The 102605-nt window shown below is 49.4% G+C and overlaps 7 protein-coding genes and 1 pseudogene across 13 annotated transcripts; 7 read left to right on the top strand and 1 right to left on the bottom strand.

The window, feature by feature from the left end:
* The first annotated feature begins 4164 nt into the window (after positions 1 to 4164).
* Positions 4165 to 19596, top strand: LOC102563868 (uncharacterized). 5 transcript variants are annotated; one of them, XM_006278779.4, is made up of 13 exons: positions 4165 to 4288; positions 9060 to 9144; positions 9758 to 9901; positions 11208 to 11339; positions 11848 to 11942; positions 12539 to 12669; positions 12819 to 12874; positions 14376 to 14504; positions 15189 to 15308; positions 16415 to 16546; positions 16829 to 16969; positions 18104 to 18235; positions 18918 to 19596. In XM_006278779.4, the coding sequence occupies exons 2-13, from the start codon at positions 9070 to 9072 to the stop codon at positions 19098 to 19100; spliced, it is 1470 nt and encodes a 489-aa protein (XP_006278841.3). In that variant the 5' UTR covers positions 4165 to 4288; positions 9060 to 9069; the 3' UTR covers positions 19101 to 19596. The 5 variants fall into 5 exon arrangements, with proteins under 5 accessions (XP_006278841.3, XP_019347046.2, XP_019347049.2 ...); XM_019491501.2 differs by having other exon boundaries at positions 4166 to 4288; positions 9018 to 9144; XM_019491504.2 differs by lacking the exon at positions 4165 to 4288 and adding an exon at positions 4376 to 4448 and having other exon boundaries at positions 9018 to 9144.
* Positions 19597 to 20068: 472 nt separating this feature from the next.
* On the bottom strand, positions 20069 to 31532 carry PRICKLE4 (prickle planar cell polarity protein 4). The gene is made up of 8 exons (XM_059717120.1): positions 31199 to 31532; positions 24920 to 25098; positions 24076 to 24183; positions 23459 to 23596; positions 23115 to 23318; positions 22409 to 22595; positions 21888 to 22217; positions 20069 to 21625 (listed from the first exon to the last, which is right to left on the bottom strand). The coding sequence occupies exons 2-8, from the start codon at positions 25070 to 25072 to the stop codon at positions 21096 to 21098; spliced, it is 1650 nt and encodes a 549-aa protein (XP_059573103.1). The 5' UTR covers positions 25073 to 25098; positions 31199 to 31532; the 3' UTR covers positions 20069 to 21095.
* Positions 31533 to 35119: 3587 nt separating this feature from the next.
* FRS3 (fibroblast growth factor receptor substrate 3) lies at positions 35120 to 53897 on the top strand. 3 transcript variants are annotated; one of them, XM_019491509.2, is made up of 7 exons: positions 35120 to 35161; positions 38805 to 38946; positions 39052 to 39140; positions 39767 to 39953; positions 43228 to 43389; positions 43891 to 44048; positions 45234 to 53897. In XM_019491509.2, the coding sequence occupies exons 3-7, from the start codon at positions 39075 to 39077 to the stop codon at positions 46164 to 46166; spliced, it is 1506 nt and encodes a 501-aa protein (XP_019347054.1). In that variant the 5' UTR covers positions 35120 to 35161; positions 38805 to 38946; positions 39052 to 39074; the 3' UTR covers positions 46167 to 53897. The 3 variants fall into 3 exon arrangements, with proteins under 3 accessions (XP_019347054.1, XP_014449020.1, XP_019347053.1); XM_014593534.3 differs by lacking the exon at positions 35120 to 35161 and adding an exon at positions 35511 to 35620; XM_019491508.2 differs by lacking the exon at positions 35120 to 35161 and adding an exon at positions 35696 to 38186.
* Positions 53898 to 53976: 79 nt separating this feature from the next.
* On the top strand, positions 53977 to 64307 carry LOC106736665 (gastricsin). The gene is given in 9 exon segments (XM_059717574.1): positions 53977 to 58659; positions 59374 to 59524; positions 59813 to 59930; positions 61003 to 61121; positions 61715 to 61914; positions 62582 to 62707; positions 63001 to 63148; positions 63667 to 63771; positions 63909 to 64307. Coding segments are annotated over 9 exon segments (1371 nt in total). The 5' UTR covers positions 53977 to 58411; the 3' UTR covers positions 64065 to 64307.
* Positions 64308 to 68143: 3836 nt separating this feature from the next.
* LOC102562457 (pepsin B) lies at positions 68144 to 75329 on the top strand. The gene is made up of 9 exons (XM_019491494.2): positions 68144 to 68275; positions 68550 to 68703; positions 70019 to 70136; positions 71096 to 71214; positions 72748 to 72947; positions 73074 to 73196; positions 73813 to 73957; positions 74536 to 74634; positions 74935 to 75329. Exons 1-9 carry the CDS (start codon positions 68220 to 68222, stop codon positions 75085 to 75087), a joined length of 1167 nt encoding a protein of 388 aa, XP_019347039.1. The 5' UTR covers positions 68144 to 68219; the 3' UTR covers positions 75088 to 75329.
* A 4657-nt stretch (positions 75330 to 79986) lies between these two features.
* On the top strand, positions 79987 to 82469 carry LOC106738430 (pepsin B-like; annotated as a pseudogene).
* Positions 82470 to 83327: 858 nt separating this feature from the next.
* On the top strand, positions 83328 to 88852 carry LOC102562220 (pepsin B). Its single transcript, XM_006278774.4, has 9 exons — positions 83328 to 83459; positions 83724 to 83877; positions 84424 to 84541; positions 85270 to 85388; positions 86445 to 86644; positions 86804 to 86926; positions 87403 to 87547; positions 88079 to 88177; positions 88486 to 88852. The coding sequence occupies exons 1-9, from the start codon at positions 83404 to 83406 to the stop codon at positions 88636 to 88638; spliced, it is 1167 nt and encodes a 388-aa protein (XP_006278836.1). The 5' UTR covers positions 83328 to 83403; the 3' UTR covers positions 88639 to 88852.
* A 3653-nt stretch (positions 88853 to 92505) lies between these two features.
* Positions 92506 to 98396, top strand: LOC102564094 (pepsin B). Its single transcript, XM_059717297.1, has 9 exons — positions 92506 to 92561; positions 93120 to 93273; positions 94352 to 94469; positions 94893 to 95011; positions 95948 to 96147; positions 96403 to 96525; positions 97138 to 97286; positions 97666 to 97757; positions 98062 to 98396. The coding sequence occupies exons 1-9, from the start codon at positions 92506 to 92508 to the stop codon at positions 98221 to 98223; spliced, it is 1173 nt and encodes a 390-aa protein (XP_059573280.1). The 3' UTR covers positions 98224 to 98396.
* Positions 98397 to 102605: the final 4209 nt, after the last annotated feature.

Below are 102605 nucleotides of genomic sequence, written 5' to 3'. Positions count from 1 at the left end.
TTTATGGCAGAGCCAATTACAGAAAACAGAAAGCAAAGGATTGCCATGAAAGCAAGGAGATGATTGCACCACCTCCTGCGGGGGGGCATGTCGACTTCCAGAACCATTTGTGCAGGACTTGTAAAAGGGCAATTCCCTGGTTTTATTAGTGTCAAACAGCTAAGTGGTGTTGCCCTCAGCGTGTAACAAATTGGCAGTGTACCACATCATGGGAACACTTCTCCTCTGACATGTTCACCCTTTGGGATCAGCAACACTAAATCCCAGCAGCGTGCTGTTTTATAGTTCCCCGTGCATGCTGTTTTACAGTTTTGTTCAGTATCAGGCTCTTCACGGTATCTCTGTTAGTGCCGGACCCTGGTGCTGCTGCCTCTGACAAACTGGCAACTCTCCACTAGGCAGGTCAATCAGATGGAGACAACGACAAGGCGTGCTGGGATCTGCCTCTGCTACCAATGTTTCATCAGGCATGAAACCACGGAGGGTGCTGCATGTGGCTTGTTGCTCTAAATCATAGAAAATGGGGGTTGAAGGGACCTCAGGAGGTCACATCTAGTCCGACCCCCTGCTCAAAGTCGGACTGTCCCCAACTACATCATCCCAGCCAAGGCTTTGTTGAGCCGGGTCTTAAAAACCTCCAGGAATGGAGATGCCACCACCTCTCTGGGTAACGTGTTTCAGTGCTTTACTACCCTCCTAGTGAGAAAATTCTTCGTAATATCTAACCTAAACTTGCCTTGCTGCAACTTGAGCCCATTGCTCCTTGTTCTGTCATCTGCCACTGCTGAGGACTGTCCAGCTCCAAAAGATACCAGTATGTATGTGCAGCGTAAGCCAGGTAAGCTCCCTGCTATTCTCCCCTACCCTCTGACACTCAGTGTATCGATGCCCACCACTAAAGGAGATCCGCAGTGTGGACAGACACTTTCTCCTAATTATGAACTATTCCTCTATGGAAACGTTTCTTGCCAAGTCACAACTCCAGATTTCTGCGTCACTTCTATTGCACGTCGCATTCATCGCCCCAGTGAATCCATTCCCCGTGGTGAAATCCTGCTCCAAAACAAGGCTGGGTAGACTGTGCAGTGGTCTGTGCAGCATAAGCTGTGGGTAGTGAGCAGCATTATAACTAGGGACCTACTTAAATCGTGGCAAAACGAAAGGTTTTTTTTGCAGCCTGCTCATGGTGCGGAGAGCTGATTTCACCAGCATTTCACAGCGCTGCTCGATAGAGAGGCCTTATGGGGGAGGAGGGATGACGGGGGCAGCCTGTCCCCCAGACACTATATCGCAACTGCATCTTAGAGTATCAAAGGTAATAATTAATGTAGCCAAATGTAGTAATTGGTATTTTGCTATAATTAACGTATTTTTGCTAAAATGTTGGAATGACTATAAAGACAGAGCAGCATTGATAGCTGTAAGGAAAAAGCAGCTTTGTCAGATCAGGGTTAATGAAAAAGTAACAAACCCATGTCAAAGAGCGGGCCACAGTGGGAAATAAGGGATCCTCCCTTCTTCTCTCCCAAGGATATAGATTTGAGCTGGGTGAGAAGACTGTAAATTGGGGTACAGAATTGACAGGCCAGGGTCAAGCAATTAATAAGCTGCGATCAAACGGCCCAAGGATAAAAAAAAAGCTCTGGTTAAGTTAGGTCCCTGTAGGAGCTAAGGAGGACAAATTACTACGGGTCGTCTTCCAGGCGTGGAGACGATGACACAATCCCCTTTCTTTCATGCACAAATGTATTGAACGTTAGCAGTTACAATTTACTCCTGTAGTTTAGACAAAGCAACGTGCTCACCACCCCGAGGCGTAACGAATGCGACGTCACTGGACAGCCAGTCCGCGAGGGCTTGTCCGGGGGCTCCCGACTTCTGCGTCAAAGTCCTGCGCTGGGTGGATCCTGGATCAGTGACCGGATCTACGGGGGGCAGGCTCCCAAGGGTGAGCACCTTTTCCTCCTCTTTATATACCTGATAGCTGCCATATTTCTTAATGCATAATTAGCGTAAGCCTTCCTCCTAGCGCATCCTTAAATAAGCCTGCTTGTGTTTGCCATACATGGACTTGTTCTGTTTAGCTGTAATTTTCCATTCCTAGGTGGGTATAGATCTTGCTCTGACTGTTCCTCTTTCCCCAGGCTATATTTATTCTGTTTAGTTAGCCAACTTCCCAATTCATTTTAAGTCAAGGGACAGTATTTTCCCATACTTCCTCTTGCTGCTAGGTACAAGTCATGTACACAGCTCAAGCCATACATGAAGGCCCAAGCATTGGCAGCTTTCTTGGGTCTACAAGGCTGTGTAGACTGTGCATAGGTCTGTGCCGATTTCTGCTTCACTTCCATTGCGTGTCGCATTCGTCGGACCAGCAAATCCATTTTCCACGGTGAACCCCTGCTCCAAAACAAGGCTGCGTAGACTGTGCAGCATTTTAACTAGGGACCTATTTAGATCATGGCACGACAAGGGGGTTTTTGCAGCTTGCTCATGGCTATGAAATCTATTAAATCTATGAGATAGGCTAAAGAAAAATGTGGACTTTTCCTGAAGCTCAGCAGAAGGAACAGATTCAGCGAAGTCCCCAAGAGAACAGAGACACCTGGCTAGCAGACCTGTCCTCCCTGAATCCTAAAGCTGAGTAAGTGTAGTCTTTATTGGTAGACATAAATCTTTGCTGCTGCCTATCCTAATAAAGCTTTTGAGTTGTGGCTGGAATAGTCTCGTTGATCAATTGACCTCACTCCTAACCAGCTAGTAATGCTCTATGAGGAACAGTTAAGAGTTAAAATAGCTGTTTTTAACATCCACACCGATCCACTGACTTTAAGCGTGCAACACTATGTGGAAAGGGCGCTTTGACTATTCAGATTAGCAATTACATGCACGAGGCAGGAGAGATGCACAAGCGTATTGATGGCTTTCTGCTATTTGTCTTCCAGGCGCAGGCAGACGCTCCTGATTTATGGGTAGGATTAACTTTGCTTGTATTGATGCTTTCTCACTTTGCTAAAACAAAGTCAGTCTCATCCGGATGCTTTGAAATCATCCACGTGTGCGTTGTTCTGTTTTTGTGTTAAACAACGAGGATGGGGGTTTTTAATGTATGGGCTTTTTGCCAGGTAAAACAATTAGGCTTAGCATAAAAACTAAGTTTATTACCCTTTTAGAGCTAATACAAATATAAAGCAATACAGGTCCCTTCTAGTGCAATATGATAAGATGACATACAGGCTGCCTGCCCTGACATCAGCAGTGACCGGTCCGTGAGGGAGGTCTTGTCCTTTCAACGCCTACGTCTAAGTTTTGCACTCTTGGTCCGAGGATTAACGCTGAAGGCCTTCAGAGCAGGCTCCCCCCAAACCAAGGCTACCGCTCCATTTTATACCCGCCCTGTTTACATAACTCCATTTTTTAATCTAAACACCCACATTTGTCCACAGTCGTTTCATTTTCTATAGCAACTTGTTTTGTGTAACAGTAATTTCTCGCACGGTCTTAGAGGGCCTTTATCTGCCCGAGGCCGTACGTGCAGGGGTGTAGCTTGTAGCCGTGTTGGTCTAAGGACATAGGCAGACAAGGTTCCTTGGGTGAATTTGATATCTTTTATTAGACCAACCCAAATAGTTGGAGAATAGTTACTAAGCAATCTTTCGGGTTGAAAAACCCTTCGTCAGGCTAAGGAAGTTTCAGCAGTCGGTGCGTGCTCTTCCTGGATGGGATGAAAAGTCATGAAATGAAAAGTGAGGCCATATGCAGCTTTTCTGTTCGTAACCCATTTCTCAGTAGTCCTTGATCCGCCCGCATTTAGCCAGAACGGCGTGTTGCGCGCGCGGCTCCCGCGGCTGGATGCGCTTATGTCAAGCGGCCTTTATTTTAGGCTGAGAGCGTGGGTCAGGGGGTCGCCCTGTTGCTGTGACCCAAGCTGGCGGGCAGGCCCGTAGCCGAGGCGGAGAGATGCACAGACACGCTCCCGCCCTCTGGTTATGCTCAGCTGCAGGAGTGCTGTGGGGGCCGGCTCGGTGCCAGGGCCCGGCGGGCTGACACGGGCTGCGCAGAGGCCAGATAAGAGCGGCGGGGCGGGGCGGGGCGGGGGCCGCTGCTCCCACCCGAATTCCTGGAATCGTTTCCCTGCTGGAAGCCAGGGCGCGGAGCCGAGCGGGCGGCCGGCCGGCAGGTGGCAGTGCGCTCGCCCCGCTGGAGCGCGGGGTGGCGGCGGCGGCGGGGCTGGCGGAGCAGCCTGAAGTTTGCGAAGAGGGAGGGAGCGCTGCTCGCGGCTGGAAACGTGAGACTGGGGGGCGCCGCGGGCTTGTTCCCACCTCCCGGCCGGGCCGCCGCCTGCCCCAACCGCCAGGGCGACGGCGGCGCGTGTGCGTGTGCCTCTTCCCGCCCGCCCGCCCGCCCGCCCGACCCCGCGCGCGCCGCCGCCGCCGGGGAGTGAGTGAGTGAGTGAGCGAGCGAGCGCGCGCCCGGCCCGGCCGCTGTGAGTGCGCGCGCGTGTGTGCGCGTGTAGCTGGAGTGAGTGTGCTGGGGGTGTGGCTAGGAGTGTGCATGTGGTTGGCGGGGTGCGCGTGTAGGTGTGTGCACGGGGGCTTGAGCGTACTGGCGTGGGTGTGTGGTTAGTGTGAGGTCACACGTGTGGTTGGTGGCTGCGTGGGTGTGTGTGTCTGGTATGAGTTTGTAAGTGTGTATGGCTGGTGAGTGTGCATGTGGCTGGGTGTGCATGGTTGGTGTGCGTTTGTGTGTGTGACTGGTGAATATGCATGTGGCTGGTGTGAGTTCATGAGTGTGTATGACTGGTGAGTGTGCATGTGCCTGGGTGTGTGGTTGGTGTGAGTATGTGTGTGTGTGTGTGTGATTGGTGAGTATGCATGTGGCTGGTGTGAGTGTATGGCTGGTGAGTGTGCATGTGGCTGGTGTGAGTTCATGAGTGTGTGACTGGTGAGTGTGCATGTGGCTGGGTGTGGGTGGTTGGTGTGAGTTTGTGTGTGTGTGCGCGCTATTGTGGGTGTTTGTGGCCGGAGGTGTGAGTGTACATGCGTGGCTGGTGAGTGTATGCACACGTGTGTGTGGCTGGTAGGCGTGTGAGTCTGCATGTGTCGGTGGCTGGGTGGGTGTGCTTGCAGGTGTGTGTGTTTGTGGCTGGGGGGGTGTGGGTGGCTGGTGGGTCCGGGTGTCGAGTGCGTAGCCGGTGGGTGGGTGTAGGGGAGTGTGGGTGGTGGGTGCATGCGATGAGCGTGCAAAGGGGAGCCCCAGCCGGGCCCTGGCTCTGATGCACCCCTGCCCGTGCGAGGTGCTGGGCGAGGGCTGCGCCGCCTTGGCGCAGAGCTGGAGACAGCACAGCAGAAAGCCCCGGTGGGGGAGCCCCAAGGACCCTGCTCCCTGGTGCGTCCTCAGATCTGCTTGTAGCTGTAACGCACGGGCACATCCCTCGGCTCCCGGTGCCGGGGAGATGCGCTGGTGGTAGCCCCCCAGCGAGGCGCTAGGACCCATTCAGCAGCCGGGAAGGGGGCGGTGGAGGTTGGTGTGCTGCAGAGCCCAGATAAGCAGGCGGATGGGGCTCATCGGGCTGCAGGGGCCGGTGCTGGGAGCACTGGGGAAATTGCACAAGAAATCGGGCAGCGATGGGCTGGGGCCGGGGGCTTGTGCAAGACGAGGGGCTTGGATGGGACCCACAGGGGAGCTGGGACCTTGTGCTGCCCCTCCATTTGGGGAACCGATCCCCTGCCCGCTAGACCCCTGCGCCCTCAGCAGCTATTGAGCATGAGCAGGGCAGTGAGGGGCACGGCCTCTGAATTGGAGCTGCCTAGACCTTATGCCACAGCTGCAAGGGGGAGAGAGCAACCGAGGAAAAACCCAGACCCAGGTCCCTCGCTTTCAGCAGCCGCTCTCTGCCCTCGTGTGACGCAGGAGATGGATGGGCTGACCCCGTAAAGGACCAGGAGGCCGAAGCGCTAGAGCCTTGTCTGCAAGCTGGAAGGGAGTGTACGTAGGGGCTGCCTCCTTCCCCCAGGAGAGTTGATGGCAAGGGCAGGCCGGGGGAGGATGGACATAGAAAATGCGGGAGGAGCCAGGCACGGGCTGGTAGCAGCAGGATCTGGTACACGCAGGGGTGCAGAGGGAGAACTGGTCTGGCCTGCCTGCATTGGGCGACACTGGGCTTGCACACCCACCAGTTTAGGTGGTTCCCAGTTTAGGTGGTTCCCTTTCAAATTAAGCAAGCCTTCTGTAAAGCAGTCAGTGCCACCAGGTTGTCACTAGTGCATTTATCTCGTCCCTTCTGACCCCCGCCAGCCTGTCCTAGTCTCTGCATCCCAGGCACTCTGTACTTGTTTCTAGCTTCTTTATTTCAAAGCTGAAGTTAAAGGCTTAGATGCCAGGCATAAAGAAACTGTGCAGCGTGCCGGCAGAGGTGTCTGGTTGTGTGGCACCTTAGCACCTGGGCAGGAAGTGAGTAGATGAGAAGCTTGGCTTTCACTGAAAGAAAAAACCGGGGTGTTTGATTTTGGGTGGGGGAGGCAAGCAGAAAGAACCCCCAAGGCATCATTTTGGAGAGTTCGACCCATGGCTCTTGAGCATTTGAGGTGAGCAAAGCTGCCTTTTTGTCTTGTGAAAACAGCATTTAATCTGTGCTCTGGGAGCACTTTATAAAGGAGCATAAATTCTGGCGTTTCTGCGTTGCCGGGAGGAAACTGAGGCCCAGAGATGGGCGGTGACTCCCCCAAGATCACAGGTAGGCCAGTGGCTGAGCTGCCTGGTCCTAGGTCCTTCAGACCCTGCTCGCTGGCTGGGGTTTGCTTCTGCAATCAGTCTCTCTCCTTTCCGTTGTGGCAGCTCTCATGAGTCACACACGTGATGTTCATTTTGCCCTTTCTTTTTAGTCAAGTTTCCACTTCCAGGCCCTGGATGCTGCCCGGCTTGGGTTGCAAACCCCAAAAGGAATGTGGGGTGGTTGGAAAATCATTGCATTGTTCTCTTTGGTGCAGTCTCACATTTGCAGCTCGCAGGCGATGTACAAGCGCTTGACTGCAACCAGTAAAAGGGCCTGGGACAATAGTGCCCAATGCACTTAGCAGGAGCAATTCAAGTAACAGGGCTCCTGTCCAGGAGTGGAGCCTGCCCAGCTCCTATCTGTCCCGGGAAAGCCTGAGAGCAAGCTGCATCCTGTAGACTGGGCTGGGAAAACTGCCTTCCTTGAGGGGGTGTGAAGACTTGGCACAATAGGCTTTGCTGTGGGAGTACAGGGAAGACAACAGGCTGCTTGATACAGCTCCTGGGGTTTCATAGTTTTATAGTTTCATAGTTGTTAGGGGCTGGAAGGGACCTTACAGATCATCGGGTCCAGCCCCCCTGCACTTGGGCAGGAAAGACTGCTGGGATCAGATGAGCCCAGCAAAATGGGCATCAAGTCTGCTTTATAGCAGACTGCAGTCAGTGGCCGGGCGAGCTTCGAATCAGGCTGGCGGTCAGAAGTCTCCAGTGCTTCTCGGCAGCACCGGGGGCACCACGGCGTGCTCATTTTAGAAGGGCCCCTCTCACCGCCCCATGCCAACAGCTTTGGCTCTGCTTTGTGCCAAAAGTGCCGCTTGGCATGGGGGGTGCCGATTTCCTTACGCTGGTTCCTGCCGGTGCCGATAACGTTGACGTGCTGGGTTTCCCATCAGGAAGCGCAGACCTGCCCACTTCCGCTGTTCAGTTCCTGAGGCTGGAGCCCTTTGTGGAATACGGAAATTTCCTCTGCTGGACTCGTGACCGTCCCTGTGGGGTGGTGACAAAATGCAGCGGGCAACCCTCAGCGAAGCAGTGAGTTGTGGGCGAGGGACAGCAGTATGGCACCTGGCACCCTGGGTGCCAGCTCAGGACTGGGACACTTGGCCAGTAGATTAGGAGGACAGCCTGTGCATCATAAATACCATTGCTGCCTTGAGGGAAGCAGCTTGTATAATGACTCCCCATCACCCCTGAGGGTCATTAGTGGAGTCTGACCCCTGGGCCAGCAGCACTTAGCAGATAAGTCTCTATCCTTAAAGCTAGAGGAGTGACCATGTGATGTGGCAGCAGTAGTAGGGTGTTCTCCTAGAGGCCATTGGGGTTTCTGCTGACAGTCAGAAGCTTTGTGTGATTGCAGTCAGATTTGTCTAACCCAGGTGAGAAGCCCTGTTCAGACACAGGCTAGCGCGCTGGAAGAAAAGGGTTAGCTGGCCCAGCTGTAGCTTGGGCTTCAGCACACGTTCAGATGTGTGACCCATGTGCCTGCCTCGCAGCACTTGGGCCCCTCCAAAGCAAGGCAGGGAAGCTGCGTGTGGCACAAGAGAGGTAAGTAATAGTCGCTGCGTGGATGTAGGGCAGGAGACCAAGTGAGACCTGTGCGAAAGGGGGAAGCGGAAATGCGTTCTGATAAGAAGGGTTCAGTTAGGAAGTGGAAACCGCAGAGTGATCTCAGACAGCTGCAGCAGAAGTGGGGATCTGAGAAGTGGCAGTGCTGGGCATGCGGGCTTCCTGGTGTCCCCTGGGGAAGGACCTGCTAGCCGGCCTGGGCCCTTTCTTCTGTTGTAAGTACTTCCTCAGCAGTTGTGGCGGTGACGTCCAGGTGCGTGTAACTCTCGGGACCGTTGTTGTGTGTTTTAGCAAAGGAGCCAGCTGGCCGTGTGATCGACGGGCGTCTTCAGCTGAATTACAGCTACGATCGACACCGGGGGGCAGGTGTGATTTAAACTGGACCCTCTGTGAAAAGGGCCTGGCGATGTCCTGAGGAGGGAGGTCATCAATGGGGATGCAGAGCTGTGTCTGAAGTTGGGCAGAGGGCCGCCAGTAAGGGTGAGCAGCCTTCTGGGTGCCAGACGTTGCCTCTCGGAGTTGAGCCGATACGAGTGTACCGGGAACTGCAAAGGGTCTTCAGTCCTCTTCCACTCGCTTGACTGAGCCTTGTTGCCTATCAGGACAGAGCCAGGACAAGGATTTGCCATCTGCTCTGCAGCCCCTTGATGTGCTTGTGCTCTCTCCCTCACCTGCAGTCTCTGCTGCTGACCCATTGCGTCCTCCTCCGTTCTCCTCAGGACCTGAGCGATGAGGAAATCCTCACCTAACCAGAGGTTCCCTAGAAGAGGCCACCCGAGGAGGTCCGGCCCACCGCACAGGGAGGTAAGTGGCATCTGCGACTCGTGGGAGAGCTGGAGCTAGCCTGGGACTCGGGATGTGGTCGAGGGGCCGTGGACAGAAGTGGAATCATTGTGCGACCAGCTGGGGCCCATTCCACGGACCCCGGGCATGTCTGGGACAACGGGGAGGGCAATGAAGCCTGTATAGACAAGATCCATCTTCTTTTCTCCCTGTACCTTGGCTGTGGTGGTGCACCAGCCAAGCCCTGGTCATGCTTCCTGCCTTGCCCACGTCCCAGCTTTGCTCCCCTGGGTGGGTGTCTTCCACCAAAATCCCCCCTGCACTGGCCTGGCCGGTGACACTGAACGCGTGCCATTGTTAGGCTCCAGAGCCGACAGCCACGTTGAGATGGGTGTGAGGGCACATCATGGCCCTTGAGGCAAGGGGGCCATTGTCTACATGGGCTCAAATGCTAGGATGCTTTGGGAATGCAGAGAGCAGGGTTTGGCTCATTGAATAGGCCCCACCATCCTATTGCTGATCAGTGGGGAAAGCCCTGGGAAAGGAGCCCTCAGCCTCTGTGATCAAGGCGAAGATCTCGAGTCCTCTGTCTCATTCTCACCCTCTGCTATATATATATATATCATCTTTGCAGCCTCACCCCCGTGATTTCAGACCCTTTCCACACACCCCTGACTTCCCCAGGGGCGACGAGCGCCACGGCTGGGCACCCCATGACCATCTGGAGCCGGCCAGATGGGATTATGAGCAAGGGGAGTGCGCAGATGAGTGGTGTTCGGTAAGTGGGTTCCTTGGTGCTCGCTGGCCCGTGGAGATGGGCAGCAGTCCTGCCAGGATTGGGAGGGAGCAGGGGTGGTGGGTGGAGGAAGGGGCCCCGGTGGGAAATTGTGCTGCACTCTCAACTGACCAGAGTGTCTCTGCTTAGCTGACGGGGTTTGTCACAGCACCCAGGGCAGTGGGAAGAAGTTGGGGACTAGCAGGGTGAGGAGGGGCGGTAGGTGTGGAGCAGAAGCCACTCCAGAGCAGGGAACGGTCGAGTCAGAGCTGCTGTCCGCCAAGCCTCGTCCTGACCCGGTCCTGCCTCCCTGGGGTCACACACTCCGGGAAGAGGCCCAAGCGTGGCACCAGGGCAGTGTGGGGAGAGCCAGGCCCCTGGGGACTAGCGAGCGTCAGGGCAGCAGCATAGCGATGGGTTGTCACTAGAGATCTGGAGCTGTGTTCAGCTTTGCCTTGGGCATGTGCTGAAAGCTTCCCCAGTTACCCCAGCAGCTAATGGGTCCTGCTGACCAGTCTGAGTTGGGCGGATGCGAGGCCAGTCATTCCTAAGCAACCAGCAGGCTTTAATTACTAGACCTGGGGGCCAGCCATCTGTGCTTGTACAGTCTCATACAGCTCCCTCCGTGGTGTGGTGTAATGGGCTGAGCAAGGTGTCAAGGCCCCCTGGTTTTCCTTGATGACTCTGCTGCTGATTGGCTCTGGGACCTGTGTCCGGTCACATCACCTTCCCATGCCTCGGTTTCCCCACCCAGGAAGCTCCACTTGCCTCTGTAGCACGCATTTTATTTCTGCCCTATGTAATCCCCGCCCTTCCCTGTTTGAGGCAGCAGCGAGGGAGCCTCCAGAAAGGGGTGTAGTTAAGGAGGGACAGCTCGAGTGCCCGCTGCGCCACCCATGCTGTGCCAAGAGCAAGAGGGGCATCCAGTGACCTGGGCAGTTCCCCAGAAGCTCCTTACAGAGAAGCAGGTTGTATCCAGTATCTGTAATGCTCCGGGGAGATGAGTTCCACCTGCCATCTCCAAGGGCAGGACCAAGATAGGACGCAGGTAGGCAGGGAGACCTGACCCCCCAAGGACAGGAAAAGGTCCCAGGGAAAGTCTGTACATCTTCATGCTTCAGGGCATGCACCAGCTGCTGTGTGAGAGCAGCGAGGCAGAAAATTCTCCCCTGGGCAAGTTATTCCCTCTTGTTTCATGTAATGGCTGGTGCTGGCCGTGATTAGGGAGAGCACACAGGAGTGGAGGGACCGCTGGTCTGCTGCTCTACAGCAGTTCCTCTGAATGTGGGCATGTCATTTGTCTCTGCAGCCCTGTCCCCAGGACTTTGAATGCTCCCCCTGCCCCCCAAATGACGAAGACTGGGGGTGGGAGTTTTATGACGACTGGCAGCCGCACATGTGGGATTACCAGCACAGGAGACACGAAGACGAGTGGCACTTGGTAAATGGGGTCTGTGCTGGGCCCTGGTACTTGGGGGAAGGTCATGCCTATGAGCAGAGTGGGTGGTGGGTTAGCAGGCAAGACTGGGGGGGGAGCAGGGCTGAGGTCAAGACCAGTGCAGTCTTCACAGGGCTGTTTCCCATGGGGGAACTCAAACAAATGGGGCCTGGTCCAAACAGAGCAAACCCCTGCAAGGTCAGGGGGAAACTCCTTGTGCTCTGACTTTGGCCACGTGCTAGAGCTCTCCATGCTGTCACGGGGCCAGTTGCTTCCAGAGAAGCAGCGTGATCTGGTGTGCAGAGCCGGGCACTGGATTTCACTCTCAGGAGGGGAGCATTGCCTGGTGTTCACAGCTGACTGTCTCCGGACTCCTGGGTTCTATTCCCAGCTCCAGGAGGCAGAGGGGTCTAGGGGTCTTCCCTCCCTCTGTCCTGTTGAGCTGCAAAGAAACCTGTGGTCAGAGTGGTGCCTTGCCCTGAGCCTCTGTAACGCATGTCTCCTCTCTCAGAACATGCCCCCTGATGAGCACTGCCTGGAGCCTTTCATGTTCAATGTGTCCCCGCACCCGATGGAGGAGTATTGCCACATGGATGCACCGCTGGGGTAGGTGACTGGGCGCAGGGAGGAGCTGGGTGTGCAGCCTGCTGGTGATGCTGAAATTGCCCCGGGTAGGGCAGGCCTTTGCACTTCCAGGTTTGATTGCACAGGGCAGTTCTCTGAGGGGCTGGATTGCAGCTGAGAGTGAGGGATGTCCAGAAAGCTCCCATCCATCACCCCACGGTGCTGTGGTGCCCTCCTTTCTCCACCACAGTCAGATGGTCCCAGTTTATCCTAGGAAGACTCCTAGCTGGGCTCTTACTGCTGCTGTTGCCTTCCAGCTGTGGCTGTCCTTGCTTTCCAGGGCAATGAGGATCCCCTTGCATAGGGTGGGGGGTTTGCACCCAGGGCCAGGGCCAGGTGAGAGAAGACAGAGTCTCTGCCTGCGGTGAGGGGATGTCAGTCTGCCAGCTCTCGGGTCAGGGTGGATTCAGGGTACTGGCCTAGACACGTACTGCCAGAGCCAGTGAGTGGAGTCTCAGGATGCTTGTATGGCACAGGGACAGGTACTAGGCTGGGCAGGCACTGACTAGGAACAGGTTGGAGCCTTAGAATTGCCCTTCCCCTAAAGCTGCTTGTGAGTTTGTCTCTTCCTTCTTCAGAGACCAAGAGGCTGCCTGCTTTCCTCCAAGCTATCGGGGCCGTGGCTGGAAACCTCGCCGGGGCCGGGGCCGGGGCCGTGGCAGCCGAGGGAAATTCTCTTCTCAATACCACGGTTTTCCGCCCCGCAAAGGTTTGTCCTTTGGGGCAGGGGGATCTGATGCCATCTGTGAGCACCACCTCCTGAATGGGCACAGGAATAGGCCCTGTCGCCCCAGCACCGGTCCCCTGGTGAGAGTCGGAGCTCTACCTGCCTCACTGTCTCCATTGGTCTCTTCACAGAAAAGTTCAAGTCCTCCAGGCTGTCAGATTCCTACTCCACAAAGAACCTCAAAGTGGTAAGAGGAGAGGAGCCGTCCCTCACGACAGCACCCATCAACCAGTCCCTGCAGAGAGGGTGGTGGAGGGCACGAGTCAGGGTGTAGACAGTGCTGCGGCTGGGCAGGGCACAGGGCTGTGCACATGTGGGGGAAGCAGCAGGGAGGGTAGGACTGTTCTGCCTCTGCACGCACTGGCTGGATGACCCTGGAGACCCCAAGGTATCCATGGAGCAGGAGCAGCCCAGGCAGAAGTCCCCCACATGGAGCATGGGATTAGCCCCTCCACTGGGACAACTTGAAAGTGACTGGGCTGCCTCTATCCCAGAGGAGACCATGGCCCGTAGCAGCAGCGCGGCCATTAGTAACTGGGAAACGCCACACTGCCAGAGCGAGCAAGGATTGCGCTGCTCCCCTAGCCCCATCTCGGGGGCTTCCAGCCAGAAAGGATCCTTTCAAAGCTGCCTATGGGATTTGGACACCCACTTTCTATTACCATTGACCAGCGTGGCTTTGGGATGTCAGAGCCCATCTTTCTGCTAAGGATCATAAAGTGCTGTGTGGGCCAAGGTGGGAGCTCTCGCTCCAGCAAAAAGATGCTGCAGGCTGTCTTCTACGAGGCTTGGTGAGGAGGGGAATTGCTGCCCAGTGGTTAGGGCACAAGTTGAGCACTTGGGAAGATGGCAGTGCTCTGCCACAAACTCCCTGCATGACCATGGGCAAGTTATGTAAGCTCTCCATGCCTCAGTCCCTCATGTAGAGGCTGGGGGTGCTACCAGTGCCCTCAAAACACTGGAGATGGGGAGGCACGTGAGGGAGTTCAGCCTTTCCCTGCTCAGTCACAGACATGTTCTAGCCCAGTAGAAGAGAGAGTCTTTCTGGTCGGGCAGGAAGCGAAAGTCAGCAGTGACCAAGAAAGCCTGTTACTTCAACAAAAGATCTGCAAGCCCAAGTGCCCCAGGAGCAGGGATTTCTGGAGGGGGCTGGGGCTTCTTGGGGAAGGGATCGGGTCCCCTCAGTTGCTTGGCTATGGGACAGCCATGGTCTTGAGCACACTGGGGGCAAGGAGCGTGCCGGTACCTGATGAGGACATGGGCCATATGGAAGGCCGAGGCTTTGTCTCAGTGGCCATAGGTTCAGCCCTTTGCTCTAGAGACCATGAAGTCCCCAGAGCAAAGCAGCTCCTTTGTAAGGACTCTGCTGCAAGAAAGTGAAAGATAAATGCTGCCTTTAAAGGGCCATTTAGCAACAGGCAGCTGCTGCCACCTCCTCTCCTGCCAGGTCAGGCCCTGAGCAGGCTGCATCTCCCACAGCTCAGCTCGTTGCGGAGAGGACAGCGCAGTCTCAGCGGTCTGTGAGGGGAAGGGTCAGCTCCCTTCTGGCCCCAGGCCGAGGCTAGCGTGGGGGGTCCTGACCCGATCTGTGAATGGGGTGCAGTGTGGGCAGCAGTCCACGTTCACTACCTCTTTTCACTCGGTCATTGTCTCACCTCCTTCCCTTGTCCCATCCAAACCCTCCACAGATCCAGCTGGAGCCCATACAGGAGGCCAGCAAGCATCCCAGCCAGGCCAGCTCTACCACGGAAGCTGACCACCCCTCATCTGAGGCCACTGAGCCACTTGATCCCATAAGGCCGGAGAAAACGGAGCTGGTAGGAACTAACCTGTCTCTCCTTTGGGCAGATGTGTTGGGGGCCCTAAGATAGGGTTGACCTGCACTGAGGTGTCCCCTGTGCTAGGTGCTGTACAAGCATAGAATGTAGGGCTGGCCACAGCTCCAAGGAGCCCAGCAAGAGGCATGAGATTCGACTCCTTTCCTCCCCGAATGCTGCACCTGCCTTTCATTCTCCTGCCCCCAGTTCTTCCTGGCTCCCTTTCTGGTCCCAAACACATCCCATAGCACTTGGCTTTGGCAGTCCAGCGCAGGAGGTGACAGAGCAGCCAGTACAAAGCCTTCTGGGGGGGACCTTTGTGCTGAGGTTAGCGGTGCTGGAGACCGAGCACAATTGCAGCCTCTGTGCTAGGGGCAGCTACCTGCAATGAGCCCGGGTGGAGATCTGGCAGATTTGCTTCACTCGGCCACCAGACAGCTCTGCATGACAGGCTGACTGGTCACAGGAGCCCAGATCCCAAGCAGCAGCAGTGAGTCGGGCAGCTCTGATACAGGCTTAAATAAATTCTTAGCAGTCGCCTCTCTTTGAGACTTCCCATTTCAGGGAGAAGAGGAGGGGGAGGATTTCCTGCCTGGCTCTCTAGATTCCAGCACAAAACACCAGCTCCCCTCCTCCCCTGTGTAGTCTGATCTGTCTCCTGTGCCCTGCTGGAAATCATTGCAGGTCCAGCTGGGAGCTAGTCTGGAGGCTGCAGACTGTCACAGCCAGGCCTGGTCTTCTCTGGCAACTGAGCCAGTCCCGATGGAAGATCCCCATTTCCCGCAGGGGAAGGAAATCAAGCTGGTACGAGCTACCCTATATCTTCTCATCCTTCTCCTCCCTGGGGGGAAGGAAGTCCTCTCCACATACCTCTCCCTTTACGCATCCACCTGGTATTGACAGGGGACATAGTTCATTCCTAAACATGCCCCATGACGCACCATATCTTATTGGGCTCCAAAGGCATTTTCAGAGCAACCATCACAAAAGGAGTGTGGGTGACACCCACAGGGCCACACACTCCTTGCAAGACAGTGTTGGGATGAACCCAGGTGTGGGTGAGGGGCCCTGCTTGAACGGGGGTTACCGTGGAGAGCGCTGGCTGTCAGTCGAGTCGGAGATGTCAAGCCGAGGGGCACAGCAGAATCAAGGTCAAAGCAAGCTGCAGGAAGGCAGCACTCGGGAACAGGCAGAGGAGGAACAGTGCAATCCAGGACAGGAACAGGCAGACAGGGTGGTGGGAGCAGACACAGCCAGGTGCTAGGCATGGATCCAGACAGGTGAGGCTCAGGTTGAGGCTAGGCCAAGGTGCAGGCAGGAACCTAAACAGGGATCCAGGCAGCGGGTCAGGCTAGGCAAGGTTCACATGAGATCTACACAGGAGCAAGCAGGTTGGCAGGAGGCACTGCTAGGCTATCTGTTTGATCCACCAGATTGCCAGCACGTGTGTGAGGCTTGGGCCTGAGCAGTGAAGCCCTCTTCCTGCAGGCCCCGAGGCTGACTCAGCAGGGTCTAGACTTATTACAGGTGACTAATTATGGTCTAGGAGGGTGGCGGGTTATGTGATGCCCCCCTGGAGTGAGGTCCCTCAATAATGCCTTGCAGGGGACAAGAGCATACCCCAAGCAGTAGAGACCTTGGTGGAAGTAGCTGCCTGTGATGGACTGGCTTTAATAGGAGTCTGCCCCTGTGCAGAGGGGAGCCCAAGAGAGGCAAGTGTTTCTGACCTTCCCAACTGCAGCTGGCAAGTAGAAGGGAAATGTTGTTAGTCCTGCAGAGTCTCTCTTTCGGCTGCAAAGTTTGCCTATGGGGCTGGAATTCTTGGTGCCTTGTGTTCACACCAGCACCCACAGCCCTGTCCTCTCCTGGGGCAGGGAAATGGTCCTCCAATCCAACTCAAATCTCCACAGGTCCAGCTGGATGCCAGCTGCCAGGCCACGGAGAATAGCAGCCAACCTGCCTTTGATGCGCTTCCTGAGCCCTCCACCCCACCGGGGACCACAGAGGACCTGTGTCCTGTGAAGCTAGAAGGAATGGACGTGGTAAAAACCAGCTTGTCCCCTCTTGGTCACCTGGGATCAGATGCACTGATAGGACTGGACACCACCTCCTATCTTTGATCCTCTTACTTTCCCAGCTTGTTTGGGTTGGTAGTAGCAAAACTTACCCAGGCCAAGATTTATCCAGGAGCATCCCTGTGGCCCCTGCAACCTTCTGGTTTTGCTTTGTCACTGTGTTCCCTGCTCCCATGCCCCTCACCTAGTTGCAAATCCATAACCCCTTCTTCCTCTGGTGTGGCCTAACCTCCCTCTGTCCCTTTCCAGTGTCTCCCGCTGCAGCTGGAAGCGAGCCATCTGGCCATGGATCATCCCGTCCAGGCTACGTCTGCTCTAGCTACCGAACCCCCAGCCCTGCCTGACACCACAGAGGATCTGCATCTGCTGAAAATGGAAGAGACTGAGATGGTATGAACGGATGTTTGCCCTTTCATTTTCCTAGGTGGCTACTGTTTGTGAGGATGATCTTTGGGGTTCTCTTACCAATTCATGCCCTTACACACCCAGCCTAATACTTTTTCCGTCTGGTTGCCTTCAAATGCCCTTAGAGTCCTTTGCACAGCTGCCAGGGCTGCTGCAATAGAGGTGCAAGGCCAGCTGAAGCAGAGGATTCTGGGAAGCATCTTACACACTCCATTAGCTTCTTGACACTGTTTCGAGGGCTGCCAACATGAACTCCAGGTCTGGTCTGCCCAGGGGCTGTTCTTTTGTGTGATGGACACCTGCCTACTGGGATGGGAGCCATCACGCTTGGGCAGGAGACGAGAACGGCTGTCCCATTGTAGTGACACCTTGTGACGACTGACCTGGACAGAGCTTCAGCTGGTGACTGACTCCTTTCCTAGCTGTTGCTTACCCATGTGCCCCATACAGAGGGCAAGGGAAAGGACAGAAAAAGCTTTTAAAATATGCTGGCACCAGCACTAACCATGTAGGGGAGTGGAACTTCTCTCTGCTTTCTCCAGTCATAGTCAGGGCCCTGGACGGCTGCAGTTGAAGAAGGAACTTGATGAAGGATCTTGGAGGTGGTTCAGGGAAGAACCACAAGACATTAGAAGACAGTGGGAGACCTTAGCTAGGGGAAAGTCCAGGGCTGACTTGGTCACAGTCTTACCGGTATCTACATGGGAACAAAAGTGACCTAAGAGGCCTCTCCAGTCTACAGGCAGAGGGATCCAAACTAGTTCCAAAGCTGGGAGTTGAAATTGGACAAAGCCAGAATAGAAAATAAGGCACAAATATGTAATACTGAACGTCATCAGCCCTTGGGGCAACTTCCCAAGGGCTGTGGAGGATTCCCCACTGCAGGGAATTTGCCATAATGAAGTTGGATGTGGCAGCTAATTCAAGGGTAGTCGTGTGTCATACTGGGTTCATGCTGGGTAATGACAGTGGTCTCCTGACTTCAGGAGTTCCCTCCAGGTGGTTTGGTTTTGGGGCACTTGGGTTGCCAGCAGCCCCATTTTATTCCTGGAGCTCTCAGCCCCTGTCCGTGCACCTGAACTGTCTAACCTCTGTCCCTTGCCCTGTGAAATGCTGCAGGACCAGCTGGGCACTGGTCTGGGGGCTGTCAACTACCAGCACCAGGGCTCTGTTGCTGTGTTCACACCGCCTCTGAGCACTGAGGACCGTCGCTCTGCAGCTATACTGGCCAGGAAGGAAGAGATCGAGCTGGTGGGTTCTGGCCTTTCCCCCCACTAACCTTGCTACCAACACTGCCCTTCCCATGCCTCTTCTGCATGAAGGTCCAGGAGATCCTGGATTGGGCAACCCCAGCACCCTGCAAGCAAAAAGGAAAAGCAGTGCGAGCACCATGGTAGTGCCGGGAATCGGAGCAGCCTAGCTCCCAGCCCAGCTGCCCTGTGGCTTTTTGTCCCATTCTAGATGCTGCCTGTGGCTTTCCCTACATGTAGAAACCACCCTGCCACACACACACCTTTCTACCCTTCGCTGGACTTTTGCTTTGCCAGAGAGTGGATTAAACACCCTGGGTGCTGGGAGCAGGTGGGAGGAGGGATGGCCGGGTTGTCTCAACCCCCATTTGGCTTGTGGGCCCATCTGCCCTTCCCCAGGGGCTGTAATGTGAGACTGCCCCCCTTGCTCTTAACCCCTTAGAGCCACTGGTGACGGTGACAGCTTTGGGATTCAGTGTTAACATCTGAATGGGCCTGGGGAGAGGACCCTGCCTTGTCCTAACAGCAGCTGGTCTTGATTAGAGGGTGACTGCCCCTCTTGCAGAGCTGCACTGTGGACCCACACAAGGCTCCCTGCTCCCCCAAGGACTAGCGAGGGCTGGGATTAGGGGCTGGTTTATGGGCTGCCTTGTCTGACGTGCTCCTGTTCCCCCTCCTCACAGTCCTACCAGCAGTTCAGTCTTACCATCGCAGTGGTGGCCACCATGCTGCTGCAGAAGGAGCCCTCCATGGAGGCCGCGATGGGCTCGGCACTGCGTGCCAACCTGCAGCAGGTCAGGGGCCATTACCTGCAGGAGCTGGAGAATTTCATTGACAGCTACGACTCAGCCGCCACCAGCTCATGAGACACCGCACGGCTGGAGACACCTGTCCTTGGCTCTGGACCAGGTCAAGGGAGCGGTGCCTGCTGGAGGCTGAGGCCAGCCAGATGCTTCTGTCAGCAGCAATGGAGGGACCTGCTGGGATTGTATGAGCAGCCAGGTGGCACAGACTGAGGGAGAAGGGCTCAGGGGCCTCATTATTGCTCTGTATTGGGCAGTGGGGTCTGGTCCTGAAATGGGAAAGGGGCTGCTGGCTGGGGGGTGACCACTCTGAGAAGCTGCAGCCATGGGGTTGAAGGGCATGGGAAGGAACTGGCGCAGCAGCACTATTGGTGCAGGGTTGTCTTGGAAGCAAATTCCTGGACTCCTGGCAGTTTTTCCCAGCCTGGGGCTGGGTTGCAGCCTCGTGGCTTTACCTGGGTTCTGGGCAGGGAACCCTACGCGGGGCCTGGCAGCTGGCCTGGGGCTTGTGCAGTTTTGTTAATGGAGAAAAATAAAACAGTGGATGAAATTCCCCATCCCCATGCCTGTCCTGCTAGCATTACTGCCCCTCCCCGAGCGTGAGGAGCTGTTCTCCACTGTCTGGTGAAGCCTGCACGGCAGCCGCTGAGAGCGGGTTGTGACCAGGAGGCTGCTAAGGGCTCTCTTGAAAACTGGCTTCAACGGATGCTGGAGCCCTCTGAACACAGGGCTGTCAACCGCCTTGCCCTCACCCCTGGGCAGCTGCGTGGAGGCACAGCCAGCATCCTCTTCCTCTGCTCCTTGCTTTCCTAGGCCAGGGCAGGCTCCAGTCCACTGAGCTCTGCCTAACCCAGGACATTGTGCCGCTGGCTTCAGCAGCAAGAACGTCTTACAGGGGCTATGGCTACAGGCGCTACCCTGTCCGGCTATCCCACCTTGGGAGGCTCTTGCAGTCTCCCACCTGCAGCCAGCTGTCAGGTGAGGGCAGTGCCTGGCCTAGGTGGGGCCTGCTTCACTTACACATGCAGCGGTTGAGATCCACATTGAGTTTTATTGATGGAGACGAGGCTTAGGAGCCTGTCTGTATAACACTGAGACATTCCCCCAGCCTGCCCCAGTTAAGCCCCCTTGCACTGTGCGGTGGAAGGAGTCTCATCGCTTAGCTTGGAAGGGAGAGGGGGATGTTGTGAGATCCCAGGACCAGCGTCCGGTTGTCTGCATTCAAGGGGACTTTGCTGCAGGCACACAGTCTGCACCCGGAGTCAACAGCAGCGTTATGTGAGGAAGGGGGCTTGCCATCACCACGCTCACCTATCTCTGACAGGACTCAGCCAGGCTTTCTGGAGAGTCACCTCCCTCTAGGCACCTCAGGCTGGGTGCCCGGGTTGTGCCATCAGGGTCCTGCCCCCAGAGGGTCTGTGAGAACTCCAGTGCCAGGAGGCAGAGCCAAGGCAAGGAAGGGATTTCCAAGGGGAAGCCAGGCACAATCACTCTTCAGGTCTCAGCTGTGGTGGGGGAGCAGGGCCAAGGACTCTGAAAGGGCTATTGTCTTCCCAGCCTGATGCAAGCCAGTGAAGGCATTGGGCCCCCCAAGGGCTGGTCTGCCTACCTGCCCTTGCCTGGCTACTTTTACCTGTTCATCATCCTGTTACAGGAGCAATGGGGACAGCCCTGCAGAACAGCCATTAGGAGCCTGCCAGTGAAAGGGCCCCAGAGGCTTATCGCTATCTGTGCTTGGGCCGGTTCCAAACACACTTGTAAAATGCACTGAAAGCTTGGCACATGCCTGAAGCCCGAGTCTAGCACTGAGAGATTCAGTCCAGCACGTCTGTATCCCAGCCCTGGGTCTGTCCAGAGGACCCTGGAGGCTATTGTCACTGCTCTGCACTCTCCTCCCACCCAGGGACAACATGTGGGGCCAGGACACTCGGGTTGTGTCCCAAGTGCACCTGCTGGGGTGTTCCTGGTCGATTCCCCTGTGCCCTGTGATCCCCGCTCTCTCCACTCCCCCTTTCCATGGTGCAGGAAACTGCTCCCTTGTGCTGAGCCTGGCCCGTGTTAGGAAATGCTGCAGTGCTTGCTGCTTGCTCGCAGCCTGGCTGTCTTCCCAGCTGCCGGGCCAAGGTTGCTGTGCTCCCAGCTGGGGGTGGCAGGGCGCCCCGTCCCAGGCTTGGGGATCGGCTCGCCGAAGAAGAAGCCCTCCTGCTCTGAGTCCGAGGAGGAGGAGCAGGTCGGGCACCGCGAGTCGTCCTCCTCCGCATCCCAGTGCCGCAGCGCTTGTTCGGGGGGCACAGGGCTCTGCGGGACAGTCACGCTGCAGTCTGCTGAGGGGCTGGCGCCCAGGTACAGGGCACTGATGTCTGCCTGGGGGTTTCCGGTGGGGACCGGTGAAGCTCCAAGCACGCTCTGATCCACTTCATAGTGGGGGGGTGTTGATGACAGATCCTGCTCCGGGAAGGCAGCAGCTGCCTGTCCAAAGGCACTAACGGAGGTAGCTCCCTTGCCCCTCTCTCTGAGAAGGGCTCCCTGGTCATCCTGGCTCCTGAAGGCAGGGTGGATGCCGGTCTGGGCTGAAGGCTCCTCTGTCCCTGCAACAGGGAGAGGGAATTAAGTGAGAAGAGACAGGCCTGAGATGCGCACACCCCCACTCGAGCCAGTCTGTCAACACAAGCTAATGGCTGGATGGTCTGCGCTGTCCTGAGCTGGAGCTGACATAGGTCCCCCAGTGACTGCTGCCAAGGACAGGATGGAGGGTGAACCGGCAGGTGGGAAACACTGCTAAAGAGAAATCCTGGTTCCTCACCCCCGCTTTCCCCCGTGCCATTGCAAGTTGATTGTGGACAACCGTACCGTCAGCTGCAGCCCCTGGTTTGCGGGCATCCCTGTCTGCATCTGGGGTGGGCATGGGGCTGCTCCGGCTGCTGCTGCGGCTGGCTCTGGGGACAGGCGTGGAGTCGGGAGAGGGTGTGGAGAGGAAAGCTGAGTCAGAGGAGTCTGAGGCCGTGGAGGAGGATGAGGCGCGCTCCTTCTCCCAGCTGCAGGTCTCCGAGCAGTACGGGAGGCCGTGGCGGGACGTGAGCTGCTCTCCTAGTAGTGGCTTGCGGCAGAAGCTGCAGCAGAAGCAGGAGGGGCGGGCATGCCAGTGCTGGCCTTGGTGGGTGGCCTGCTCGCTGTCAGCACCTGAGGGACAAGGCCATGAGCAGCTGTCTCCTTCCCCACAGGAGCCCATGCACAGACCAGCTGCCTTTCCCAGGGCAGCCCCCTCTGCTACCCCCTCCCATTTAGCTCTAAGCTCCCACACAGCAGAGCTGAGCGGCCCTTTCAGCCTGCTCCGTGCCCCCTTCTCGATTTCCCGAGATCCCGGGATGTACCGATGAGCTCCCCGCAGGCCTGGCAGAGCTCGGCGTAGAGGCTCTCAAAGCAGCTGCAGCAGCAGGGTCTCCCGCTCTTCATGACGTAGCGCCGCCCGCCAAGAGGCAGGTCACACTCCAGGCAGCAGAAGTGCTCCACGTGCCAGCGCCGGCCCTCCGCCTCGATGCACTTGGCTGCAAAGATCAGCTGTAGGGGAACAAGGCAGGTGGTGCTGAACCCCACCGACCTGAGCCCTCGAGGCAGTGGTATTCAGACCTCTGGGATCTTAACCTTCCTCTAAAGCATTGTGGATTGGAACAGGGCATAGGAGCAGCCAGACCTAGGCCTGATATAACGTGAGACATAGTTTGCCATGTTAGTTAAAGACAGGGTAGATTTGCATCTTATAGGCTAACCAAGTGGATACATGCGTGTATATATATGTACACACACACACATGAATATATATGTGCATGCATGTTTGTGTATGTATCTGCTTGGTTTAGTCTATAAGGTGCAAATCTACCCTCTTCTTTAAATGTGTGTGTGTGTGTGTGTGTGTGTGCGCACACATGCACATATGTATATATATATAGGTATATGCATACGTGTGTGTATATATATAATACAGCACAAGCTTTCATGAGCTGTAGCTCGCTTCATTAGTTGCAGCCTTTGGGTGCCCACGACTCCACGCCGTGCCTGTGTAACTTCTTGCCTGCTTACCTGATCACACGAGGCGCAGCGTGGCCTGAAGAGCTCCGCATGGTGCCGGCCGCAGTAGATGCTCCCATCCTGGTGGAAGTAGATGAAGTCCACAAGGGGCTGGTGGCAGGAGTGGCAGACGAAGCAGGAGGGATGCCAGCAGCAATGATCCCCCAGCCGGGAGGCAAACACCCCCGGGTCACCTTTGTTCATCCTCTTGCCGCACTGTAAGGCAAATGGATGTAGTCATTCAAGCTGCTTCGTGGGACCCAAGGCCTGGGAGAAGGGGCATTGCTGCAGCAGCTGATGGATTCCAGCTGCTGGGGGCACAGGAGGTGGGAGCAGGCCTGGGAGAGAGGTCTTACCTTCTTGCAAAGACACTCATGGCTGGTGGGTGGCACAGGGCACACAGATCCTTGCCCCAGGGCTTCCTGCCTACGTTGCGTGCTGAATGCTTCCAGCTGTTGCCTCTCCTCCTCCCCGAGACCAGGGCAGTACCTCTCCTGTAGAGGAACCAGAAGGGCCCCAGGAGGTTGATAAGCTTCTCCATCACCCCTGCAGACCTGTGCTCCAAAGTGGACACTGCCTTGGTGAGTAAAGCATCCCAGAACGGGTGCAAGTGCAAGAAGTTTATCTGGAGGGTCACAGCCTTGGCCACCTTGGGCACATGTCCACAGGGCAGAATCTGTCATCAGAGCCAGGAGGCTTCAAGCCAGGAATGAGACAATGGCTGAACCTGGGGAGTGGGGACCTGGGGTAGCAGCAGGGCTGGAAAAGTAGGATTGAGGAGCTGTCCTGGCATGCCCAGGCTGAAATGGCCACATGCCCCGCAGCAGTGTTGAGATGCTGGGAAGGATCTGTGGGGAGGGGGCTGGGGCTGGAATAGCAGAGGGTACCAAGCCAGGGTGGTATAAGAGAGCGAGATGGCTGCAGGAGGCAGGGAAAGTGCAGAGTCCCGATGGAAGTCTGCTGCCAAGCTTACATCACAGTCCTGAGGGGGCAGCTGCTGCAGCAGGGCTTTGATCCGGTGCTGGTTCACAACGGCAGCAGGGACACTCTTGGCTGAATGAGAGTCCAAGCACAGGGATGCCTGGAAAGTCAAACGGGAGACAGATGCTGAGGGACTGTAGCTCAAACTACGTTGCCCCAGTACCCCCTTGTTCACCTTGAGGAAATGGAGAGGCAGATCTGTGCATGGAAGTGAGATGGGCCCCAAGTGAAGAAAGTGGGATGGTCTCAACCTGGAGCCCAGGGCTATTTGTGTCTCCACCCTGGGCAGCCTAAACGCATGGGCAGGGCTGCATGAGAGGTACTGGCAGAGCGCTCTCAGCTTCTAGCTCCTACCCATCTGTGCAACCAGCTACGTGCACCTGCATCTCCTGCTTGATCTCTGGTGCCTGGCCAAGGAAGCCAGTTGAGCAACAGCAATCATGAAGAGGCATAACTGGAGCCATTTTCACCCACTGTCTCCTTTGCTCTCCCAGACACTGTGCTGAGCCCGTGGCAGAAGGGCTGCCAGGAAGAGAATGAGTGTCGCAGCAGCGGCAGAGCTGTTTGTGGGGTCCCCGGCCTGAGGCCTCCAGTGCGTGGCCCCAGGCTGCGGCAGCAGTGCTGACGGCCTCCCAGCTGGGGATGGCTGTGAGCGGTCCAGAAAAGAGACAGGTTTGCTCTGAGCTGCATGCAAGAAAAGGGGGCCCAGCAACCACACGCAGCAGCCCATGCTCAAATGCTGGGGGTGAGTCCCAGCCAAATGAAGCCAGCCTCCAAGAATTGAATCAAAGGAGAACGGACTGCTATTGGGCATTGGTGGAAGGGCTCTTGCCTACCTCTGTTGGGGCTGAGTCTGCTGCGGGCTCCAGGTACTCTTCCAAGGCACAGCCAGAGTCACTGTCCGAGGAGGAGGTGGGAGGGAGACCAGCTTGTGTCCCACTGCAAGGCGGCACGTCTCTCTGGGGCCATGCAGGGCTCGGCAGGGACATGAGTAGGAGGAGAGAGCTGATGAACTCTAGAGCAAGAAGGAAGAGGCCTGTTAATGAGAGAGAATATCTGGAGTGGCTGGTGGCTCTGCACAGAGGGGACTCAGGGCTACTGGAAGCATTGGCTATCTGAGTAGGTCTAAAGCCTTGGCGTGGTACCTCCCATGACTGTATGGAACACGGGCTGATGGTGTCTTGGGTCTCAACCCCACACACAACCGTTACTGCTCCAAGAGACTCTTTTCAGTACAGGCGTCATCTAGTGCTGGGTAACATTTGAGAGCTGGTCTGGTGTCTCTGCCCACATAGGTTCTATATAGAACCAATCTAATGCATGCCTAACTCTGTATGTCTGCTGCCACGTGGAACTGATAATGAAGCCTCTTGTATATACGTGTGGTATCCAGAGAAAACATGTGGATTCCCTCCAGTCTTTACTCCTAGACTCACCCAGAAGCAGCTGAATTTGGTGGCAGGCAAATTGTCTCCCCAGCCATAGCAAGCCAAAACTGGCTGGAGAGTTTTGGTGAGAGGCTGTAAGGCAGGGCAGGTGTTTGGTTTATTGCAGGCAAGGGTGGGGGTTTGGTAACGGAAAGCAGAGACAAAAGCAAAATTCTCCTGGGAAACTGGAGAGACCTTACAAAGCTATCTAGAGAGAACAGAAATGCTGGCTTTTATCTGGGGAAGCTGATGTCTCATTCGATGGCCCTGGAAGGGTGCATGTTGCTTTGCAAAGTGAGAGCTATTGGATTCTAGAGAGAGCAATGGCTGTTGCCTGTAAAGAGGAATCAGTGGCAGGCGGTCAAACGGAGCAGCCCCTTGAGGTGGGAAAGAGCCTGATCTGGTTTCCTCTGCCCACATGGACCGGATGCTGGCTCCATGACAAGCACAGGCCATGGACTCTGTCCCAAGCAGAGACTTCCCCAGGTGTTGACAGCCCGACGCTGGCACCGGTATCCCCGTGATTTAGTGGCACATCACTCAGAGGAGCAGCAGGAGGTGGTTGAGGCTATTCCAGCTCAGTGGAAAATGGGTTGTTTTTTTTCTTTGAGCCATCACAGCTCTGGTATTAGCTATTGTTCCCTCCAGCCCAGCCTGCACATCTCTCAGCTAATGATTACACCGTGCAAAACAGCCCCATCCCCCCTGCCTCTGTTTCACTTCTCACTTCCTTCCTTGCTTTAGTTTCCAAAACAAAACTGAGAGGACAACTCAGTGGCTGGTTCGGCTCCTGTGGCTCCTTGGATGTCTTCCCAGCGCCGATGCTCTGCTGCTGGGTTTCCGGTCCTGGCACTCAGCGACAGAGAGGTTGAGGCTGAGGAAGCGGAGCAGGGGTGGGTGAGCAAAACCACAACTCACCAGGAGCTCTGTCCTCGTGACCAAGCCAAGGAATGAACATGCCCCATGACAAGGACTTTAGGGTGAGGGATTGGGACATTGCCCCTTGATCCACCTGGCCCGAAAGAAAGAGGCAAGAGCTGGACATGCAGCACCTGCTGTGAGAGATCTCACCAGGTCAGCGTGCTCCTATGGCCACATGCAGAGCTGGGGTTTAAGGTGCTTTGATTGATGGATTCTCCATACGCTGCTATAGCGTAAGGCCACTTTGAACTTTTCCCTGCCCATAAGTGACACTAATTCTTAAGCTCTTGCTCCAAGGCCAGCTGGCTCTGTGCCCAAGCCAACAGGCTGCTTTGGAGTTGCAGGCCCTGTGCTATGTGCCCTGCTGCATGTGGCAGTCCTGACACAGAGACCTCTGCCATATCCTTTCCACAAGCTCCGCATGCACCAGTGCCCACTCCTGTGCACCGGGCAGGTGCTTTTATGCTGCCAGCCCCTGCCCTTGCCCACAAGCGTGCTTCTCTGTGCTCCCGAGTCCTTTCTGAAGAGCAGCTTTGTCCTCTGAGAGGCCCCTCTGCTCAATAAGCTTCAGTCTCATCCTTTTAGCTCAGCTCGTGCCCCTCATCCCACTGCACTTTTACCGGATCCCTGCATAACCTGCCCCTTTTTGAGGCATAGAAACAGTATGCAAGAGGCAGGATCAGTCTTATAAGTGTGGAAAATATATTGCGTTCCTGCCCCTTCCAACGCTTTTCGGAAGAGCCTGCAATTCTAAGTGTTCCCATGCGGTGCCCTTGTCCACCTGTGCACGGGAGTCCAAGGACGGGAGCACTGTGCAGAGAGCTCAAGGTGCTGCGGTCTTTGCAGTCAAACATCAGTGCTCCTTGGAATTTCCTTGGCCACCTCACGCTTCACTCAGGACCTGAGAGACATCCCCTCCACTGTAATTAGCCCCGCGGCTCAGGTTTCCCTGTAGGCACCTGGGTCAATAATTAACTCAGCAGGTTGGCTGGTAAACAGGAGGAAAAATAAAAGGCCTGATTGCCTCTTTCCCAGTGCCTTGCTCTCAGGGGAGCAGCAGCAACCAGGTAGCAGGTCCATCATTCACAGTAGAATAGGAAGGAGGGGAAGAGGCTTGTGGTTTTCATCCAGAGGGATCACAAGATGGGACAGTTCTTGTGAGGGCCACGGAGACAAATGCATCTGACTGCCATGTGGATCCTGTGGTCAAATGGAGCTGCAGCTGGCTGTTTTGCAGATGACAGATTCAGTGTCGTTGCAAGAAAGAGCCCGGCACTTCTCAAGAGAAGCTAGCGGGGGGTGGGTGGGGATTGTTTCAGGGAGCATTGCTCAGCCCCTGAGCTGGGCAGAAGATCTGGTTCTCTTCTGTCACTGACCTGCTTTATGATGTGGATCAAGTCTCTCCCTTCCTCTGCTTCTGCTTGCCTGCCTACACAATGGGGGTGATTGGACTTCCTATTATCCTTCCCCCCTCCTTTTTGTCTTGTCTATGTAGACTACATCATGGGTCTTAGGGCAGGGACTTTGCTTCCCTGTATGTCAGTACAGTGCTTAGCATAATAAGGCCTGATGTTCATTAGGTCCTCTTGATGCCACAACAGTGCAAATCATTCAGGTGAGTTTCCGGAACAGGTTTTTTTTTCCCCTGTGATCCCTGAACAGGGCCTGCCACACGGCAAACTCCCTGGGCATCATTCCTCTAGGAGCATCCTCACTCGTGCAGCTTCTGCCTAGGGCCTGGGCTCACAACATCTCGCATCCCTGCAGTTCAACATGTGATCACAACCCAGTTCCCCGGGGACTGTCCTTACACCACAATTGTCCCCACTTGTGAGAGTCTGCTAGACAGACATCTAATTCTAGGGACCTCAGGATGGGACCTTGCACCAGAACAATAAGCACAGTTTAGGAGACACATGAAAGGGCAGCATTCCTGGCTAGTAGAAATCAATTAGATGAGGCTGGAGATTAATCTCACCCCTGGAGTCCTACCTGGTGTTTGCATATTATACATGCAATCAATCAAGCTGGCTATCAACTGGGCTGTGAACAACTCCTGTGATTAGCACCAGATGGGGTGACAGGAGCAAACAGGAGACCATGCTAATGAGCCAGACAGCGTCTACAGGTCTGTTTCCTTCTGTTCCTCTGCCCAGCTCTTTACCACCTTCCTCTCCCCAGGGCTCAGCCTTTCCTTTCCTTTCCTTCCCTTCCCCTCCCCATGTCCTAATCCCTTCCCAGCCATCCTCTCGTCTACCCCCGTTAATCACTGATCTGGGTGCTCAGCCACGTGGAAGAGACTTCACAACCTTTTCCAGTTGGCTCCTATGCTCTGGTAAGATCTTTGCTGGCAGGTTTGTTCCATTAGAAAGGGGTGAAAAATGGCTGGGGGAAGCTAAAGTAGCTAGGGTGACTGAGGAGAACACTTCAGAGAGCTACTTGTCTTGCTGTGCCTGTCGCTAGGACTAGCATGTCTAGGGGCCCAGTCTGACCTGAAGTTCATAAACTGTGTGACTACAAGGGCCCAGGGTGATCGCCCAATCTAACCAGCTATATAACAAGTCAGAGGACTTCCTCTCTCCCCTGCAAGTTTTAATTCCAGCCTAAACTCCTGCAGCTCTTTTAATTTAGAACAACATCCACTCTGGAATTACAAGTTTCTGGGTATGGAAAATCCCTCCCATAACCCTTGGAAAATTACTCTGATGGCTAATTACCCTCAGTGTTACAAACCTGTGCTTTATTTTCTATTCTGGTTTTGTCTAGCTTCGGCTCCTAGCTTTTTTGATCTGGTTATGCCTTTATCTGCCACCCGGGCGGGCTTTCTCTGATCATTTCTTTCTCCGGGGAGGTGTTTCTAGACTGCAATCAAGCCATAAAGCTCAACCGATTGAGCTCTTTGAGTCTCTCACTCAAAGTCTCCTTTAATCAGTTTAGCGGCTCTTCCCAGGACTTAGAGATACCGTCATGGGACAGCATTCCAGTAGCAGCCGTGCCTGTGACACACGCATCATGTATAATCATGTGCATGGATGGGCCCAGCTTTACCCCTGAATGCTTCAACCATAAAATGGCCAGTCAGGCCTCCTGAGTTATATTCCTCACTTGGATCTACAATATGATGCAGGGGAAAGCACTTCCTTGCTCTGAATTTCTCCATCTGTAAAATGGGGACAAGCAATAGTTACAGGGCCTTGTCAAGCACTTCGGGAGCCTGTAATGATGTGAGATATTATCACCTTGCTTTCCTCTACTAGCTCCCAGTTCCCTGGTTGGCAGTGGGGCATGTGTGAGTTTCCAGCTTTCTCATGCCAATGTCACATTAACTTTCAGTACACCCATCTCAACTCATTTGTATTCAGCGAGTCCTACTTGTTCCTTGGTTCCCAATGCAAACTAATGAGAACTATTCTCAACCTCTTTCATGAGCCCTTTTTCTGTTTGCTACATCTTCGCTGATGCCTGCATTTCCAGAAGTGAGCATTCATTTTTGGATGCCCAGTTTGGGGCACATGGGGCCTGAATTCCAGAAGAGCTGAATATCAAGGAGGACAAGTTGCCAAGAGCTGTAGGAGCTCAGCCCCTCCCTGGTGTGTCAGGCTGGGCACCCAAAATCAAAGGCTATTTTTGAATATGCAGATCTAGATTTAATACTTTTGTTCTCAGCAGGGACCCTGTCTGCTAAAGCCTCGGTATGGCGGGAGGACTGATTGTTCATATGCAGAGCAATCTCCAGATTTGTCTTTTCTGTAAGAGGATTTCTGGCAAAAGGATCCAGACTGGCAGCCCAGAAGCGCCCCCCCTCCTTATCCACAGAACAGGACTGTGTGCAGACCAACATCACATGCAGGGGCCACATTACCCCTCCCATTCTTGTGCCCAAATGAAAAGAGGTAGGTTTCTTTAAGCGCTCAGCACCTGGCAGCTCTTATTGTGATTATAATGGCTGCATTTGCCCAAAACTTTGGAGTCTTTTTGGAAATCTTCCCCAGGACGTCTCTCCAGGGCTGCTTCTTGCAGGGGGAGAGACAGGGGAGTGTAGCCTCCATTGACCGGTTTGTCCTTGGCCTGTTCTGCCCCACCGAGAAATGGACTGAGACCCACTGAACTCCCTTCACACAAGCCACCGGGTGTCAGATGGCAACAACTCTACATCCCTGCTCATCCGAGCTAGATTCAGACTAGTAACCCACGAGGGAATAGTTCTGTTTTACCAGTCCCCTGAGGCACTCTGCTGTTCTGCACTAGTAGCGCTAGGTCCTCTTTGCCAGCTATGACGCTCTACTGTGTGAACCCCTCTGCAGACGAGTTCCCGTAATGGAGATTTTTTTTTCAAAGAGCTTCTCCTGAACGCAGCCTGAAAAGTCCATCCACCTGTCTGCTCTCCAGCTCCCACGAATGGTTTTGTAACCAAGAACAGCAGAGATCTGGCAGTGATAGAGCAGACGCAGTCTCACGCTCCGAAGGGGCCTTTCTGAAGACGAGGGTGGGGGCATATATTCCTCCCCCCACACAATTTCATTGTTAAAGGGAGAAAGCAAGCAAAGAGAGGCCCCTCCCCAGGCTTCCCCTCCCCTGCCCCCATATGTTCAGTGCCTTCCCAAGCAGGGAGTGCCCATTTCTCTTCCACTCCCGTATTTTTTTTTTTTTTTGGCCCCGGCATTTTATTTGATGCCAGACTGCCACTGCTCTCTTCGCTTTCACAGCCCTGAGTCTGCCACCCCTGAAGGAACAGGCCCCTACAAATCACCGCTCCAAGTCACCTACCTGCCGCTGCCCACCGTGCCAGGGGCGCAGCTATGGGTGAGATCCCCGGAGAGCACAGATTTGCTTGAATTTACGAGACCCGGCTGCCACTTCCCGTCCCTGTCTTGTCCCAGCTCCCAGCCAGCCAGCAGCTTCTCCACCCCTCTCCACCTGCTTCCAGCGACTGGTCACAGGAAGAAGAATCACAGCCGAATGCTGGAAATTTTGTGCTGCAAAGCGAAAGGAAAACATCTGAGTTAGGGAGATGATTTTTTTTTTTAATCTGCCTGCCCAGGAAACTGGATCTGTGTCAGCCGAGCTTCTAATTACGGAGCTTTTTAGCTTAAACCTACAGAGCCAGCCAATGGCAGGGAATCAGAGCAGCAGGCAGGGAGGGAAATGAGCAATGGAGCTCAAGGGATATGTTAACCCTGCAAGGGAAAGAACTGTACACTATATCTGTTTTTTCTTACCACCTCCCATTCTACTATCATCCGTGTCTCCCCCTCCATATGTTGCTTCATTCCCTCTGTTCTCTTAATTCTCTTAGCTGTGACTGTTGTTCTTGCGTGTAGATTGTACGCAGTTCTGAGATGTCTTGGCAAGGATGATTATAGGCCATTTTAGAGATGGGGACACTGAGGCACAGAGAAGGGGCACCGTCCTTAAAACTCACTTTTGCCGTGATGCCTGCAGAAACCGCAACAACGGTTGGGCAGATGGGCTGTGTCACTGCTAGTGATCAAGCTGTTCATAATAATTTCTCAGATGCCTTCTGCTCCTCTCCATCTGCTTATTATATCTGCCTCTTGTCTTACATCTGCCTACTCAGCTCTATGGGGCACGAGCTGTTGTCAAGGTACACGTTTGTACAATACCTGACGGCAAAGCTAGGGCTTCTACTGCAATATGGGTAGGTGACACAATGATGTCAGTTAAGTGACTTGACCAAATTCATATAGAAAGTTTGTGGCTAAGCTTAGAAGAAAACCTAGCACAACCTCTTTCTCATAGCCATACCGATTTATGTTCCATAGCATTTGTATCCTTGCATCCACCCGGGCATGGACAGACCTACACCTGTCTTGAGGTATTTTGTATATCTAAGTAAATTATACTGGGATCAGGGACGGACAGATGTATTGCTACACTGGGACAGGTCAAATAGTAAGTGTTTATTGCTATGCCTCACCAATAAGCAGTGGGAATAAGCAATAGCCTGTTTGCCTTTGGCAAACAGCTACCTCAGATGAACACTGACAGTTATACCTCCCTGGTACAACTTACACTATAGTTGAGGGATAGTGCTTCTTTCAGGGATACTTCTCCACTGGCTTGGGTGACATGACGCCAGTTTGGAGTTGGTATTTTTCCTCCGCTCCTTTTTTTAAGCTGATGCAATGCAAACTACAGCAGTGTTGATATTTCATCTGCCCATGCCCTGAGTCCCAAATGAACTTAGGAGGGGATGTATGAAAGTGTCTAGGTGCAGGGCACAGAAAAGGGCCCCTGCAAACCCACCCAAAGCAGCAAAAGGAGCCCCAAAGGCAGAAGTAATTCAGCGAGGAGGCCGTTCCAGAGGGAACTATTGTTTCTTGGGAACTCTCTCAACTTTGGCTCAGTGACAGTTAATCTGCTCTGTTTGGGTTTGGTGTGAAGTTAGTCACAGCAGTGTTATCTTGCCTGCTCCTTGTTATGGACTTTGTACCATGGGGCCCCTGTCCTCTCTTTACCTCCTCTGTGAATTTGCAACACAAGCTGTAGTATTGCTGCTTCCTTTGTCACCTCCTGAGCCATTCACTCTCTCTCCTCATTTATGTCTATTCACACCGGAGAGGGAAACATCCTTTGAGCAAGGCCATCTGGGCTGGAGGGCTCAGTCGCAACACCTAACCAGACAGACCCAATCTGTTGTCTAAGCCCGTTACAGAAGCCATGCTAGAACGGTGAAAACATATGAGGAGGGCCCGTGAGTCGTTGCAGTCCTAGCGCAAAGGGGACCTAAATTGCAACCTAATCTTTAATCCAACAGATTGTTGTTGTTTGCATTTCAATCGTGACAGGAGGCCCCGACTAGGATTGGGCCCCCATTGTGCTAGATGCTGCGCGCACACAAAAAAGCCAGTGTTGTAGACAAGACAAAACAATAGGGATAAGCAAGGAAAGAATGTGTCAGCTGTACAGAACTAATGTCCTTGTCAAAAGACTGTGCCCAACTATTCCTGAAGTTGACTCTGAACTGTCCCAGCTGCACTGAGGATGCATTACGTCCTGTTAGGGATCCAGGTTGTCCTGGTGTTAGCCCTTCCTACAGGGTGCATTTCCCTGGCGAATCAATTCCTTTCTACACACAAGCAATTGCCATCCTTGTGGCACGTAGCAGTCTTGCACTGGTTCCCCACTGGAAGGAACCAATGTATTTTACCCAAAAGCCCTGTTCAAAGCCTGTTTAAAACATGCATCCACCTGATGTCAGGAGTTAGCCTTAAAACTCTCCTCTGCTACTCTGGTGACTTCAGGAGAGAATTTAACCCTGCAGCTTGGCTAGCACGGTCATAAAATATCCTAATTCACGATACACTAACACTTGGTGTTGGCATCGGACGAAGCGAGCTGTTGCTTACACATCTCTGATTCGCTCAGTTTATAAGTGCAACTCTACCCTGTCTGCTTCAGCCCTCGCTGTTCATAATGGTCAGGGAAGCCCTGGTTAGCACATGTTTAAACATGCATGTAGGGAGTATAATTATTGTTTGTATTACCGTCGACTCCAGGAGCCCTAGTCACGAATCAGGACTCCGGGCAGTCACATTAAGAGCAATGGTGAACCCCTGCTAAGAAGGTACAGGAACAAACAGCTTGTCCGGGGCGTGGGGGGGAAAGTCAACAAGTGCGTGCTCACATTGCTGCTGTTGTTGAACCACTGGATGAACCCTACACAGGAGGTGGCTGGCTTGGGAGAGGGCAGCAATCCCTGGGGGTACTGTGTGCCTTCCTTCCCCCTTTCCCCACCTATATTTGAATACTGAAACACCTCGGAGGCTCTCAGGGGTTTGGTGGAAATTTCCCTTTGGACGCAGAGCAGCTGCCGGCACTTTGCAGCGAGGCAGAGAACCAACACTCGGCGGATAATCGCCCCGCATGTTTCTACAGCAGCGGTTCTCAACCTTTTTAGGCTCAAGAACCCGCTCGTTAGACTCATGGCTGCCCTCAGAAACTACGTCAGCTCTTTCGCTTCTTGACGGCAGGAAAAACAGCACCTTCCCGAGGTCCAGAGAAGAGCCGTACGAGGACAGACTGGTCAGCTTAGAAAAGAGACGCTCAAGGGGGCACACGAGAAGGGCTTGCAAAATGGTAAATGGCAAGAGAAAGTCAACAGGGATTTATGGACGTTCCCTTGCTACAAAAAACCAAACTCTTCCCGTGTCTCCCAAGGCGTTATGATTGCTTATAGTTGGTCAGCTTGTAGGCCCAGAATCATGGTTTGGGGCATTAGCCGGTGGCATCAGGGGTCACGACGTGAACGCTTCTGCTGCCACACGGCCCCCGCTTCTGCCACGAAACGAGACGAGGAGGCAGTCTTTTGTACATGGCGCGTCGGTGACGGGCGCAACTCGTGGCCAGCGGTGGTGGCAGCTAAATGCAGCCACGTTGTAGCGGGAAAGGGGTCGCTACGGAGCCTCCGCCTCGCAATGGCCCAGGCTTCAGCACCCACTGTCTGCCGCCTTTTAACGCGGGCCTGTTTGTTACGGCCTGGGGGGCCTGGCCTGGCCTACGGCAACCCTCCCTCGAGGAGGCCGCGGGGGACAGAGCTGACCCCTGGGACAAAGACAACAGGGCGAGAGCCGGCCCACCGGGCAGGACAGGCTGACAGCTGCTCCAATGGCTGGGTCCAGCTGGGACAGGAAGTGAGGGGTCTGGGACAGGAAGTGAGGGTTCTGGAACAGGAAGTGAGGTATTTGGGACAGAAAGTGAGGGGTCTAGGTAAGTGAAGTGTTTGGCACAGGAAATGAGGGGTCTGAGACGAGAAGTACGGCATTTGGGGCAGGTGAGGTTGGCGGGGGGGGTCCCGAGCGCCGGCCCCGCTGCGCCGCCCACACGCCGGCTCGGGGCAGTTGTCGAGCGGGAGCGCGGGGGCGGGGCGGGGCCTGGCGCGCCCGGCAACGGCGGGCTCCGCGTGACGTCACACAGACGTCACCGTCCCGCTCCCCGCCAGGCCCCGCCCCTCCCCGCGCCCCCTGGCGGCCCCGCCGCGCGCCGCCGGGTCCTCCAGCCGGGGACGCTCTAGGCGGCGGCGCCGCACTCGCTGCTCCTGGCGGCCCCTGACCCCGGCCCGCGCGGGGGGAGCGGCGCTGGCGGGGCCCGGAGCCCGAGCGGGGCGGCGGCGGCCCTGGGCCCGGCCCCGCGGGTCCCGGCGGCGACGGAGGCCGGGCAGCGTCGCAGGTACCGCCCTCCCTCGAGGCCGGCTCCCCCCGGCCCGCGAGCGCCGCGTGTGCGGGGTTTCCTCGGGCCGCGGCGTACACCCCGGCCCGGCGGGCGGGAGGGAGCCACGTGCGCTTGGTCCCGACGCCCTGCCCCAAGCAGCACCCGGGGGTCGGGACCAGCTGCCGTGGCCTTGCCGCCCAGCCGGGCCCCCTGGTGCGCACGGGGGACGCGGGCCGGACAGTTCGGCACCTGTTTTGTATTTGAAGATAGGTTTGTCGCCCGGCAAGTCGGCCGGTTGCCCCTCCAGGAGGAACAAACGCTAGGAAAACGCCAGCGTTACTCGGCTCTCGGTTGCTTTTTACGGGGAGTCTAAAGCGTCTCGCTCGGCGAATCCGGCGGCCGCCTTCGCCACCTCGAGAGGCGCGAAAGGGAGTCTGCTCCGCTTGCGTTCCCGCCGTGGAAACGTGTTTGATCGGGTGGAGATCGGTGCAGGGGGGAAAGGGGTGTGCGGGAAAGGAGGGTCGGTCGAGGCAAGGCGAGAGGAGGTGGAGCTGTTGCCACGAGGGCGAGTCGTGTTTTCCGGCCGCGGGGCTGGAAAACGAGCGCTGCTGAAGCGAGCGCTCGTCAGGACTTCGTAGGAACGGCGCTGCTCGCACGGGCAGCTCCGTCGGTGCTGGGTATTGGCAGCTCCCCTGAGACTCCAGGCTTTTAATAGTCAGTTTTAGCTAGGCTTGCCATTCGAAGCCTCGTTTCGGGGCTCCCGTCGTCTGGGCAGCGTTGCGCTGTCGTGCTTTGGCTTCCCCACAACTGGCCGACTCCCCGAGTCTAAAATGTGTCCAATCAAGAGCTCTTTGACGGCTGCTTATTCTTTTCCGTTTCTGGCACGGTTAAACTTAGTCGTAGCTACAAAGTGCCGTTAACCAGAATGCCATTAAGATGCAAATTTCAGTGGAGCTAAAATTTTCTCCGCACTGAAGAGGTTTGTGCCCTTAACCGATACATGGCTAGCCAGTGTTTGCTGACTGCTTACGCAGTTTCCACGTATTAGGACTGGTTTTGTTATGCGGGGGAATTATGCGCTTAGTCGGCATGCACGTAAATTGGGTAGCCTCTGCTGAGCGTTTCTCAGGGTTTTGTTGGTGACCAAAGGAGTTGTTGAGTTAGACACCTATAAGGGATCTAATAAAAGCTCCCAATAAAAACAGGTGAGATTTGGGTAGGCAACTGGAAAAGCTGGAATTTTCTATGTGGCTATTTTTTTCCTTTTGTTTTCTTAAAAATGTTTGGAAGAGGTTTTGAAAAGCACTCCCAGAAGTTAGGCGCACAACTTCTGTGGACTGTCAATGCAGGTTGGATGCCTACTTCCTATTTTGCAAGACTTAACTTGTTGTTCACCCCCATAAGTAGAAAATGGATGTCACAGGAAAACTTGCCAGGTGTGACTTCAGACTCCATCTGTAAGGTGGGAGGTCAGCATATTCCACTGTAGCCCTTAAGAGAGGCAGGCAGGTGCATGGGAACCTGCATCTTCTGAGGGGAATGCTATTTTCTTGGCTGAGCTGAACAGTTTCAGGTATTCATAGTACTAAGGAATGCAGCTGGTTTGTTTTTTGTAGAAAGCAGAGACAATTAAGCATGAGGAAATTGCAAGAAATGGTCTGGACAGTGTTTAAATGCAAAAGGCACTTGCGTGGTGCAAGGATGCCAGGGTTTTGTTCAGTAGTGTATGCATCCCAAGGGATCTGGGTAGTTGGCACATCTGGACATGGAAACAGAGTCACAAAAAGTGTGTACTGAGACTCAAGTTCTAACCTAGGAATTTACATGGAATAGACATTGGCAAAATATTCAGCAGTGAGGCTGCAATGACCGGTTGACTTGGCTCTTCAAGGATCTTCGAGGCAGGGAGTCTCGCAGTCTTCCAGTGGAAACTATAACCCCCCACTGCAAACAGTTCCCAGAGCTTGAGCCAAGATCCAGAAAAAAAGTAGGAGAGGAAGGAAAAGGTGGGAAAAAATAGATGGTTTGTACAAAACTTGGAAGTTCGATGGAGACCTAGAGAGGCCGGGGGCAATAGAAATGGTTCTGATGGCAGAAGGAGAAGGCCGTGCCACCGGTGACCAGATTAGATGGAAGAGGAATCTGGATCTTGGTTTGCAGCGAAAGTCTGTGAAGTTAACTAGAACAGGGCTATGGAGAGGGCTTAACAAACAAGTTGGGGTTGAAAGGCTCCTGAAGTGAGCAGGGAACCTGTGTAATTCTTGACATTTGGGGGTGGGTGGTGGGGAGAGGAATGTGATTGCGCTTCCCAGACCCCATAGGAGAGTGGGCTACAGCCTTTTGCTCTTGCTGGAGTTGCAGGAGTTGGGACAACGTGAAGCTGCCGGCAAGGCTTTGCAACGCTCCGACTTGGCTGAGGACTCTAGTTGTCTGCAGTTACCCAATGAGGCAGAACGTGCTTGTGTTTCTGTGTGCCGATTCATTTCTCCATCTGTGTTCCCAGCCTCGCTTTCTTTATGAGCAATGTGGAGCTAATTCCTTAACAGTCAACTATATATTGCCTTTGGGTCTAGCTCGTTCACGGGTAAGCGGGTGCAGCTCCCACAGGCATCTTTGCCAAATTCATGAACGTGTCTGTAGAGTGGAATACGGGTGTGTGTGGCAACGTAACCTGCACTGAACTGGAGCGGTGCAAGTGGGATGCTGTTCACTAACTGAGAAGGCTGCAGCAGGAAAAGCAGCCAACATCAGGTTGTTTGATGAAGTTGGAATCAGTTGGCTTTGCCCTTTGCTTTTCCCGCTAACATCCCCATCAGTTCAAACACCTGCTGTATGGTGGATTGGCTCTCTGAAACCCATGCTTTAATATGCCCCCAGAGGGTAATTCATGCTGTTAAGGTCCCCATTGGATTTCACTGTCCCTGTCTAATCTCTTTCCCCAGGAGGTTTGCAGAGACTTTAACACCTGACATGCATCCTTGCCAGCACATAGCAGGTGTGCAGAGTTTTGCCATGCTGGCCTGTGCTGAGTGTTGCATAAAAGTAAATTTGACCAATACTTTTAGCACTGATTGTGTTTGTGTATTCCTTCCGAGTCATATTTTAGAAAGTGTTAAGAGTTTTGGGGAAAAATTAGCCCTCTACCTGATAGCAAGTGTTCTGTGCTCTCAATTTCTGTTCTTTTAAATTGTGTTTTTATCAGGTGAAAAATGGGACCATTTCCATGGTGCTTCAGGTGACTTCTTGCCATCCTGGTTACCATCACGCCTAGCAGAGGATTGTGGGACTGAAGTGGGAATTCCTACCCTCCCTCACAAAAAAAATCACCTGATGGCCACAACTGGGTAAGGATCTAGTGGGTCAGTGACTGGGGGGGAGATGATCTTTATGGCTTGAAAATGTGCAGTCTCTGGATTTATGCCTTTGTCGTCATCTTTTCCTGCTCCCAGAGTTTACCTGGTATGCTGACGTCATGGGGAGCTGCTGTAGCTACTTGTGCAGAGACAGCATCCCGGACAACCACCCCACCAAGTTTAAGGTAAGTTTGCCTTCCTCCTGGAGGGAAAATTCCTGCAGTGTGAGCAGCTGCTATGAATTTAAGCCAACTGAGTCTAGTGCGAATCTGTGCGTTTAAGGAAGTAAGAAGCTTATGCTCATCTTGGGGAGTTCTTCATCAGGGAAGGGAGTGATTTGCAAATGTGGTGTTGATTTTAAGCTGGGAATTCTCCTTGAAGGGTGCATCCTCTCCATGCAGTGAAACTTTCACTTGTGCTAAGGTTCATCTCCTTGGAGTTAGAGGGAGAACGTGCCCTATGGAGGGGAAATTGAGTGGCTTATGTTGTGGAGCCTTTCGCATTGGGTGTCAAGTTATCTCTGTGTTCTAGCTGGGTGGCCTGTGCAAAAGGAGTCTGCAGATTTTGGTCAAGCGTCTAATAGACAGATCTCTGCATTGTGAAAGTAGGGTTGCTGCTGTTTAGCAGGGAGGCCGAAAGTTGGAGCGAGTGTGAGCTCTCTGCTCTTCATGCCTGTCCTGAGGTATGCTACCTGGACTGAGGAGGCTGCAGTCGCCAAGTCACCTTGGCATCTCGAGGAAGCCATAGTCCCCAAGGTGTCCTTTGCTACAGTGCGCTGGGCTTCCTGACGTGAACTTTGGTGCCTCCGCAGGTAACGAACGTGGACGATGAGGGGAACGAGCTGGGATCTGGGATCATGGAGCTGACGCAGACGGAGCTCATCTTGCACACTCGGAAGCGTGATGCTGTCAGGTGGCCCTACCTCTGCCTGCGCCGCTATGGCTATGACTCCAACCTCTTCTCCTTTGAGAGTGGGCGCCGCTGCCAGACCGGACAGGGTGCGTGGATGGTCCCTGCTTAATGGGGTAGTGACTGCACAGCTCTTGCTTGTGTGCTGCCTTGGTGCTGATTTCTTTGCTGCTTTTGGTATCTAATAAATCTTTGCGAGTGCCAGCAGTATCCCACCCCTGGGGTGTTGTAATACCTGTGAGTGTTTACTGCTAATGCTGGAAATTTTAAAGCGTAACTTGGGATATTGCTTCTGTGGTGTGTTGTATCCCATCAGAAGTCAAACAAACTGGGGATGAAGTTTGAGTTGAATGGGAAGCCAGGTGGCAGAGGGAGTTCTGGGGTTGGCTTTTCTGTGTTGAAAAGAGTGAAAAAATGGAGTGGGTGATATCAGTAATTTAAGAAATAACCCTGTCCTCCTCCAGCCTTCCTAATGGTTTATGTTGTCTTCTCCACTTTGGTTAATAGTCAGTACTTTGTAATGCTTTCTATCTAGGCATCTCACAGCACTTTACAAGGTGGGGAGAGTGGGAGTTTCATATCTGCATCATTTGACTCCTGGGGAAACTGAGGCATGGTGAATTGCAGTGACTCCCCTAGGGGCATTTACTGAACTAGTGGCAGAGCCGGAAGGAGAACCCAGGTTTCCTGACTCCCACTGTCCCATGCTTTCCACTAGTCCCTGAGCCAGTGAACACACAGTCTGTCAGTGTTTCTCTTATAAAGAGATGATCATATTCTTGGTGCTTAGTGCTAAAAAAAGTTACATTCCTCAGTTTGTATCGAGTATGTTGACGAGTCCCCTAGGCCTCGTCATGGCTCTCTGTTTGCCTATAAAGTGCTGTGTAAATTTGCAATGCCATATGCTACTCTATAATATTTATATAAATGGGGCTCTCCTATAGTTGAGTCGCATGCTTCTCAGTTGTCAGCAGGGGGAACTGTGTCTTTGTGTTTGCCTGCTTTGTCATTAGAATGCAGTTCTGTTTGCTTTGGTTTTCTTTAGAGATCTGGATCGCAGGGATAGAGCAGAGCCATTGATATACAAGACATTTTCAGCCCGCACAGGCTAAGTCATCAATCTTCTCTATGCAGATATAAATCAGAGAAAAGCCATTGTGCACACAGGGCAAAAAACTTCCTCTGCTGCTTTTCCTCCCTCGTAGGAAATTTTCTCGCTTAATTGATTTTGTTTTGATGATTCCACGCTGCTGCTCCTCCTATCCTCATTAAATAAGACAGATACATATATTTTTGGCAAGAATATTTTTCTTCAGAGTAGCAGCTGTCGTTGCCATGCGGTCCCTGTTGCTATGGGTTTTGTGCGTGTATGTGCCTGCTGGCCTGTGGTTGGTTGGTTGGTTCGCACACGCTAGCTGTTGGTCAGGCTGTTTATCCAGGGAGTTATCATTTAATTTGATGCATTTTCAAACTGTACTGCTGTTCCCCCACCCTCTCGCATGCATTCCAGAGCCCCGGCCTACTTCTCATTAGTCAATGGAAAGACTTCCATTGACAGAGTTATTGCTTCTAAGGGGCTGTCAACCCTGACTGCAACATGCTTCAAGAGAGAGTGAGTGTAACAAGATTAGCTTCATTCCCTGCCAGCGAGGTGATCAAGCTGGCCAACAGAGAGGATATATGTAAGAGTACATAGATTCAGAGTCTCTTTCAAATGACTCCATCTTCTGCCCGCAAATAAATGCCATGTCACTAGCTAACGCACACTGAATTGTATCAATGCATTCCTTGATCGTATGTTTATTAACCAGTCAGAATGCTGAACATGAAATTAGGTAGGATCTGGGACCTACGCAGTCTTTACTGCCTAACTCTTAGTACATGATTCATTGAACTCAAGGTTCTCAACCAATGTTAGAACTTTTAGATGCGCAAAGATAATTCGCAAGATAAACCCAGAGGTTTCAAATAGGAATCCACAGTGTTAAAACATGCTGATCTGTTGTGACCTTTCAGAGTTCTTTGCAGCAGAAGAATTGCTCTGTTATTTTTCTGTAGTCAAAAAATGAGTGAAAACTAAGTGTTGGCATTTGCCAAGTAGTGCCTTGAGTCTAATGAGGTTGAAAACTGCTGATCTAAGTGGTTCATCATACACATATTTCTGTAATCTTGTCTGGTACTGAGCCAGCTGGACAGGTACAGCCAATCACTACTCTCACCTGCCCTCATTCTTACCTGGCCTCCCTCATTAGTTCTAGCAGCTGCTCCTGCTGTACAGCTGCAGCCTACTCCCGAACAGTCTCACTTACCATTTCTTTAGGAGGCTATATTAATTTAACTCTTCAAGGCCTGCCTAACAAGGCCTACAGACAGTAGGAATTGACCTGGACTTCAGGAGAAAAGAAATAATGAAAGTGAAAGATGGAACAAGCACGGTTGGTTTCTCCAGTCCGTGCCTCTGCCAATTCAGGATCTTTCTTGTATGATAACTATAGCCTTATTTCTGAATGGGGCTAATTATAAGGTTGATAATAGATGTGCTAGTTGATCAGATAGTGACTGTGACATGTTTTTAATGATACAAGAAGAGGATTTGCTATACAGAAATGTCATGGCAATGTTTATCTGAATACCAAGAATATGGTGCAGAACATTGCCTTGTAAATCATGTGTTTATGTGTAGAGGAATATAGGAATACCTAAGCCAAATCAGTCATCTGTGCCTTGTTTTGAGCACTGGCTGGTAGCTCACCTTCCAGAGGGAGACGCAAGAAACTTCCTAATGAGCCATTATAACTCAGCCTGCCTATTGGAAAAGCCTCTTTTGTGGTGGTGTCTTATAAGCGGAAGCACAAGAGCTTATATAATAAACTTGGGTATCTTGCAGGGGTAATTTTCTTGCCATCCCTCCCCTGTGAGGAAGTGTGTGTTTGTGAATTAGGGGTATATGCAGCTACAGCAAATAGCTGTGGGGGACTGCTGAAGTGCTCCAGCTGTTTGTTGTAGCTTTTATTTTGGAGTATGCCATTTCTTCATGTAGCTGGAGCAACCAGCTTTGTGGCTCATCCTCAATTTAGCAGTTTCCTTTATTAAGCAGGTTTCAGGCCATCCCTATATGAAAAATCTGGGTTCTGCTGTATTGCCAACAAATCTATCCTGCCCACTGGAGGGTGAACATTCCTGTGACTTCAGTGTCCAATCTCTTTTCATCTAATCTCTCCTACCAAGCTTAGGTTGATTGTGTTAAGTAGAAAACCTTTACAATCAGTTCTTGAACTCTCTTGCCTTCAGAGGACCAGCTTTCCTTCTTACTTAAATGAGGTTTCCCTCTCCTTTACCACTCCTCTCTTTCTGTTTGCACAGGGATCTTTGCCTTCAAGTGTTCCAGAGCAGAGGAGATATTTAACCTGCTGCAAGACCTGATGCAGTGTAACAGCATCAACGTGGTGGAGGAGCCAGTCATCATCACTAGGAGCAGTCACCCTACTGAGCGTGAGCTGTCCCGAACCCCACAGACGCCCAGCAGTAAGGCTTCTAGAATGCCTGGGGTAGAGGGGAAATGGATATAGGAAGGTGGTCCAGCCTGGCCTCTGTAGCCCTCTAGCCAAGGGCACAACCCTGGTGGCTGGGATTAGCTGCCTGACCTTTGGGCTGGGTGCTTCAAACCATGCCTGTCGTATGCAGTATGTTCCTCCTAAAGCCCCAGCCATTTGCTGGGTGTGAGATCTTGTTTCCAAGAAATAGGAGGTGAGGGGGCTCCTGAAGAAAACCCCAGCTAGAGGAATTCATGTTTGCTTGAGTGTTTCCCACTTGAATAGCAGGGACTCGCAAGCTGTTGAATTTATCCAAGGAGACCTAGTGCATGTTTAGGCCACACACTGATGTAGTAGCACCTACCTCAGCCAACCATGTTCTGCTCTCTGACCTGCCTGTTGAGCCAAGCATTGTGCCATGTAGTTATGCTTGTATGCAAGGGCTGGGTAATGCTTTGCCTCTAAAGCATGTGTCTCTACCATTCCTCCTCAGCTCTGGGGTACACTGTTCCAGGGTTCCCCAATGGATTTCACAGCTTCCCTGGGGAAGCCCCATCCTACTCCACAACCAGACACCCCTCCATGAGCAGCTTGAGGCACTCCTCTGTTGGGGAGGACTCTACGCACGCCCTCATCGGGGCTGATGAGCAGGTAAGCCCTGATAGCTGTTGCTGTGGGGAACATGTAGCACATCAGTTCTGTGTAGAGCCTTGGAATGCCAGACCTATACCTCTGCATAGCTCCAGGGGGCCATTTTACCTGGTAACTTGCTCCTCTTTAGTCGTTTTACTGAAAATTGCTAGGTTGCACCCAGGAACAAGTAATTCCCCCTCTTAGTCTGACTGAGTGAGCTGCTCTCATGTCTTTCCCAGCGGCTGCAGGTCCAAGCTGGGCTCAAGGTTGGATGCCCAAACTCAGGCCCTCCCATGGCATCTGCTTCACTATGCTACTTGGCTAACTGCTTCTACTGCACTCCCTCTGCTCTCTGTTTAGGATCCTAGGACTTACTGTAGCCAGTCGGTCCATTATATTTTGTCTCCAATAGCATCTTGGTATCTTTTCCTGCAAAACTGGGCAAACCTAGGCACCTCCAATATGGTGTTCTAGGACATTTATGTAAGCAGCTCAAGAAGACATCTCATGAAAAAGCCTATGCAGCTTGAAATGCATGTACTCCTCGTCAGAGGTTTAACCAAACTTGTTTAAAAACAAAGCCTAGGTATTTTGTTTCAGACCATCCCATGTGCCCGAGTCGGTCATGCCAATAGGATTTTCTTTTGAAGATGTGTATCACAATGTCATGTATCAGTCCCAACATGTAACAGCCCCCAAGGTGTGGGGACTTACAGGACCAAGAAGCAGAATCCACTCAGACTAATGGGCAGTGAGGAGGCCTTACAGGAACGTTATAATAATTGCTGGGGGGTTTTTATTATATTAGACGAGTACTGTTGTAGGAAGGTGATTGGAAGCTCATATCTTGCTCGTTCCACTCCTCAAACTGAAGTTAAATCTGTGACAGGAAATTAAGTTCTTTCCTCTTTCCACACATGCTGCATAGTTAGTGCGTAAGAGTTGTTGTGGTGAGTGTAATTTTACTTTAGCTAGGCCCCCCCCCGTCAAGTTCTAGCCTCTGCTTCTCAGACCACAAATTACCGGATTTCCATTGCCCAAAGTCTCTTCAACCACCAAGGATCCATCCTCTACCTCTGCTTCATCAGCTTCCAAACCTGTTATCCTTCCCCTGTAGGCACTCATCTACCAGCCACGTTTTTGTTTTGTTTCTTTTCCTGCTGTCATTCTTCTGCTCCTAAAACCCACTTGCTCTCTTTGCAGTCCCACACGTACGTCAACACCACCAGTGGCGAGGAGGAGATGAGAGGCCGGCACTGTATGCACACCCTGCCTGAAGTCCATCCTCCTTTCCCTCACAGGAACCACAGCTGCTCGCTGGAGGACCGGAACCCCCAAGTCTTCCTGCAGCCAGGGGAGGTGAAGTTTGTATTGGGTCCTGCCCCTGGCTGCAGGCACATGGTGAAATGTGACAGCTTCTGCCGGCACCACCGGGAGTGCGGGGGACATATCTGTGCTCCCAACAACAACAACGAGTGTAAGGACAAGTACCCCATGCCCAAGTGCATGTATGAGAACATAAATGGCCTGCTCCCCCCTGGGGGTGCCTCGCTTCGGCGCGGCGGTCGCTTGAAACTCACTCGGGAAGACCTGGGCTTGAACAGCTGCTCTCACCGCAGGACAGCCCTGCTGCACTATGAAAACCTGCCATCACTGCCTCCCGTGTGGGAGTGCCAGCCCCTGCGGCAGGACGAGGATGATGAGGACTCTGGGGATGCGCTGACCCCTTCCCCGAATGGCTACCGCGAGCCTAGCGAAGATGACCCCCTGCAGAACTACATGAACTCAGAGAGCTCTGTGCTGCATGGCAGCCTACACCACGGCAACTTCCCGCAGCAGCTCCGCAACTGCACGCCCAGCGTCTTCAGCTTCGACTTCCGCCGGCCATGCCCGGAGCAGCAGAGGCAGCTCAATTACATCCAGGTGGAGCTGGAGGCTGACCCCCACAAAGGGTGCCAGAAACCCCAGGTCCCCTGCACCCCGCTTCCCGCCACCCATCCAGCCCGCAGGACGGACTCCTACGCGGTCATTGACCTCAAAAAGACAGCAGCCATGTCCAACTTGCAGAGGGCGCTGCCCAGAGATGATGGGACTTCGAGGAAAACGCGGCATAACAGCACTGACCTGCCTCTGTAAGGGGAACACCAAGTGCGAGCATCGCATTGTGGCTTTTGTTATCTGCCCTTCAGCGTGACTTCCATCCTCCATTCCCCCTTGCTTCTCATCCCTGTTGGCCAACACACCATCCTTGGATAGCCCCACGAAACAGACTTTATTCTTGTAGTCTGTCTGTCTGTCTTTTGCTCTCTCTCCATTCCTACCAAGTATTTTGGTTTTCTGAGCCTTGCAGAGCGTTTGAAACCTTTCAGGGGTGCCAGCACACGAATGGCATCTGTATGAGGGTATAAACTCAACCAGGGGTCATGTGTTGATCAGGGCTACCTCTCCTACTTCCATGATACCCCAAAGAGACGTGCCAGTGCAAAAACAGGAGGGGAGGGCCTGAATGTGAGTGAAGGTTGGGGTCAGGGAGCCCTCAGCTTGTTTTGTTATGTTAATTTAATTTATTTATTTATGTATTTATTTATTTTTGTAGAGATTCAGAAATATTTTTAATTTGGTTTTATTTGTTTGTTTATTTTTCCATGCTAATTTATTTATTTATTTAATTTTGTAAATCTCCTTTTGCCTCAAAGTTTAAAAAGTGCCAAGCCCGTAGCCACGTGCAATGGATCAGCCTGGTGTTCAACTTCGTTTCCTTGGCAGGGCTGGAGGGGTGAGATGGTGGAAAGGAGGTGCTGTGTTGGACCCAGTTCTTGTGTTGGAAGGCACAGCTGCGAGGGGAATACTCCATGAACTGGAATGCACTGTTCTGGAAGGGTGGGAGGGAGTGTAGAAAGCACAGAAGTGTGGGCTTGATTGCAAGGCAGCCAAGCTTGGAGTCATACTGAAGTGTTGCAGACTCCCACGCGCTTGGATGACTCCATGTGAAATATTTGACTAGTGTTTTGGCTAAACATATGGCCCCTGTTTTTTGTTTTGTCAACTCAATGGACTAAATTGAGCTTTGGTATAACACCATGGCTTTGATATGGCTTTACCCAGTTATGCCAGGGCTGAATTTGATGTGAAGCATTCTGCTTCTTGTTGTCCAGGGAATGTTCCAATATTGGCATTGTGTGCATGAGGTGGCATGTAGCAAAGTTAAGCCATTCTCTGGGCATTGTATTGCATTCCTTGATTCCACTCTGGCATTTTGTATGACACCTAAAAGAACTCCTGGTGTTGTTCTCAGTTTGGCCTTTTCACTTGCAAAGTCCCACATCTTCCTCCCCCCAGACTCGAACAATGTCCTCCAGGGCTCTGGAGGCTGCCCCTCCGCTGGCAACAAGAACCATCCAAGCCCACATCACTTTGATGTCCTTGCTGCCAGCATATTAGTCTTGAGGCATGACCTTCCAGGGCGAAAGGGGAAGCTGGATCATCCAGTTATAACTCTGCTGGGGTTCACCAGCATAATTTTTGGATTCCAAGGTTTGTTCCAGTACTAGCAAACCACATCTTTGCTGTAGTGATGTCCTGGGATTTGGTCTTTCTGGGAGCAATGGCAAAGACTATGGCAGCTGGTAAGTAAAGGTGATGGATATACATACAGCCTCTTTACTTTTAGATTCATAAATCCCCCATTTCTAGAACACAGATTCCCCTCTTTGGGTAGCTGCTTGTTGCACAAATTCCAGATGCATTGCAGACTTAAGTTGGAGGTTTCTTTGCAAGCCCTTGAGCTCCAGTCTTCCCTTCTCTCCATCCACAGCCCTTACTTATGTTTTTATAGCAGGAAAACCCCCCAAATATAATATTTTTTTATATATGAACTGACTGCATTAAAAGGGAAACAGTCAGGTAATATATGCCTTAGATTCAGCTCTTTTGGTGGGGGAGCAGAGAGAGAGACAGCTATCTAAAAAATTAACCACTTAAGCATTTTACTGGAAATACTTCAATGAAGAGGGGTTTCTTGTGAGCTGTGACGACCCCGTCCCTTATACCATTAGCAATTCAGATGTCACGGCATTTGGCAATGCCCTGAGAATGCCAAATGGAAACAACTTGTTTAGTTTCATCACCAGAGCTGAGAGAAATGGGAAATGACCAGGTCAAAAAGAGGTGAACCACTCTCAGTATTCATAGTTCCTTGTGAAACAGGACCAGGTCCATCTCGGAGCCTTCTCCAAATGCCATGCTATGAGCATGCATGAGTTTGGCATGTCAGTAGGCATCGCAGATGGACAGACATTCCTGCTTTAATTGTGGAGCGTGCGTTTTAGGGCATTCTGCCTCGAGAGTGCTTTGGCCCTGCAGGGTTTTATCTGTATTGATGTGGTACCTAATTTGAATCCCTCTGATGTTAGTAGAGAGACTTAGACTGATTTCAGCGAGCCTTTTCCAAACAAATGTATTATTTTCTTGTTGCAGCACTTTACAGGCCCAGTGCAGCCACGGGCCTGTAAGTTACCTGATTTAAGTTAGCCGAGCACTTCTGTTGGCTTCTCTGGCATCTTGGATCAGGCTTTGTTTTACAAATTCATCCCCTGGTGTTCTCCAAGATGAAGCGTCTAGTGAGGTGTTGCTGGGACGAGGTGACAGAGAGCCTAGCATGCATTGCCAGAAAAGCAAGTTCTCTTAGTTTTAATTTTTTCCCACTTCTTCGTTGATCATAGTAAAGATACAGATCCTTACTCCTTTTCTTAATTAATAGGGAAAAATCTGCTTATTGTTTTCCCACTTTACTGTGGATTTCCAGAAGTGATTAAACGGAGCTGTTCATAGAATGATGTTGATTGCGGATGGCCCCAGTATATAAAAATGATCGTAGAATAAGTTACTGTGAGTAACATGGGGTTAAAAACCAGAGGGATCTCTTGCTCTTCTTTGTCTGGAGCTCTCCCTAGCTTGAGCAAACTGCTGACTTTCAGGTGCAACTACGCTGTGGACAAGCATCTATAGCAGGGTGTTATTGCAGTCTTCAGACCAACAGCACAGGGACCGCTTCTGAGAACAGTGCTAGCCAACCTATGCTGTAGTCCACCTACCTGGTACCCCAGTTGGCTTTCCTTCCCTTTTATGTATTGCAGTGGTACTTAACAGCTCCAGTCATGGGTCAGAAGCTGATTGTGCTGGATGCTGTTGGAGTGGAATAAAGGTCTGGCACTGAAGGCCTCTCACTGTCTAAGTGAAACTAAAATCTGAGGCCTTTATTGGGATTCAGCTCCTACACTGTCCTCTCCAAGAGAAGTGGACAAATGCAAATGATAGCTGGTCAGAGTCTTAATGTCAGGAATATGTCTCCTACTAGTGCAAGCTTTGTATGCCTCTCCAATAATGCAAGACAGTCTGCCAACAGCATGAGGTGCCACGATCTCAGTGTAGGTAAGGGCTTGCGCTGACTGAGTTTCTAAGCAGTCCGATGGACCAGCATTAAAGTGAGTTTGCGTTTTAGGGTTCATTTGAGTTGTATGTCACCCTTGTCAATGCTGGGTGAGAGTATAGCCCTTTTGTTGCATTATGGTGGAGTGATCTGCCTACACCAGTTCACCAGTATATAAACTGCCACGAATGGACCCGTGCTCAAAGGAGGGTTAGAAGGGAATTTTTCCCAGGTCAGGGGGGCAAGGACCTTGCCCGCCAGCGTTTCTGGCCTTTGACTCCATAAAACATGAAGGGTATTAAAGTTCCAGTGTGGAATATGACTCAGTCTTGGCAGTGCAGAGTGACCTGTATAGACTCCCGTTTCAAATGCTAGGAGTAGGTATGGGAGGCAGCATCCAGAAAGAGGGCTCCTCATTACATGCTTCTTAGGCATCAAGATCTTGTTCCAGAAACAGTTTCCTTTACATGTACCCAAAGCCCCTTATCTGTACAGATAGGACTGTGTTTTATGGTAGGATATTTTGGATTACTGTATGGAGTTGCTGCCACCTGGTGTTATCTTTTAGAGGAGTGTGACTAATGTACTAAATGAGTACAAATGCTACTTGCACATTACTTACACATTTAGTAAGCTGGCGCACATTTATTTAGTGACACTTACTGTGGAGTAACCTAATACTACTGTGCCGTAGTATATTAGCACAGGTTTTGCCCAGAGCGCTACTGCGCAGTGTTATTAGGCTACTGCACATTAAGCATCTTGTGTAGATGCGCCCAGTGACGAAGGCTTTATAAGTGCAGAGAGAACCTGTGACCTTTAATTTGGTTGCCTTGTCAAACCATCAATCTAGTGTATAGCAGTCCATCCTGGGTGATGTACTTGTTAAGAGGACAGATGGCAAAACAACTAGAAGTTTTTCTCCTCCTTATGGCTAGTGCAGAGGCTTCTGATTCTAGTCTTCTGAGCTAGTTTTGATTGCGAGTGAGAATTTGATTCTTCAGGCTCTCAAATTCTCCATTCTCTTTGGCTCTTTCGGTACAGGGAGGATGAGGGCTGGCTCAGCAGACTTTGCTCATGATGTATGGCAGGTCTCACGAGTGACACGCCAGGGATTTAGTAGACATGCATTTGCAATTTAAGGATGATCAGAGCAGTATGTCAGCAGCACAGAGGGCCAGGTTCAGCTTTCAAACAGCTGGTGGGAGACTACAGGAGATGGGGAGAGAATCTGTAGACAAGGAGAGGACCAGCTGGTCATGCTGTGAATATCTGAAGGCTTCAGCGACAGGAAATTATCTCATGACTTTGGGGAGATGCACCAAAGCTCACCTGATTTGTGCTAACAAGGAATGTAGTGTAGTGAGCATCTTCCTTGCCTTTTCATTTTGCTAATTGTTTCAGGAAAGGTTCCAGGTCCTCCTACAACTTCCCAGTCTCTTGATTTTTATGTTGCCAAGAAAGCTTCATAGAGAATGGCTCGAGTGCTGCTGCGTCAGCTCTTGGGGACCAGGATTAGAAGGAAGCTCCGGCTGATAGGATGTCTGTGTTAGCAAGCATGGTGGGGTTGCTATCCAGCCTCACCGCTTTCTCTAGTATTCAAAGTTGGAACCATTTTTAATTGAAGTTTTGGGGAGGGAGGGGTCAGTGACAGGTGGAACAAGACTGGATCTTTGAGTTTACTTTCCCTGGTTTGGTAGATCACCTGCGATCCAGTGGTAGTCATAACTGTATGATTCTTTTGTTTTGGCCAGAATGTATTTATTTTGCTAGAGCCTCTTAGATTTCCTGGCATATTCTAGGCAGAACGGGAGAGAGGTCCTTGTCCTGAGGAGTTTGTTTTGTGGGCCAGATCCACTGCTATAGAAGTGCCCTGATGTCAGCAGGGCACAACAGGGAAGAGCAGCTGGTTGTCACTACACCATGCTCATTTTTTTTTTTTTTTTTCAGGGGTGCAGGTTGTAGCCTTGTTGGTCTAAGGACATAGGCAGGCAAGGTTCTTTGGGTAAACCGTTTATCTTTTATTAGACCAACTAAAGTAGTTGGAAAAAGTCTTTGCAAGCTTTCAGGTTAAAACACCCTTTGCCAGGCTGAGGAAGCGTCAGCTGTTGGTCTGCTCTTCCTCGATGGAGTAGAAATGCTTACTTTTCACACCCACCTTGCCTTGACCTTTGCAAGGTACAGCTTATTGGACTGTCCAAATCTGTGAAAGGGAGTTAATTTGCAAACAGTAGTCAGTCCTCTCCAAATGCGCCGTGCCCATCACAAATAACACATGGCCCCAAATTTGGAAAAGATTCATCCTTTGTGGCTGCTTCTGAGCCTCCTTGTCCTCAGAGCTGAGTGACCCCTCCAGGACATGAGGTATCTAGCTGATGTCCTGCAGCTGTGAGCAAGGAGCTCAGTGTTGTCAACCATTTGAGTTGGTTTAATAAAAGATAGCAGATTTACCCAAAGAACCTTGTTTACCTATGTGCTTAGACAAACATGGCTACAACGTACACCCCTGTAGCATTATCAACGGGCAGATACTTGCTCTAAAGCCCTTTTGTTTTAACAAAAGAGGGACTAAATCCCTTGAATCTCCCTGAGGACCTCACCCTCTCCAAAGGCCAGTTCTGCAAGGAGAGTTTCCTCCAGGATTGTCCCTGCACTGAGCTGTTTCATATGTAGTTTGTTTTATGGCAAAGACTGTCTGTGTCCACGGGAACATTTCAGCATGATGAGACTTTCTTTTGGTTTCAAACACATGTCTGTAGAGCATGGGTGATTGCAGTGCAGGTGTGCATGCCCATGCTATAGGTTGAGTTTAGCTACCTGGGGCAGCAATAGCAGTGAAGAAGCATCAGCCCATGCTAGAATCCCAAGGGTCCCGAGAGGGTTGCATAGCTCACATGAAAGCTCGTCTTCACTGCTGTGCCGCTAGTTCTTATGCTGGTCCGCACTGCTATCCCACCTTTGTTTCGTGGTGTAGACAGACCCCGAGTGTGGCTGATCTTTTTCAGTGCTTTGTGTTTTAAGTTGGGCACTTGCTCTCCATCCCTCTTGACCTCTTTGTTATTGTCAGGGGAATAAGTCTCTCTTTCCCCCTAAGCATCCTGCAAATGTCTGTTTCTAGCTTGTTTTTCACATCCTGTAAACCTGCCCTTCCCTCTGAGAAGGGAACGGAAGTGTAGCTGCCTTGCTCTGAATGTGAGTGATACTTACCTGCCTTAAGGGATGGGGTGGGATTGTGAGGATTAAAAGATTAATTGGTGTTTGTAAAGCGTTTCAACCGTGTGAGACTTCCACAAGTGCTAAGTATTATTTTTTATTATCGGAGCCACTTTGCTCACTGGAAAGACTCCCCAGCTGTTGCTGTCTTTACTCCAGTGGGAAATGGCTGTTTAAATACCTCTAATCCCCAGAATCCTTTGTTTTGCCCTAGGAGGGGGGCTAGCTCTGTACATACTCCAGAGGTCCCTGTGCTTCTGATCGGGGTAGGTGAAGGCATGCCCCTCTTAGGCAATTCCTTGTTCCTCTTTGTAGTGTGGCCACGTGGCAGGACTGGGTCTTGAAAGCTCTGGGGTCTGTTCTCAGCTCTGCCACTGGTCTGCTGGGTGCCCAGGCAAACATGTAGCTTTCCTATGCCTCGGTTTCTGTATCTCTGAAATGGGGGTAATAATACTGACACCCCCACTTCTCCCACAAGGTGCTTTGAGACCCACGGGTGGAGAGGGAGAAATCAGAATGAGGTAGCTTTATTGTCAGTTCTCTAACCCATTTCCCCCAAATGCTTTCCCCTGCTTTCCTTACGCATGGCTCCACCTGACTTCACCCATACTGTGGAGCAACACTCATCTGTTGCCTATTAACTCTCTGAATTTGGCATCTTTGGGACCCTCAGCCAGTCTGTCCGGAGAGTTTGGCCTTCCCCAAGCTCCGTTCAGTTGAAGCCAAGAACTCCATGTATATGAGACCCCGGCTCCCAAAGGTGAGGCAGACGCAGGAGGTCCTGGGCTGGAGCTTGGGAGGTGAAGACCAAGAAGTGGGTGCAGGGAACATGCTGGATCATCTTTGTTTTCTTTCTTTGTGTGCGTAATTCGGTTCGAAGGGCCCAAACGTGTCCGAGTCAACCTCAAGCTCTTATCCCGTGTGATTCTCTTTGTTGTTGCCTGTACTGGTGTCCTTGATGCTGAATATTTCCGACGTGGAGGAAAAGCAGAGCCACTTCGAGGCATCGGCCTCTGGGGATTCAAAGCTGCTCTGTCCACAGAGGTCAGTCTTGCCGTGTAATTGCTTCTACAAGTTCTTACTTTGGGTCTCCGTTGAGTCCGTTTCATCTGGGTGTAACCTTGAAGGCCAAGAGCATCAGCAGTGCCATGTGGCCTGAGGAGCGCTCCTGTCTTATTTGAACGTGCACTAAGAATGTATACAGAATAAATGGCATCTGATGACTATGTGGCGGGGGCTCTGGCTTGTTTGTTGTACGGAGTCGGCATGCTTCAAGGTGAATTTTGGAGGCTGTTTAAGGCCGGGAAGGAGGAGCTCTGGTAGGAATCCTGCAGGCATGCTCTTTCATGCAACCCTTCCCATGCCCCTAAATCTAGCCCTGGCCTCCCCACATAGCTGTGCTAGTGCACCTCTACCCAACCCCTTGCAATCTGTCCTGGATGTCAGCTTTGTGGCTGTGCTTCTGTCGGGGCATGCACAGTTCTTCCTATTTTGGTCCTGATCTCCTCGCCAACAGCTCCGGAAGCACACCACAGTCATGTCCTGTAGCACAGCGGTTCTCAACCTTTTTTTGCACCACGACCCATTTGTAAACGGTGATGGCCAGTCCCAACCCAGCGCCCCTCATTCCTGACCTGCTGACCCCAGCCCCCGCAGTGTGTGGAGCAGGGGGTGGGTGTGGGGTAGAGGGGTATGTTTGGGGCATGGAGGACCTCAAGCAGCCCCTTGCAGGCTGGATCTCTGCCAGCCTGCAAGGGGAAGGCCACAGTTTCCTAGGTTTTTCTCTTTTAAAGGAGAATCTATTTTTAAAGTTTGTTCGCACTCCTTTCATATATTCTTGCACCCTACTTTTGGGTCACGACTCACAGGTTGAGAAGTGCTGCTGTGGTACACTCTGCTGTAGCAGGTCTAGACTCGCTGCAATGGGTTATGCCAATGCATTTCAATCCTGGCTGGCAGCACTTCTCACTATTCCAGTCCTGGGCCTCTTCTGAGTAGTGGGACCTTGCATTTTCCATGTGAGATCAGCCCATTTGACTGCTGTTACCTCTCCTTTGTACCCCCCTTAGTCTCACTGTGTTGAGCATCTGGAGTGAGACCTTAAGGCTGAATAGCGGTTAAACAGCTGCCATGTATTCCCTGGGAAATCTGGCTCAAACATAAGGAGGTGCAAAGGCAGCATAGGCAAAGCAGTTGTTGGAGCTGGGAAGAGAGCATGGAGGTCCTTGGTTCATGAAGACTGTCCCCACCAGCATGGGCACCAGTGAAGGGAGCATGAAGGGAACAGTGGGAGTAGATGGAGAAAAAGGTGTGATGAAGAAAGTGCTTACTCGCTTAGATGTATTTGGCTTCCAGCTACTTATAAACAGTGCTTGTTTGAGCTTATCATCTGTGAAATGGTCTGAAGGAGATCTACCGTTAACACACAGAGGTCTGCCACCTCCAAATGTTCAGAAATCCTCTCCAGCCTCAGATCGTGAAACGACTTAAAATACTTTTGAAACCTAATAAAAGCTGGGTGCTTGTTATTTGCCTTCTGGTTTTTGAGCCTTCCTGCTTCATATTTTCCAGCTTTTCTCTGCAAACACAAAGGTTAGAAATTATTTTAAAGGAAAGTTGGATATCTCCTCATCCCGGTAGTTTTACCTTTTTCAGAAAAATACCAGGTATAAGGGGTGGGGGGAAGATCATTGCTAGAATGGTGATTTCTGGAAGGATTTCCATAGGAGTTAACTGAGGTAGCCTGTTTTGGAGATGAGTAGGAGGGGATGGGATAGAAGTAGATTTAAATAGTGAATTTGCTACAAAGAGGGCAAATTCTTATCTACTCCAGTGCCCTCTCTTATAATAGACCAGCAAATCAATGTTTGATATTTCAGAACAAACACAAGAAATACTCTTTGCCTAGGACATAATTAACCTGTGGGACACCTTGCCCTTGCAGGATTGTTGTACCTGGACTTTTTGGCTGGATTTCACAAAGGGTTAGACAAGGACATAGATGAGCAGAAGGTCTATATGTGTCAGAGGTTTGAATACTTGACAGCTATAAATCCTGATGCTTCAGGGTGGAATTGCCAAGGACCGGGAGTAACCCTCCTTTAGGAGGTTAAATCATAATTTCCCAGTAGCTTAACTTCTGGCAGTGCCTACAGGGTACTAAACTGGACAGACCACAGCCCTGCACCGGCGTGGTGATGGTTATACTTCTTGCCCCATCCACCGATACAACCAGACACCTGCATCTTTCCCTCTGTGCTTTCAAAGCTTGAAGGAGAGGCGAATGCTGCAAACCTGATTTTGATCTGTATGTATGTGGGGAAGGCGATGGGGTTCAACTAATTTCTCTTCCCTCTATAATGTTCTTTTGGTTCCTCTGTAATTTAGGCCCACAGGATGACCCATTCCTGCCGTTCCCCTGGACCAAGTGAATTATACGCGCCTTCTTCATAATTACATTCCAGAAGACCGCTTCTGCCATGTGGCTTGTGTCTAGACTGGGACCTGCCAGGACCTTAAGGGGGGATAGTTTGGGGGTGGAGAGGCAGAGGAGGACATACTTAAGGTCTTCCCTCTCCCTCCCACATACCAAGATGAACGTGCATCTAAACCACCCTGAAGTCTACGGCCTTAGTTACGTATGAGGAGATGCTGAAGCCTTTACTCTTCTGTAGAAGAGGTTGTAAAGGAAATAAGTCAGTGAGGCTTTATTGGTTTGAAATGCTATGAAAGTGTTGCAAAGGATTAAAAGAGACTGAGACAGATGGTGGCTATCTGCTAGAGGCAGGTATGCTATTGGACACTGATGGCTTGATCCTGAAGTTTGAGTTTGATGCATGGTTTTCTATCCTGTGTTATAAGGAAGCTCAGAAGAGATGATCATAATTGTCCCCTTTTCTCTTAGAATCCATGAATCTTCGGTGGGATGTTTTTGCAGGGCAGGGACATCCGCTGCCGTTGGTCACAAGGATGCATGCAAGTCTCCCTTTGACCTAACCAGCAACAGGAAGATGCACGGAAGCCTCTGAAAATGGAAAACCCCTTCACATTCAGATTAAAAGTACAAAGGGTTTCCCCCTCAAATGAGGTATTGATTCCATGGTGTTCTCAATAATCAGCTAAGGAATTGCAGCCCCTGTAAGGAGGAGGAGGATTACATTAAAATGGCTTACTGAGGACAGAATAAGAAGTAATGAGCTTAAATGACAAAAAGGGACATTTTGAATATTAGAAAGAACTTTTTTTCAGTATATGTTTGGTTAAATACCAGAAAGGATTACCTGGAATCACTGGAAGTTTTTTTAGAAGCAGATTAGACGACACCTGCTTGGTTGAGATGGTGTAGATGATCCTGCCTTGGGCAGGGGGTAGGACTAGGTGACCTCCAGCCTGATTTTTTCTAATTCTATATCTGGAAATCTCACCTTGGACACTGCTAACAGTCTAGGTTAGCTGGAACAATGATGGTAAATAGCTGGATGAATTGTATAAGGATTTTGATAGGAGCTAGTTGTTGATATGGCCACTTTTTAGGCTATGGGCAAGGAGTTGAAGTAGATACGACACAAAAGCTTTTGCTGTTCCTGTCCTTAGCGACCTGTTCCGTACACCAAGGGCTTCGCTCTGCAAGTAGTGAGCAAGGCTGCTAATGGAGCCTCTTTTGTAGGTCCAACAGTGAGTGACAAGTGCTTGTGACTTGGACTGTCTTCCCCTGATGCCAGTGCACAAAGTCCAGCTAAGAAGTAATTAATTCTCTGACAAAGTCCCTATGGTCAGATGGAGTTGAGGTGAGTAGTGCATATCGGTAATACGATGCCAGCCCGAGATCTTCTGGGTTAAAACGTGTTAAGAAATGGAATTGCAGCTCTGTTTTGTCATGTCACCAGGTACCAGCAATAACTGCATGACTACAACGAAGGCATTTTGGTGTTTGCGAGACCTGGAATAAACTGATTTTTAACGGCAATTTTGCAGGTCCACTTCCCCTGCCTAGCGTAACTACAGGGCAAAGTGAGGTTATAAGTTATTTCTGCACCTCCTAATATGCCAAGAAATTTGGTTCAGATGACCATTTTAAACAGATGGCCTTTTGGATGTGATATTTTCACCTCCTTTATTATAGGCACTTCCCTCGCCCTGCTAGTGCAAGTTTTACTGTGTCTATGTGAAAAGAATTGGTTGTGCACACCTGTTGCAAGTGCAAGCTAAGCATGTGGTCACAGGCACAATATGGCTCCTGGGGTTATAAAAATCCTTCCCTAAACTGCACCCTTTGTTTAACTAAAAGGGCTGCTATGGGGATATTTGTGCCTTCCAAAGTGAACAGAGCACCCCTATGGTGCTGAGTTCTCCCTGCAATGTTCAGCCCAAACCAGCGTGTTTTGTTCCTTTAGGACGTTGCGTAACCTTGGATGCATGTAGCTCTTGCAGTGTTGCAGGCAGAAATTGGAAATGGAAACAATGCAGATCAGACAAGTGACTACAAAACATGTTATTCTTTCTATTTTTACCCAGCTGCCACGTGTGATCAAACTTTTCTTCCGTTCACCTTTGGGGAAAACCTTCGATAGGCCTATCGAACTCCAAATAAGTGGAAGATAAAGAGAAACACGGTGGTGGGCTGTTGGTCTTTTGGAGGAATTTTGATTCTTCTTATCAATGCAATTTTGTCCCTTTAGCCATTCAAAAATAAAATAGCATTTGCCCTTCTGATTAAGCAGCTGTTTTGAGATAAGCCAGAATGCAGAGCTTTATTGATCCAGTGATAAGCGGCGGATGTGTGAACCGGGCAGGGGTGGAGGGAGCAGAGAGGGCGACAGGCCCTTTTGGGTATATAGGTAGGGATCCTAGAGGTCCCATTTCAGCCCCGTGTCCAGGACTGAACTGCAGTGACCGGAGGACCCTTTGGGAACTGCTTCCAGAGAAGAGCACCATGAAGTGGCTGATTCTTGCCCTGGTGTGTCTCCACCTCTCTGAGGGGGTGGTGAGGTGAGTGCAGAATGACACCGCAGCTGCCTGGCAGCAGTTTCTGCAACGGTGGCTGGAGGGAATGGTAGGAACGTCGTGGGGGGCTGGCTTGGAAGGGGGCCAGGACCCGGGACCTGGATTGTGCCCTTGGCTCTCTGGCAGACTGTTTCTGCAGCCTTGAGCAACTTATTTAATCCCCCTGCACGTTATAAGCCTTCCACCCTTTTGAGCAGTGAGACGTGCCTATTCAAATGCCAGTGTATTTTTAGGAAGGATGACTAGCGTGCTCTTCTATGGCTTAGCGTTTTCCCTGAGTTCAGAGAAACAATAGTGAAGGATTGGCTCTCAAATTAAGCACTGACTGATTCCCAAGTAAAGTTCTCCTAGTTTTAGCTTTCTGTTGTGCTACTCGCTCACTACTCCAAGGAGATCACGTTCAACTACCCCAGAAGATGAAAGACATGGGGTCACATTCATCTCTGCTGCAGCTACATGGAAGTCAGCAGGGCTCAGGGGCAATTGTTCAGCACAGTGTGGTGGACCATCCAGCAGCTAGATCATATAGCCCATTGGAAAAAAGATCAGACGCCCCCAGCCCAAACAATTCAGTGCTGAAGAATATGAAAGGGAGTAAAGTGGAGAAAAGAAAGGGAGTGGGAGGGGGAATAGGAAGAGTGAAAGAGGGAGGCGAGAGCCATCCCATGGACTTCATCACTTTCTCTCCATCCTGTGCAGAGTTCCCTTGAAAAGATTCAAGTCCATGCGGGAGGTGATGAGGGACAAGGGCGTGCTCAAGGACTACCTGAAGACGCACCATTATGACCCAGCCAGCAAGTACTACAATCAGTTCGCTGTTGTTTCCGAACCCCTGGCTAACTACATAGATGTGAGTATCTGCCTGGCTGCAAAAATAGGGGGAGGAGGAGCAGAGAGACGGGAAGGAGGGTGCCCATGGGAGGGGGTGGAAGGACACAGTCCCATGAGCAGAGGAGCAGGGATGGGAAAAGAGCAAGAAGAGCATCTCCCTGACCCCACCTGGCCTCTGGCTGCTGCACTGGAGCGAAGTGAGCTTTGCCATGCAGCAGACATCTCCCGTGTTCTCAGTTGTACTATCATCTGGGGAGCAGTAGGAAGCGGGGGACTGGGGATGAGAAGAACATCTCTGTTTCTCTAGATGTCCTACTATGGTGAGATCAGCATTGGGACCCCTCCCCAGAACTTCCTGGTTCTCTTCGACACGGGCTCTTCCAACCTGTGGGTGCCTTCCGTGTACTGCCAGAGCGAGGCCTGCAGTGAGTAACCTCCCCAGAAAAAGGGCTGGGGATTATGCCCTCTCCAAGGAGGGAGGTTCTGTACCACAGTCGCCCATCCCGATCACTAAGCCGGCCCAAAGCTGGGTGGTTAATCAAGAAGATACGCATCCTTCCAGTCCCTGCGTGCTGAGAGTTGTGTAGTGTCACTGCAAATTGATAGGTAAGGGGGAAGAGTTTACTTAGATTGTGAGTATTTTGGGTAGGGACCATCCTTTTGTGCTGTGTGTACAGCTCCTTGTACAGCTTAGTCCTGAGCCTGTGGCTCTTTGGGGCTAGCCCACGGCTAATAATAATTGGTACATATGAATCTGTCAGACAGCACTTTACAGGGTCTTGTTCAAATGCTCTCAACCTCTTTGTGAGGCCACAGAACAGTGCACCAATACATCTGCATCACCATAAGGACCCTGTGGTTTGCATAGGCACCTGCTGTGTTTTCAAACCGCTGCGTACCCCGAAAGACGGCAGTGGGAAAGGGAGGGCTAGCAGCTAAGGAGCAGGAGTGTGGGTTACGACTCTGCTACCTCAGGCGAGTTGTGTCCCCTTCTGCACCTGAGTTCTCCAAAATTTCTCAGTTCTGTAAAATGGCTGCGATAAGCCCTACCTCTGAGGTGCTGTGAGACCCGCTGTGTGGTGCCTTGAGAACGGGAGCAATGGTCTCAAGTTGCTGCAAGGGAAGTTTAGGTTAGATATTAAGAAAAACTTTCTCACGAGGAGGATAGTATAGCACTGGAACAAGATACCCTGGGAGGTGGTGGAATCTCCATCTCTGGAGGTTTTTGAGACCAAGCCTTGGCTGGGACGATGTAGTTGGGGCTGGTCCTGCTTTAAGCAGGGGGTTGGGCTAGATGCGACTCCCTGAGGGCCCTTCCAACCCTCATTTTCTCTGATTCTATGAACTTCAGCTGGAAAACTTTACATCTAGGCACAGTATGTTGTTAGGAGATGTTCCCAAAGGAGATTAGAGAGCCAGGCCCCAGATTCAGTTCAAGCTTGAGTCCATCATTTGTGCAAGCTGAAACCTTAACACTGTTCCGTTTCTTCTGCCCAGCCAACCACCCACTGTTCAACCCTGCTAACTCCTCCACATACTCCACGCAGGACCAGAGCTTCTCTCTGCAGTACGGGACTGGCAGCCTCGCAGGAATCTTTGGCTATGACACCGTCACCGTAAGTAATAGTGTTGGTCAGGGAGATGCCAGAGTGACTATCGCTTTAGCATTAGCTGGAAGATATCAGCCTCCGAGCAGAGATCATATGCCAGGGCACTGAGCAAATCCTCGAAGAAGGGGCTCCAACCACCTCTGCATGCTGTAACACGTCTATGTCATGCAGTGGTCAAATGCCTCATATTTCCAGGGCTTGGAGATCTGGTGGATACGTAGTTTTGGCTATCAAGACCTACTGGGAAATTCTCGGTTGAAACAACATGCTGTTGAGTGCCAAAGCTGAGGCATCTGTTCCTCTCTTCATCTTGATGAGTATGGGTTGCAATCTGTCTTTTATTTTTTCAAGTAGCAGGGCATCTGAGAGCGTTTGGGTTGTAATCCTAACCCTGCCTCTGACCTGCTGTGCAACCTCCAGGCAAATCACTTCTGCAGTCTGTGCCTCTGTCTCCCCGTCTGTAAAATGGGGGTAATGGTCCCTGATATTTGGAGGGCTAGATTCAGTGCACACTGAACTCTCCTTCTGAGTGTGGGTGGATTGGACAGTCTGCTCTCTCTGTCTAGTTGTAATGGCTGTTTCCTCCCGTTGCCCCACAGATCCAGAACGTTGCCATCTCAGACCAGGAGTTTGGCCTGAGCGAGACGGAGCCTGGCACCAACTTTGTCTATGCCCAGTTTGATGGGATCCTGGGGCTGGCCTACCCTGCCGTCTCCTCTGGGGGTGCCACCACCGTGATGCAAGGCCTGATTCAACAGAACCTCCTCGATGCCCCACTCTTCAGCTTCTACCTGAGCTCGTACGGAGAAGACCGTTTCCCTTCCCTTACTGCTTGTGCACTGCTTCTGGTTTCTCTTGGTGTGGTGTGGGCCTCTGGGGTCTCCCAGACCTCCAGGAGGGCCCTGGCTGAGTCGGGAGACTCATCATTTGTCTTCTCTTCCCTTCACCTTCAAAGCTCCCATTCTGTTTGACACCCTTTCCTATTCAGAACTGGTCAATAAAAGGGAAGCTCCATGAGGTTATTCACCCTTCCTGCCTTCCCAGCAAGAAAGGTCCTGCCAGGTAGCAATGTCACCCCCTGCTCATGGACTGCAAACCCTAGGCTTTACCGTAATATTTCCTCAGGAGGCCAGGGGCCAAGCATCCACACCTGGATGGGATCTGTTATAGCTTAGTATGCCCAAAAACTTGGGAGCATCTCTGCTTGTATCACAAAATCATCTGTTTTCTCCAAGGAGTGCTGGGGCTTTACTGAAACACCCATTGCAACTCGCTTTGAGTTCTGGTGTTAGGAGTATGGCTGGGTGTCTGGCTCACTAGGTGAATACATGGGTATCTAGACATCTGAGCATGTTTGAGCAAGAACCATGAGGACTCTTGCTCCATACCTCATTCTGGAACGCAGTTTGTTTTGCACTCAGGATCTTGTCATAAACAACCAATCACTTTCTCTCCTGTTATATTAGGCAAGACGGCTCTCAAGGTGGTGAGCTGGTCTTCGGAGGTGTCGACTCCAACCTGTACACTGGGCAGATTATCTGGACTCCCGTCACCCAGGAGACTTATTGGCAAATTGCGATTTGAAGGGTAAGGTGATTTACATTTGTCTTCTCTAGGAGGCTGGGCCCTGATCTGTGTCCTGCTGAAGTCGGTGGGATTATACCCATTGACTGGGACTCATGCTGTGATGGGGTTTGAGTCTCTGGGATCTGAGGTTCCTGAGTTCTGTCTGTGTGGCCTTAGAGACCCAAAACTTCCTAAAGAATTCTCTAGGTACTATGAAAGCACAAACCTGGGGTCCTCAAGGCAGGTCCCTCAGGTTTTCCATCCATCATGTGGCAGAGATGGGGGGGATGTACAAACCTCTTGTATTTGGTTTCCTTAGTTTCTCCATCGGTGGACAGACCACTGGCTGGTGTAGCAGTGGCTGCCAAGGCATTGTGGACACTGGGACTTCCCTCCTCACTGCTCCTGGAGATGTCTACTCAAACCTGTTGGAGTCTATTGGAGCTGAGGAAGACAGCAACGGCCAGGTAGGAAGAATGGCAGCCCATGGCGATGCTTAAAAGTGGAAGAGATGGACATTGCTAATAAGTAGGCTTCTGCTATCCAAGAAGTCTGGTCTAGTGGGTAAGGATGGGGACTGGCAGACAGGTGCTCCTGGGTCTTCTCTTGACTCTAGAGAGTGAGGAGCATGATCTAGACTTATAATTTGGGAGTCTGGGCTCCTGGGGGCTGTTCCTGCCCCTGTCACTGACTCCTGCATTGGCCATGGGCAAAGCATTTAAGCATTTTGTGTTTGTCCAGCCACGAGTACGTGAACTACACCAAAGGTTTTTGGGCCTTCAGAGTGCTGGCAGGATTAACATTTGTGAAGCATCGGTTGCCTTCCTGTGGCTAGCGGTGCAATAGAAGCGCAAGTCATGGGTTTCCATCTAATGGTCCTACAGAGCTTTCATGAGTTCCTGGGAGCTGCCTCTCTGAGGAGCAGACCTTTGCCGGAGATGGGTGGTCCCGTGTGTTAATCTGCTCTGGCTCTTTCCTTCCACAGTACGTTGTTAGCTGTGACAGCATTGATAGCCTGCCAACCATCTCCTTTGTCATCGGTGGAACCAGCCTCCCTCTGCCTACGTCATCCAGGTATGCATTTCTCATTGCGCTGTCGCCCACAGTGCCTCAACTTTGTGGGTTGAGGCATGCTGCTATTTTGGTACGGGAGTGCTGGATAGTTTGGGCTCTTATCGGCGCTACTGCCCTGAAGTGCATTAACTTGGCATTATTTCCTCCTAACAGAGCACAGATGGTAGCTGCGTGGTTGGCATTGGGCCCACTTACCTGCCATCCCAGAATGGGCAGCCCCTGTGGATCCTTGGTGACGTCTTCCTCAGGTCTTACTACTCTGTTTATGACATGGGCAACAACCAGGTGGGCTTCGCTCCTGCAGCATGAATGAAACCCACCCTCTTCTGTGCGATGCCACACTGCTTCCCGCCTCTCCGCTGACCCTCCGTGCTGTGACATAGTGGTCCCGACTGCCTCTCTGCCACGTCTTGAGCATCTCTCTCCACTGAACTCTGCTGACCTTTTTTTTTTTTTTAAAGCGTCTCTCTCTTGTACAATTAGTGGTATGAAATTCCGGGCTCTCTTCCAAAGGTGACTGCAAATAAATAAAAAGGCATAAAAATAACATGATGCAACTGGAGTTCGATCTGTTTTTTCAGTGTCAAGTAGGTTACCCTGTTAAATGTGCCTGGTATCATAGGTTAGGAGGAAACGAGGAGTTTCTCCCAATCGGCAGTACTGAGCCACGGCGAATTAACAGCTAACCCAGCCACAGGGATTTTGTTTTAAATACAGATTGTTTTAAATGGGGCATTGTGTATAGAAGACAGTGCCTCAACTGTGCTCAGATTACAGGCTGTACTTGCTAACTGGCCAACTTCCCTTCCCACCCCTTGCCAGGGTCTGATAATATGCCGCGCTTCTTGCCTGTAGGTCTCAAAGCACCCTTAAATGGAGAATGAGGTTTGGAGGTTTCAGCAGAAAGCTGGTCCCTTACAAAGCTCTGGTGGCTGAGAGAAAGTAGGTAGTGTCTTGTGACTCTCAAGCTCTTGCTCTAACCCCAGCACTTGAATCCCTGTGTGAACTCAGGCCAGGTGTTTCCCCTCTGCGTGCCGCTCCTTAACCCCCTGTGAAACGGAGGCTGGTGTCCTTGGAATTTGCTAGCTGGGAAAATCAGAAATTTTGGCCGAGATGGTCTAACGTCGCTGAATTTCTGATGGATCCCTGGAGGCTTCGGGTGTAAGGCTACCATTTGGCTTCAGATTTTCAGTGCAGGGAAGTGTCCTTGAACCTCTCTTTGACCTTAGCAAAGGGCAAGAAGGGCCTTCAGATCGGGTGTGCCTGCACTGCAGACCATGGCATCACATAGAGATACCTTGACCTCTCTTTAAACAAGCTAGTGTGTGCACCAAAAGCAGTCTAGCTGCAGCAGCCAGGAGCTTCACATGGGCTAATTTGTCCTCCTTTTAGCTCACCTACCCAGTAAAGTACTTTTAATGTGGTGGGTTTGAAGTGATAGGGAAGAGTTTGTTTTCCAGCTGGGTAGATGCTATCCCTGATAGGCCCCATTAACTCCTCAGGCCATGGCTGAAATGCAAGTGCTTTTCACAAAGGCTGGTGAGAACGGGCAAATATCCTCAGGGCAGAGGCTGAGATATTTTAGATGAAGATGATCCTGCCTTGAGAGAGGGGGCTGGGTAGATGAACCTCCTCAGGTCCCTTGCAGCCTGGTTTTTCTGGTTCTGTACCTTGGCTGTTATATACTGTTCAGTCTCCCAACACAGCTGTCCCAGTCCTCTGCCCAAATAAATCCCTTTTCTCCAAGACACCAGGCATTCTCATTCCTTTTTTTCCCAGGCCCGGTGTCTCAGGCAACAGTTTTATTTTCACTTTTTTCGTAGGTTATACTGCAGTCACACTATTCCAACATTTCCATGCCCTGTCATGTTGTGTCTTTGCTTACTACACGGCATCAAATGTACTTAAGCTGCAAGGACACAATTGCATTTGAAATAACTGTTTGCTACCTACATCCAGATAGACTACGCCCAATTCCAAATGGACATTACTGAATTGGTGATGTTCTGGTGGCCACTACAAGAGAAGACGGGGACATCCAGAAGAGACCTCCCAAACCAGTCCAAGGGATACTATTAGAATATCTACCTCAGACCATCCTTGAAGAGTTAGGTTAACAAGATATGAAACATGACTTGTCATTTGGTGTAGGCAGGGTTCAGCTTATTTAATAGCCTTGCTGGAATAACGGGGTGAGGGATCAACCCAGCCACCTGGTGCGATGACTTGTTCTTGTCTACATACAATCACGGTTGTGTTAAAGGTCATCCTAGTTAACCCAGTTCTGGCTGTTTCTGTGCGCTGACACTAGAAGAGACGGTGTGCTCATACCTTGCATTCAGTTGCTCACAAGGTAAAGTCCTAGCGAAGACGAGGCAGTTTGTAGTTGTCGTGTGTGCAGGTTGAGATAAAAACTATGGGGGGATCCTAAGGTTTACCTCAACCTGTTCATGCCCATTAAATGTATGACAGCATTGTCTCGATAGTTTTCCCCACTTGAGTTATGATGAGCTAAGAAGATGGTTTTCTTCCTACTAAAGCAAAGACCTTTTATAGATTCACTGATGTTAGGGGCTGGAAGGGACCTCACGAGATCACCAGGTCCAGCCCCTGACTTTTGAATGAGGAGGACAGTTTCTGACTTGGCCCAGAGAAGAGCGAGTAGAAAACATCCTGCAGCAACTTTTATTTTGGTGGCTTTTCAATATAAATGGCATTTTTCTCCAGAAAGCATAATGGTAACTCAGCTGAAAACAAAGCCAAGTGCAAGGCTGGGGTAGGAGTGAGCTGCGCAGTCTCTGACGTACTCCATTATAGTCTGGTAAGTTGAGAGAGGGGGATGAACTGGAATGGGAGTCTGCGTGTGTGCAGAGGAAGCAGCAAGAAACACCACAAAATAGGTACAGAAATGGACTTGAAAGCCAGCATGTCACAACAAGTATTGGGCCTATGACTGAGAGACAGATCCAAGAAGGCTAGAAACAGATGTTGCATTTGTCTGGACGAGCTGCACCTTTGTTTATCCTGGAACAGAAATATCCTAGGATTGGTGTGTACGGACATCACCCGTCTAATCGGGGTTTAGTGAGTGGCTGAAGGCACTGCCACTTTTCTGCTATTGATTTGATAATGCAATCCCGGGATAATCGTTCCGACTCACTTTGTGATGTTGCGAGATTAAATGTTAGTACTTCTGATCCCCTGTGCTGGACACAGAGCTTGTCCAGACCTACGTGCAAAATTCAAATAACTAAATCATAATAACAGTGCCTTTTGCACAAGAATGCAAGCTCGTGGTTGGGACCACCCGAAATACAACAATACAGTTAATCCCACCTCCGGCTTCTAGTATTGAATACATCCCGTGTCTAACAACCCGAGATCAATTATGAATAGGTTCCCCTTTCGAAGTGATTGCCTCTCCCTGTTACCACATTCCTCACCGGTCTAGGTTGGCTAACGAATACTTTGGGATCTGCCCTCTGTAACCATGACCTAGACAGTGCCCCACAGCTCATGATCTGAGGTGCTAGCGATACACTGGGCTTGATTATAGCTTGCTTTATTTGTTTATTGCAATAGAGTACCTGTCATTTTCCTATTAAGCTCCTTGTCTAATTAATAAAGCCTTTCTGCTTAATATCGATGGAAGTGTCGTGTCCATCCTCTTTAAGCACTAAGTATCCCATTTTAATTGCAACACCCTGAACCTTCTACAAATGTACCCCAGGACAATGGATATAGATGTGTGAATGATTGCACTTTTTCATGGGATAGAATTGCTTATTCCAGGACAAATGGGATGCCTGTTTGTAGCTAAAGAGCCTTTCTGGTTAAGTCTTGATACAGTGGTGCTGGGAACTGTGAGCAGAAAAATCTCTCTTCTGCTTTTTTGATTCCTTGAAAATGAACACGGTTGCATCGCAGAAACACTTCATCACATTTGTTTCTCCTTGAATTGAAATGACCCTGCTAGATGACAAAAGTCTGGTTAACAGCTTGGGTTTAAAGAAGGATAACGGTATCATTTAATTTCCATGCATTATAAGAGCAACTATTCCTTTGCTTGGAAAAGACCTAGCCAATTTAGGAGGTAACAGATAACACGTCAGTGCACTGACATTTTGATAACAGCTCCCTTTGTTCTGAGCACAAATTTGCTTCTTGTCAGATCTTAGTAATGGGATTTTACTATCAAAAGTGCTAATTGTTCAATAACCTCAGTTCGCAACAAAGGAGAAGAAAGAACTCCTGGCGCTCCTCGGGGAAATAAGGTATAAGGAAAATATTGACGTTGGCTGAGCATGGCGATAAGTGAAACTGGGCATCAGCAGATAATGGGTAAAGGGAGTGGCAGTTCCTGGGTATAAAATTAGGGAGTCCAGATTAGAGACTTCAGCCCAGCCTTGCAGTGGTGACCAACACGTTCTGTACAGGAGCTGGTTAGTGGAGAAGCCGTGCACCATGAAGTGGCTCGTCCTGGCCCTGGTTTGCCTCCAGCTCTCGGAGGGGCTGGTGAGGTGAGTATCTCAGTGCACGTGTGGCATGATCAATGCATAGAGGTACTTAGCCAGGTGATACAGACAGTAGCACTACTGTATTCAGCTCTGCCATGTCCTTAGGGGCCTTAAAAATCCTACTAACACCAGGAGTTTTCGAAACATGTGCATGTGCTTCAGTGCTGTGGGTGGAAACACCCCGAGCAGTAAAAGGCCCCTGACAAGAGGTGGCCTGACATATCGAACGATGTGGTTTCCAATTGATTTCTGGAGCTCTTCCCTTCATCCCATGCAGAATCCCTCTGAGAAAAGGCAAGTCGGCACGAGAGATCATGAAGGAGAAGGGGACGTTGGAGCATTTTTTGAAGCACCACAAAGTTGATCTAGGCAGGAAGTATCACTTCAATGAATACAATGTTGCTCATGAACCAATCACCAATTACTTGGACGTGAGTATTAAAACCGCCTTCTCGCTGTCTGTCTACCACCTACCACACCAATCTATTGACTTGTAAGAGAAGTCCCATGACTCCTTCCTTCCTTTTTCTTGATGGTCACAAGTCAAAAGGAAGAAGTCATGATTCTTTTTCACCATTCTTGGAAATCTGTATCTCCTTGGAGTAGTTGGCAAGCGGTGCTTTGAAGGCAGGTTGCTTTGGAAGAATCGAAAGGAAGGTACCAGGCAAACAAGTTTTATTTCTTTTTGATAAAGTGGATTGGAGGTTTTACTGATTTTTATCCCCCCCCCCCAACTTATTCACCAAAGTCTTTATGTTCTCTGGGTGGCTTCATGTTCCTCCTCCAAGGAAGACCTTGAAGAGCTCTAGGACTCAGCGGTCTGTTCTCGGCTCCACCGCTGAATTGTTGGGTGACCTGTTTTTCCTGTTACGACCTCTCATCTGTTCAGAGGCCAACCGTTTATTGGAAACCAGAAATATAAGTGTAAGAGTCAAGCAATAAATCCTCAGGCTGTGGAATACAGTAAATGAAGTACAGTGTTGCACCACCTACTAGGACAGGGGTGGGCAAAATGCGGCCCGCCAGGCCATTCTATCCAGCCCGTGAGGCCCCTAAAAAATTTAGAGAATTAATATTTATCCTGTCATGCAGCCCTCGATGGCTTGCCAAAACTCAGTAAGCGGCCTTCCACCCGAAATAATTGCCCGCCCCTGTACTAGGAGGTCAGACGTTCATGGATCCTTTGGTCTGTCAACTCTGGCGTGTCCCAGAATCATTCTAAATTTCCCCTTCTCTCTTCTTACACACATTTATCTCAGCTAAACATGACATGCACGTCCATCTTGCCCCATTCAGTTAACAAAAACACTCTGGTATTTCAACAGCATTCTAGCCGACTGCATAAGATCCAATTATTTTTATCAAAAGTTACTATAACTGTTACATTAAATTACTGCTAGCACTTGCCAAAATGCAGCTATCGGTTCTTGCTCCCTAGCTTACTTGTGGTGGCCTTGACTAACAGCTGGTTGGTTTTTTTAATTCTGAAGTAGCTGAAAGTTTTGTTTTCGCAGGCGTTCTTATCAAATGCAGCCTGAAAGGGGGGATCCTAGCACTGTTTGAGTGTCAGATGCCCTGCATGAAACAAGTGCAATGGGACGCAGGTTCCTTCCTGGTTTGTGAGGCTCAATTGCATCTCCAAAGAGGTGGTGCTGATATTGGAAATTGTTATATGGACATTATTATTGACAAGTGGTTAACAGCACATTGGAATCGACCTTTGCATGCACTGACTCTCTCCTGCAGGCCTACTACTTTGGAGAGATCAGTATCGGGACTCCACCCCAGACCTTCCTGGTTCTCTTCGACAGCGGTTCTTCCAACCTGTGGGTGCCGTCTACCTACTGCCAGACAGAGGCCTGTTGTGAGTATTGCTCAATTGCTGAGTGTTTAGTAGATGTGTGACCTGGTCACATTGCTCTTCAGATGCATAGTAAAGCTCTGATTAGGCGGAGCGAATTCTCCAGCGCTGGAGTTAAAATTTCTAGACCTGTGACTAGAGTCACTGTAGTGTACCACACTGCCATGTCTGCTTAGGATGAGCCTATGTCCCAGTTTGGCCAGGACAGTCCTGGATTTTGGAGGCCAGTCCTGGCTGACTGGTGACAATTAAAACAAGCATCCTGGGTGGGGAGGCAGAGCAGTATGAGCTGTGAAATAGGAAGACTTAGAAGACAGCAAATTTGCCCTAAAGTAAGTCAGTGGAATTAACATTAAAAAGAGGGGAGGCTTGTTAGCACCTGTTGAAGCAAAGAACAATAGGTCACAAGCTCCTTTAGCTGTCTGAATAGTAATACCAGCTGCAGCATGCTGTCCCACCCCTGCTTCTGCCTGCAGCCGCCCCACTGACTTGAAAGGCAGGGGTGTGGCGGGGCCCTGTCCCATATATACTTGACATTTCAAATTGTCCCAGATGGCCACCCTATATACTTAAAGACATGTCGTTGTAGAGACCCCACATTCTGAATGGTAAAACTATGCTCCAAGCATTCAGCTGGTGTGACTTGACACAGCTCTTGGACTGCTGTGCAGATACTAGCTTAGACCCTCTGATGATCTGGTCCAAAGTGCTTGCTGTGGTGATGGGAGCAACAGGCATATCATAGATGGAGAAGGTGGGTGTGCAAATATGGTGTTTTGGGTGTCTGCATTGGTGTCAGTGCTCTGCCCTGTCATGCAATGCTCCTGCACGACATCTCCTACCTCTTCTTTCAAGCCAGGAGGTCAGCTTTGGGGGAATTGTTGGCAAGGTCCATACAGGGAGGCCTGGTTCAAATCATAGCACAAGAGTGTGACCACAGTGTCTTCATCTTTCTTCTTCAGCCAATCATGCAAGGTTTGACCCGAGCCAGTCATCCACCTTTTCCAGCAACGGACAGACTTACACTTTCGATTATGGGAGCGGTGACCTGACTGTGATGATGGGTTATGACACAGTGTCAGTAAGTGAAGTTGCCACCATGTGATCCTGCATTGTCATTTGTGCTGTCTCTTTGGACTCATCTGAGTATAGTGGGGTTGGACCCCTGTTAGTAACTTCTTGTCTAGCCTGCATCTTCCTGAAGTTTGCAGGTGGGATTTGTGACACATCCCTCTAGTGTAGGGCTTAGAGACATGTATCTGGTGTTCAGTTCATCCCTGTTTTTTACCACTTGGCGCTTTATCTGTGAGTGTTACGTTTCTGATTAGCTGTTGTCACTGCAGGGCATAAAAAGTGATTTTGTACGTGAAAAACTTGCACAGGGAAATGATGGTGTGAAGCGAATCTGATTTAGTTAAACCAGTGCAAACCCCTGTCTATGGACATTTTTATTTTGGCTTAGAAGGTTTTATTTTGAACAGTATAGGTTGATCTGGTTAATCGGGTTAAGCTAAACAGAAAGAGAGCCACTCCAAACTGAAATATAAGTGCTCATAATGAGGTTTACCCTGGTTTAACTAAATCAATACTTTGTTAAAAAAGCACAATCATTTCATGTACACAAAACCAAGGCTGACCAGAGCCTAGGGCAATCTGTCAAATTATTAGTTAGTCTTACCATTCCTACTCACACCTTGCTTGGCAGTATATCTCACTTTTGTGGTGCTCATCAACATGAAGGCCTTGATCTTTTTTCTTCCTGATTGAGATGTCCTGATTTCAACATACTTCCATCACTGAACCAACTATGTTCAAGTGTGTACAGTAAGCTGAATATCCATCTACAGCATGCCCTTGATGTGAAGAAGGCTAAGAGCAGACTGGGGTGCATTGTAGGCGTGTTGCCGGCAGACTGAGGGCAGTGATTCTTCCCCTCTATTCGGCACTGGGGAGACCACATCTGGAGTCCTGTGTGCAGTTTTGGTCCCTCCACTACAGAAAGGATGTGGACAAGTTGGAGAGAGTCCAGCAGAGGACAACACAAGTGTTTAGGGGTCTGGGACACATGACTTCTGAGGAGAAAATGGGGGAACTGGGCTTATTTAGTCTGGAAAAGAGAAGATTGAGGAGGGATTTGATAGCAGCCTTCAATTCCCTGCAGGGTGGTTTGAAAGAGGATGGCGCTGGACTGTTCTCAGCGGTGGCAGATGACAGAACAGGGAGCAATGGGCTCCAGTGGCAGCAAGGGGAATTTAGGTTTGATGTTAGGAAGAATTTCCTCACTTGGAGGGCAGTAAAACACTGGAACAGGTTACCCAGAGAGGTGGTGGGACCTCCAGCCTTGGAGGTGTTTAAGACCTGGCTCGACAAAGCCTCGGCTTGGGATGATCTAGTTGGGACTGGGCCTGCTTGGAGCAGGGGGTTGGACTAGATGAGCTCCTAAGGTCCTTTCCACCCTCATTTTCTATGATAATATGATTCTATGAATTGCTTATGCAAGCACTAGATCACCTTTTATCTACATATGAGCACTGCTTCTCCTTCACACTGCCACAGCCTTTTGATTTCCTTATGCCAAATTTTAGGTCAGAGCAAATGTTTCCTTCCCCTCCAGGTCCAGGACATTGTGGTCACAAAGCAGGAACTTGGTCTGAGCACGAATGAGCCCACCGAGCCCTTCTACTACTCTAATTTTGATGGGATTCTTGGCATGGCCTATCCGTCCCTGGCTGAAGGAAGTGGACTCACAGTTATGCAGAACATGGTGCAGCAGGGCCAGCTGACTGAGCCCATCTTCAGTTTCTATTTCTCACGGTAAGGTCTCATTCTCCAGCTGTATCTCTTTATCATCTAGACACATTTTTCACCCTTCGCTTTCCAGCAATATACCTGCTCAGTAACCGATCTCTTTCTGATGTTCTTCCCCCTGTGTGTTGCCAGCCAACCAACCTATAGTTATGGTGGGGAACTCATCCTTGGAGGCATTGACACTCAGCTCTTCACTGGGCAGATTACATGGACGCCCGTGACCCAGGAGGAGTACTGGCAGATCGGCATTGAAGAGTAAGTCTTGGTGGCACCTTTCATTAGGCAACTGCCCGGCACGAGTCTTTTCCGCCCTGTTGTGTATAGGGAGACTCTTCATCTGCAGTCAGCTGCCCTGTGCCAGCTCAAGCTCTCTGGGGAGAGACCGAACCAAGGAATGGATAGGCTGTGCTATGTCCTAAGAATGAAGTGACTGCTGCCTACACGAGCTCTGGACTTGATCCAGGGGCAAACTTTGGCTCAAAAGGGGTTGGACCCAGGGTTTTGGTTTAAAAGCTCCTGTCATAAGAGCATTAGTAAAACGAGGCCTAAGCATGGACTTAATTTGAAGCACCCAATCCCTTAACTGACTATGCTTAAAGATTCATGCCTGGACTAGATGACCTCCTGAGGTCCTTTCCAGCCCTAATTTCCTTTGATTCTGTACTGAACAGAGATGGGCTTTGCTGCGCTCCAGGAGCTAAGCCCGTGCTTATGTGCTCTGCTGAGCAACAGTTCCTGTCTGTGTAGCTCACGGGGCTTTGATCTGCAGGTGACTACCAGGAGCCTTGCGTTCTTGGCTCAGCCAGCACCCAGGGCAGCTCTCCTTGCTGCCGGTTTTTGCAGAGGGGGGTCTCTTGTGCTTGCTCCTCAGGTTCGCTATTGGGCAGAGTGCTACTGGCTGGTGCAGTGAAGGCTGCCAGGCCATTGTGGACACCGGGACCCTCCAAATCGCTGTCCCGCAGCAGTTCATGGGAGACTTCTTGGATGCCGTGGGTGCCCAGGAGGGCCCCGACAGTGTAGGTGCAGCTGGTGCCTTGCTGAGCTATTGAGGATGGCTGGGAGGGAGTTTGCAGGGCCTGATACAAGCAACATAAGTCATAAAAGGCTGATAATACTGGGCTAAGTGGGATCACACAGTGATTCCTGGAGGAGATTCATGGCTGGAAGCTTAATGCTGGGATACTATACAGGAAGAGATCGTTTCCCTGGCTTTATATCTTTTTGTGGGGGGATCATGAAGTCTCTCACACCAATGCAGATCCAAAGTAACTCTGCTGAATTTAATGGGCCAGGTTTTGCCAGCTGGTGTAACTCAGTGTAGCACTAGCAAAGGCATGGAGATTTACTCTGGGAGAAGAGTTGGCCCACTGTGAGAGCTGGAGCCCGCCTGGGGAGTGCAACACGGCTACTGCCCATGTGAGGCGGGGGAGTGTGCTGCTGCCCACCTGAGGGCAGAGCATTGCAAAGTGGTGCCCACCTTTGTTATAGGGGATGGGTCAAGGCCTTGCAATGCTTGCTCGCCTGTGCTGGCGGGGGCAAAGTCTGTCCTCCAGGTTTCTGCAGCTGTGATCCCTCTTGTCTTTTCCTCCCACAGTACGTGGTTAACTGCACCAGCGTCCAGAGCTTGCCCACCATCACCTTCACCATCGGTGGAGCCCAGTTCCCGCTGCCGCCTTCTGCCTACATCTCCTACGTATGTATTGTTTGAACAGCGTACCCAAGTTGTATCTCAGCAACGCAATGATGCTGTTAGGATTTCAGCAGGGGCTGGGGTTTCCATGCAAGGGCAGAGACTTCCCTGTGACATGGCAGCTCTGACTGACTCCCATTTCTCTCAGCATCCCAAAAGTTAGATTTCTAAAATAGGGGCCTGATCAGGCTCCGTTCAAGGGCCACTGATTCTAAGGGGTATTTTGTGTGTAGCCTTGATAGCAGCCAGCAGGGTATTCACACACCAGCACCAAAGATTTCTTCACTGGTATCTCCCTTACAGGAAAACGGCTATTGCAGTGTTGGGATTGAGGCCACTTACCTGCCTTCCCCGAATGGGCAACCGCTCTGGATCCTGGGTGATGTTTTCCTCAAGGAATATTATTCTGCCTTTGATATGGGTAACAATAAAGTTGGCTTTGCCCCATCAGCCTAGAGAAACCAGGCATCTCCCAAGTTGGATGGACGCAGCTCCTTCCCTGGCTAAATGCAATTTTCTCCTGGGTGCTGATGGAATCCTATTCAATGTGTATCAGTGGATCCTCTCCTACTTACTGTGCTGCATGAACACATCCTATCCTTCTTACTGTACCTGAGATACGCAGCCTGAGCATCCCTCCTGGCTGGGTATTGTAATGGGTGCTTTTCAAATCTGCTGTTGCAAATAAACTGCAATGAATCAAATTCTCTTCTACCTTCTTTGTGAGTAAAGAGACAGCACAGCTGGTTAGTTGTCAGTCCTGGCCCTGATTATCATTCATAGACTGTTAGTTCATCATTATTCTAAAGCAGCAAGCTAAGTGCTTTATATATTTCCAGGCAGATTTTCTAAGGAGCTCAGCATTCAGAAGCTCCTGCTGGGAACAGGGAGAATCCCTCTTGTGTGCTTAGTGGAAACCACATTTCAATAAATTGAAATCTTCTGCAAAATAGCACGACCTTTCCAGGCCCCTGAGAGATTACAGCATGAAGCACGGTTCATTCTTTGCCTACAGCATATTGTCACTTTCTGCAGTATTCACTGGGGCTCAAATACTGCCCGGACAAGTGCCATACTGGTACCTTTATGCTATGAAATAGAAAATCCTGTAAATTGCAAAGTAACCGTTCCTGCCAGAAATGCATTTTACCGTGTGTGGGTCCACAGGATGAGGCCTAAAACTCATATTCCATGTCACTCTCAATAGATTAGGGAATTGCTCTGATCACTCTGTTTTTGTTAAACATTACATTGCATTAGCAACGAATGGTTTGGCTGAATTTGAGGCTTTACCATGCTAGGTGCTGTACAGACACAAAGTGGACAGTCTCTACTCCACATAAATTGAGGAGGGAAATAGAGGTGCAGTGATTTGTCCAAGGTTATGGGCAGAGGATAGAATAGGGCTTGGGTCCGCTGAATCCTAGCCCAGTGCCTAATCCATTGGACCACACCATCTCCATCTCAGATATCCTAACAGTTGTGCAGCATAGTCTGTTCCAGTTTGCTGCCATCGTCCACCCCAGAAGAAGCTGCATTTCAGAGGCACTGACTGTAAGCACTATACAAAGATTACTGGCGCTCCCTCTACAAATGTGAGGTTTCCAATCTATTGTTCTTCACATCATTCTGTCTGTATGAAGGAAGTCCAGACCCCAAGGGCTACGGATTTGCACACAAAGTCGGCACAAAAAAGCCTAAAGTTGGAATTAATCATTTTTAATGATTCACATGCTCTGCCAGTCTTTCTGAAGCTCTCAGCCACACCAAACAAATAGCCCCTTGCTTAAAAAAGAAGTGGTTATAACACGTTTTGAGCTATACATTATTGGTTTAAAACTGTAATACAGGAGATTTAGGATTGACATCAGAAAAGAGCGCTCATTGTGAGGACAGCTAAACACTGGACTAGATTAAAGCAGCTGCTGAACCTCCATTACTGGAAGATTTTTGAAGCAGGGTAGATGTCTCTCTCTCAGGAATGGTTTGGTTAGAGTTAAAATGCCTTGAGGCAGGCCACAGACGTGAAGACCTCCTGGGTCTTTCTGGCCTATAGTCTGTGATGTTATAATTGTCCCTCTGCTAATGCTTTCCCCTCTAGATGCTTTTAGAAGCACCAAGGAGGTCTGCAACTTCACCTAAGTCATCCCGTGTCATCCTGCTATGAAACTGCAGACACAGCAGCCCCAGTACCCAGCTCTATTTTAAATCTGATTCCTTCCACTTGTAATGGAGCGCACATAACACTTCAGTTATTGGTTCCTAAATTATACAGTCAGATACTGTTGTCATCTACGTATTAATTATCTGAAATCTTCCATATTACTCTAATGATCCAGTGACTGTGTGTTTTGCACTGCTCTGTATACTTACCCCTATGTCAGTTCCTATAGGGTCTGTCCTGGAACCAAACACCTTTTCTATTGTAAGAGTTTCCCACAACAACACCACAAAGTTGGTTAGCCTCCACAATGTGTTTTCAGCTTGACGCACAATTCCTCTGATGCTTTTGCAGCTCTCTGGCCTTTTCAGTAGCAGTTTCCATTAAAACAGCAAGTCTAAGTGCACATGTTAGGGTCAAATCTCCCTAAGTCAGTAACTGGTTTGGGGGTCGTTTTATGTTGCACCTGCTGCACTGATGTCCATTAATGCATCGTTTCAACTTTCTCCCAAATAATCTTTTGTCAGTTCCCTTCAGCCCCCTATTCAATAACAGTTTCATTTTCTTTTTGATTCCATCTGCAAATACTCAAATTGTGTAGTGCCCCATGATCTCAATGAATATTTTGTTTGCTGGTTTAACGGCAGATGTTCAATTGTGCAAAAGGATAAAGGTTTGGATACTCAGAAACTGTGCTACTTTTTCTCATTCCTGATACTCCATGCAGGTGCCTAAGTCCTTAACAAAGGAGCTATCCATTTTCTCCAAGCAGACATTAGACAGAAGTGCAGCTCCCCGCTGTAACTCATGGCACTTTGCGGGACATGCTATAGGCACAGATAGAAGAGCAGCTCCTCGTTGTAACTCATGGCACTTTGCAAAAAGTGCCATGAGTTACAGCAATCCTCCAAACCCAATAGATGTTCACTGGTGGGTCCTGGAAGTTGGGAGATCGAGCTGCTGTTTAGAGTGGATGTGAGCCTGCAGCTGCTCTGTCCTAGCAATGCCCCTCTCCCTTCCCAGATCTTGGCAATGTTTGCAGAATGGGTGGGAGGGAAGAGAGTGGAGGGACCTCGTTCTGGAGATTGCCCAGTCGGTGCTGGACGGTGGGGTGGGTGGATTGGAGCCCCTCCACCTTGGGGTGGGGGGAGTCCAATCCACCCACCCCACCCTCCAGAGCTAGCTGAAAAAACCCAAACCAAACTCCCTCCTCTCCCTCCCTGCCCCCCATTTTGAAGACAGCACTAGGAGTGGGCCTGAGCTGTATTAACTCAGCCTTGCTTCTGGCGCACACAGACAGAAGTTACTGAGGATGCTTTGTTTGAAAGCATCTTCATCTGAACCCTCATGCAATGTTCTCATAGGATTGGGCCCTTTTAAAGTGCTCTGCAACCATGCACTTGTTTGTTCATGGCTATAGAGTGCTTTCAGGGGCCAGATCAGGCAAAAAATGTCAATTCTGTCTGATCCTTGTTCTCCTCGCTTTCCCAGCCTTGCAGGTAAAAGATTTCGTTTTGCTTTCTCTTGGCCCCTGTAGTCCTGTATTCCTGGGTAAAGATCCACATTTGTTGCCAATTGCTGTGTCATTGTCCCCTCCAAAGTTTTAATGTTTTATAATGACCTCATGGAGATAGTTGAGTTAGAAATCTTTATGCAGGTGGCTGATGATCTCGTGGGGTCCCTCTAGCCCTTAATGTCTATGAAATCGATGAAATAATTGCATTTACTAATGAGATCCAATTTGTGAGGCATTCCTTCATGCATATGCCGCTGTTCTAGCATGCTTCTAGGGTTATGGCAATAGATAGGAAATAACTGATAGAAAATGTATTGTTTCACTGTTTTTACTGGCAAATGTTTAAGTGTGAACAATGGATATTTCCTCCCCAAAAAATCCAATTTCTCTGAAAAATTCAAAAAATGAACCAAAATTGCCTTTAAAACAACCTTCTTTTTACACTTTCAGTTGCTCAATGACTGTTTAAGCAATATTGATGCAAATTATCTATATATACACAGCAATTATTTGAAGAGAGGGAAATAATTTCCTGGCTAATTCCAGACTAATTACTCCACATTTATATGGGGAGAAATGACAACAGAACTCAGTCAGTAGCATGCTATGTAGCTCAGTCTCATCATTAAAATGCTTTTTGGTTACCCCACATTGAAGCTGGTGGAGATAACAACTTCCTTTCATTTAGGATAACTAGAGCTCTGTTACTTTTTACTCTATTGAATAGATATCTTCCAAGATAAGTCCCATGGACTAGGAACTAGCCCTGCTACCTAAAGTGTATTTCTACTGTAGTTGTCCGATACATTCAGAGAGGATGGATGTGAGTTTGTGTGCTCAATCAGCCAGAAACAAGCAGAATAAATACAGGGCGTGTGGCCCTGAGGAAAAAAAAAATCAAGAACAAGAGGGACAGAGAGAGCTTTTGGGGCTAAGGGCTGGCAAGAAAGTGGCTGGGAACTCTGAGCAAAGAAAACGTCCCCGGCTATTTGATTTCTGCTGTGTTCAGAGAAACAGCCTGTTGCTACCCTTGCTGTAACACATTGCAACAAAGAAACCCGAGCAGGAAGTTCTCCTTCAAACTATTAACAGCCCAGAGGATGACATTGGGCTAACACTTCAGGTCAGAAAGGGTTTAGTGTGTCAAACATTTCCACTGGTTATAAAAAAACAAGTTATTCATTTGTTCTTGGAAAGAATTCACCAGTCCGAGGAAAGTAGATAATACCTTGGCATACTGATGGTTTGATAACAGCTTTCTTTGCTGTGAGCAGAAATGTCCTATTTATCAGATCTTTAATAGTATGATTTTGTTATCAAGGGTACTAATGGCTTTATAATCTTGGCCCCAAACAAAGGGGAAAAGCTTCCTGTTCCTGTAAAGTTGTGTGTGTGTGTATTTGTATCCATGAGAGGGAGACAGAGAGAGATCTATATAGATCTCTCTCTTTCTAGACACACACATACAAAATGAATGGAATAATAAGCATATGGAAAATTATAAATATATGGAAAATGTTGACACTGAGTGTGCACAGTGATATGGAAATGTGGTGTTAGAAGGTAGTGGAGCTGGAGGCTGTTCCCTGGGTGTAAAAGTAGGGAGTGCAGATCACAGCCTTGCTGCAGTGACCCATGTGCTCTGGACAGGCGTCTGGAGGAGGAGAAACCAAGCACCATGAAGTGGCTCATCCTGACCCTGGTTTGCCTCCGGCTCTCAGAGGGGCTGGTGAGGTGAGTATCCCGGTGCGGTGACGAACAGAGTAACACTCCTGCATTCAGCTCGGCTATGTCCTTACGGTCCTTAAAATATCCCACTGAGTAGGAGTTTTGGAAATGCATGTACAGAAAAATGAATGCTGCTTTGCTTTGGGGGAAAACCCAGCTGAGCAGTAAGAAGCACATTGAGATCAAAGAACAGGATCACAGCAGGGTGCAGATATGCTTGAAGGGTGTTCAGTTTCTGAGCTGATTTCTGGAGTTTTTTCTTTCTTCCTGTGTAGAGTCCCTCTGAAGAGAGGCAGATCCATGAAAGAGGTGATGAAGGAGAAGGGAGTCTTGGAAGATTTTCTGAAGCACCATAAATATGATCCAGGCAGCAAGTACCATGTCAATGAATACAATGTTGCTTATGAACCAACAACCAACTACCTGGATGTGAGTCTTAAAACTGCTTCTCTCTTTCTATTTCTTCCTCGTTTGTCTCTCTAGGACCTCTTTCTTCCTCTCAGTATGGCCACAAGTCAATAGGCAGTAGTGATTCCTTTTCACAGCCCTTGGAAATCTCTGTTTTGGAAGAGTTGGGATGCTGTGCTTTGAAGGCAAACTGCCTTTGAAGAATCTAAAGGAACGTACTAAGCAAGCAAGCTCACCTCTGAATTTTACACTATTATCTGTGGCTCTACTGCTCCCCCCCTTTATAATTCACAAAAGTCTTTATGCTCTCTGGAGAGGTAACATGTTACTCCAATGAAAGTCTTTTAGGATTCAAGATCCACTGTTCTGCTCCTGGTTTTGCAGTTGAATTTATAGTGACCTGAATAAATTTGCTTTTCCTATCCCTCCTTCGGACGCCCCATGTTGCAACCAAAAACAGTACTATGGCAGTGACTTCATTCCTTGTAAACCTGAATTTCTTAATGACCATTTACAAGTAGACAGTGTTGAGAAGGGGGAATTGTTATTTTTGTTGGTTAATAGCGCATTGGTATCCACCTCCTGTCTTCTGCATCTTCCTACTTTGGAGAGATCAGCATTGGCACTCCACTCCAAAAGTTCCTGGTTCTCTTTGACAGTGGTTCCTCCAACCTGTGGGTGCCATCTACCTACTGCCAAGTCAGGCCTGTTGTGAATAGGGCTCAGCTGCTATGTATTCAGTAGATGCATGTCCTAGGTACGTTCTTGCTCAGTTAGGTAGTCAACCTGTGATTAACACATAAGAAACCCTACCCCCTCGCACTCTTCTTGGGTGCCATTCTCTTGTATCTGCTTTCCCTCTTCTGGTTCAGCCAGTCATCCACCTTTTCCAACAATGGACACACCTTCACTCTCTCTTATGGGAGCGGTGACCTGACTGTGGTGCTGGGTTATGACACGGTGGCAGTAAGTGAAATTGCCACCGTGTGATCTTGCATTGTCCGTTGTGCTGTGTCTTTGGACTCATCTGAGCATATTGGGGTTGGGCCACAAGGGGTTATTGCTACTAACTTGTCTAGCATGCAACTTTCTTTCTCAATTTTTGACAGATTCCTCTAATTTTACTAGATGGGGCTTGGAGACATGTATCTGAGGGAACTTTGAGTTGAATCCACCCAACTTTACTCCTTTGACACGAGTCCTGAATAAATTCTCTGTGTTTGAGTTTCATGTTGGAGCCATTGTTACTGTGGGCCGTAAAGAAAGGATTGTGTGCATGAGATATTTGCAGTGATATAAAAATGTCTGTGCTGTGAGCGAGTTAGCAAAAATTCTGCGTAGATGCTTATATTTCAGGTTAGGAGATCTCATTCGGATATCTGATGTTGAGTGGTACCAGATGGCACATCTGGTGAAGTTCAGCGGAAGTATAGCTACGCCATACCAAGAAGAGAATCTATCCAGGGGGTTGCACCAGTTCAACTAAATCACTTGAAAAAGTATTTACGTTAAACAACACAACTCTCCAGTGGAGTTGAGGCTTAAGTTGGCCTGGGCCTGGATTCTGGTGTGGAAAAGCCAGTACTAATCATTCTTGCCGTTCCTACTCGTGAATTCCATGATTATAATAGTTTTTTATTGTTTTGTTTTCAATCAAGATGATGTTCTGGGTTTTCTCCTCTGAGACAGCCTGTGCTCAAGACTCCTGCCACTGACTGCATTAAACTGCCTGTAGAGGAGTTAGAGTGGTACTTAACCTTGGGATGGGCTTTATCTGTACATTGGAACATCACTCATCTGTAACGATGTCACAGTCTTTAGGTTTCATTGATGCTTTGTGTACAATTCCAGGTCAGAGCAAATGTTTTCTTCCCCTCCAGATCCAGAATATTGTGGTCACAAACCAGGAGTTTGGTCTGAGTGAGGATGAGCCCACCAGGCCTTTCTACTATGCGAATTTTGATGGGATATTTGGACTGGCCTTATCCTTCCCTGGCGGTCGGAGGAGGGACAACAGAGAGTTAGGATTTCTCTGTGGATCCCATGCTGTCTTCTGCCTACTGAATAGTCTGACATCCTCTATTCCCTTCTTGAGCTGTTGTTCAAAAGAAAGTCATAGGAAAAGCCAGAGGAGGAGTTAGCTGTGGAACCAAAGGTCCATTCTTCTTTAATGAGAGGAAGGAGCAGATTGGATGGCAATGGTGCAGCTATATGCTGGAGGGGGAAGAAAGAAGTACATAATACACACTTGGAAAAGAACAAGAAGCCAAGGAGACATCAGAACAGGCATAGGGAGCACAGTCCTGAAACAAAGCCTGGAGAGAGGAGGTTTCTTGGGTTAAGTGCTGGTTGCAAGGGGGCTGGGAATTGTGAGGGAAGAAATTGTCTCCGGCTGTTTGACACCTGCTCTGTTCAGAGAAACAAGACTTCTGACATTCTTTATAATGAAGAAATTGTCTCCTGCCTTTGTTTTCTCCTTGAAACTGTACCAGCCCACTAGATGAGAAAGTTTGGCTACCAGTTAGGTTCAGAAAGGCATCAGAGTATTATAAATTTCCATTAATCACAATGAGCATTGTATTCCTTTGCTTTTGGAAAGAACGGAAGGGCACAGATAACACCCCCGTGCACTGGCAATTATGATAACAATTCTCTTTGTTACGAGCAGTAATCTCCTTCTTATGAGATCTTAACTGTACGATCACATTATCTAAAGGCTCTAATGGCTTTATAATCTCAGCATCTGACAAAGGGGACAAAATTCTTACATTTATAAAGAAGTATTTGAAAAATGTTGCTGTTGTTTGAACGTGGTGATATGAGAAACTGGGCGTCAGCAGATAACCATTGGGTGAGTGGCATTCTCTGGGTATAAAAGTAAGGAACTCCAGATGGGAATCATCTGCCCAGCTTTGCCGCAGCGAACACCAGCCGATTGTTGTTGGAGAAGCCGAGCACCATGAAGTGGCTCATCCTGGCTCTGGTTTGCCTCCAGCTCTCCGAGGGGCTGGTGAGGTGAGTATCCCGGTGCAGTGCAGCGTATGCCAGTTCCTACCAGGTGTTAGCCACACAGGGCAGCACTCCTGCATTCAGCTTAGCCATATCCTTCGGGTTTTTTAAGGGCTCTGATAACTCTAGGCATTTATGCCATTGCACTTGCATCTTTGTTTTGGGTGGAAACACGCTGAGCAGGGTGCAGAGAGGAACAAAATGAGACCCGCTTGAAGGATGTTCAGTTTCCTGGCTGATGTCTGGAGCTCTTCTCTTCCTCCTGTGCAGAGTCCCTTTGAGGAAAGGCAAGTCCATGCGACAGGCAATGAAGGAGAAGGGAGTGCTGGAGGATTTTCTGAAGCACCATAAATACGATCCAGGCAGGAAGTACCACTTGAATGAACTCAACGTTGCTCATGAGCCAATGACCAACTACCTGAACGTGAGTATTGTTTTTCTTCTCAGCTACGTACTTGTATGTCTTCTTCGTGTTACAATGCCCATGCCTTCCTCTCTCCTTACAGTCCTAGTGCCTAGTCAACTGAATGCTGTGAACCCTCTTCTCAAACCTTGCAAATGTATATCGATATCTGTTCTGAAATGGGACAGACCAACTGTCATATTGGAATCAAACGGGTCCTCGAGGTTGCTAGCATTACCCGACGAACACGGGACTGGGGGTCGATACGTGTTTACTCCCAGAACGGGTGTTAAGGTTACACTTATAACGTAATTGGGAAATCAGGACTCTGGCCCTGGCTCTCCTGATGACTTGATTGGAGCATATAAGCAAATAGCTGCTCCTCTTCATGCTTTAGATGTTCGAGAGACCCAATGAAATAATGGCATACTCCTTACTTTGCCCTTGTGAAGTAACTACTTGGTGACTTTTTGGCATCCTTATACGGCAGGAGCTAGAAAATAGGATGTACAATTGATTAACAGCACATCCAAATCCATCCCTGCACCTGTCTCTTCTCTTCTGCAGTCCTTCTACTTCGGAGAGATTAGCATTGGGACTCCCCCCCAGACCTTTTTGGTTGTCTTCGACACCGGCTCCTCTAACCTGTGGGTGCCATCTACCTACTGCCAGGACAAGGCCTGTAGTGAGTACTTCTCTGCTGTTAAGACCCGAGTGGGGCCATGTCTAAGGGTGGGGATTGTTCCTGAGAAAGAGACAAGTTCTGATTCAGCTGGGGAAAACCCGAGCTACCAAACCCAACCCAACCCAACCCAACCCAACCCAACCCCTCTCAAACTTTTCTTGGGTGAGAGTCTTTCTCCTGTATCGGCTTGTCCCTATTCATATGAATACGGTCCTGGTCACTTTTTTTCTCATCAGAAAGGTACTATAGTATCCTAATGAAGCTGTCCAAAATCTCTACAGCTGTCATCAGTGCCACTGCAGTGTACAACACCACAGTGTGTGCTCGAAAACTATAAAGCAGTCACCCTGCAAGATGACAAATTGTACAAATGGGCAATTCCTGTGCAGATCTTCAGCTTGCATTAATCGCCATATAGCCCTTTTGTCTCATATAAAGCTACCCTGTAATACCTACTTACGTGCTGTGGCGATAGGTGTGAAAAATTGATAGATAGATACGCCTTCAAAGCTAGCATTTGTGGTTATGTGGCCTTATCATCAGTGTGTGCCATATAAAGATAAGTCCCACACTAACTCTTAGACCTGTTCTTTAAATCTCTGGTGAATCAACTGTTTAAAAAGTGTGAGCATATGGAGAATTAGTGACTAGGCAGGTGGAAGTACCTCCAAGCATACTGCAGCCCACATGGAAGTGACCCTGGGGTTGTGATTTTCTTTTTCATCTAGCCAATCACGCAAAGTTCAACCCTAATGCGTCATCCACCTATTCCAGCATTGGAGAGTCTTACACCCTGTGCTACGGCGTCGGTGACTTGTATGTTCTGCTGGGGTACGATACAGTGACGGTAAGTCAAGTAGGTATGGCTCTGTTCTCCCATCAGCGTTTGTGCTCTGCAATTGTTCGGCCACGCTCAGATGAAGAACTTCAGGAAGTTGTCAGTAAAGTCTCTACGACCCTGCAGCTGCCTGCAGCTTGGAAATAAATTTGCGATGCATCACTCCAGAAGGAAGGGGTGGTGTTTACAGACGTTTTGTTGAGGTTCCTTTTAGGAGAGGCATGCAGCCAAGGTTTTAATCTGTTGACGTCAGTGTTGTTGCATCTGTGATGAATTAAGCCTGGCGTTTTTTTAATTTTATATTGCTGTTTCAGCCTTGGCTATTACAGGACATAGTAAGTAATGGTATCCAGGGAAACTTCCTCAAGTGAGTGAGAAGTAAACCTGCTTCGTTAAATTGACACAAACCACTATGTAGATACACTGCTGATTTATGAATGGCCTATTTTGTTAAACTTTTAAATTGATCAGGTAAATAAGAATGGCTTATGTTGGTAAGATAAATTGAGATAAACTCATTCTTACACTGAAATAAAGTGTGTATTCAGGACTTTTGATCTGTTTTAATATGGTAAATGGGTTTAAAACTGATTTAAGTTCTATTAGTGTAATTTACTTAGACATCCTCTGAGTTAACCAGGGCATGAGCCATTCAGAGTAATGCTAGCTATTCCCATAATTCCCAGGCACAAATTCTGTGATTATGTCTTTTTTTTTCTTCCGTGTTTAATTAATATGAATGTAATGAATTTTCTCTGATAGAGACAATCTCTTAACTTACTCCCAGTCCAAATCAAGCATGATCATTTCCTTAAAGAAGCATCAGACCGCACCTGAGCTTTCATAATGTGCTTTATATAAATATTTGATTCCATGTTCATAATTTTGTGTAAACTTCCAGCTAAAATCAACATTTTCAAGAGCAGGTTAGACAGACGCTGGACTTGGGATGGTGTAGTACTGGTTGGGAATGATCCTGCCTTGGGCAGGGAGATGGATGAGATGGCTCATGAGGGCCCTTCTGGCCCTGCTTTCTTATGATCCTATGACCTTTTCCCCCAACAGGTCCAGAATATCATTGTCAGAAATCAGGAGTTTGGCCTGAGTGTGGATGAGCCCACTGATCCCTTCTACTATTCCAATTATGATGGGGTTTTGGGAATGGCTTATCCAGGTGTAGCGATACCGGGCTTCAAAACGCTAATGCAGAACATGGTGCAGCAGGACCAGCTGTCTGAACCCATCTTCAGTTTCTATTTCTCCCGGTAAGATCTCTCCCCCTTCTTGTATGGCTCTTTACATTTTACTATTCTCAGATATGTCCCTTGCTCACTCTGTCTGTCTGTCTATTTTTTAACACCACCATTCTCATAGGGATTTAATTGCTAACTATACCTGATCTCTGAAATGATCTGTGTTTCCAGCAACCCAACCTACCAGTATGGAGGGGAAGTCATCTTAGGAGGAATTGACTCTCAGCTGTTCACTGGGCAGATCACGTGGGCCCCTGTCATTGAGGAGGTCTACTGGAAGATCGCTCTTGATGAGTAAGCTTTGTTTGCACCATTCACGTATCAACATGCTGGGCCTGAGCTTGCATGCCTTGTAGAGAACCTCTCCAGCTGCGGTTCTTGCAGTCGGGTGCCCTGGGCCCGATCAGCCTTTCTGTGCAGGAGACTGAACAAGTGATGGATAAGGCAAAGCCCTCTTCTAGATCAGACTGGAGTGGTTGGTACTTATGGGCACTTGAGCACTTGTTTAAGTTAGGTGCATGCACTTGAGCACTTATTTAAGTTAGTATTTTGCTGAATAGAGATGGGTTTCAGTAAGTGCTGAGAGTTAAGCCTCTGCTTATGGACTCTGCTGACCCAGGGCCAACGAAAGGCTGTGTTTTATTAGAGGTCCCTGAACACCAGAGGTCCAGGTATCACAAGGCTTCTGCTCTTCGCTTGGCCTGCAGCTGAGGTGGCTCTCTTTGCTGTTAGATATGAGCATTGAAGCCTCTTGTGTTTGCCTCCTTTAGATTCTCCATTGGAAAGAATAACACCAGCTGGTGCAGCCAGGGCTGCCATGCCATTGTGGACACGGGGACATTTCTGCTCACCATCCCTTACCAGTACCTGGAGGACTTCCTGAATGCTGTGGGAGCTCAGGAGAGCTATGGCTATGTATGTCCAGTTAGTGCCATGCGCAGCTGCTGGGGCTGTGTGTGGGATTTTGCAATATCTGGGGAAAAGAATCCAGGTCATACAAAGATGATCCTGCTGGGCTTGGTGCGGTCAGACCTTGGTTTCCAGAAGAGCTCAGTGTGGAGACCTAAAGGACTCGCTTCATTTGGGGAACACAGTCTTTCCTAGCTTAAATTCAGGGAAACAGGCAGTGATTTCCTTTTTCCTGGTATCAGTCCTAAGTGGGACAGTGGTGCCCGTCATTAGATTGGGGTAAATCAGCAGAGAGGGGCTGGCCCACTATCAAATATGCATGGGAGACGTAGAAGGGCTGGAGAGTCTTGCTGCTTCCCACGGGCGAGGCTGACATAGCTGCTGCTCGTCTAGGAGCAGGTCACTGCAGAGTGGTGCCCACCCTCCACTGGATGGCAAGGGTTGGTGCCTTGTTGCGGCCTCTTTGTGTTGGCATGAGAGCGGCCTGTCCTCTAGGTTGCTGGTATCTAAACCACATCTTGCTCCTTTCTCCCACAGTACGTGGTTGACTGCAGCAGCATCCAGAATATGCCCACGCTCACCTTCGTCATCAATGGGGTCAAGTTCCCACTGCCACCCTCCGTCTACGTCTTCAACGTACGTATGGCTTACGAGCACAACCAGCTTTTATCTTACTGAGACAATGTCACCTGCCCGGGTGGCCCACGAAGCACGGGAGTTTCTGTGCACATGCAGAGACTCCCCGTGACATGGCAGCTCCGTTTAGCAGTCACTTCTGACAGCACTGCCAGTGCTGGTGTCTTTACATTTCTAGCATGGGAATTCATGGGGCCTGATCTCCTCTCAATGCTCTCGCTGATTCCATCGAGCGTCCACGTTGCACCTTTGATTCCTGTTCACACCACAGCCCTGAAGTGCTCTTTATTTCTTTTTCCCTCTTACAGGACAATGGCTCTTGCTCTGTCGCTGTGGAGGAGACTTACGTGGCTTCCGAGAGTGGGCATCCGCTCTGGATCCTGGGTGATGTTTTCCTGAGACAATACTACTCTGTTTTTGACATGGCCAACAACAGAGTGGGCTTCGCCCTCTCGAACTAGACAAACCTGGTGATCAACTGAACTGGACAACGTCATTCACTTGCCTAGCTACTGCCTGTTTTCTCCTGAACACTGTGATGGAATCGCTAGATCATAGCCCCCTTCATGCACCTTAGATGCCCCCTTCATGCACCCTACCATCCCTTTGGCATGTGCTCAATAATGAGGGCACTCTGTTTCTGTTCTTACAAATAAAGTGCTGTCAGTCATATTGTCTCTTGCCTCCTTTGGAGTTTGTTGAGTGAAGATTGAACACAGTTCATTGTGGGTCTCAGCCCCTTTCGCACCCATCAGCTGTCAATTGGGAATGAAGCAGTTAATTAACCTCCTTTTTATACTCTTCTGGTCATATTTTTAAAACATCTTAGTGTTCAGCAGTTCCCATTGAGAGCAATGGGGAATCCCACCCATGTTCCTTGACTTTTAGAATAGTTGAACCCTCTGTAAAGTGGAACAACCTTTTCCCACAGAGCTTTAATGGAGACACCAGACTTATCTGTCTGGAGAGAGGGGTGGGTTGGAGGCTTCATCTACTGATATGGGGGATATGCATCGGCTTTCTAGGCAGCTCCATCCTTTCTGGCTGCGTACCCTCCTGCTTCGTGGCATCTTATTCTGCCAGCTATTGCTGACTGGCTATTTCTTTATTAACCTGTTCTTAACTGCTATGAAATGTGGAGATTATATGCTACCTCCCATTTCCCCATGCAGCTACTAGTGCCATTTCTTAACTCTTGAGACTAGACACTGCATTTCTCTCTCAGTTTGAGTATAGTTCGATCCTGCTGAGATGAGACCTCAAATCCAAGGCCTTAGTCCTTTCAGTGAGATCTCCCACCACACGTGCAATGAATACCGCCTAGTCCATATGGGGAAGCATCAAAAACTATCCTTAGAGGCAGAGCTGCATTGCTGTGAGTAAGGTTCCCTTCGTGTCATATAAGCATATGATATTTCTGCTCATTGAACAGCAATTCATTTAGGGGAGGAGATGTTGAAAGAGAGCGGGGTAAGGACCTCTGGCAACTAGTGACCATCACCTCAAACTATGCAGTTTTGGGCCCTCCACTACAGAAGAAATGTGGAAAAAAACTAGGGAGAGTCCAGGAGAGGGCAACAAAAGTGGTTTGGGGGCTGGGGCACATGATTTGTGAGGAGAGGCTGAGGGAACTGGGTTCATTTAGTCTAGAGAACTGAAGACGGAGGGGGGATTTGATAGCAATTTCAACTACCTGCAGTGGGGTTCAAAAGAGGATGGCACTGGACTGTCCTCAGCGGTGGCAGATGACAGAACAAGGAGCAACGGGCTCAAGTTGCAGCAAGGGAAATTTAGTTTAGATATTGGGATAACCTTTTTTCACTAGGAGGGTAGTAAAATACCGAAATAGCCTACTCAGAGAGGTTTGGGAATCTCCATCCTTGGAGGTTTTTAAGACCTGTCTAGACAAAGCTTTGGCTGGGATGATCTAGTTGGGGATGGTCCTCCTTTGAGCAGCTGGACAAGATGTGACCTCCCAAGGTCCCTCCCAACCCTCATTTTCTATGATTCCATGATTCTGTGAAACGAATGTCATTGTGACACGTTTTGTGGCTGTGGCACCTGAAGAATGTGATCTTTCGTTTGTGGTTTATACACAATGTCTTTGTCAAAGGTGTGGACCCCAAATGGATGTGCTTCAAAGACCGAGTTACATTTTGCCTTGTTCATGCTAAGCCCGTATGCAGGCCATCTTGCCAGGACCTTTGGAGCTGCTTTTCATCCTCGGTCCCATGCTCCAGATATGAGCTGGAGTGTGTGCCACCGAGTGCCAGGAATGCTCTGTAGTACATGCTCCATTGCTTGCTGACAAATAGCAGGGGCACAGGCTATTCCAAAGACTAGCTTGTTATAATGGAAACCCTTTGTGCTGGCTAATGGTGAGGACTTGTTGTCACTGCCTTTAATATCCATTTGTAGATAGGTTGGGGTTGGATTGATCTTGGACTAATGCTTATTATCATTATGCAGTGAAGCAAATGCAACTTGTATTCTGGGCAACGGATACTGGCCCCCATGCAATATTGAGTTGCTGGTAGCCTTGAAATCACCACCATTATGAACCACTATTGGTAGTAGACAGTTTCTAATTAATCGTGGATAGAATTCAAGAGCCTTGAAATGGTTGAAGTTGTATCTCTACCTCTCTCTGTATCAAAGATATCGGAAGACATTTGTAAACTTCAGGGATTTCTCCCTCTTCAAGCACAATTTTGCTTTTCATTTGTCTTAAATTCTGATACCATTCATCAAAAAACATGGATTACCTTATCCAAAAGTTCAGTTAGTTTTTGTGTTGGGGTCATAGCTCATAAATTTCTGTGAACCCTGTTTAGCTGGATATATCTCAGGCACCCTTTTACAAGAAAAGCATGAGCTGCTTATGTTACGACAAAAAAGGCTTAGCATATGTTTTTACAGTTGTGTGTTACCACCACTGTGATAATCCTCAGGAGAGCAGGGATTTCCTTTGTCTATGTTTTCCAAAACACTATGGCTTTTTACAGTTTCACCTCTTTAAATAGAAATTATAGAGTCAGCAGACAATGTGTCAGCTTCAGCTAAAGAAAATGGAAGAACACTTTGTTTCTCACCTATTCAACTGAAAATTTGTAGAGATACTATAGTACCGTTGGCTTTAATTTTAGCAGCTTAATGTTCCAAATCTTCAGATTGGAATAGTGGAAAATGTGCATTTGTTGATGCAAATCCAAGAAACACAAGTGAAAATGAGCACTATTCGTTTTAAGTGAAACTGTTATTTCATAATATATTGCACTGGAATAATGTCCTGGCTATGCTCTTCCAGATTTACTCCAGTGGAAATGAAACCAGAAACCAGGCCAATGAAATGTTATACAACTTCACTGGCGGGTCTAACAACTCCCTTTCTTTTAAAAGACATTGTTAAAACTATTGACCTCTTGTACGGAGCACACATTTGTAGCTGTAGTGGTTTCCTCCCCCAACAAGCCAAGTACCAGGCTGGAGTAGAAGTCCCCCTTGAAACCCAGGGAGGGCTCCCCTCTGATCTGATGACCAGCTGTGGGTAGACGGATTGATTGGATTGGGGCAGAGGGAAATAACAAAGAGTTCAGAAATAATACTGAAAGGAAGAAAACCAAGGAAATGGTAGAGGGCATGGCCCTAAGAAGATGCTGAAAGAGAGCAGTTTTTTGGCTGAGTGCTGGCTAGAGAAGGGCTTGAAACCATGAGCAAAGAAGCTGTCTTCTTGCTTTTGATTCCTACTCCGTAGAGGAACAAGACATTGTACAGTGTTTCTAAATGAACAGCTTTGCATCAAAGAAATATCTGATTCCTGACATCAATTTCTCCTTCAAACCAAAATACCCCATTGACCCAGAATTTTGGCAAAATTTGGAGGTCAAGAAGGATAACAGTATCATAAATTTACATTCGTTTTGAAGACCAAGATATTCCTTTGTTTCTGGAAAGAGCAAACCAGTTTTCGAGAACAATGAATACCACCCCAGTGCAATGACATTTTGATAACACCTCTTTGTTGTACTCAGTCGTTCGCATCTTATCAGATGTTAGTAATTTGATTTCACTATCAGAAGCCCTAATGGCTTTTATAATCTCAGCGCCTGACAAAGGAAATGAACTTCTTAATACGCGTGAGGGAATGAAAACGACATTAAGTGGCTGACAGTGATATGGGAAACTGGGTGTCAGCAGATTATGGAGGAGAGGAGTGGCATTCGCTGGGTATAAAAGTAAGGAGTGCAGAAGGCAGCCTTCAGCCCAGCCTCACTACGGTAAAATTACTCATTCTGGGTGGGAGCTGGTTGCTGGAGAAGCCGAGCACCATGAAGTGGCTCATCCTGGCTCTGATTTGCCTCCAGCTCTCTGAGGGGCTGGTGAGGTGAGTATCTTGGTGCAGTGCAGCGTATACCAGTTCCTACCAGGTGTTAGCCAGACAGGGCAGCACTCCTGTATTCAGCTTAGCCATATCCTCCACTTTTTTTAAGGACTCTAATAACTCTAGGAGTTTATGCCTTTGCACATGCTTCTTTGCTTTGGGTAGAAACGTGCTGGGAGCATCTACACAAAACGCTTAGTGAGCATTGGCCTAATAGTGCACAGTAGCTTGGCACAGCAAAAACCGTGCTAATAGCTTACTGTGAAGTGTTATTAGGCTAATGTGCACTAAGCATCACTAAATAACTATTCGCTGGCTGTATTGTGCAGTGACTTTAGGGCCTGAGCTTTTAGTTAGTACTTTATTAAGGAAGTACTAAACTAAATGTGCAGTATCTAAGGCACATTAATGAATGTGTAGATGCGCCCATTGAGCAGTAAGAGGTTCCTGAGGTCAGGGAACACATTGCAGCGGGGTGCCGAGAGCAGGAACATGAGACCTGCTTGAAGGATGTTCAGTTTCCCAGCTGATGTCTGCAGCTTTTCCCTTCCTCCTGTGCAGAGTCCGTTTGAGGAAAGGCAAGTCCATGCGAGAGCTGATGAAGGACAAGGGAGTGCTGGAGGATTTTTTGAAGCAACATAAACATGACCGAGGCAGGAAGTACCACTTCAATGAATACAATATCGCCCATGAATCAATAGCCAACTACCTGGATGTGAGTAATAAATCTTCTTCCCTGCCTATCTGCTTCTCCAAGAATCCTAGCTCCTCATTCTGTGACCTTGTGAGGCCCCCACATATGCACTGCTTGTTTCTTCCTCCTTTTTGTGGTCAAATGTCAATCTAATGTTGTGATCCCCTAGGAAGCCTGATCTCTGGTTCGAGCTGGTTTTAATATTGTGCTTCTAGCCTAAGTACAGATGGCCAAAAAGTCCAAGGCTGAATAGAGCCCATCTTTGTAAGTTAGTCTAAGTTGCGTAGATTGCTTAGACTACGCAGACTAGAACCGATAAGCGAGTGAACAGACATTCATTTTTTATTCCAGAAATACATCCTCATGCCTGCAGTGTACCAGGCCAGAAGCTGGGGGGCACTAGAGACAGCCTCCCTGCTAGCCAACGCTAGCCTGCCCACCCTGTGAGGGGAGGTGCAGAGCATCCTGGGATGCTGGGGGACTGAGAGTTAACTTGAATCTGGAGGGGATCTGGGGCAGAAGTTTAATAAACCTGTTTAACCTAAATCAGTTAAGTCTGATACTACATTCAGCCAGGTTTATCTTAAATCAGTTTCAGTCATTTTGAAAGTGGTTTATGTGCACTGAACTTCTGTTGTGTTACAAATTTGAACTGGTTTCTGATCCCTTACCAGTTTATGTGCAACTTCTGTCCCTAGCCCTAGGGTTGGGTACATTTGAAAAGTCAAAAGGATCAAAATAAACCAACACTTCCTATTTTTAATGTTAGTCCCATCTGGGGGGGATGGGACAGAGCTTGAATTCTAATGCTTTTCCCCTCTTTTATTTCTCATGAGAGTTTGCTGAGTGTTATCTACTGTATATCACATGTCTTCTGCAAGAATAGGAGGTTCTTGGTTATAGCACAGGACAGAGGGTAAAGAATTCACCCTGGATTTGCCACACTTCTTTTCTCCTCCTCTGTGCATCTCTTTTCCATATGTAACTTTGAGACCTTCAGACAAAATGTGCTAGAGAAGATCATAATAGTATTTACAAATGATTAATGACTCATAAAAGAAATGCATCCACCTTTGCAGACATCTCTTCTCTTCCGCAGTCCTTCTACTTTGGGGAAATCACCATTGGGACCCCGCCCCAGACCTTCCTGGTTCTTTTTGACACTGGTTCCTCTAATCTGTGGGTACCATCTACCTACTGCCAGACACAGGCCTGTTGTGAGTATTCCTCTGCCACTGGAGTTTAGAGATATGTGTTCTGGATGTACTGTTCCTGAGAAGTATATTCGAGTGTTGTCCATTTCTTCATCTGATATGAATTGATAATGCTGCTTTGACGTCTGCAGAGCCACGCTGACTTGTAGTACATGAGGTTCTGGCTACAGGAGCTCAGGTAGTAACAGAGATATCATCCTCAGATAGAAAAGCTAGGCACTAAAACTGAATATATGAAGTCTTGTTGCTTATCTTTGCTACTCTGCCATTCATAGACTCCTGAGCTAGCTTGTAGACCTGATCTTTCACTCCATGGGAGGACACGTGTTGGGAAGTTTGTCCACAAGTGGAAAGGCCTGGGTCAAAATCACATTGCAGCCACACGAGAGAGTGACTCTGATGTTGTGAATCTGCTTTTTTGTACAGCCAATCATGCGAGGTTCAACCCTACCCAGTCTTCCACCTACTCTGCTATTGGAAATAACTACACCCTCCCGTATGGATTTGGTGAGGTGGACGTGACGTTAGGTTCTGACACAGTGACAGTAAGTGAAATTTGTGCCGCCCTATAATGCAGCATCACTGGGGGGACATGTTTTTGGAAGTATCTATCCCTCTATATTTGGGTTAAGAACATGAGAGTAACTGAAAGTACCTTGCTGTCTATGCTGCAGGTTGCTACATCTTATGGGTAGAATTTGACTTTGCCCTAAATTTACAGCAAAGGACTTGGAGACCTGGATCTAAAGGCATTTTATGAATCAAACTTATCTATGGATCAGTTCCATGAATTTCAGGGTTTCAACATCCATGAAGAAAATGGCTCTGGACATCTGATTTTTATGTTATTGGACAAGCCATAAACATCCTACGATGCAATGTGTGTTTCGGATATGAGAAACTTGACCCAGTTTAATTTAGGATATGAATTTATATGGATTTGGGTTAATTGATAGAAATCCTTCAGTGAGGACACTTGTTGATCTCAGAATAACTTGTTCTGGTAGTTCAAGTTGATCAGGGACAAAGTACTAACTGGCTTGCTTTCATTAAGTAAAACTAAAATAATCTGCTCTCAAACTGTGAGTTTCAGGGGTTTATACTGGCTTAAGGAGACTGGTTGAAAAACGAATTTAAATTAAACTAGTGCAACCTTCTCATGTAGACAAGTCTAAAATTAACCAGGGAGTTGGGTCAGATAGGAATCATGTGAGCTGATTATGTCATAAAATATTTTTCAAAACAGTGGCCTTGAAATTTCTTCTCTGATTGATATAATCTGTTCTCATCTGACTCACGCGCCAGGCATAGTACATTGAACTGCTTCAGGAAATATCAGGGCCCTGAGTGTCCTTTTGCTATGTGCTTAATCTGAATGTCTTAAGCATCACACATTCTCGATAGTAGCCGAGTCGCTTGATTTCATGATCACGATTTTGTGTCAAGTTCCAGGTTAAAGCAGTTATTTTCTTCCCTTCTAGATCCAAAACGTTGTGGTGACCAACCAGGTATTTGGTCTGACGGGATATGAGCCCACCAGCCCCTTTTACTACACTTATTTTGATGGGATTTTGGGAATGGCCTATCCTGACTTAGCAATACCAGGGTACTATTCACTTATGCAGAACCTGCTGCGGCAAGACCAGCTTACCCAGCCCATCTTCAGTTTCTATTTCTCCCGGTAAGCTCGCTGTCCCTGTGCCCCACTCTTTTTTGTGTATGTCTTTACAACTGAACAAACCCTCCTTCCCTTTCTTAAATGCACACATGCATCCCCTCCCCCAAAATGTGCCATTTATTCAATTTCTGCCTGTCAACCCAAACCCTGCCCATACATTTCTGTTAACCAACCCTACCAGCCCTTTTTTACACCTTCATCCTCACAGACTATTACATTGTGGAGTAACTGATATCTGCCTGATCTGTGTGTTTCCAGTAAACCAACTTATTATTATGGAGGAGAAGTCATCCTAGGAGGCGTTGACTCTCAGCTGTACTCAGGGGAGATTATGTGGGCACCTGTTATCCAAGAGGTCTACTGGAAGATCGCTATTGAGGAGTAAGTTTTATTCACAGCCTTCGTTGATCAACATGGTAGGCATGAGCTCTTCCTCCTTAATGTCTTGGGACATTATGTTTTTCTAGGTTTAATCTGGACCACCTTTATACAGGATGTCTGTAGTCCGAACTAAGATTGGCTCCACTCCGAACTGACTAATCCTCATTGAATGAGGATTTAAAATTAATGCAGATTAGGGCAGTGCAAATTAGGCAATTTAAACTGTATTAATTAACATGTATATACGACTCCTTAGGAACTTGTATTTGCAATGCAGATAAGCATTGCAAATATCAGTCCTGGCAAGGGAAACTCATTTGGGCTTTTGTGAGACAACAGAGGCTATCAGGTCAATGGTTGTCTGTTAACCCTTCATTCGAATTGAAGTTTGATTCAAACTGTGATGTGAATCAGTGAACGTGGTTTAGAAAATGGTAAGCATGTCTACAAATGGCCTTAGGGACCCTCTTCAACTGCAGTCCTGGGCGTAACAGCTCAACTGTAGGGGACTATCAGGAGTCTTGTGTTCTTGAGATGCACCTTACCCAAGTCAGCTTTCGTTGCTGGGAGATGCATGCAAACTAGTGAGGTCTCTTGTGCTTATCTCCTTAGATTCTCCATTGGACAGACCACTACCAGCTGGTGTAGCCAAGGCTGCCAGGGCATTGTGGACACTGGAACATTTCAGCTTACCGTCCCAGAGCAATACATAGGGGAGTTGCTGCAGGCCGTGGGTGTCCCGGAAAACAGCGATTATGTAGGTGCAACAGGTGCTTACAGAGCTTGTAAAGGCATGGGCAATGAATTTTGCAGTGCTTCATACAAGGAATCCAATACAAAACAAGATGATAATGTTGGGCTTTGGTGTGATCAGATAATGATTCCCAGATGAGCCACATGAGAGCTGGAGAGTGTAACGTGGCTACCTCCCCTATACTGGGCTGAAGAGCATGAGTGCAAGGCTGGTGAAACTGCTGCCCACTTGATGGCAGAGCACTGCAGACTGATGCCTACACTGCCCTGGATGGGAAGGGTTGATGCCTTCTACAGGCTGCTCTCCTGTGTTGGTGTATGAGCGTCCTTTGCTGTAGGTTGATGGAGGCTTCATAGCCTTTTATCTTTTTCTCCCACAGTGGGAAGTGGATTGCAATAATATCCAGAACATGCCCATCCTCACCTTCTCTGTGAATGGAAACCAGCTATCACTGCCACCCACAGTCTACGTCTTAAAAGTAAGTGTTGCTCTATTGGCACAGTCGGCTTTTATCTTCCCGAGGAAAGGAAACTTGTCCCTGTGGCCAGTGGCATCCCACCTGCACTGTTGCTCTCTGCTTGCTGTTTCTAGCAGCCCTCCAAACATGGGTGTGTTTGCACTGCTAAAACATTGACCTTGCTGGAGCCTGATCTGGTTCCCTCTAAGTTCAGTGCAAAGTTGTCGTTTTATTCTACAGAGCGTGTAAAATGAAGCATTGATAGCCTTCTGCCTATTCAAACAGCAGCACTGAAGCTGTCTTCACTTCTTTTCCCCTCTTATAGGACCAAGACATCTGCTATATTGGGGTGGAGACCACTTATGTGAATTCCCAGAACGGACAACCAATCTGGATCCTGGGTAATGTTTTCCTGAGACAATACTACTCTGTCTTTGATATAGCCAACAACAGAGTGGGCTTCGCCCTCTCGACCTCGACAAACTGATGGTCAGCTGAACTGGACAACTTCATTCACTTGCCTACCTGCATCCGGTTTTCTCCTGGACATGGATGGAATCACACTATGTTTATATGGCCAGATCATAGCCTTGCTCATACAGCTTAGATAAAGCCCGATTGCCCCCCCTTTGGCACGCGCACAATAATCAGGGCCCTGCATGTCTACTCTTACAAATAAATTGCTATGAGTGAAATTGTCTTCTCTTTTCATTGGAGTTAGGTGAGTGAAGGTTTAATACAGATAATTGTGAGCGTCACAAGGCCCTGTCACACACTGAGTGGTAATTGAGTATAGAGCAGTGAGTTAAACTCTCCTACACGTTTATGGCTGGGGTTTCTAATGGGCCTGGACCTCAGCATCTGGCATTAAGAGCAGTGAAAAACCCCACTCCTGTGAAACACTGAATTTTGAAATAGTTGCGTCCTCTGTCAACTGGAAAGACCCTTTTCCACAGGGTTCTCATGGAGACACTGATACTTACTTAATTTCCAAGGGGGGTTGGGAAGCCTTATTCTCTGATGTATGGACTATGCTCTGAGGTTCTCTCTGTGCTGCTCTTGGGAAACAGCCGAAAACTTCCTGAGATATGACCCAAAGAACCTTGTCTGCCTATGTCCTTAGACCAACACGGCTACAACCTACACCCCCGAAAACTCCCGTGGTCCTTGCACTCTCTGTCTTTACCTCAAGGCACCATTGCTTGGCCTTTCACAGGCTTTGATTCAGTTTCCAGCTCAGACTGCATCCCCTCTCCTGGTTGAAACTACCCTTTTTTTTCCTTGGATGCTGCTGCAATCATACAAAGTTCTTCTGGATGGATTGTATCATTTTTTATTGCACCTTAGACATAACTGTATTATCCCTTCCGATCCTATATAATAACCTGTGCTCTCCATGTCTGTGGTTGCAAATACATTACACTGAAATGAATCAAAGTGGGTCTTGCTGCCTGTGGATTTTGAGCGATGACTAAGCAGATACATATTGCGGTTTTCATAAAACTGCATTCTCATGCATCAGCTGCTCTTTGGTTGCGTGGAAGAGGAAGTTGGATCTTTACATTTCTGGCCAGATTTCCATAACAGCTCAGCACTCAGACGCACTCGTGGAGTACAGCGGAGAATCCCCCACAGTCTTCATGTTAAAAAAAAAAAAAGCTGGTTGCTGTTCTGTCCTGAGCTCTTGCGAAACTCCCGCTCGTGCTTTTAGAAGCTGAAATGGGAGATGAACCTTTATGAAAAATGGATCGTTTCTATCCACCTGGAACATGCACTGTTCATTTTCCCACGGGGTTTCTAAAACTGCACTGGTAGCTCTTCCAGTCAGCGTTTCTAGACTTAGAGAACCACAAAGCCCGCTCTATAGTAATATTCCTTTGCCTTCAATAGATCTATGACTGTTTACAGTACTAGAGGATATGGCACTTGGATCTTCAAACACAGCTGGATTGGGGAAGGGTCACCTTGCAGTCCAGGCATCTGAGTCATATTGTGCATTTCACCCCAGACTAAGTGGCCCTGGATAAAACTCCTATCTTTAACAAGCTGAATATCTTGATTTTTGCTGAATTATGGCAAACTTTTTGCTGAATTATGGCAGGGGGCACGGTGCTCAGTACCTGTTAGGATTTGGCCTGTAACCCTTTAATTTAATTTTCCTTTTTTTTTGTATAGCAGAGATAACAGTGACCGACCTCACCGGGACTGAAAGGCTTGAGTTAATTATTATTGGTGGAGGTCACTGAGATTATCGCCAAGGCGTATGCTGAGCCTGGCCAGGTCAAGGAGTTACATACCACCCTGTGCACAGATTTGCAATCTGTGCTTGGAAAGCCAAGATTTTTTCATAAACATGAAAACTCAGATGTGAACAGTTCCATGCACAGTGTTAGGGATCAGGGGAGGATCCTTTGAAAAACGTCATCCTAAATGTTTTTTTGTGAGTTAAAAAACCCTGGAAAATACATTTTTGATTGGCCCAAACTCTGGGACGTAACTCATCTTCCGTATTTTCTCTGCTGCTTACAACCACAGGTAGGCATAGAGCTTTGCACACACCATAAAACATGATTCCTGCCTGGAGGAGTTTACAGGCTTTGGAGGTATTATACCTATAACTTCCTTTAGAAAGACATTCAGGCTGGATTTGAAGCATTTGCGAAGGGACTAAATAAAAAATATCAAGGAAAGAGAGTGCAACAGAACAACAACCTTTATATCTGTCCACAACTTTAGGAAAAAAATATCCCTTTTATAGTCTCTAAGTGAATCCCAGTGCTTCACTGTTCAACGATGTGCTACATTGCTATCAAGTCATAAATCAAGAGAGAAGGGAGCTCTGGATTTGAATTTCCTAAAGGTTTGGGGGCATTTGGATCCGTTCCAATGTGCGACCCTGTGTTGTAACATCCAGATGTCATCCTTCAAGAGAAATGGAGAGGGCAGTGGCTCTAGGTCACAATATACCCTCCGCGCAGGATTTTAACAGCATAATGATGATATGTGTGCGCTACTTTATTGCCATCTAGTGGCAATTCTGAGAAATCTGGCCAGCCGGCTGGCCATAAATTTGTTTCGAGCCTCAGTCCAGAGGTAGAAAAGCTGCTCTGAGTGATCGGACCCAATATACGCAAAGATATTTAGGGGAAAGCGGAGACAAACGTCCCATTCATGTCACTCACATGCGTCGGTACCTGGCACAGAGCTCCAGACTGCAACAGGTGACAAGTCCCCCTGATCCAGTCTCCTGCTCCTTCCTTTCTAAATTTAGTGGATCCTTCTGCATTTCAGGACTCAACCCCTCTACTCTTGGCTGCATTATACTTAGGAAGGGGGAACCCCTTCTTGGCTCCTTCAGCTCACGCAAGATCTTCGTTGTATAATGACACACGTTAGTATCGGTCGAGACATCCAGCCTTTGGCATTCATTCGATTCTGAGACCTCCTCTGGCATGCTCTCCCATGCACTAGCTGGGTTTTAGAAGACAGATTTTAAAGAATTTTATTTGGGATACTGAACGCAAAGAGGTGGATTTTCAAAACCATTCAGCCCCCAACAGTGAACTTGGAGGAACTTCAGGGAGTCCAACCCCATCTGGACAATGAACAATGTGAGCATTTTTGATGAAATAGCTACTTGGGAGGTGGAAATCCAGCCCTCTGGGGTGCTCTGCCGGGTCTGTGAGCACCAGACCTGGTGATTCCAGCATCAGTTCTGAGTCGTGTTTGACATGCGGAAAACTCGGGCCCAACGTGAAGGAGGCTTTCAGCAGTGTTTCCTCGTGTGTCCAGTCTCACTAACAGTATTTGGAATAATAGTCCTAATAAGTGGTAATACTACTGCTACTACTACTAATAACAACATCAAAATGTTCTTAGGTGCACCCCACTTTGATTCCTTCTCCACCCAAAGCTTAAAACCAAGTCCCGGGCAGTGATGGCAGCATTTCTAGGAGCAGTGGGTGTCATGCCTCATTATCCTCTACCTGATCTCTTCTAAACTCTTTGAGGGTGTTAATGACCCTCTCTTCTTTTTAATGGTCTTGATTTTTCCACCCATCCAGCTAGGCCTTGTTCTGCCCTTCTGCTCCCGGGGAGGAAGCTCCTATTTCACAGCTCTGCCGATTGTTTTTTTTGTTTAACTCATTCCAATGAAACAATAATTGATTTTGCTTCTATCTGAAACTGAATCCCACAGCCTTGGGCCCCTGGCGTATTAGTAATGCTTCTAGTTTATTTTTAGCTGGGGGAAAACAGGTGTTGTTTCACAGGTGACAAGGCACCTCACCCTCTGCACCCGGCTTTTCCAAATCCTGGATTCACCAACTTCTTTTCATTCCGGGTTTGTGCAGCTCCTGGCACAATGGGGCGCCTAGGTCCTACCGTAATGCAAACCAACTAAGTGCCCTGCTTGATTCTCAGACTAGGTTTTCTCTTGTTCACAGCATATAACTGCGCACCGAGAACAGAGGCACGATGCAACGGTTTGCGCACACAACACCAGGGCCTGGACTCCAACAAGGCAACCAAAAACCAACAGACGTTGCTACCGATGACCCAGCTCTTCCTCCAGGAACCAAGAAAGAAATGACAACCACCTTTTGATTTATAACGACAGAGTGGGTTGAAACGCTCTATGGCTGCGGGCCCTATAAGCAGGTAAAGACGTCCTTGTGTCCTTGTATTGCGGTAGCACAGGAGACCCAGCTCAGGGATCGGGCCTCCAGGGTGCCAGGCGCTGTACAAAACCAACACAGGAGCTTTTCCTCTCAACGCCTCTTTTCTCTCTCTTCTACTACGGATATTTCCCAGGGTTTGTTGGTTCCCTTCCCCCTGCTTCCTGCTACACGTGCCAGGGGGCTTGCAGAG

Source organism: Alligator mississippiensis, chromosome 14, assembly GCF_030867095.1.
Source record: "Alligator mississippiensis isolate rAllMis1 chromosome 14, rAllMis1, whole genome shotgun sequence".
NCBI classification, from domain to species: Eukaryota; Metazoa; Chordata; order Crocodylia; family Alligatoridae; genus Alligator; species Alligator mississippiensis.
The sequence above is the reverse complement of the archived record's forward strand: the minus strand, read 5'-3'. Positions and strand labels throughout refer to the sequence as shown.

Excerpts from the sequence above, each read along its gene's own strand:
- LOC102564094 (XM_059717297.1), top strand. The coding sequence starts at position 92,506 with ATGAAGTGGCTCATCCTGGCTCTGATTTGCCTCCAGCTCTCTGAGGGG. Across the intron at positions 93,274-94,351 it reads CAATAGCCAACTACCTGGAT|TCCTTCTACTTTGGGGAAAT; the intron begins GTGAGTAATAAA and ends TCTCTTCCGCAG. Across the intron at positions 96,148-96,402 it reads TTCAGTTTCTATTTCTCCCG|TAAACCAACTTATTATTATG; the intron begins GTAAGCTCGCTG and ends GTGTGTTTCCAG.
- LOC102562457 (XM_019491494.2), top strand. The coding sequence starts at position 68,220 with ATGAAGTGGCTCGTCCTGGCCCTGGTTTGCCTCCAGCTCTCGGAGGGG. Across the intron at positions 68,704-70,018 it reads CAATCACCAATTACTTGGAC|GCCTACTACTTTGGAGAGAT; the intron begins GTGAGTATTAAA and ends TCTCTCCTGCAG. Across the intron at positions 73,197-73,812 it reads TGGCAGATCGGCATTGAAGA|GTTCGCTATTGGGCAGAGTG; the intron begins GTAAGTCTTGGT and ends CTTGCTCCTCAG.
- FRS3 (XM_019491509.2), top strand. The coding sequence starts at position 39,075 with ATGGGGAGCTGCTGTAGCTACTTGTGCAGAGACAGCATCCCGGACAAC. Across the intron at positions 39,954-43,227 it reads CCGCTGCCAGACCGGACAGG|GGATCTTTGCCTTCAAGTGT; the intron begins GTGCGTGGATGG and ends CTGTTTGCACAG. Across the intron at positions 43,390-43,890 it reads AACCCCACAGACGCCCAGCA|CTCTGGGGTACACTGTTCCA; the intron begins GTAAGGCTTCTA and ends ATTCCTCCTCAG.
- LOC102562220 (XM_006278774.4), top strand. The coding sequence starts at position 83,404 with ATGAAGTGGCTCATCCTGGCTCTGGTTTGCCTCCAGCTCTCCGAGGGG. Across the intron at positions 85,389-86,444 it reads TGGGGTACGATACAGTGACG|GTCCAGAATATCATTGTCAG; the intron begins GTAAGTCAAGTA and ends TTCCCCCAACAG. Across the intron at positions 86,645-86,803 it reads TTCAGTTTCTATTTCTCCCG|CAACCCAACCTACCAGTATG; the intron begins GTAAGATCTCTC and ends CTGTGTTTCCAG.
- LOC102563868 (XM_006278779.4), top strand. The coding sequence starts at position 9,070 with ATGAGGAAATCCTCACCTAACCAGAGGTTCCCTAGAAGAGGCCACCCG. Across the intron at positions 9,145-9,757 it reads CCGGCCCACCGCACAGGGAG|CCTCACCCCCGTGATTTCAG; the intron begins GTAAGTGGCATC and ends TCATCTTTGCAG. Across the intron at positions 15,309-16,414 it reads AGGGGAAGGAAATCAAGCTG|GTCCAGCTGGATGCCAGCTG; the intron begins GTACGAGCTACC and ends AAATCTCCACAG.
- PRICKLE4 (XM_059717120.1), bottom strand. The coding sequence starts at position 25,072 with ATGTCCCTGCCGAGCCCTGCATGGCCCCAGAGAGACGTGCCGCCTTGC. Across the intron at positions 24,184-24,919 it reads CAGACTCAGCCCCAACAGAG|GCATCCCTGTGCTTGGACTC; the intron begins GTAGGCAAGAGC and ends TTGACTTTCCAG. Across the intron at positions 21,626-21,887 it reads ACCAGGGGCTGCAGCTGACG|GGACAGAGGAGCCTTCAGCC; the intron begins GTACGGTTGTCC and ends TCCCTGTTGCAG.